The sequence below is a fragment of the Tyto alba genome, unplaced genomic scaffold, assembly GCF_018691265.1.
Source record: "Tyto alba isolate M040663 unplaced genomic scaffold, T.alba_DEE_v4.0 Super-Scaffold_22, whole genome shotgun sequence".
NCBI classification, from domain to species: Eukaryota; Metazoa; Chordata; class Aves; order Strigiformes; family Tytonidae; genus Tyto; species Tyto alba.
In genome coordinates this window covers 36130903-36275081 of record NW_024881296.1, presented here as the reverse complement: position 1 = coordinate 36275081, position 144179 = coordinate 36130903, and the positions used below count along the sequence as shown (strand labels likewise).

The following is a 144179-nucleotide window of genomic DNA, read 5'->3' as shown; positions in this document are numbered from 1 at the left end:
TCTGTTTCTGACAGAAAACCCAGCAGGGAAGAATAATTTTTGAAGTGGTAAGAACAAAACAGTCTGTGCCATCTTTACTCACCCAAATAAGATTAATTTCTTGAAGATCTATGCATTACATATCCAAAGGCTGAGTGTCAGTTCCAAAGGAATCTAGAAGAAATGAGTAAGTCAGCTTAATTTCTTTACAATGTGATCATCATTTGGGTTTATAGTGCCCCCGTTAGCTAAATCAGAAGTGCCACATAAGTCTAAAGTTATGACATCTCTTCCCCTAAAAACAGGAGGAAATCACTTGTTTTTATAATGAAATATCATTAGTCACATGGGCTGTTCTTTCTAGATGTGGTCTGAAACAATTTTCATAGCGGTTAAAATCTCCTGTATTTATTGAGTGTAAGGGAACTAGAGGCCAAATGCACTACATCTTTTCAGCTGAATTCAATTTGTGATTCTAGAATGGAGACTAGGCTTTTACTAATAAACCTTGTAGTGAGGCCAAGAACAGAAAGGATAAGACCTTTGCTATTTTTCTACCCATTTATGGGACTGAAATGTGAAGTCTGAACTTCTGCAAAGGTGCAGAACAGCACTTTAGAATGTCTTGAATAGCCTATTCTTCTTAATGGGCTTTTAAAAGTCCTGTTCTGAGTATTTTTCAAATTGCAGCCTATTTCAGCTTTTATCTAGCACTTCTACCTTTACTCCACACTAACTCCCATTGTGATAGCCAGAGACTGTCTGCATTATATATTTGTGTTTCAGGGGAAGACAGATGGAATTTTTGTTTTGCTTTGGTTTTTATCTAGGGCTTCACATCTTTTATTGGAATACCAAGGCATTTACTTGCTTATGTATGTTCACATTGCTTATTGCTAAAACCAGTGTTCAAGTTTAATCCTCATTGCAGTCCTAGGAACAGATCCTTGTATGGATTAATTTTTGTAGTTGCCAGAAATTCTGATGAAGCACTGACCACTTTATGTCAACAGAGCATTGTCTCTGCTCAGATTTAACATTCCATCCATCTTGCTGGGAGTTTTCTCATCTCTTCTTGAAGGAAAAATGGAGTTATAAGAAAGAGACAATATCCTTCGTAACTGTAAATCATTGTAGGATTGATTTTTGAGGGAGGAGGAGATGGGGAGACAAAGGTATAACGGTTTATAAGAGTTGAGATATCTGGTCATAATAGGCAGATGAAATAGGAACTCATTGCAGTGCAGTATCATATATTATTTCTTTCAGGAAAGATCTCACAAAAAGGTGGCATCTATAGGAGTCTGTAATGTGTCCATCTTGCACGTACTGCAGTGGGTGAGGAAGCTGCGGAGAAATTGCACTTAGTCCTACCCACTGCCTGTATTCTGCCCACAAATTTGGCCCTGTGCGGACAGTGGGAGAAAATGCACTAGAAAATATCAATGAACTGAATTAAAGCCAGGAAATAGTGATGTCCTCATCAAAGTGTGGTAGCCTGAACAGAAAGACATCAGTAGTCAGTATGAGCTGATAACAGGTTTAAAAGATGTAGTATATTCACTACCACCAGGAGTCAGCATAGGTGAATCATTCTTTATCTGCTGCTGTAGTACAGAAATTATGTTGTCCCAAAAGGCCGTATTGAAATAGAACTTCGTATCTGTGCTTTATGAAAAGTTGTGGTACTTGGAGACTGCTGAACCAAAAGTTTTTTTTATTTTTTTTTTTTTTTTTTCATACCTATCTGAGGAAGTAGGACAAATTTTAGTATAGCAATATTTGCTAACAGGAGTTGCTGAAAGTGTCAGCATACTGTAGTGCCTTGAGCAGGAAGCAACTGCTTAAACAGCCTCAAGGAAGGCTCTTAAATGGGCTCCAGAATACTCAATAGGCTCTGTTTTGAGGGTTGCTCTTGATTTTACTGAAGTTAAAGAAATAAAAGAATGAAAGGATATATTTTCCCAGAAAAGGTCTCTCTGAGTTGACCTTATAAATGTCTTATTCTCCAGTCTCTGCTGAATGAACAGTGAGGGGATCAACACTGTTAGTTGTGATGCATGCAGAAATAAATAACAAAATGTAAAAGAGAAAGTTTACCGTAGTTGAGAATTGTGAAGTTACAGAATTATGTGAAGCATGTAGAAATCTGCATAGCTTCTTGGAAGGAGAAGCATAGGCCAGGAGCCTATTTCACTAGGTCTGGTTTTACCTCTGACTAGATTTAAGAGTACAGCAGTCTAACATTTGAAATGCACAGTCATGTCGTAATGTTGTGCTACTGTGAAATATCACTTTTACATGAGTAATGTACACTGAAGTGAACATTGCTCACAGGCAAAAGTTAAGAAAGGCCTCCTCTATGAAATTTGGATCCTGAAATGGTGATTCATAAAGTATTTTATTTGTCTGTCTTTTATTTTTGCATAATGAGATAAACATGGAGCCATAATCTAGCTTCATTTTATTACAAAAATAAATCAGAACTTACTTAACAATAATGGAAAAGTAATTATTTCTTATTCTTCCTAAGATACTAGAAATGTATACAAATTTTCACTTTTAACTTCTGTTAAAATTGAGGAGGAGGGGAAGTTCTTAAATTTTTGAGACTTTTATTGTGTATTGTAAAGGTTTCCACATGCACTGTTGAAGTTCAGAATCATATCTTTTATTTACAGAAATGTGGTCTATATATTCAGTAAAGACAAGTTTGATTCTGAGTGAGGATAAGAAGGGTTGATCTAACAAGAGTCAGTTCTGTTTGCAGCAAATAACAGACAACTTGTAAATGAAAGCTCCCTGCAGAGTGGCATCAGTTCTTACATGGATTAGGAAAGCAATATGAACAGTCCCTTATTTTCCTCATCTGCCTTTTTAGATGTCTGTGTTAGTTTTGCGATACCAGATCAATTCATCAGCACTGACGTTGTGTAAGAAGAGTCTCATTGCCTATGAGTCATGCACTAAAAAACTATTGTTCAGGACCACAGTGTCGGGCAAAATGGACATATTCTATTTTGTTCCTAACTCAAAGGCTAAGTTTCTGATGTTAACTGTTACTTTCTTAAAAGGGATTATGTTTCAGATTTTTCTGAGAGAATCATCCTAAGTACCTCAAAGAACCAAGACACCAAGTTACTCTCTATTAGTTGAAGAACAATCGATTCTTGTAATCAACGGGAACCAAATGTCAATTTTCCCTGACACACTGCACGTACCACATTGATTTATTGTTCATTAAGTCTCTCTTCTTTCTCACTGCTGCTATTAGATTACCAGGCACCCTCACAGAAGAGCAGACCATTTTATTCCACATCATGGTGTGTAGTAAACTTGGTAGGATGACCTTAAAAATCCTGGGATTGGGACCTTCAAAAATACAAACTTTGGCAGAGCTGACCTTGGTCAGGGTGCAGGTATGGCATGTTAATGTCTGATTCAGAGTTTAGGACTGAATTAGAGCTAATCAATGCAGGCAGCATTGCAAGGCAGAGAGAACAGTGACATTCAAAAAAAGCAAAAGAAATTTGTGCTAAGTAAGGAAGGATAGAATGAGTGGCTCTTTTTTTTATTATTTTGTAATGAAAAATTTGGGTTTGTTACTGACCTATTGCTAAAGCCAGTAGCATTAAAGTAGAACTGGAATGTTAATAACCTAAGTATTTCTTTCTGATGATTCAGGCTTAATGCACCTTTAATTAAATTTATTGGAACAAGTGCTTTGCTTTCTTTGGAAAGGTGAAAAAATGTTGATAATGATCCATTACTAATTTAGGGATTGCATTTTTGTAACAATCAATGCAATTAGTGAAGGTTGCTTGAATGGTTTGAAGCAAAATGTAATGTTAGAGCTTTGAAATGTTTTCTGTAATCTTTTCACATGTGTAACTCTTAGCAGGCTGCTAAAATAAGATAGTGATAACAGTAAGATGATTATTCCTTTTTGTTAATTTTCTCAGTGCTTTCCCTACAGCAAGTACTGCCAATAGTAGGTTTTGTTTTTTTTTTTTTTTTTTTAAAAAAAAAGAGTTGACAAAAGAAAACCAAAAGCATTGCATCTTTATTCTTTCCGCTTTATTGCTGAGCATGTGAATGATATGCCACTGAACCTTACTTTTTACATACAAATAAAAGTAGAAAAAAAGAAAGTGAATTATCGATGCTGTTGAAGTTGATGGGAAAACTACCCTGACTTTACCAGAGGCCAGTGTGAACTCAGAATGAACTCTAAATGGCTGAAAGTTCAGTTCTGGCAGTAGATACTGAAAGCACAGCTGGCTGGCTGATATGCCTCAGCATCTCACTAGTGCTTATTCACTTGCCTGTAACTTGTAGTCATGGCTTAGATAACAATAGTGGTAGGGAAATGAGCTTGGATAGGATCTGCTCCAGAGGAGGTATATCCCCCTCATTTGTTGTTTGTGTGGGGACAGCGGGGAAGGGAAAGAAGAAGAAAAAATGGAGGAATTAAACCTTCTTCTGAGTTTTCTTTTTCTAAGGGTGAAGAAGGTATATAGTGCTTAATGCGTGATGGTAGACTCCTTATGGGGTCTAACAGAAGAGGCTATCTGTTTCTACTTGAGAACATAACTGGGGAAGTTTTTCCACTGCTGTGATATCTGTGGGGAAAAAGAAAAAATTGCTAGGAATATTGCTAGCACAAAGGAGCTTCTGTTCTCATTAAAGTCCCCCTCACCATGCTGGCATATTAGCGCAATTTGCTAGTATTCAGTGTTATTTCAATATCTGACATGAACAGGGAAAGAATTCTCCTGAACCATAATCACTGGGCTATGGCAAGGTAATGACTTCTCTGGGGCTGTGTTTGTAGACAGCATTAAGGTCTGCTGTGATGTATCCAGTATTGTTTTGCTTAAGACAGAAGAGTTTGTACCAGTAAAATACCTTTAAAACAGAAGAATTTGTATATGTTAAGATACCATTTGTAAAATACTTCTGTATTTCCCAGACCAGAGAGGTGAGTTGACCCTAGCTGTATGCTAGGTGTCCACCAAAGCTTCCCTATCCCTCCCCTCCTCAGCTGTACAGGGGAGAAAAAGTGTAACAAAAGGCTTGTGTGTTGAGATATGGACAGGGAGAGATCACTTACCAATCACCGTCATGGACTTGGGGAAATTAGTTTAATTTATTACTAATCAAATCAGAGTAAGGTAGTGAGAAATAAATCCAAATCTTAAAATAATTTTGCCCCACTCTTCCCTTCTTCCTGGGCTTAACTTTACTCCTGATTTCTATACTTCCTACCCATCAGCAGTGCAGGGGGATGGGGAATGGGGGTTGTGGTCAGTTCATCACACGTTCTCTGCCACTCCTTCCTCCACACTCTTCCCCTGCTCCAGCATGGGGGCCCTGCCACACAAGACAGTCTTCCACAAACTTCTCCAATGTGAGTCCTTCCCACGGGCTGCGGTTCTTCACGAATGGCTCCAGCGTGGGTGCCTTGCACAGAGTGCAGTCCTTCAGGAACAGACTAACTTCAGTGCAGGTCCCTCATGACAAGTCCTGCCAGCAAACCTGCTCCAGCGTGGGCTCCTCTCTCCATGGGGCCACAGATTCTACCAGGAGCCTGCTCCAGCGTGGGCTTCCCACAGGGTCACAGACTCCTTTAAGACACATCCAGCTGCTCCGGCGTGGGGTCCTCCACAGGCTGCAGGTGGAGATCTGCTCCACCATGGACCTCCCTGGGCTGCAGGGGCACAGCCTGCCTCACCATGGTCTTCACCATGGGCCACAGGGGCATCTCTGCTCTGGTGCCTGGAGCATCTCCTCCCCCGTCCCTCTTCACTGACCTCGGTGTCTGCAGAGCTGTTTCTCTCACATATTCCCACTCCTCTCTCTGGCTGCAGTTGATGTTGTACAGTTTTTTTCCCTCTCCTTAGGTACGTTATCCCAGAGGTGCTACCACCATCGCTGATGGGCCTGGCTTTGGCCAGTGGAGGGTCTGTGCTGGAGCCGGTGTCATCGGCTCTGTCGAATACAGGGGAAGGTTCCAACAGCTTCTCACAGAAGTCATCCCTGTATCCCCTTGGCTACTAAAACTTTGCCATGCAAACCCTATACAACCAGTTATTAGTGCCAACCAACCTCAGTGACGGGGTGCACCCATCTCTGAAATACCTGTGGTTAAGATTAAACTTCATTGCTTGCTGGGTGTTTTGTGAAACAGATATAGTCAATGGCACATCTTCTTTCCAGGAACTGTTTGATCACAGAAATCAAATGTTGCTGAATGACATTAACTGCTCATGGACTGTGAAAATATTTAGCTTTGGGAATATACATTCTTCCACGAAAATATAAATTACAATAAAACATGTTTAGTAGTCATAGATGTTACAGTGAACTATTAATCTGCTTTTAAAAATTCATAAGGGAAAGTAACCTCCAGAATGTGTGAAGAAACTCTGTAAGTTCTTGTTTACAGCCATGCATGGTGAAAAGGAGAGGGCCTGAGCTGAAGGCAGAAGTACACTTAAGGGTATTCTGCTGATGTAGAAACAAACATTGCTAACCAGAGTCCCAAACCTAGTTTTACTTGTCCAGAGCATACCACACTTGTGTATGGATGGGCATTTCAGGAAGAGAGAAATGTTATAAACCAGAAAGAACCAAATTCAAACCCTTAGTAATAAAGTTGGCATAGATATTTATAATGAGTAGTTGAAGAAATATGGTGTGTATATATTCTTTTAATGAATCACTCCTATGCAGAATGAATTTTCAGCTGCCCTGTAACAAGCATGTGTACTAGTCATCAATAAGGTGTGCTGAAGTTGTCAGAAACCATCTCAGAGGAAACATAACTTAGAATCGTTAAGGATGTCAAATAACAATCCTGGGATGATAACAAAAGCTTTGAATGGATAGGTGCAGGACCACATAGAGGCCTTCAGACTATAAACACCGATGACTACTTATTGATCAGTCTGGATGCAACCTGAAGAAAAGCTGGTTTTAGATCATAACAAAAACCATATTGTTTGGCTTACTAGTGCTGATTAAAGGCACTAGTGAGGCTGAGGCATGTATCCCAAAGAGTGTTGAAAACAAGAATCTCCTGCTGGAAGAAATTGTATATTGTGGAAAATGGTAAGGCAAAACAGTAAATTTCTGTTAAATCTTTTGCCAAGCACTGCATGCAGGGTTCAGGTAGCTTAATCATTAATAGAATTGTGTATCAGCCTGTGAAAATTTACTATAACTCATTATCTAGGTGGAGGTGTCTTTAGATTGTTTTTCCAAGTCTGCAGGACAAATTGCTGGGTTCACTGTTACCATACTTCAAAAATGAACATGCAGAATTGTTCGGTCTGATCCCTTCTACTGTGCTAATATACATGCAAGTATCATCACTACACAAAATTCTGTCTGGATATTTGGTTAAGTCTTGGTTGATTACATTTTGATCAATTCGTTTGATTATATGCCTTGGAAGACTGGGTATTAAGTCTCAATGTAACAATTGTGCTCAAATAATTTTTTATCTAAGTGCTATCTGGGTGGGTCATTTGTTACAAATTTTATGTTAGAGAACTCTGGTCTGTAATTAATCTCTACTGCTTTAAACTACAGGTATTCATGAGCCTTCTGCAGCCCTGGTATTATGGGCAAACTGAGTTTGAGGGAAACTGAAGCAATACAAACAAGGATCAGTACCATGTGCACAAGTAGTATGGAAAAAAAAGTAAAGTTGAAAAAGTAATCATAGTAAACACAGGAAGAGTGTTATCAGTGGCCTTAGGCTGTGAAAAAAACTCAGGTTCTTAGAGTTTCTTCAGAAATGTTATACATGTAGTGGTAGTAGCTGGCATAAATTTCTTTTACTGACCTCTTGTGAATAGTTAAGCAGGTTGAGATTACACCCAAGAGTTAACTATTATATGATACAGATTTAGGAATTATGGAAGAGACAATTATAAAATTTAGTTTTAGTAAATCTAAAAAGGTTGGAATAGGTTTGGGGATCTCCCTGTCTGAAATTTCAGAAGCCAAAATGTCTACAGGGTTAGATCAGAAATCATCATTGATTTTTATGATATTAAAGGCAGATTAAATAAAGGATTCATAAGTATTTGGGTCCTAACTTCATTGGTGTTGTAGGAAATGGCCTGTATTACAATATCATCACAATCAAAAAGTACAAATACATTTCTCCTGACTGAGGTGCAGAACAGAAACTCAAAATCATAGCAGAAGAAAGTGAGGAAAGAGTCACTATCTATCCCCATTTTATTTATTCTTGATGGTTTGAGGGCTTTTTTGTTTATTTGTTTTCTTTTACTCCTTCCCTCTCCAATTAACTTCTGGTGTTTACTGGGAAAATTGAGAAACCAAGTTAATTTGTAATTAATTTCTCTGTAATTCCTCTTTTGCAAACATTTCATCTATATCAGATTCTAAGACTAGTGTTTCACTTTCAGTCTAACATACAGCAAGGAAACTGTTCCCTATCAAATTGAACATGGGCTTAATCCCTACTGTTTTGTGGGCAAAGGAGGTTAATTTTTTTCCAGTGTGAAATCCTTCTCTTTGATGAATGGCCTATGCTGCTTAAGAGCTTTTGTACCCTTTGACTCTAGACCAGGTTGAGTGCTGCATTGCTGCGTTTCAGAACAGATTTTCTCTAACAGTGTTCCCTATTCACAAAGAAATAAATGGCTCTTGCAGAGTCACAGCAAAGCCGAGTGGTGAAATGGGGTTAGTCACAATTTGAAAATAGTCAGAAAGAAAGCAGTATTCTGAATGAATGCTTTCTTACTGTATGTGACTAATTAAAATTCATTACTGCTTTCTGCTTTGCAAAAAGCAGATGAGAGAGATTATTCGTGGCTTGTGGATAAAGCCTGAAGTGTTGAAAAGCAGTGAACTATTTGCAGCTAGATATTGGACAGTGACGTGTCAGTGATGTATATCTGAGGCCAACTGAATGATCAAAAAATTTGAAAGAAATTGAGCAAATTCTTAGGACAAACACTCATAACTGGCAGTGGAACATTCAAACACCAGTTTTAAAGCCTTAGATCCATCTTTAGGAGGATCTAAGTATATATGGCAGTTTGAATGCCTCTACAAAGAACTGAATACCAAGTATTAAGTGCCCCAAACTTTGGAACAAGAATATTTCTTTAAGATAATTTCCAGGATTTGTTAGCTGTTGTAGTGCTGCTGAAATACCTTTACCTAAACAAATGTGTAGAGCTGGGACTTCTAGTTGATATTTTTATTTTTTTTTTTTTTTTTTAATCAAAAACCTGGAACTGTTTAAGCACTCCCATATAATAAGAGGGCATTTAGAGCTTGCAGTTTTTCAGTGAAATTGGAACTGGCTAGGCTGACATGGAGTTGTGCAATTATGTGCTAACAGAGCTGATCACTCTGGCCTGGAAGGTGTATGGGCACAGCGTGAGCATGTGTGTATTCGTGTCTCTAAAAGGCTTCCCAACCTGGACTGGGCTGTGCCTTGTTATCTTACTGCCTGAGCAACTTTTCTGGTGTTACAAGTACTTGCTTCTGATGAGGCCGCCAGCACTTTCAGAGCAGCCAGGTTGGAAGGGTGGGAAGAGTTTGATCTCAGGTAAGCCAAACATGGTTTTTAAAATATCCACAATGAGTTTATGGAAAACTCTTCACTGTAAGATGTTTCAAAAGAGCTGCCTCAGGCCAGTTCACTGTCAGTTTTAACAAAATGGTTTTGTCGAGAAATTGTCAGCTGTGTAAACACAAGACAGCATTGCACAGAAGACACCATTCTACAGTAGGGTGAGAGCTCTGTTAATTTCATATACCCCTTGGGGCTGATTTGTGTTGCAAGCGGATGATACTTTCAAATCCATTGGAACTGCAATTTTAAATTCAGATGGTCTCTGTTGTGCTCTGATTATTTTATGAAGGGCCTTGCTTTCCAGCTCCATGCTGGCATACTAATTTGATAGTTATTTCTTCTAATTTCTTAGTCTTAGACCTAATGTTTACACTCCCTCTAATTGTTTTTTATTATTACATTTGCTGTTTTAAATTCTGGTTTCTCTCTGTACCTTAAGTAGCTTGCTGCCAGTGCAGCATCTTTGCTACACCACTGTGCACACAGTATTCACTGTCTGCATTTGCATAATGAGCTAATCTTTGTTGGCTGATTACTTTGTGGAAAGAATTGAACATTTAACTGATAATAATTGCAATCTATCAAACTGCACAGTCACCTCACAAATGAACACAGTATGTTTGCTAAAACTTCTGCTGAATTTTATGAGCTCTCACTTTCCATATTGACACCTGACTAGAAACTTTACCTAACATTCAGCTCTGTTAGAAGAAAGCCTGGGATCTTATCAGGTCAGTTGCTCTGGAATTAATAAAGGCAAGTGATTTCTCAAAAAACCCAAACAAACAACCTGTTTTTTGCTAAAGGTAATGATGTATCTTAATATAATGTTAGTTTGAGACCAACAGAGAAAAGCATGTAATTTTCCAGGCTACTGTTTTAAATTGACTACTCTGCCTTGTTGTTTACTGAGTTTATAATTCTAAAATTTTTCTTTGCAAGCAGGACACCTAAAACTTTAATTTCTTCAAACAGAATAATTAACTGAAAGTTACATATTAACTTAACCATCACATCTAGTCTAAATTCCTCTATCTACCTTTTTTTTCAGAAAAGATTTAGCAAGTCTTAGCATGGTTTTCTGTATTCACAGATGAAACTTTTGAAATTGAATTTACAAATAGCCTAATCTAATCTCAGTGAAATTATCAATAGCATTAAATAAAACAAAGATATGTCAACATTGGCTTCTACTACATAGCAGAATGGCATGTTTTTCTGAAGTGATAAAGTGCAGGTAGGTCCCTTGGCCTTTGTGAGCAGCACATTCTTTTTGTGACTTTGACTTTTTCACAAACATAAACAGTGAGACTGTTATTGTAATTCAAGAAATTCTTCATACCTTCCTATTTTACGTTCTGAAATGTTTTGAAAATACAATAGAAGTTGCTAGTACAAATACTAAGGAGGAGGCTCTTTCCTGAAGATCTTGCAGGAGCTAAGGTGAAGAGGGACCATGTTGTGCAGTTATGGATCTGCAGTGTGGAGAACTTGTGATTTGCATTCCATTTCCCATGAGGAGGAATGCAAAGTCAGGAACTAAATGCGACTCTGTCTTGAGTGTCTGCTGACAAAAGACATTTGAAGACATATATGTGGAGTTTCCCATACTGCTCATACTTTTAAGTAACAAGCGCTCAGTTAGAGACCCTATTTAGAGCATTCACTTTGGGACAAAGCTTCCCGACTTTTAGGCTGAGCAAAGACTTGTGCAAGGAGCCTGTAGCTGTAGTCAGAGAAGCTGGAGGAAGGCTAAACCCAGCAGATCCACAACACACATTGTGAGACTCCAAAATCATCATGAGTTGACTGTACTGTCATCAACCTGGTATTTGCAAGTAGTGGTTCAAGTACCCCTTTACGGTTACTGGTTTGAGTGCACCTTTCTGCTTGAAGATCACAAACCCTTTAAAATGAATTCCTGATCTTATACTATTGCAGTCTTATGACTTTGCTATTGGTGTTTATTTTTTAAAAAGTTTAAGTAAGTTGTGGGTATACAAGCACGTTAGGGATAGACACTGGCAACTGTGGTAGATAGTGGAGGAAAAGCTGAAGTAAAAGCTATGTGCCAAAGAACATATACCGTGGGTCTCAGCCAGGATTTTCCCAAAGTAAAACATTTGCTGTACTGTAGGTGCTGAGTTGGGTTTCTGGGCTAGAACAGGAGACAACATTTGGGTTTTTCTAGTTTATTGCCCATTCATATCTTCTTAAAGGCTCATTTGGAAGACCAGGTTGTGACATTTGCCTCCTCTGCTCTTTAAAGTCGTCAAACTGGCTGCTTAGAATCCAGACCATGCTATAACATAAAGTATGTTAATGTATTTCTTCAAATCTTTCAAACATCTTCTTCAATAGCTGAAATTTATAGTAGGAATACATTCATGTGGGGAGGAAACAAACTGTTCTTACATTGGAGTTTTGACAGTTTCATCTTCTCTACTGTAACAAATGACAGTTTAACTGTGCATGACAAAAGCGGAAGAGAGATTTTTCCATGCGTGCACTATTACTCATGTTACAGGTTCAGCTTACAACCCTGACAGGGCTGCTGCTTCCCACCCGAGCATCTGGAAAACAACCCCCACGAAGTAAGAAGATGTCCTTCTGCTGTTTTAATGATATAAACCAGCCAGTGAAAGGATGTGCTAAGAATCAGAGTAGTGCAAGTGGTGGGAGTATTTAACAGAAGAGCCGGTATTCTAGAAGGTAGCAGGTTGTTAGAATGTTTTATCTGTGTGTAAGAGAATGGCCTGGGAGTTCTTTATTACTCTCTTTCTCCAAGGAGTAATATTGTAAATAATTCCCTGTTATTTTGGGGGGCAGTGCTGATGCAGAGGAGGGCTATTTTCATATGACACATTTAAGAGGTTTTCCATCTCTGAAAAGGATTACTGTACTTTTGGAAAATATTTGATGGAATCTGGTGTCAAAATTTTGCTGCAGCAAACAATTCCACTATTATTCACAATAAAGAATGAGCTAGCAGCTTGCAGGTGGAAGATGATACTGTTTTCTTCAGCATAACATGTTAGTATTGCATGATGTTGTCAATAGCTGTTTGAAACTCTAGCCTCACAGATGAAAAGCAGCTGGCATTAAGAATAACCATAGTGGTAGTCTGTAGTGGCATTGCAGAATAAACCCACAGCAGTGTTGGTGAAGTGCTACACTGAGATCCTCCCACTCCTGCAGTTCAGGATGTTTTGGAAGCTTCAAGTCTACTGCGTGTTGAAGGTGAAGGCAATTATTTAAGATATAAAATTAATTTCCCTAAGGGAGAAAGCTGTTTGACTCCAAGTGATTTGGCTGAAAATTCATTAAATTTAATTTTTTATGGGAGTCTGAAAGGTTTGGGGTATCCAGAGGCCATGGTTTACCCTTACCTCCAGGATCTGTACAAAATTAATTTCCTACGAGTATCTGAATGAGTCCAAAGTGATTTAGACAGATGGTCTAACTGGCTTCATGGGTCTATAATTTCCCTCAGAAGGAATTCCTTGCCAAAATTATATTTGTTCCAAACCTTGGTTTCCTATTTTCTAGCAAGAGGCTTTTCTTTGTTGATTTAGTGCTGGAGAAAAATAACATTGTAACTAAACCCCATCCTGAATCAAAATGGGGAATAAGTTCTTTTGGAGCTGAAAGCTTTACCTAGAAGGTCCATAACACCAACTGTGACGGTATATGACATTGTTCACAACAGTGGGTTTTACAAACCGAGAAAAGCTTGATCTGAAAAAAGATACTTGTAATTTGCCTTCTAAGTGAAAATTGTGGGGCAGGAGGTAGTGTTGATAACTCCAGAAAATATACCTTATTTACCTCCATCCAGAATTTGGAGGAGAGGGAAATTCAAATAGGTGAATGCAAATAGGATAAATGGGAACAGTGATTTTTTTTCATCACTTTTACTGCTTTGCTGGAAATTTCATCTTCGACTCTAGAGAACAGTTGACAAATGGATTTTGTTATTAGGCTTCTTTCCCTTTCAATTAATGCTCATTTTATCAACGTGGTGAGACCCTCAGCCCCCTGGTTTTATTAGGAATATTGCTTTCTTTCAGCAGCGACATCACCTGCAGCCATTGTGCAAAGAAATGTTGCAGTGTAAGTGGATTGTTGTGTTGGCTTATGAATGTCTGTATTAATTTAAAGCAATATTCTAAAAGTTGAGTAAATTTTAAAGGTGCTAATTTCTACATCATGGTTGAATCTGATACCATGGTAGACTTTGAGTTAGAGCCCAGGAAATACCAAGAGCAGATGAAATATTTTGAGAGAGTAAATATTGATTTCTTTCAAATGGTTAATTTCCCTCAGAGTTTTTATTTTTGCTGTGTTTGTTTCTTTAAAAATCTACCACAAAAAAAAAAAACTGCTTTCCCCATTCATAATTCTAAGTGAATTTCATGTATTCTCCTTGTCTCATGCTGTTTCTGAGCAGGAAACTGACTTGAAGAAATATTATTAAAGTGTCAGATCCTAATCTAACCCCATCTAAACTGATTTTTCAATCCATGTTGATACCTCCCTGTGCCACACTGCATTTGTATGTTAAGTGTTAAGACTCTTTTTGTGATGAAGCAGAATCAAACAGATTATCTCTGGAGCTGTGGGGATTTTTTAATTTACTGGTGGTTTGGTATCAGAGGAACGAGGAAGAGGTTTATTCCCTGATACTCTGCTGAGTATACAAAACTTTTTGAACTCATTCTTGTTAGGTGAAGTAATAAAACTGGTACCTCATTCATGATCTGAAATTAAAAGATTTGTTCTTCTTTAGCTTAGATTTTGAACAAAAGTGAAATCTGAAAGGACATGGTCTGTGTATCTGGAAATTGCCTTTAAAATGATTGGAAACTCAGTTGAATAGTCTAACTTTGAAGTGAGAGTCATACCTCTGTCTACTTATGTGTAAACAAAATGCCGGAAGAGGTATCATGAATATACTCCACTGGTTTGCAGAAACAGTACAAACATTTCAGATCTCCAAATTACTTCCTTCCAGGAGACAAATGCTAGTTATTTCTTCTGACACAAATATAATATTATGTTTCAAACAAGTTTTGATTTTCTATTTGCTCAAAGTACTTGGAATTGTATCTTCAGCTCTAGTCCAATGTGGTATATGGGTATATATTACAATTCGATAGGGAAATTGTGTGCTGTCATTATCATCTTTTCTTAAATTCTTTATATAATTTTTTTGCTGTTCTATCTCATGTTTGTCAATGTCTAACTCCTTGTGTTGGTTTTGTTTGGTTTTGGGGTTTTTTTTTGCTATGATTTGCCTAAAATGCATCAAAGAGAATTGTAAGAGATCAGATCCCATTGATACTCACTGAATTTATTTTTTTAAAAATATATTTTAGTGGCAGAAAGGTCAGATATCACAGAGTTAACTCACTGTATAACTTGGGTTGTGGAACTTGGAATAAATTATATATTTTAGAATGCCATGTGTTCGAGAACAACATGTATCTCAAAAAGTCAGATATTGACTGGAAATATTGATCTGATGATTTATTATCTTAAAAGTAACTTTGTTCTACTGGATATTTATCTTTATTGCAAAATTGCAACCTTTTCCAGGCTGTTTCCATAGCTCCTCATTCTTAGTTCTCACACATTCTTGTTAGCGATGTGCTTTTCTTGTTTGGGGGTGGGGGAAAGACATTTGACTAGATTAAAAAGGTATTATCAGAAATCTCTTCTCCACACAGGTAATCCTAGACAGCGAGCGAATTATCTTCTAACAGTTTAACCTAACAACCTTCTCTTGAATGGACTAATTAGACTGCCTCATAGGTCCTTATCTGTATGACAGTTATTTAGTGTGACACTTACTGTAGCTCTTTTCTCAACTGTCTAATTTTTACACATGCTTCCTGGAAGTGTTGGGAATGGAATAGGACATTATTTATTTATTAATCTCTGATATTATAAACAGAGGAAAATAGTCTTTTCATTTACAAATTAGGATTTCTTTCTTAGCCACAACTCATAAATTTCTATTGCAACAGTATGGGATTCTTTTGGATAGCAAACTCACTTGTCTTTGTCACTGTCCTTTCATAACAAAGTCCTTCATGTTGTAAACATGATGTTTGGCCCCTGTTGAGATATATATGACCCGGCAGTTGGCTGTATTAAAATAAATGTGTTCTAATTACCCAACTGACCCGGATTAATCTCCATCACTGATTTATCTCAGTCCTTCTTTACCTCTCCCTCAGTTTTGCAGTCATCTGGAAACATTCTGAGAGAGAGGGTGTTATTTCTCCCACATCACTGGTTTTGTTGTGGTTTCTGTTGGTGCAATTCCTATTATAGGTTCTTGCTCTGGTGTGTGAATGTGACTGATGAACCCATTTCCTTAGGAAATGCAGCCCAAAATAATTGATTTCAGTGGTTGGTGTTCAGTAACAATGGCCAATAATGTGCCTTCTTCCTCAAATGTTGACAGACTCCTGGTCTCCTTCCCTGGGAAGCTGCTGCTGTAACTCGCTGGTGAGTGAGGGACCTGCTGTAATCCGAGCATTGCTTTTGGTAGGGACAGAGAACACATGTATCCTGAAACTCTACCGGTGCTAATTCCATTCTTCTTGCCAAATTTCTTGCCATCCTTGAAGCATTATCTCTGTATCAAAAATACAAATGATTGAACCGAGTACCTGTTCACCACTACTACCTGGACAAGCAGTACAGGATGATTGTCATGCCAGAGGTGATGAAATGCAAAGAGATTGGCAGTAAGCATTATGTCACTGCTGTGTGTTATATGACGCCACAGCTTTGCCTGTAGTTTGGGATGTTCCAACTTCCTTCTGAATGTCAACTCAGCAGTGCTTCTGCTTTTATTCTATATTGTGATCTCTTGTCATTGATGATAACGTTATACAGAAATTCAGCCTATTGACCTCGGTCTTTTAATGCTACTCAAACTTATCTCCTTTTGAAATCTACTGAATATTGCTATGGATTAGCCAGAAGTCACTTTAAGACAACGCAGAACGGTTTAGAGAAACTGAGACTGTTTATCTGTTTGATTTTGACATCTTAAACCAGTGGAAAAGAGGGTTTAAAGTGTAACTATTTAACTTTGATCTATTTTTTTTCCAACCAAAAATCTAATGGATTTTTTTTTTAACCTTCTAATTGCTTCCACTGCCAATATTTCTTTTGTTGGATGAGCATTATATAGGGTAATGAAGAAACTGTTTCCACCTGCAGAACTGTAATTTTTACAAAAGCAAGTAAACATTACTTTTATTTTTTTTTAATAGGTACTATCTAAAGTAAGTTTTCAGAAGTAAAATAACTTGGCAAAAGGCAACATAGCGAACACAAACAGGTGAAAAATATTTTTTTAGATTACTTTTTATCCCAAAAGGCTTGAGTCATGCTGCAAAGGCTGCCGAAGGAGGTGGCCTGGGAACTGAAAGTCTTTTGGGGTAATGTTTATATTCAAAATGGTATCCCAGCTGATGGCTGGGAGATGTGACAGACAGGCAGAGTCAGCAATGCTTAGCTCCCTCCAGCAGGAGACTGGGTCAGGACTGCTGACAGCTTATTTGGGGGGTTATGTCTTCCTGCAATGGGCTTCTCTATTTTTCCAAGTTGGGGTTTTATTTAGTGCTGTTTTTTTTTTCCCTATTATGTTTATTTTAAATCACATTTAGTTATATATTTTAGGTACAAGTAAGGAACCACTTCTTATCTTTTAGTGGTTGGACTGTTACTGGGGATTGGAACAATGAGGCAGCTGAAAATGATAGAGATAAAAAGCCTGAGAGATAAATACGGTCAAGATAGAAAGCAGGGAAAAAGATGCTGGAAGAGGCACCCGGAAAAATACAACTAGATTTAGAGATAGAAAATGTTTATATCTCAGTAGACTTTAGTTCCCTGAAAGAAAATGGGGAGCTGAGTGAAGGGAGGAATTTATATATAAGCCAGAACAGCTGGGTGAAGGAGTCTTCAAACCAGAGGTAATATAGCATGTGAGCATGTTTTTAGATATTTGTTGCTAAAATGGTCATTTACCAGACTGTCATTGATCCAAAGAAGATGCTACTGATTTCCCTGACTACCATCACTTCAAGCTGTTTCAGTCTACTTGTAACATCTGTCAATGCCCTGTTTCTGTTATAGGGCACAATGGGATTTTATAGTATCATCAGGTATTAAGATTTAGCGTTTACATGGAATTTTCATGCACTAAATGTTTTATAAATATTCTCTATTTAGTCATCTCAGAACCTACAGGGACTCTACAAAACTGTAGCTGTTTTGCAGATGGGGAAACTGCAGCTGATCGAATTGCTGGAGGCAAAGCAAAAAGTACTTTTGTCAGTAGCAGCACATGGTACTCAGGCTGTTTGCTTCATATTTGTATTCAACTCATCTTCCTGCTTGTTGTGTACTGTAGCTCTTTGCATTGATTTGATGCAATATTGATGAAAGACAGCTTTGTCTCTAAATTGGAGAGACATGGATTTGACAGATGGACCGCTCGGTGGATAAGGAATTGGCTGGATGGTCACACTCAAAGAGTTGCGGTCAACGGCTCAATGCACAAGGGGAGAGCGGTGATGAGAGGCGTTCCTCCGGGGTCGGTGTTGGGACTGCTGCTCTTGAATAGATTTGTCAGAGATAGGGACAGTGGGACTGAGTGCACCCTCAGCGAGTTTACTGACGACACCAAGCTGTGTGGTGCGGTTGACATGCTGGAGGGCAGGGATGCCATCCAGAGGGACCTGTACAGGCTGGAGAGGTGGGCCTGTGCAAACTTCATCAAGTTCAACAAGGCCAAGTGCAAGGTCCTGCACATGGGTTGAGGTAATCCCAAGCACAAATCCAGGCTGGGGGATGAGGGGGTTGAGAGCAGCCCTGCGGAGAGGGACTTGGGGGTGTTGGTTGACAAGAAGCTCAACATGGCTTGGCAATGTGCGCTTGCAGCCCAGAAAGCCACCCGTGTCCTGGGCTGCATCAGGAGCAGGGGGGGCAGCAGGGCCAGGGAGGGGATTCTCCCCCTCTGCTCTGCTCTGGTGAGACCCCCCCTGGAGTCCTGTGTCCAGCTCTGGGGCCCCCAACATGAGAAGGACATGGACCTGCTCGAGTGGGTCCAGAGGAGGCCACAAAGATGATCAGGGGACTGGAGCAGCTCCCCTGGGAGGCCGGGCTGAGAGAGTTGGGGTTGTTCAGCCTGGAGAAGAGAAGGCTCCGGGGAGACCTTCGAGTGGCCTGCCAGTGCTGAAAGGGGGCTACAGGGAAGGTGGGGGGGGGACTCTATCAGGGAGTACAGTGACAGGATGAGGGGTAATGGTTTTAAACAGGAAGAGGGTAGATTTAGATTAGATAGAAGGCAGAAATTGTTCCCTGGGCGGGTGGTGAGGCGCTGGCCCAGGGTGCCCAGAGCAGCTGTGGCTGCCCCCTCCCTGGAAGGGTTCAAGGCCAGGTTGGACGGGGCTGGGAGCACCCTGGGCTGGGGGAAGGGGGCCCTGCCCGGGGCAGGGGGGTTGGAACTGGATGGTCTTTAAGGTCCGTTTCAACCCAAACTGTTCTGTGATTCTATGATTTTATGATATTACGGGTCAGCTCTGCAGTGCCTCTCTTATTTGTTGGGGGGATGAAGAATACAAAGTGGCAGCTATTTAGATAGCAAGAGTCCCTGGGTTACTAGCACAAGATCTAATTTTCCTGACAAATATCTGCTGATGATAAAGGAACTGATGACTTCATAACTGGTAGCTTAATCAACCACAGTCTCTTTAAAAATGTATAGAATTTCTAGAAACATATATATATTAGTGTTCTATTGACAATCTGGATGTTTGTCCTTTGGTTATTTTGAGATATATACCAAAGAAGTTATTTTTTAAAAAAAGACACTGCTCTTAAGGTTGGAAAACAGATTTTACAGGAGTCTTACCATTCTTTGACCCTGGTGTCAGGCAAATACTTGGTTCTATCAGTTGTCCTATTTCTTTGCTCATACTTTCCAGCCTCTTTTATTAATGTAGGTTAGCCAACACACGTAAGTCCAAAAATATTTTAATTTTTTTTTTTTCCTAGACAGGAAAAAAACCTAAACCCATGAATTTATGAAATGCATAGTCAGGAAAATAGAAATTAGTGGCAAAACCTTTGTCAGTGTTCACTCTTAGGTTGCATATAATTACAGAAATTTCACTGCAGGTTCTAATGTATTTTACAATTTGAATTTATGTGTGTGCTCACACATTCATTTTATATAGTGAAGTTGTTCTTCAAGAACTTTGCAGTAATGTTTAGTTTGTCTCACAGGAATGTGGCAATGATACTGGATAAGTCTAAATTCAACATCTGTGGTTTCTGTTGGACTTCTAAAACATTTATTGTATCACACATTCCAGTCAAAATATTTTGAGATTCCAAACATTCTGTAAAGAAAATGTTATTGCAGGTGTTGATAAAACAATATTTTCCCTGCTTCTTTAACCAAATAAAGAACTACTTAATGCCTAACTTTCACTATGTAACATCATCTGGTAATGTTGCCTACATAAGTATGATGCGTTTGGGGAATTTATACTGTTTAGTTACTAAACTAGCTCCAGCAGGGATTTGACCAATTTTGCTGGCTGCTTACACTTCACAGTATAAAGATGACTTCTTGTAAGAATACAGATCATAAGTAACTTTTGCTAGAGAAGATGAATCTTGTTTCATTTGATAATGAAGCAATGTCATTAGAAACATCAAGGTCCTAAGGGTCTGATACTACAGAGTACAGGGCAACTTACCAACTTTCTATGCAAAATAATTACCAAGATCAAAAATCTCTTTAAAAGTAACTGCAGGAATAGGGCATTTCACTCTAAATTGAACTAGAGCAAATATTACTTTGGCTGAAATGAAACTTGAAACCCTAAGAAATTTTAGATCTCCTAATAAAAAGATACATTCAGTATTTGCCTTTTAGAAACTCTGTATGGTCGAAGCAGGAAGCACAAATTTCAAGAAACTTCAGAATTATTGATGCAAATTTAGTCAGGGAAAATGAGTATCTCAGAGTGAAAGCGGGTTTATTGGACGAGACTAAGCCAAAAATAATCTTGTTTTCAAAAAGCTGTTTTAGGAATTTGATACTGATGACACTGGAGAATCTCTTATATTTTCAAAGTAAGTAATAACTCAGTATTTGTTGTTTTCTATGGAGTAGAACTTACTTCATCCAATTGCAAAGCCTATTTAGATGCCATCATTGAACATGCCATTAATGAGCGACACTAGGTTCCAACACAGGATCTTGACCTTAAATGAAAGTTAAGGCAGTTTTGTGGAAAGACTTTGTAAACCCAGGTGCTGAATAAGCCTTGATCAAGGCTGGACTAGATGACAGCATGATTGTCTTAAACCTGAGTTTTTGGAAGATTTTTTTTTCAGAAAACACAGTTTGACAAAATGCATTAATAAAGGGCATGTGTAGGGGAGAGAAGGGTGGGGGGAGGGTGTCTAGAGATAAAACCTGCTAAACAAAATCTCCACTAAAGCCATTACTTCCTGTCTTCCATTAAGTCAACTTTCACCTAAGATTTGCCTATTGACTGCCATTCTTCTGAAAACAGATTGCTTCCCACCTCTAAGACAGGAAGAGAAAATGACAGTCACTGCCTAAGCAGCTGCTGCTGAGCCAACTCACAAAACACAAGGATTCCTTGGTGAGATTCTTCACAGCACTCAAAAGGAGCTATGCACCAGTTTTAGAACCTATCCAGCAGTCCCTTGGGCCTTTTAATATAAAACTTCATCGTGCACCATAAAATTCTTAGTAGCCAACCTAGAAAAAGACAACATCTGTGAAATAATTACAAAAAGACAAACCCAGACTTCAGTCCAATGTCAGAGATCATCAGTCAAAACTACCTGTATGGATGCATGAATATTATAAAACATCACTACTGTTACTCTGAGGGGAAGGCTGTGAACCAGCATGCAGCACATGCCAGTTCTGCATCTAGTATAGCACAGGAGGAAAAGCAGGCGTGTGTGTGTCTCACTTCATGGATGGATGCTACTGCTCTGAAATGCTCCCAAATGTTTTGTTCCAAGCCAGCCTCTAAGCCTTGGAGGCTGAGCTAATCCCACTGTCTGAACTCTTTCAACTTTCCCAATACTCAGACAGTAAACTTGGGGCAACTCGTGAGACAGAGCTTCAAGCCACAAATTTGAAGTTCTACTGATGAGGTAGTATGTAAGAAACAGACAAAAGTCCACATCACTATGCCTCTTGTAGCAGAGAACAAAAACAATAGGGTAGAATAGAGACTGTGAGAAATGTGAATTAGTGCATCTACTGAGAGAATCCCTTTAAGTACAGCTGAAAAGCCATGAACAGAAAAGGCCAACAAAATATGGAAGTGAGAGAGAAAAAAAAAATTGCAAAATGAAAAGAACAAGCAACCTAAAAATACTGTGGCAGGTGCATGAGGGAGACAGGAGAGGAAGCTTGGCTGGTGATGGGTAGGATGTATCAAACAGACAACACTTTTTCTCCTTCTCCGTTTCAAGACAGTATAACAAATTTGAGAATAAATTTTAATAACTTTTCCAATTTCAGATTTTCTTTCCATGTGACTATGAATTTCTGCAGTTAGTAAGCTATCATCTTAAATGTCTACTTTTCATCTAACCTCATGTGGGCATTGTAAAGGTTACATTTCTACCTGATGTTTTATTTTTTAGAAATTTTGATGCAGATCTGATAGACTGTCCGAAAGATATTAATGGCCACAGGATGATACCTTGTCGTTTTTCCACCTACATCCTTTGACTACTTGCAAATACTGAAGGAAGTCCTCCTGCTTGCCAGTAATGGTCATTATATTTGCCACAGTTTCAGTCAAATAGAAATGCATTTATTAATTCTTGGCAAGCCAACTGTAGTATTCATTTTATGAATATGTTGTCATCTAATTGAGTGTTATGTATTGACTCAACATCATGCCCAGCACTTTGAAATTTGGATTCAAGAAAATCCTATTAATTGATGCACAAATATCTATTGATTTCTTAAATAATATTTAACAGTGATAGAATATTGAAAAGAAAGTTGCTAGAATGCTTCCTTAGCTGCCCACTGACCGTTACCTAAGCCCTATCCTTATAGCAAACAGGACGTAGTGCTATTCAAGAAAATAATTTCTTTTGAAATTGGGAATTTCAGTCAACTCACAAAATGTTGAAATTTTATTTACACTGCGCTGGTGTTAGAAAATACCTAGCAGCTGTAATTCTTGCTTTTCATTGGTGATGAAAGGCAAGCACAGATTAAGCTTTTTACTAGTTTTCCTGTCCAAACGAAACCATAATCTTTAGGAATTATAATTTTTCCAGAGATATGAAAAGCAGGGCACTCAAGGACTTCTCATTCATTTATGCAGACAGAGAATGTAGGTTACAAATAGACATTTTATGACATAAATTTATTTTATATAAAAAAAAAGACAGGAACATCAGTCTTTTTTCATTGTATGCATTTGAACATCCCATTTGCCCAAACTAATCCACAAAATCAGAACAGATGTGTACAGGTAACTTGTTTTTCATTTGTTGACTTTTCACACATATGAATACACCCAGGCAGCTGTTTCTAAGAAAAATCACTTTGTCAGACCCTAGCAAAATATCAAGGTTTCAGAACTGTGCAACAGGGAGATGACAATAATGCAATGAGTTGGTAACACATTCAAGGCTTTATAAGGAAGACTTATCTTCTGAGGAGGACACTTCAGCATCCTACAGGTGGGCTCTGAAGGTGCCTTCTGCTAACTGAAAATGAGGCTGCACATAGACCCTGTCTGGGAAAATGTGGTATTTTAGGTCATAAAACTTAGAATAAGTCCTTTTGCAAAAACTATTCTGGAGACCCTCCTTATTTATTTTTCAGTATGTACATTTACACAGACCGACTTATTTTAGGTGAGATTGATTGATATATCAATCAACATCCTTTTAAAGGATGTAACCAAAACTGGAAAATAAAGAGCTTGTTTGCTTCATCTATGTATTCTGCACTCCTATGTTCCTCATGTCTTTCAGCAGCATAGGTCTGTAGATCGCCTCCAAGCTTTCCATGTATTCTAAATAATCACTTACTCGAAATCCATGGAGTGCTTCTTCCTGCACAAATACACACAGAAAACATTTATTAGCTAGGAAAAAAAGGTGCATAACTCACATTTAATGAATTCCAAGCTTATAAAGATAGTTCATTTTGCTCTGCTTGTCACAGACTGGGTGTTTAAAATACACACATTTTATTACATTTCATTTAGAAATAAAAAATTGATAATATCTGCTTCCAGTCAGTTCTTTCTAATTACAGTCTTGGTAACAAACAGCTTTTTCAGATGGACAATGTTCATCTCATTTTTGGAGAACGTGCCATATGAAGATTTTCAAGGAAAACAAAGTAAGCTTTAGGAAGGCAAAGCCAGGTACAAAAATATTCTTTTAAAATATTTCTATACCAGCACATGGCATACTAGATTTGTTAATATGGCTTTTATATCCAACTAGATTCTCAATAAAACCAGGAGAGTGACCGTAGATACTTATTTTTAAAATTAATGATAAAAAAAGGTCTTTATAAACCAGAATAAACACTTCTGCATCACCACAAACAATTAATTCTTACTAATTCCAAAACAGAGCAAAAGAAGGTGCCCTCAGGAAAAAGAAACAAACAGGCCATGTCCCTTCTCGTGACTACTATATTAGAGGGAGAGGGAAAATGCACTGCAGAAAGCAGTATCCTGAAGAACAGTCTCGATAAAAGGGGTGAAATTGTTGCTGCTTTGAACAGGAACAACTTGTGTGCCCACCATCTACTAGGCAGTATTACACTGTTGACAGCACGTGCTGTAAACAACTCTCAGGAGCCAGACACTCCTTGCAGACACATGTTTTATCTGCTGGTGTATTGACTGTGCATCTCTGCTAAGTAGAATTCTCCTGAGAAGATCTACTCAGGTTTGGAAGGCTGCATTTTGGCATCTAAATGTGAATTTGAGATGGTTTTTGTATTTCTCCTCCCCTACTTACAAGTGAAAGCAAAGGCATGATTTTACCTTCCAAGTTGCTCTTCGTGCACTGTGAGAAGGTTGACTACAGTGGAAAAGCTGGTATTAAAGCACTGGTCAGCAACTTAGTTGTCAACAATATGGCCCATACTCACAGGAAAAGAAGTGAAGAGTAGCTAAATTACTGTTAGCAGAGACTGACATACTGGCCTACATGTGCAGTTACAAGTCACAAATCCCAGAGTTCCAGTTTCTCTATTTTATCCAGATGAAACCAGTGAAACCAAGATAGTCAGGATAAGTTCACTGAGGCGGCAGGTTACAGTATTCTTGATTCACATGTGGAAATTCCAAAGCTATGCACCTTCATCCATCCATGAAAGGATTAATAAAAGACCAAGCAATAAATTTAAAATTCAGTTAATGCTGAAACTTCAAGATATCTCGGAGGGATCATAACTGTTAGTAACCCACCTCAGCCAACAGTAAGAACCAGAAAAAGGGAAAAAATGTTCATGGACAATTTGTTACTTCTACTTTCCTCTTGGCACAGAGGAAAGGCAAATTATACAGTAATAGAAGATGATCTCTTTCACAGGTGGTCATCTGTTCTTTATCACTAGAAGCACACATTGGAAGAGTAAATGTTTTACTTATTTTAAGTGCTAGGCATACTGTCATCTGAATAGACAGCCAAGTTGTCTCCACCTCCTTTTTATGTGTGCAAATGAAAGTATATTTATATTTTAAAAAGAAAATATTTGGTTTTAATAGCTAGCTAGCACTACTTATTATCTAATTCCAACAAAGGTGTGCTGCTGTCAAATCATCGTCTTTACATTACAGGTATAAAGAATGTTAGAAGCTTAAAACCAGAAAGTACTATCGGTTCTTGGAAGGAAAATAAGCTGCAGGCCTTGTTCGTATATCAAATGACCACTGCCAGTATGAAGTTCAGGATGTGACATTATGTTCAAAAAAAATATAAAATAAATAGTCAAAGGTTGGAGGTGTGTTGGGTTGTTTTTTTCTTAACTTGGATTATGTTCTCAGAATAGTTGATATTTCCCCTTCTAAGAGAACTGCTCTACTATAATAATCCAAATTTGTGAATGTTGTGCTGAGATATAGGCTAAAACTTGAAACTGAATTTGGTTATTTCAATAAAAGGACAGCTGACTAACACCTTTGCAAGTATTAAATCCAAGTAACCTCACATGAAACTCATAATATAGCTGAAACTGAATTAATACAATAAGGGAATAATTCTTTTTTCTTTAGATGAAACAAGAGCTATCAAAGGCAAGGGTAGAGTTTAAGTATGCTATTAATTCCTCTTTTTCTGCAGTAGTTACTCAATGAATTGTAAATATTCCAGAAGTGCATTAATATACAGTATTTCTCATTAATTTAACAGTACCACCTCAAATCTTTTGCCTGTTTATCCTATAGGTGATAACATATAAATTCTCTCTCCTATAATTTACATAAACTATCCCAATAATGCCATCAAGATAAAGCAATTTTTAAGCCACATTGACCAAAACCAGGTCAAACAAAACAATTCACTCATTAGACTGTGTATCAAACATTTTCAAGGAAAATGACTGAGCTATTATTCATATTTATGAATATATAAATTGGATGCAAACTAGTCAGAAAACTATTGTTGTCAGGACAGACTAAGATGAAGATATGTAGCTCTCAAAAGAATTTTGACTGAAGAAAAAAAAAAAAAAAAGACCACCAGAGAAAAAAGAAAACGGTATCTGCAAGGAAGAGTCAAATATTTGTATCTATTCATGACCGCATCTATAGCTAAGCAGTACCCTGCAAAAAGAATCCAATAACCAAATGTGATTTATAATATGGCAAAGAATATAAAATTTTGAGGCTGGTTGTATAGTAATTGTTATCTGTTCAAAATAACTGCTCACTGAGCTTTGTTCCACATCTCTTCAAGCTTCAGGAGGAGACCACCGTGCAAACCCACCTTTCTGGAGAACATCAAGTTTAATGAGACTGGGGCCACAGAGAGAGAACTGAATCAAATGCCCTCATGACTTAATGTGGCTATTTCCTTCGCTTACATAGGGAATTGATGAGGACAAAATGCAGGAAGGCTATTCTCTGGAAAATACCACAATTTCCTGCCAGGAAGTAAATAAAATTAAAGTATTATTTCACTCACTTAAAATCAATAAGTGAAATTTGGTAAGAGCTTCAGATTAAGTAACAGATCTATTTTCAGTACTGAGAGCTTTGCTTCCCTTCAGCAATTGAAAAATTAAAAAGGAAACCCTTACTTTAAGAAAAACCTGGAGATCTTGGTCTTCAGTGTGCTTTAGGATGTCTTGCTGCAGGTGTCTGAACACAGAAATACACATATATATTTGATAATCGGGACCAAGGAAAATACACACAGCAATGTAGTGACAGATCTCACTCCAGTCCATATAATTCCAGAAACACTGAGTTATCCATTGCAGACAAATCTAGAGGAGAATTAAATTATTTATAATTAAATTGCTGTAGACATTCAGTCTTAATTGATCAGCTTTATCTCTTTTCTATACTACAGACATTGCTTCCTATATATAACATTACCTGACTTACGAAAATAAAAGTATAAAAGAAGTCAAGAATCACTATTTTTTAAATCACAGCCTCTGAATAGACTGAGTTCTGCTAATCATAACAGCATGCATCCATGCCAGTATATTCTGGCAACTCCTGAGGTTGAGACATAAAACTCAAAGTCCAGTGAAAGTGAATGTGATTTTTTGAAGATTTTTTTTTTTAAATGTAGCCTAAAGGGTAATGAAGGTGATGAAGGGGTGTGTTTAATGTGGATTTTCCTTTAAATTAAAGTAGTTCTTTGCCTTATAAATGAATCTTAGGCCCTTCCCTAAGACACGTTTCCATTCAGTGGCATGGGTATGGAACACACTTAGTGACTCCTCTTTCCAGTTCTAAATCACAATGTACTAAGATGTGTACAGCGTATTTCATTTAGTTCTAGACCATAATTCGTCTGCTAATCAGTCCTTAAAGTGTTTAAAAATCTGCAACAACAGAAGTACCAAGAGTCTGATTAGATGACAGCAGCCATACTCTGGCATTAAATCTGATTTCAGGTATTTATAGATGCACACAAGCACTTAAATAGATCAGAGTTGTTTTCACAGTTCAGGATTTGTTTGTTTTTAATCCTGCAGTAGAACTGCAAAATCACACAGGAGATACAGTGGCATCCACCAGTGGCATTTCAATAACACATTAAATAAAACAAAAATCCCCAAACAAAAAAACTTGTCAGCAGTTTAGAACAAGTAACTAGTGTATCATTAATTGAGTTCAAACAATAAAAAAAAAAAAAAAGCATAAAGTATAATTTACACATAGCTGTGGAAGGAGTGACTGTCCCCATGTGTTTTCACACCCCAAAACAGGAACCTTATTATAAGCACCTCATTCCTATGCTGAGATAAAGTCCCTCATCTGCCAATCTTGATGCTTCAAAGACCAAATCCCAAGCTATTTTAAGTAGTATCTGTACCACACTGGCACTGCTCCCATTAAGAAGTCTCTTAAGCTGCAAATCTTGTGGCAAAAAGGAATTTTGAAGGCAGAAGATGAAAAATATTTTTCTTGCCCTGGAACAGCAATAAGCTTTCTTACTGTGGCGAGAAGTCCTTTGCATTGGCAATATCTAACTCATTATTGCATGAAGCTGTTTACGCTTCATCATGACTGTAGTTTTTACAAGTAATGCTCCACACATGGCATTCCATGGTACCAAAGAATTGTAGTAAGAAGGTAAAATGAAAGTTAGCATTATGGCTAAATATTCTTCTTTAGTAACATATTTTTAATGTAGAAGATGAGTATGTTACATGATTGTAATAGTTATGGTAGCTCATATAAAATTAATTTGGCTCTAGTATCACCTGAACTACTTCCAGTTATACACCTATCCCAAATTAATAATTTCCCTCCTATGGAAAAGAAGGAAAATTATTCCAGGGTATAAGATAGTCTATTTATTTTTAATGATAAATCTGAGTGTTTCGTATGTATTATTTTTATCAAGTTTTCTGCATGAACAGGTAATGGAAGGTCATCAGCTGCAATACAGTCATTATTCTACCAAAGTCATGAGCTTTCTATTTTCAGATGCTCTAAGTCACTATGCATCCAGTACTATTTCTTACCCCCCGTTTCATAACCACCACACACGTGGTGTATAGAAAAAACTCAAGTAGTTCCTGAACGTCCTTGATTTTGTGGATTTAAGTCAAAAAGTTGATGATGCTTTGATAGGCTTTCATTAGTTACCTGTGATGGAGTGAAACCAGACATGTGGAAAGCTGAAAAGACAAGCGGCAACTCAGCTTTCAGCAACATTTCGATGTGGTGAGCACTGCAAAAATAGACTGGATGGATGCCAGATTCCACTGTGGTAACAGGCAGGTGCATCTGATTAACGACAACAACACCACCATCAACAACAATAAAATTGAGGAAGAGGATTACAGGCTACAAAAATGTATTATTTTAAAATATCTTGCTGAGAAAAAAAATATAAAAATATACACATTTCCTTATAAGATAAGTCATCCCAGTTGTTTTTGAGACAGGAAATGGAACAAACAAGAAAGCTGGTACTACCATCAGGAAAAATGCAGTTAAACTAAAGAACATTAGGAGTTAGAAACTGTTATTAAATATATCCTGACTATTCCTTTGCATTAGCCATCTAATTTTTTATTGCACGTAAACTTTAGTTGTCAAAGCAGGGATGAAGAAACCAGTTATAATCTAAACAAAATGATGGGAGAAAAAAGACTAATTTCTGTTGGATTTTTTTTTTTTTCCCCCCATTTACTGGTGGATAGAGTGGAACTTGTATGGTATTTGAAGTAGTTTTCTATGTGCACATTTCTTTGCATGGCTGGTATGGGTGAAATTCTATTTTGTGCAGCAAACTGGAACAGAGGTTTTATTAGTACAGAAAACTCTGGATATCAGTGCCTGGTTTCTAGGTAATGAATCCTTGGCTTCGTGCTAGAAGGTCAAGGTACCTCCTTTGGAATTCTCCTTCCTGAGCTCACAGCATTACAGTCTAATAGCTGAACAATTCCTCATTCATGTTTTGACATTTTATTTTTGTTTACATTGCAATACTTAGGCAAATAGGTTAATTATTGAATTTTCAATTTGTGTTCTCAAGATGTATTATGAAAAAGAAATCATTTAGGTATTGAGAATGAACCTTAGCACTGCAGCAACCTGCCTGCAGTGCTGGCTAGTTCTTGCATGGAAGACAACACTGAAGTTGTCAGCACTGATAGTGTAGTTCATACAACAGAGCAAAATTTCATTTATGATGGAACAACCTCAGGACTGGGCTCAGTGTCATGAGTGGGCTGATACGGTCATTTCTGGTGACAAGACAGACCAATTCATATCAATACAGAATCTTGTATGAAGAAGAGGTACAAAATCTAATCTGTGCTTCTTATCGAATGGTTTTATTTTAAATAGATGGAATCACCTCTAAGGAAAGATAAAAATGATGTTTCCTATACAACAAACTTGATCCAAAATACTAATAATTTAAATTTTCAAGCATTCAATATTTGCTCAGTAATAATTTTTAAAATTGACTAAATATATTCTAGAGTATTTAATAAATTTTAAAATTGATAGTTTTACTAAAAGTATCAAAAGGATGGACTTGCACACTGTAATAATAGAAAAAAAAAAGGTCATTCAACAATATCGCAGCCTTCACACAGAATTTAATGCCACTAACAAGGTTTATTCTACTGCCAGCTTTAAAATTCAATAACATCACCTTTACTATCAGTCCACGTGTTATTTTAAAATATTTTTTGTGCTTTTAAACAAGCACTTGAGCAAATGTCAAATCTATATTTTTTCTGAGAATACTTTTCAGGGTCACGTATTCAGTTTGACAGCCTTAATGAAAACTTAATGTATTGAAAAAACACACCCCAAACTAAAGAAACTGACAGTCTCCTTTAGAAACAAAGTTGCCTTTCAGAAAGAAACGGCTTTTGAATTCTTACAGATACATGCAGTCTTGGTAGCCAGAGAAACGCTGAAACAAGGAGACGTGAAAACCGCCGAAGAAACGTCAGTGTCTTCTCCGCGTCCCCTGACATTATGAGGAAGACAGAAGACACAAACCAGTCGTAGCCAGCACAGCGCTCCCGCAAGCAGCCTGGAGGGAAGGTTAAGGAACTCGGGCAGGGATCTCCTCCCCACGGCCCTGCAAGAGCTGCCCCCCTCCTCCTCCCCAGGCCCACGCACACGGGCAAGGGCTGGTCTCTTAGAGGTGGCACAAAGGGAATGCAGCTGTACAGAAGGCAGCTTCTTGAGGAACAGCTGCCTCTCAGCCTGAATTAAGAGAAAAGATTGAAGTTATTTTCCCTATACACTTTTTTTTTTTTTTTTTTTTTTTTCCAGTCAGTGAGTAGCCAAGCCAAATCAACAAAAGTGAACAAACCCCAAGAAAATGCAAAAAAAACGCACACCAAACTAAGCGTGCTTGTGGTACAGAAAAGGAGAATGGTGGAGGAGGAATTGTGAAGATTGGGAAAAAAAAACAAAGTAAAAGTTCTAAAAAAGAGATTAAGAATATTCCGACTAATACACCTGAAGTGTATTTCAATAGTGATATGTAAGTCTAATACCTGAAGAATACAGCAGAGCTTTTTGGAAAGGGATATCTCTTATTTTTTAAAAAAGCACCACAGGAAATCTAAAGGAGTCAAAACATTCCTGTTGCTCAGATTCCAGCCACATATCATTACCTGGGCAATACCATTAAAATTGCTGGTATGGTGGAAGTGCCACAAGCACACATTAATGCTCAAAGGTGCATTGCTGCAGACGATCACGTGTAGAAAGATGTGATCCTACTCCAAAACTGTTTATGACAAAAATAAATACAACTAAGAATTTTAACAAAGTATGGGAACAAAAGGGCAAAGATTTCCTTGAGTGCACTGAGTGTGCATTTTAGCTTAAAATTTCAAAGTGCTGCATTTTGTTTGGTTTTTTTTTGTTTGTTTGTTTTGGTTTGGTTTTTTGTTTGTTTTGTTTTTGTTTGTTTATTTGTTTTTCGTTTTTTTTTCCTTTCAGTCCATAGTACACATCTACACGACCATCAAAAGCCCAGAGTTCAAATTCTACTGACACTTTTAGGTAATAGGACATACAGCATCAAGAAAGGATACAAAGTGAAGATACCACTGTTCTTTGCTGCTGTTTCAGAAATTTCTCACAATTCATTAACACGAAGCACAGCCCATTTTCATCATCCTCTTTTAGCAAGTTTAGATATTTTCCATATCTAGCACAAAAAGTTAAAAACCAAAACTTTTTAAAGGTTAAATATTTTTTTAATTCCTGAAAAGCAAGAACTCATATTTAGTAAACCTGTGAAAGTTAAGGTGCCATAGCACTGTTCATCACAAACACTATGTTGTAGATATACACATAAATGATTTAATAAAACCTAGTATGCTTTATCTAGGAGGGATACACACCAAACATCTGCTACTCAGCGTTACAATTCCTCACCTAAATTCCTTTTAGTTCAATTTTAGAGACTGTGGTGGGGAAGAGCAAGTACTCGTTCCTCACACAACACATTTTCTTCACATACATTATTTAAAATTCCATCTAAGTATATTGTCTGTGTAATTATTAGCGTCAAAATTCAAATATTAATGCTAAAGATAACAATCTGTGGAAGTACAGACACATTAGCTTTCCCTTCATCATGACTCTTCAAATTACCAGCCAAATAAAATGTTTAAATAGCATATAAGTAAGCTTAGCTAAACAGAACCATTTAGAGAAGTAATGTGTGGAAAAAAAGACACATAACTCAGGATAATGTAATTTTATGGTAAATCTTACTAACAAGTTACAACCAGCCTCTACAACAATAAAGGATAATAACCTATACAATCTGTAAAGATAATTTAATTATGTACTAATACCTTTTTCATTTTCAAAATTAGAATTCATTTTCTTAAAGAAGATCTTTAGATTTAAATGGGATAAAGTATTGAGTTGATAGATTAAGTATCATTAAAGTAATTCCATGAAAATCAAACAAATCCTAGAAATACACTAGGGAAATATTTTAATACCATGTACCTGACTGTCATTTCAACACCAAGCTGCTGCACAGATGAAAGGCTTTCATTCTTTGTATCTACATCCATGGCTAAAACAAAAGAAAAAACTATAATAAAGTATTATGATAAATATGATTTTAACTGAATACTAATGTAAAGCTTCTTTTATGCATGAATAACAATTCTGGAGAACTGTTTCTTATTTGAAATGAGCTTAGTCATGTTTGCAAAGGATGGATCAAGAACCTGCATTCTTCATATATTTTTTTTTTTTTTTAATTAAAATCACCTTCTTTATAAGGAGATCTTCATTGTCAGTATGGTTATCATTAGCTTCACAGCACGATGTAAACAAACATCTTTTTCAGTCCCATTTCTTAGTAAAGCTTTACCCTTTCTGGTCAAGAAATCAGACAAAGCAGAATTTTCTGATCTACTTTCTTCCATTCCAGTGGCCTTGAAGTCTCCTAGTTGTAAAACCAACTTTAATAACAAAAAATCTATTTTGATGCGAATCACAGAAAACTTTGTAACTGATGCATTTTAAAAATCATGTATTTCTATGTATTGTTTTTTTACACAGCAATATATAACCCCAATTTCTGCATTTGTTTGAATTAAAAGTCCAAGTCAGACAAATTAATAAATCATGAATTAAAGCAACTTCTGGTGCAACACTTTCTCAAAATTTGAAATTCTAAATGCAATTAAAAGTACAGCATTGTTTCTCTCACGTAAATATAATATCTAAGATAACTATACCTCAGAAAAAAATTACAGTCCAACAATATAATTTACAAAGCTGAGGGCTTAAGCCGTCAATATACTTCTTTCAAAGTGCTACTTAAAAAACAACAAATGAAACAAATAAAAAAAAAAAAAACCTAACATAATGTGTTTAAAATGTAAGTAACAGACATGGCAACAGATGGTAAAATATATTAATGTAAGTGATAAATGTAAAAATCCAATTAAGCAGATCGCACAGTAGCTTGATATGTATTTTTTCCTGTATCCTTCTCAGACAGATAGAGAAATCAAACTGAGGGATTCCCTGGCTACTCATTCAGATAAACACTCTACACCCTGGTAAGCAAACAGGGACTAAGGTATTAAAGACCAAATATTTACAGGTTAAGGGAAAAAAATACCTCTGTTTAGGAAGAAAAGTTTAAGTAAAAAGAAGCATTCTCCTCAGATGAGATTAAGGAGATTGAAATTTTACGAAGAAAACAATACAGCAAAGTTATACGTGACAATGAAGCAATAAATTTCAGCAGAGGAAATATGTTAAGAAAAAAAACGCTCTGTCATAATTTTAATAGAGCACAATGATCTAAGCGTTAGGGTCATGAGAAATTAACTTTGTACTTTTGTCAAAGACATTTATACATAAGAAAAAGCAACTGGTCTTCAAGTAAAACAAATTTTTTCAGTAATCTGATAGGATTGAGATAACAAACCCACATGAGACAGATTTTTTTACCCAAAGAATAGGAGTTCAAATAACTTTTGCATAGCATACCAGCACCAAGGTATTTGGAAGAATACCCAAAATCACAGGGCATTTCAGTTAAAACCCCACAGAGATAAGGGAAATAGTTCGTATCTTTTGACAGCTCCTGTTCCAAGTTACCTGTTTACTCAGGCTGCAATTACCATACCAAGTCAATTCATTTTCAAGTTCCTGTGTACAACTGTGAAGGCAAGGACCATACTTATATCTTGGGAACCAGGGGGGATTTGAATAAGTTGGCTCTGACTAACGGTTACTTCAGTCCTGACACGGCCTTGTTCAGTGGCAGGAGAGAGGCGGGCAGTGTAACAACCTCTCAACAACGAGGAAGCCCTGTCTCCACTTTGAGGTGGATCCTCTGTGGGTGGCAATGCAGGAGATGGTGTCCCAGGCCAGCACATGTGTGACGGGGAGCAGCTGTATCAAACCCCACAGTCTGAGCCCTGTTTCCATTCTGTAACAGTTTACAGAAAGTACTGAATGCCTATTTCCCATTAACATTAAAAGAACACAACTGATTTCACTGACTCTCATTGCCTTTTCTTCTCTGTTGTAGCAATTTCCTAGTTGCTGAAAAGGGTTTTCTCCTTATCACTTTTCCTTTTGATATTTCCCTCTGTATTGTTAAAGAAGATAAAATTAACATAGAGTTTGGATTGAATAATAATTCTATATTACACAATATCTCATCAAGGCAAAACCTTTTGCTTTTGTACACCAGTGGATTGGAAATTGTCACAGCTTCGTCCACTAGGCAGTCAAGATGCTGCCGATCCACAACTCACAACGGGAACACACGAACTGTGGTTCTTTGTCCTGGGTCAACAGTTTTGATTTTTCCATTTTGTTTACTGGGAAGACTAGGCTTTAGAAAACCATTAAGTCATTTAGAATACACAAACGACCACTTCCCACTGATTAAAAACTGGACCTTAAATTCTCCATTCAGCTTAGAAGATTGTTGTTAACAGTAAGTGGAATACTGAAATACTGCATGTTGCAATCCATGGGTAAAAAGTTGACTAGCAAGCTTGCAGGGCTATGTTGTGGCTGTACTATTGTAATGATGCTCACACCTCTGATTTAATACATTTAATTTAATGTTCTACAAAACTCATTTGACAGATATTTAGCAATATACCTGATATAACTGTCTTGAAACACAATGAGTTTCATAACAAGAGGCATCAACAGATCCATTTTCTAAATAAGAATGACATTTATCCTCAAAGGACAGAACACCTCTCTAAACTGTGAATTAGATGACAACATGATACAGCACTGTGGCTATTGAATGCAACAAACAACATGCTTTGGCAGCTTCCTTTCTATTTATCTAATAAAAGAAAAAATTCTATGTTGAACAGGTATTTTACTCTTCTTTCTTTAAAAATGTGAAACACTGTAACATAGAAATTAAGCCAAAATTAAACCAGTGACTTGAACGACATCAGAATTCTCTATGAACTGATTTACAATTTTTAAAACTGTGGAGTGGCTGGAAGAAAATGGGCATATTATGAGCGATCCAGACCGAGGAGCCTCACAGCTGCAGCTGTTGTGAAGGACACATGCAAGGTCGAAAGAGATAAGGAAGCTGGGGTTTTGAGAAACTGCCTGTGTTGCAGAGAGGTAAGGAGGTTGGAATGTAAAAACCAAGATAACAAGATGTGGAAACAGAATGTAGGTACGGCAGAGCAAGGCGCATGGCCACCACGAGACCAATCATAAGAAGGCAGAAGCCGCGTGAACAAGCAGCTTCAACCCATTAGCAACCAAAACGTAACGCGTGCGCTTTGTGCTCGTGTATAAATTGCTGTGTATCCCTTAATAACGTGGCATTAACTTGATCACACTGATCGTGCACGTTGTGTCCGAGACTTCCGTGTCATAAGTAATTATAATATAAAGTTGACTTTATGTGTCATTTTTAAATGCATTTAAACACCCCACTGCAGTAAGTATGGACTATTTTCAAGTGTAAATGATACATATCTTTTTTAGTCATGCAACTGCTCTTTATATTAACAACCTACCATACACACTTCAGATAAGCTAATCATAAGAAATATTGGTATGTCTGTTCGCAAATCTTTTTTTAAAACCACTATTTAACGCAATCTTGTTCATTCAAAAGAGAAAATGCCTTCTTTGAGACACCAAGGACTGTAAACTATTAATTGTCAGTGGTAACTTTAACAAAAAACAAAAAACACTACACATGAAATAAAGCAGAATATTATCTTTTTCTACAATACAGAAGTATTTTTTTTTCTGACTTTGTAATCTTCTTCTTGTTTCCCACCCTTCTACCTCTAAACCAAATTCAGTGTTTCACAGAGAATCAAAAAGAGAGAAATAGGACCTCTGCTGCTTGAGAGCAGGGAGCAGGGCAAAAAAAGGCAGAGGGCTCATTAAGCGACTTGTCCCCCGTGGTTCAGTTAGGAATCCCAGATTTAGGCTGGGTCTAAGGCATGCTTCACTGCCACTGCCTACCTAGTCTCAACTTTTAAGAGAAGCAATCCTGTGCATCCTGGATAGTTCCAGATGCAAATCAGGTGATCCTGGGGAGAACTGGGGATTAACTTCTGCTTATAAGCCCTTTCCTTATTTATTTATTGCAGAGCAAAACCTAGCGATGGAAATTAATTTGAAGGTTTTCATCTTGTGTCAATAGGAAAAGATGGGCTGATTGTCTTCTGTCGTTTTCATCTTCCAGGTCTTCCTGTAAAACTCCGAGCAATCATAAATGTCAAAAGGGATTAGGGGGGATGGGAAGAACAGGATGAAGGGAAGACGGGGAGCAATTCTTTAAGCAATCTTAGTGTTTCCTTGCTTTAAGGTCATGACTGATCATTCGTACTGACTCTGACAATGCCTGTTTCAAGCATCTCAATGGGCAGCACTTCTCAAAATATTTTGTAGCGTTCAGGATCAGAAAAATGGACATGCCATATGGTGTGATTTGCAAAGGCAATTATGTATTATTATTAAACTCAAACTACAGCTACAAACACTTCAGAGTAAGTTAGCTGGCACACACAGTCCAGTAGTATTCTTCCTGATCAGACTAGGCTTCAATCAACTTTACAACTTATATGAAAGACTGCTTTCTTATTCATTTGTCCTCTTACCATGAACAAGCTTTTATGCGTTTAAGTCAGAAAATGGGTACATCTCATTTATACTGAAATGACAGGATGCCAAGCTAAAACAGCTTTATGGCATATTTCATACAACTCATATGGTCTTTAGGTAATAATTAATTTATTTCCCTACTTAACTGCCACTACCCCAAAGAAACTACTGTCTTCCCATTTGTGTTAAGTGAAGAAAATGACTAAAGCTGTTGCTCACATTATTGATTTAGATTTTTCACTTACTGATGCCCAGGACAAATGTTTTTATGGCTATATAAATAACCTTTGTAAAACGTAAACAAATGTGAAATTTTAACTTCAGTGATGGTAAGAAAGATCAGTTTTCTTTGCATTCCATCTCTGATGGATGGAAAATACTTTTGATTCAAAGGAACCATGTAAGTAACAACACTGCACACAGTTGAAAATTCCATGATGGCCAGAGCCACCTGCATAATTCCTGCAGATGCTTCAAAAACCTTCAACGTATGTAGTTATGTTCACTATCAGATGGCTTCGTCCATATAAACTGAAACTGTGGAACTCACAAAATCAAAAAAAGCAGGTTTTTTACTTGTTCTGAACCGGGTACCTAAACATTAACACTGTCAGTGGGCAAGTGCCCAAGCAGTCAGTATAGAACTTTATGTTTTGTCAGTACCTATCCTATCTCCTTCTGATGTCCTTATGAAAGTTTTCTATTTTAAAACATTATTTGGATTTGGGGCAGAGCAGAAGTCATATGTTTCTCACTACATTCTCTTCTGCCATTTTGCTACTATTTTTTGACGGAGTCATCTCCTCCACCAGGCTACTCAGCTAGAGCATTCCTGACAGTCTGAATCTCACATTCATTGTTAGAATTGTATATGAAAAAAGCCCATTTCAAATAAAACTATTATTATTGTTGAATTTGAACTGCGAATGGAGACAATGTAAACAAGATCCAAGAATAATTGCTGGACAATGTTGTTGGCTTCTCATCAGAGGTAGGTGACCTCATGTGAATTCCACGGACTATTGAAAGTATCTGTTATGTCATCAGTACACTTGTCATAACAATATTAGATTCATATCTAGAACTTCTTCTTTATGTATTGGTCACCACAAATACTCAAACTATTTTTGTCAGCAATGTCATTAAAAACGAACCATATTTTCAGTCCAGTTACATATAAACTGGCAAAGGGCAAAATGCTTTTTGTTAACAGCATCTTTAAAGTGGGGACCCGTCTTTAAAGAACTGCATTTATCAAATGATGCAGGAAGAAGGGAAGAATCCCTTCCTTCTTCCCTTTCAGCCCAATTTGGAGTTGTAGTCCTGTATTTTTCATTTGCTACTCCTTCTGATCAGCTCTATACTGATAGCTTCCCATTGGTGTTTTTAAAATTTCTCAGTTCATTACCCAATCCACCTGACCCTTAGAAGATTAAGAGCTCATTAAATGGTTGAAAGTTCCTATGAGATTTTGTTCAGCTGGAGAACTGAGCCTTATCTAGAGAAGGAACACACCATGACATTTGAGTTTTACAGCCAAGACCTGAAATCCCTGAAGTTCTGTCCCTTTGGCAGTACACAGCAGAGCTGTTTCAGAGACAAAGTCTGGTGGAAATAGAGAACTCAACTGAAAAGTCCTCTGCACAACCAGAGCTACCAAAAAACCCAGTTCATCCTGAAAGGTCACAGCATCCCCAAGTTTGGGCAGTCTGCAAAACATGGCAGAGACCAATTAAGAAGTCAACATATTAGATGACTCCGCAGGTGGAATTCTTTGAGAAATGGGTTTGTTGGAACCTTGAGAAAACTAACACACTTCCACAAAGCATTTATGTTGCAATGAACTGGAATTTGCTAACAGGAAGAGCAAGTGGCTATTTTAGGAACTACATATCCCTAATGCGTAATGCCTGTTTTACTGCTAGAGCAAATTTCAGTTTCTTGACATCCTATTGCCTATTACAGCTAGACATCAATGATTGGTTTTCAATGGGTTTTTTTAAGAAGAAAGAAAAATAAGAGCAAACTAGAAAGTACTAACTCCGGGGAAGGGTCTAGACAGAGTTCATTAACATTTAACATACACGTTGTATGTTATTTTACTCATCTGAACCCGCATCACAGCAGTATCTGCTGCTAGCAGAAAGTAAATTTAAAGTAATATTTGTGTTACTGTTTATAATTAAAAACTGCAACTGCATAGTGGTTTATAAGGTATTTTTCCTTCTCTCTTATCTTAAAAATGATAACAACCGAAACTAATTTGATTTTTCCACATTTGCAAATTTTATAATAGACTGAAATCCTGAGGGATTCCACAGCAGATGGATGACTGTTATGCTAATTACAACTACCTACAGGTTTAGAAAGCTGTCATTTTTTAAGATAATCAATTTCTCATTCAAGAAACATGATAAATACTGAATATCTATGCATTGTACTGAATCCACTTCCATGAAAATTGTGGCTTCTCGTCATTAAAATTAAACAACTATTTAAAACTGTTTTTCAGTTCCTCGGACCCAAATTTATTCAAGAGAATGGTGGACACATGCAATTACCAACTACATGTTTGGCTTGCTTAGATGTGCAGCTAGGAAGACACATCTGGAATACAGTTTACCTTCTAACAACTCATTAGCTTTACCTAATTCAGAAAAATGTCTCTTCTGTAACAGCAATTTTAGGATTTAGCTTAGATAGCACTTACACATACGTGTACAGAAAAGATGCTGTGAAATAACATGGCATTATATAATTAATTGTTCTCCTTGGAGAAATTCCAACCCATCGTGTACATTAGCAGAAAACTCTGGGAAATGTATACAAATCTGATCAATCATTATTCAATTAGTGAGAAACCTAATTTTAAGTAAATACGGTCTGATAAAAATTTGAGTGTGTTTAGTTTGTCCCTTCTGTACAAACATAGGAAGCATAATACAGACTTGGTTTCTCAAAGTGCATTCCCTACCTTCATAGGAATGCCACACTATGTTTTATCATGTAAAAAAGAACCTGAAATGTGTGTACATTTAGCTATACAACTGACTCTTACAATCAAGCCCTTTTACTGTTCCAGAGTGGAGTATGATCATAGACTCAATTTTAGAGCCAGACTTTTGTTTCATTGTCATGTCAATCACCATGAATTTATTGGCCTAACTAGTTTCCCCAGACAACACTCATTGCTACACCTGTCTGAAACAGGTGCTATTAAAATTTTAGTAACTATTCTCCCATAAAACTTGAAAGAAACTCTTGATGAAACACATGCTGTTTGCCGGAGCAACACTTTCCTGGACTGGAGAACTCTTCACAGAAAGCATCGGTGATAACGGTGTCACTGACAGGAAAAGCAAGCATTAAGAAAACACCAGCCCTTTGCCTACATTTCACATCAGTTTCTTACCACCAGACTACTGACTATGCTTGAGAAGGCTTCTCACTCTCCCATTTCCAAGCTTCTCTTCATTAAAGGACGTGGAATTTCAGAAGCATTTGCAAATGAAAATTGTTCATCAGCCAACCCTTTAAATTTTGGAACTTTTTGAGAACTGAACATGCAAAGTTATTCAGAATCAATGTTCAATACTTTTGGTATAAGACAGAATGAAAAAAATATTCAGAAAATCCAAAAAGGAATGTCATACAGACTGGGTTGGTTTATCATGGAATGAAAAATCTGTCAAGCTCGAGAAAATCAGGATTGAGGCTTTTACTATGTTATCTTTGTTTTGTTTCTGTACCTGTTCTTTGGGATGTTCTAAAAAATTAATGTATGCAATTGTCATGGGATTTTCAAACTTGCTATTTCTTCAAGATTGGCATTGAATTTTAGATAAATAATGTAGTGTTGTTGCCACCTCCACCTAATCAATGGTTCACGGTGAAAACACACATCAGTGAAGACAAAGATCCAGGATCAACCTTCCTGAACGTGTTTTAAATCCTAGCTTTGAACAGAAAGTTGAGAAGAGCGGATTGAAACTAAGGTACTCAGTATCTCAGGGAACAGAGTATGGGCTATTGCTTCCCTTCGTTAGAGTTCTTCCACACTGAATGGAAGCACTTAGCTGTTACGATTAAGAAGCAGAAGGATGGTGCCTTTGCCGGGCAAGACATCCACTTGGAGGCTGCACAGTTAAATGTCTGTTCCTCATCTAGTTAGTTTTTCCCTTATTCAAACCAAGCAGGTTTTCTTCTAAGAGGAAACAAGAAGATAACCTTGAAAATTTAGGTCTGTGGGCTATTACGGTTCTCCAAAGAAATGCAATAGGCATTCCCCAACACAGAAAAGAAAACTATACCCAGGCCTTCCACATCATTGGAGAATGTGTGATACTTTGAACTGTGAGAGATATAGAGAAGGGAGCAAGAGGGCAGTTGAGGTTTCAAATAAACCATTTACATCATGAAGACATGTGGGCTTTTAAAGGAACCATCAAAATCATCATTTGAATTGGGAAGTATCAGAAATATGTAAGTAGCAAGTCTTATGAGTCCATAAAATGATTTTTGTTGCTCGTTATGCCTCTGGACAAGTTGAAAAGTAAATGACAAACTAATGCAGGACAGCAAAAATCCCTCTAAGGATCTTTTAGGGAAAAATAAAATAGTGACAGAAAGAACTGTCACTTCAGCAACTCTCTTCATTAAGCAAAGAGAGAGATACTCAAATAAAATTAGGAGTATTCCATTAGCAAGCTTTCAGAAGGTAAAGGCCACTACATAAAAGAAATAGATCCTCTAAATTACTAAAGGGGTTTTATGCTTTGAAACTTCAAAGGCAAGTCTGAAGTCTCCAAGGACACTATATTTGCAACCTACGGATGTGAGAATAAAATATTAGTATAGATAACAGACTCTCCTCAAAGCAGGCTTGGTTCTCCAGAGTTAGTGGCAGAATAAGTACTCTAAATGACTGAACTACAACCTAAGAGAAAAGTCCTGGACAAATAGTAAAAAATGAATGCATTTTCTGGCAGATATTAACAATGCTTCTAAATCTTCTAATTTTACATCTGCTTCAAAATATTAAAATGTATTACTTTACACTAAGAATAAATTAACTTTAGCATTCATCCTTTATTGTTGGCTGTAAGCACAACATCTGGACGAAACTAACACTCAGATTACTCTGCCAACAATAGCAGTTTTTTAATACGTATCCTTTAATGAAATATAAATTGCATACCTTTGGGTTGATTATATATTATGGAGCTTTCAAAAGGTGAGCCAGATTGCTTACACCATCTTAAATGTTTATGCCACCAGCTTTACAAATCACTCTATAATAGGTGTTAACAAATACTTTGAATCATACCCTCACCAATTCTGCACTTCTATCTTTCCATTAAGCACACAGAAATGTGAAAGCTTATCACTAATAATTATCTGTACTGTTTACTCAAGCACATCATCTTTTGCTCCAAAGTGAGGTATTTCCCACCAGTTAAGTAATGAAGTTCTGTGTTGTTAAAGAACATATTAAAAAACCTCAAAATGCTACAGATACACTTAAAAGGAAAGTAATTTAAATATGAAGAGGCAATAAATTATTAGGAAACTGACCTTTATAGTTTCCCATGCTGAAATAACAATCTGATTGGCTTTCAGAAAGATGTGACACGAACTTTTCAATTAATTCTGCCAAAACTGCAAAAAGTAAAACCCATTAAAACATTAGAGGCAATGAACAAAATGTGGAACTACATTACCTAACAAAATGACAGTATGTGAGAAACTAAAGCTATTTGCATTCCTGCATGTTTATTCATGTTTTTATGGAGGAACAATTCAAAGCATGCATTGCACTTTTGCATTCCTAACACCATTCCTAACTTAAATTAAATTTTAATAGCTTTACTGAGAATACATTCAGTGTAAACGGAAAGAGAATCCCATATTATCTTTATATCCTCCAAGGATTACTTCAGAATTTGTTACACGGTTTCAATATGAAATGAAAATTAACTATAATTAAACTACACAGACAAATATGGTAAAATACTGTATATAGACAGGAAAGAACCAAAAATAAGTAAAACCAAACCAACAACCCCCCCACACAACAAAATCCACAACACTCACTCCAAAATTATGGTAACAAAAGTAAATGAAGTTTTAAGGGCTGTTTAAAGAAACATGATATAAAATTACCTATGCCATCACAAGATAAAAATTATTCACTTAAAATTCAGCAATAGGAACATTTCCTTTGGGAAATTATGTATTTTATGATGACCATAATATTCTTATTCAGTTCTTGCCATGGAACTTTGAGTCTGCAGATACTGCACAGATAAGTCAGATGCTGACATCTGGTCACTATGTAGGCAATCTTGTCCTCTACCTTAACGCCATGTGAGCCAGGAAGTTAGTGAGAACTCCCAATGACAAATCATTAGCAAAAACTGTTCCTGATTCCTCAGTTCTGCAAGTCTGAGGCTACTGCAGCTGAGCACACTACCACCTTACGGAGTTAAAGGACACAAGGGAGCCTCAACACATACTGCATGGAGGAAGTCCATATTGAGATGAGCCATATTAAGAATTTACGATAGCAATAATTAACATTTTTTATAAGTAAATACTACCCCAAAACATCTGCTGTTGTCATGATAAACAGGATTTAAATAACAACGATATAGCATTATTTTCACACTGATGCAAAGCAAGGAAGTGTATTTAGAGAGTAACCAGTGCTGCTACGCATGGGATTTCCTGTTTTAAGACTGTGTTACCCTTTCCTTGGCAGCAGCTCAGTTTAACAGCACTCAAGCTTCAGTCCCTAGTTGTCCTTCCTGCACATAACTCCATGCATCCACAGGTGATGTTGCTGATTTTCAGACTGACTAATTCCACTAAAACAGTTTGGCAGATAGCTGTATGGACATTGTAGCAGCAGAAGTAAGGCATAACAATCTGCAGTGAAGGTGGCAATGGAGAAAGCTAGAAAACACTTGAGCTAGCCTTGCTGGCAGGAAAACTAACCCAGGAGACTGCAAGGCAAGCTCTCCTGTGCATGAGAAAGAGGAGAAGGAAGATGACAGAACATCCACCCACAGTCTGATGCTCGTTATGCCAGAAAAATAATTAAGAAAAAGACATCATAAATACAATTAACTCTGCTTCCAATTATTTTAGGCTAACATACTGACATTAAATCAAGATTTTTTTTTTCTTGATTAGTTGTCTAAAACAGCTACAGAAATTAATATACACTGAATGAGTCCAGAAAAAGTTTTTAAAATCTTGAGTTTTGGTAATAGTACGTTGACAGTAAGGCAAAGGGGAAAAGAAGTTTCACTACAGTAGCTAAACACGGATTTGCAGTTAGAGTAGTCAACTCCAACAGCAATAAAATTAATTTTGCATTGCAAAGGACTACTAAATCATAACAAAAAAATTACATGTGTAATTTATATTCCTACACATTTTTATGGAGAGAAGAAACTGCTACTTAAACATAATATAGCTATTTTTAATCATGGTTAATAAACAACATGGGGCTAGCAAAAAGCAATTTATTTTATAGAAGAGTAACAATTTATTCATTTTCTGAGAATAAACAGAATAAACAATCTCACTAATCTTCACTAATATGCTTAGTGGAATTTGGTCCACAAACAATATTAAAATATTTGTGTAAAATGAGAAAAAGTGTCTATACCTGAAGCTGTAGATAGAAAAAGCAGAAATTAAAATCTATAACTAGCTTAATGTTTACTGTATGACTATCAATATTGCGATTACTGAAATATGCCATACTAGAATAAAGAGGAACTATGTTAAAAGGACTAAAACACCATGTAATTCAGAAAACTTAAAACCAAGTTAGAACATTATACATTTCTTCCCTTTTTGTTGGAAAGCATTCACATGCTTAACCTAGCAGTCAAGTATTTCTGTTCAGTGCTTGAGTTAATGGGAGAAGTGACAGCTCAACTGCTAAGCAATTTTTTTAAACTCAAGCACTAAATTGATTTCCACTATCTGAAAGTATTTATCTAAGAGTCTATCAGAATCTTTGAAATGCTTTTAATTGAGTTTGAGAGGGGAAGACACATGTAAGAATTTATCAAAACAAATGTGGTCAATACATAAATCGAGGGTTTTCACATGACATTCCCTCTTCCAAAAAAATGTTCATGTGAAATGACATGTGGTTATTTTAATTTTTGTCCTTTAATATTAAAATATTCGGCTTGCCATTTGGACACTCCCTGAAAATCTTTATAAAGGTGGAAACTGGCTCAGTGATTTTCATTTCATGAGAAAAGTAGACAAAAGAAATTTAGGAAAGTTCATTGTATAGTTGAGTCAGCCTTGTTTTAAAAGCCCACATTCTCATGTAGAGGTTACGTTCAGAGATAGAGCTTAGTGCTGTGACCTACCAACTCCGTGCAAACATTGATTTTCCTAAATTATGACAGCTTGGTTGTACTAACATTGAAGCTTGTAAGAGACTGGCAGTCACCTCATGTAATTTTATTCCACACATACCAAATAAAGATAATTTTAATTTAAGAGTGAGATAACATGCAAAACAAATGAAAGAGCTTTAAAATTCCCCCAACAATTGCAGCATGCTCATAAAACACCTGAATTCCTGATTTTTTTTTTTCCTTGAAGAACTAATATACAAAAGGTATTCAAAATGGCTTCAAAACTGCACAAGAACACTGATTTAAAAAAATTCACATGATTAAAACTGTTTTAATAGGTAACCACCATGAGGGCTTACCCAATTCATACTCTGAAACTTTTAAGCCAAAAAGGTCAAAAGCTGTGAAAAGCATCAGATTTTTTTAGATCCTCTAATGTAACTAGAGTTACTGGATCGTATTCTATACCAACTCACAGATGCTTCAGAAGTGTTTAAAAGAATAAAAAGACCACAAACCACTTGAAGAGTTAACAGTAATCCTGCTTGACTTGTCTTAGAGGTTAAAAACTGAAGAGTGAAAACCTTGGACAGATAGCTTTGTAAGAGTAGCATCAGAAATTTTCAACTCCATCAACCATACTTCAATTTAATAAATCTATGAAAAACACAGCTGGCAATTCCACTCTTAATGACAAATATAAGGACGTCTTTTTTGAATTTCTAAGATAATGGGAGAGACTTTCAATTAATCTACATTGAAATGGCAAAGGAACACCTGCATTTTCTTTGAAAAGAAGAAAACAAGATAGCAAAAATTCTGACAGTGCTTCCATTAGAGATGAAGGTTGCATATCTTATAGCAATATAAAAATATCTTCCTTATTAATGGAAAAAAATGGCCTTTCAAGTCCTAATCAAATGTCTTAATCTTCACACATATACATGCACGTTCATGTGCACTTACACTGCTTACAGGATATTCCTTTTGGAAGTTGCTCCAAAATGGTTTGGGGGACAGAGGAAAGAAGTTCCGGTCTGCAATTCTTCTTCCTGAATAACATGAAAGACCCACTGTTCTACTCTAAATCTTAAACAACACTCCTTGAAAAATCAAGATAAACAACTTTTTTGTATTACTTCAAAAACGTCTTTTGTGAATATGGTATTTTTAAATTGGTCATACTAAAAAATGAGAGCAGACCACAGTTAGAATCTAGATCTGATTGAGTGATCTTCAAGGCAGAAGATTTGGTCCATATTTTGAAAGATCAAATTGAGCTTAGAGAATCTGTTCTTCTTAGGGAGAAGAACCTCTGAGGATCAACTGGAAATCTACACAGTTACCCTTATTTGTCTGTCTGAAATCACAGCCTATCGAATTTTCTCTCATATACTTAACAAGAGAGCCTACGGAAGACTACTATGCAAGCCTAAAGTTAGTCAGATCTTCTTTACCTGGACCCAATGATGAAGACTGAAATTTAAATAATTTTCTCCTTAAAATGGAACAACATAATAGCAGCCACAGAATCGCAGAATAGTTTGGGCTGGAAGGGACCTTTAAAGGTCCTCTACTCCAACCCTGTGCAGTGAGCAGGGACATCTTCAACTAGAGGAGGTTGCTCAGAGCCTCGACCAGCCTCACCTTGAAACTTTCCAGGATGGGGCATCTACCACCTCTATGGGCAACCTGTTCCAATGTTTCACCACCCTCACAGTAAAAAAATGTCTTCCTTTAATCTAAATCTACCTTCTTTTAGTTTAAAACCGTTACCCCTTGTCCTATCGCTACAGGCCCTGCTAAAATGTTTGTCCCCACATTTCTTAATAAGTCCCCTTTCAGTACTGGAAGGCCGCTGTAAGGCCTCCCTGGAGCCTTCTCTTCTCCAGGCTGAACAACCCCAACTCTCTCAGCCTTTTTTCATTGTAGCTGTTCCAGCCCTTTGGTCATTTTTGTGGCCCTGCTCCAACAGGTCCGTGTCCTTCCTGCACTGACTACCTCAGAGCTGGACACAGGACTCCAGGTGAGGACTCACCAGACCAGAGTAGAGGGGCAGAATCCCCTCCCTTGACCTGCTGGCCACACTGCTCTTGATGCAGCCAAGGACTTGGTTGGCTTTCTGGGCTGCAAGTGCACATTTCTGGGTCATGTCCAGCTTTTCATCCACCAGCACCTCCCAATTCCTTTTCCCCAGGGCTGCTCTCAATCCCTTCATCCCCCAAGCCTGTATTGGTACTGGGGATTGCTCCAACCTGGGTACAGGACCCTGCACCTGGCCTTGCTGAACCTCATGAGGTTCACATGGGCCTACTTCTTGAGCTTGTCCGGGTCCCTCTGAATGATATCCCTTCCTTCAGGTGTGTCAACTGCACCATTCAGCTTGGTGTCATCTGCAAAGTCGCTGAGGGTGCACTCAATCCCCCTGTCTATGTCACTGATGAAGATATTAAACAGTACAGGTCCTAATACAGACCCCCAAGGGACACCACTTGTCACTGCTGTCCAGCTGGACATTGAGCCATTGACCATTACCCTCTAGATGTGACTATCCAACCGATCCCTCATTCACTGAACAGTCCACCCATCCAACCCATATCTCTCCAATTTAGAGAGAAGAATGTTGTGGGGGACCATGTCAAAGGCTTTACAGATGTCCAGATAGATGACTACCATAGCTCTTCCCTTGCCCACTTGATATAGTCACTCATCATAGAAGGCCACCAGGCTGGCGAGGCAGAACTTGCCCTCGGTGAAGCCACGCTGGCTGTCTTGAATCAACTCCTTGTCCTCCACGTGCCTTAGCATAGCTTCTAGGAGGATCTGTCCCATGATCTCCCTTGGCACAGAGGTGAAGCTGGCAGGTCAGTAGTTCTCAGGATCTTCCTACCTCTTTTAAAAATGGGTGCAATGTTTCCCTTTTTCCAGTCACCAAGGACTTCACCTGACCTCCATGACTTTTCAAGTATCATGGAGAGCGGCTTGGCAACTGTATCAGTCAATCCCCTCAGGACTCTGGGATGCATCTCATCTGGTCCCATAGACTTATGTATGTTCAGGTTCCTCAGGTGGTCACAAACACGATCTTCTCTTACAGCAGGAGGGACTTGTTCTCCCAGTCCCCATCTTGTGGTGCATCCACCCAAGAGGTATAGGAAGAGAGGCTGCCAGTGAAGACTGAGGCAAAACAGTCAAAATGTTGTATTTCACTGTCTTCGAATCCAGAAGATCCTCTTCATGAAAAAAATGGAAGTCCCTATTATCTTTACTTCTATATACAGGCAGAGTGGTGACAATTGAGATACCCTCCTTGTTGAGATTCTGGCAGCTATAAAGTATATATTGATAAAAGCTACTTTTACAATGACAGTTTTGGCTATTTTGATAAACTTCCAAAGTTTAGCATTTTGTTATCCTGAATAAAAATCCCCACAACCACACACTACAGTCATACCCTAATAAAAATATCCAACTTTTTGGTTCTTCATCCTATGGGCAAAGTTCTGTAGCTACTTTCAACTTTTTGCAGCAATTGCTAAAGGCTGCACAGAAACCTCGCAAACAATGACACTGCCTCAAAGGATCACAGTATTTTTTGTCAGCATATTTTGACAGAGCTACCTCAGATGATGCAGAGCTCACAAAGCATTAATGGATTCCAGAACACTGTGTTGATCATAACCATTCTGTTTTTGTCAACCACTTCGCTTATAAAAAATGAGGAAAAATCCTGCGTGTTCCAGTAAGATCTCATGCAACTTCAAGAGCTGCTATGTTTCTATATCTTTGAAGTCATCAATAGTTGCTGAGATTAAAAAGATGCCTGAATTCAGATGAAAACTACCTCAAGAAAGAAATATGCCTCCCACATGTATTTTTGTTTGGTTGGTTTTTTTAAGAGAAAACAGTTTGGAGTTAAATTAATAGGCCCTAAAGAATATTGGTGATCTAAGTTCAGATTCCTTAGGGAGATATGCCATGAAAACTCTGAATGACTCCATGGAGCAAATAATTTTAGCTGAATTTACTATCCCTATCCATATCCACATATGGATATAAAGACTGAGGAGAATGATTAGGATTTGGGGACTGAATATCTCTCATTATGAAGGGAAGAATGTTAGCATATAATTATATGATCTCTGAAACACCCTTAATTTCTCTTACTTAGGGTTTAAAGTCTCCTAAGAGAGGAGAGGATTAAGGATGTTGAATCCACCCAGATAGGAAAGAGGCCAGGTGCTGATACAACACTAACTGGGAACAGATGAAAAAGGAGCTGCTGCAGTTGAAAACAACAGAAATGCCTTCTGCCATACCTGAAGAACAAGAAGAGGGAGGCAATTGAAAAAGGCACAGATGAAATAGTCAAGCCGAGATACTGGTTCAAAAATAATACCTCCCAATCATGTTAACAATTTGAACATGCAATATACTAAGCCTAGATTCACACAGACTAATAATTTTCTACATAAACCTAAGCTATTTCTCAGAGGAGTTGATTTGCCTATTTCTCTTCCTGCCAAAGCTTAGATGCAAATACACAGAAAGCTCCTATCTAGATATACTAAAGACTCTTCAGGGAGGACACAAGTATTGCAGGGTAGTCCAAAAGAGGCCAAGACTTATCCTGACCAAGATTCCATGGTTCTCTAGCTGATCTAAGTGACCCAAAGACATACACAAAGCTGCTCAACAACAAGCAGCTGTATTCCTAGCATCCAAAATCTGTGGCACCTTTACAGAAGAATGACTGGAAAAATGCCTTTATCTTAGCTTATTGTGCTTAGAACAGTAGAATGTAGAAGTTGGTTGTCTGCAATATGATCTACTTTTAGATGACCAAGAAAAATCCCACACTTTCACTCCTTCCATGCTAAAAGGCACAGAAGCCTGAAGAAGGTTTGTATCTCCTTTTAGTAGTTCAATAAAGCCATTCAAAACTGGATCTTGATGTTTGACCACAGAAAACACTTAAAAGCTACAGTCAGAGGTGATGCTTTAGCAGAGATAACACCAATCCAGGGATGAAGATGAACATTCCCAGAAGTAATACGATACCCATAACATTTATCAAAAAACCACTGACCAAGTCAATGTGATGATAATCAACACCAGAAGAGTAAATTAGAGATACAGATACTATATAGTATCCTGAAGAATTTTCTGATGAAGTTCAAGCAGGTTCTACAGATTCAGCATCTGGTAATCCTGACACCAGATCACAAAATATTTTAAAAAATCAATACACAACACACACTAGACAGTCATTGAATGCTATGTCACCTTTGCTGATTATGTTCTGGCTCAACTGCTGTAAATGTTAGTCTCCCTTAGAAAGGGCCCAGTACATGAAGAGTAAGTATGCATCTTTGTTCTGTAATCCTTGGAGTTTGCTCTATCTGTAGCTAAAGAGAAAGCTTTGATTTCTTAGAATCTGAACCGAAGCTTCTCAGTCCTCTGAAATCTGGGAATGCTTCACATGCAGCAAAAGATACATAGCAGCACAGCTGCCTCTCATAAAATACTTGCACTGAACATGATGTTCTCAAACCACACAGCTAGCAGGTATTTTGCTGCTTCTGAAATATCTCCGAGCAGATAGGCACCATTTTAACAGCTTCACATCCACTTTAAATTACCAGAACCTACACTGAGCTTACAATATTACTATCCTTCTGTAGGGTGTTTTAATTTATTTATTTAGTGTTTGATTATCCTGTTTTGTTTCTGTTTTCATACTTTGCTTTTTTGTGTGGTTTGTGAAACCACTTGCAGAAGTCCCTGTTAGGCTTAACAATTCCACAGATACTTTCTGGCTGACTAGTACTCCCAATTCCATCTCAGCTGGAAACAGTGATCCATAATCGAGCATAATTTTTTTCTTTGGGTTAACAAATCTTAATTCATCATTGTAGCTTCTGGTACCTCTAAAAAAGTTACAGAAAACAACCTACACAGGTTTTGAGGCTGTGTATGGGTAACTACAAAGTATAAAAATAAAGCTTTTTCTTTTTATTTGTAAGACACCTACTTTAAATATATGTTCTCTTTTTTGTAAAAATATTTTTTTTTCAACCAGTAATTCCTTTCAGATGCAGGAAGACAGATTAATATTTTTTTACAAAAATTTCATATAATCTGAGAAGAGATCAGTATAGAAAATGTGCTGCATTCAAATAAAATTGATTTTACAAAGACTAAATTCTTTGTGTTTTATGACACATAACATCAGAAAACCCCTACACTGAACTACTAGATCAGTCATGGAAGAAAATTAAACATACAACTTTGCTAGAAAAATATAGCGGTTTTTTAATTTTACTCTTCAATTATTTTTCTTATATTAGCAAAAGCTCATATAAAATACATTCAGTGGTTTCCGAATGGTTATGAATCTCTATTTGTTCACTTGTTTCACAAAGCTCTCTGAAGACATGCATTTGTGGATGTGTACAATATAAAGTATATTATAAGTGCATATATGCATTATATAAAAATACATATGTATTCTGCCTACACACACATTCTTCCAAACGTAAGGTGAAAGCTCTGACTGATTTAAAATCACCTAAGACTATAGACTCAAGCTTGTTTCAAACAAGCAATAAGAATATAAAGTTCAGAATTTTGGAACATTTAGTAATTATTGACATTCAATAAATATTATCACATTATACATATGACAGATTCCTTATTATTTTATTATTAAATCAGTTTTTGTATAAATTACTTCCTTAAGGTTTCTGAAACCACCCTGTAACTTTTATAATGTTATATAATTTATCATATGTAAAACACAAATGCTAAGTTACTTTGATCCCATATAGAAGATACTTCATCTGTCTTCGCTGTCAGTTATATCAACTGCTTACCTAAGGAATTTAAAGAGAAATCTTTGGCATCTGTAAACAAAAAAGGTAGGCTATGCACTGACCATCTGACTACAATGAGAATTCTTACAGGAATGGAAGCCAGCAATTTCTGAAAACACCTACATTCTTTATTGTTACACAAGTTTATATGATATTACAAGTGAATGATTACATCCAATTTGTGACAAGGTATGTCATATGGGTGATCACTGTTTTTGCTTTGATTGGCTTGTTGTTTTAAATAATCTATACCAATGCTCCTGCATGATCACTCTCTTCATTAGAAAATATGTATGAAAATTAAGAAAAGCCTGAATGAGTAGGTTCTTTGATGCTTAGTATGGCTTAATTCTGAAATTTTTACTGAAACTGGCCATTAATATACTCTCCCAACCCATCTTAAAGTCATTGACTGATCTCTGGGAAACATCCGCTTTCTCTCAGGCTCTCTTTTCCATTTTCTCAGCATCTCAATAACGGACCCTTTAGAAATCTGAAATAAAGACTTCTATATGAGCCCTCTTTCTGTATCAAATTTCACTGAAAACAGCCAACACAGAGGGATGATGGCCATAAACAGAGAAAAACAGGACATGAGGCATAAACCCTGTTTTCTCAGGAAAATCCCATTTCAATATTTTTCATAATCAACACAAAATTATTGACTACTTCTATAGATAATGTAATCCTCAATGCAACTTTAAAGAAGTGTTGCTTACTAGTGGCCTTCTGTTTGCTTGCTTTGTTAAACTCAGTAAGTCATACTCACTTGTTCCACTGATGATATCCGGCCTGGCTTTCATGACTTTGCAGAACTGCTTTCTACAAATTTCTGTCCATCCAGTATGCCTTTCTGAACTTTTTACGAGTGATAAGAGCTTGTCAAGATCTTTATCTAGAAGAAATGAAAACAGAGGCTTATTTTGTAATTATAATCTTGGTTCATTTTTTTTTTTCTTTTAAACTAACTACACAATCAGTAAGAAGCTGTAAGTTACAGAGTACTATAGAAACAAGTAGATGCATTCAGAAACTAGAAACATTTCAATGAAGAACAGTGAAGTCAGACAGCTGAGAGCCCTGCCATTGCCTGGTATCTTTGGCAGACCTCATACCTTAGCAAGAAAAGACTAAATAAATATCCCTTATCCTGTGACAATTAAACTGGACAAGCAGTCATAAAGCTGATGACATTCTGCTTTATACAGAATGGAAATATACATTCTACTTACTGCCGGGTTTTGAACATTTAAGACATTACTGAGGCACATTTTATAACCATCCCAAAGTTATTACTCTGTCCTGAAATGATAAGAACTGGAAAGACACTTTAAAGAAAGTAGTTTGGTATTTCCATGTAATTTTACCACTCTGAGAATCTAAAGTAGAAGACAGGCAAAGATCCTCCATCAAATATCATTGGTTTAATAATAAAACTGTGAGGTGGCAGCACTGTTTTGTAGAACATGAAATGAAGCATGAGAAGACAGCAACATAACAGTATTCCATAGAAAATTTCTGCTTCTTTCCGTAAGCAGGTTTCCTTCAGATGCTTCTACTATGGACAGATATTATGGCATATATGTGTATAACTTCAGGTTGCTAGGTATACCTACTGAGTACATTTTGTGAAAAAACATTGGGTTGCCCATGCTGTAAGAATTCTCTTAATAGCTTTGCTGATAATCTCCAGCATTTCTCAACTTTAGCACAAGTACTTAAAATTGGGACAGAAGGTTACACTAAAAGTATATTTTTGCTATTGCTGAAATGTCACCTTGCAAGTTTTGCATTAATATTTAGAGAAACTTAGAATTTTAAATTGAGTTTTCTGAACAAGCTAGGTGCACTCAACATGCCAGGGCCACAGGCTCTGTACTGGTGCTGTCAGAGGCTGCAACAATATAATTCAGACATTTTCTGACTTGAATGCTTGACTTTTTACCTGAGCACCTATTAAAACACAGCCTTTTGGTACAATTGTCATCTACGAGGCACGAATTTATCATATAATGCTTTTCATTATATGTTCAGCTTCCTTATAAAACAAATTTGTGGAACACTTGACGAAAGATCTTTTGGAAAGTTGCCTTTTAAATGCAAAGACAGAATTTCAAAGATTACTCCTTGCTGTTACTCTTACCCTGTTATTAAAGACACATTCTCTCTTTATAATAGGGAGACATGCCTTCAAAATTGAAATTGCCATTGATGCAATGACAAAAGGGCAGTAAGTATGCTCTCTTGTCTCTTGGCTAGAAGTGATTTTTTTTCCTCTAATTTCTACTAAATTAGAGGAAATTACACATACTTTTCCAGTTTTCTAGAATAAAATATCACAGGTTGAGGCAGAAAATTTCACAACTAGCTGACTCTCATGGAGGTCTGAAAACAGAAGAACCATAGTGACAATCACAGACCCAGCATGTGTAATCATACATGAAAAATGTTAAGTTGGCTTTCAACAATATGTCTGTACTTAAAGCCTGAAGAATTTTTTCTTTAAATCAAACACCTTCTGCAACCAAATGTCTATCGTGGAATTCACACTGAACAATGACTATTAGCAAGCTATCATGATGCATAATGACACTGAATAATATATGCAAGGTAGCTATCAAAATAATGCATTATATATGCTTTGGCAAATCAAAGAGGAAATAATTTCTTCCTATATGCAACATTTGTTTAAAAATACTGAGAAGGGCTGACTATTCAAATTCTATTTTTCTAAAAGCAGAACAAATTTAAAGTTCAAATGACACGTCATTTTATAAAGTAATTTTATGTAAGATAAACCTGATCAAACTCAGTTTTCTAACATAAAATGCTGACACCTACAAAATGGAAACAATCTGTTAGACCACCTCTCCTCAGGCAACTTGATTCCCAGAGTACTTGATGCTGCTATGAAAGATTTTCTGGTCAACTCAAGGGATAGAATAAAGGTGGTATCTGTAATAAGGCAAAGGCACATGCACTCACTCCAGCTGTGCGCAATCCCTTTGGTGTGGGACCATGCAGTTCCCATTGTTACAAAAGAATTGTAGCCCACACTACTACTACCTATTCACTAAAGTGATGAAGGTTATTCATACCTTGCAAGCTCTCCTTTGTTCTGTTTCTACATTTTGGCCACTACAGAAATTAATTCTGCTAAGAAAGGTGACTTCTGATTTAAAATTCAACAATAGTTTGAGCTAGTCTATAGTTCTTTAGAATAATTGTTGTTACTTTTACCTCTTTATAGTTTTTCAGTTTTCAGTTTTCCAATAAAATTTGTTTTCACAAACAAAATACTATTTTCATATTATTTTATTCTTTTAAGATTAGAATATTTTCAGCAGGATTATAATATTGCATATAATTTATTTTAAATTGACCTTAGTGATTTATAATGAGTAAATTGTCTCCTTGTTGTTGGAGCTTACTGTACAATAGACAGTATTTCAAAAGAAGCTTATTATAGTAACTTATTACCATTAATTATTCCAAATTAACCTGAAATTCCATTGGTATCCACTAATAACTAAGCCCTCAGTTACCATATTTCCAAATAACATGCACTGATGTTTAGAACAGCTTATGTGCGTATGAAAATTTAATGTGAAGAAGGATTTATTTTTACAGTAATATCAGTAGAATTTCTAGTTCTTCCTCTGTGCTTTTCTGCTATTTCTATAACAGGTGAAGATTGAAGAAAATCTTAGAACTGCAAAGGAACACTCTGCTACAAGTTAGTTATTTTACTTCCTAAAGAACTGTAGTAATTCAGCTTGACAGATGAAGATCAGAGACTACAAACTGAGATTTAACCAGTCAACTTACCAGAGACCAGGGTGAAACTTTGATTCCTCTGAAGGAAATAAAACTACTAAAAAAACAAAAAAATCCCTCACTGATTTAAAGAAAGCAGGATTTCAAGATCATGGCCCATCCATCTCTGCTGCCTCCTTCTGGCTTCTTGATTGGACCCCTATTTTTCTTTGTACAGTTTGTCTCAATAATATTCTTCCTCTCCTGCAGGTTTTACAAAATTAAATCTTTATTTTGTGATTGCTGAAATGCATGCATGCTGCTATCAAGCAGTGCCAGTGCATCCAAAATTGTACTGTTTAAACATGTAATCTTCTACAATGTCAATTTATGCTCCAACGATAGGATAAGGAAATAAAGATTACAGTATATTACAGGCTTTTCTGAAATTTTGCTAAAGACCATGGACCACTGTATTTGTCTTAAGGTTCCTCTGGGAAGCTAATATTTAATAAAAAAGGAACTTAACTTCAAATATGTACCAAATATAACTAACACAGATATGTGTTCCGCCATCAGAACACTTACAGGCAAGGAACCTACTGAAAACAAGAACTCATTTTCATATAACCAGTGTATTCTTCCCCCCCAGTCAAGGAGGATACAAGAGTTAGGATCCTTGGAGAGCACACTGGAATGTTCAAACTCAAATGACAGAGAAACAAGCTTAAGATCCACGCAATCAAGATACTATAACATAACCATATATTTAATAAATCCATTACATACTGTAACTGGCATTATATTCTGGCATCACCTTATCTTCTTTCAGCTAAACCACTTGCTTCCCTTAACAGCTTATTAAAGATGGACTATCACTTCCTCCAGCAGCTCAGCACAGTACAAAGAAAAAAAAATAATAAATAAGAGAACCTTGGGGGTTGTTTTTTTGAATGAAAATTGCTCCCAAAAAACTCAAGATACCAAATAAATGCCAACTCACTTTCACAAGCTAGTAGGGAACTATAACTTGCCCAACAGTATTACCACGTAGCTGGAACTCCAACTACCACACAGTCCTGGGCTATGAGTATTGACTGCTACTGAGGGTGGGCTTTCACACTATTACTAGAGGTGTTTTCAACACATGGCAATGTCAAAAGAGAGAAGTCCTGCTCTTCTTTCTCTTTTCTGGTATGTCACTAAATGAGTTCACTAATTATCCTACATTAATGACTCGAATTATTATTTTTTTCCTGGAATAAATACCAGGACTGCTGAAGGAGGTGAAGAATAGAAGGTGAGCGAACAGAGGAAGGAGAGAAAGGAGGAGGAAAAAAAAAAAAAAAAAAACCAAACAAAACAAACATACAAACAAAAAAAAAAAAAACAGGAAAAGTGAGGAAGAAAATGAGTAAGACCCTTCTCTTCTGATGATGGTGAGCTTTTAAATATGCTTAACTGTAACAGTGTGATTGAAGAGGAGCATATGTCAATTTAATTAACCTGCTGCAATCCTGCCTTCTTCCTCATATATGATTATACTTTGCCATCCCACCCCTTCCTTTGCGCTAGCACTGGTTGCTCTGTGTAGCCTTGTCAAAAGAAAACCAACTAACCAACCAAAAAAGAACAACCCACATCATTTACTAGTTTATGAAGCTATGGAACTGCACTATAAATAACCTAGTTACCTGCATGTATGAAATATGAACGACCAGACCATAACTTTCTGCAAGTTTAAACTGATCTTGTTCTATAGATTATGCTGCTTTATAATTCTTCAAATAATTCTTCATCTAGCTTTTGTATATAAAGCAGGTAAGACCTAGGAAAATTCATAAATGTTTTAGAAAATGTCAGAAACACCACAACCCCTTTCTCATCTGATTGCGTTTTGTGATAGAAGTGTTTTTCTGTGACTAAGAAACTAAGATCTGTAAATCCATGTATAACTTACTCAGAATCAAAATTTAGAGATAATGAATAACCCGACTATATTTGACTATTACATGAAAACAAATCCATATTAGGATATATATTTTAGGAAAGTCCATGTACATTTCTGATAGACCTGCCTAATAGTTCTCTTTCATTTTTCATTAACTGTGTGGACTTCTTAAAGAGTGGAAGACAACAGGCTCATACATTAATACTGAGCCAAATACAAAAAAGAGGACATGTCAAAGGAGCACAGGTGATAAAGACATTTATGTGAAATTAGAAAAGAAAGTTAATATAGCTGTTTCTTTGACAGAGAAAATTTTAAAAACAATTTGAAAAAGAGAGATGGCTAGTTTCAGGTAGATATCAAAAAAACCATGGCTGAATAGAAACCTGATTAACAAACCAAAACAAAAACATGGCAGCATGTTCCCATTTAAGAGTAAAAAACCAAGAACTCTGAGAGTAATGGCTGAGAGAAAATATCAAAAGACTTTAAGAACATTATCACAGAGAATTTTTGGTAGCAATTCTAGACTTTACAAGTCAGGAAGAGAATAAGATTAATGAATGATGGGGTGCCTACTTATATGGAAATGCTAAGCAGTGAATGTGTCATTACAGGACAATTATGGACACTATTTTTCAGTCACACTCACCACCAACTGTCATAAATGCAGAGCTAGGAGAAGAAAAGGAAAACACATCTGTGCAAACAGAAGAGTGAATATAACAGTTTAATGCAGTTCTAAAGAGTTTATCTTTTAATAACCTACAGCATAGCTAATATTAAAAATTTTAAAAATCATTACTTTTAATAGCTGTATCTGGAATAACAAAGGACTTGTGGTTTAACCCCAGCCTGCAACTAAGCACCAGTCAGTCGCTCACTCACTCCTCCCCGCTTCCCGTGGGATGGGGAGAAGAATTAAAAAAAGTAAGACTCATGGGTTGAGATAAGAACGGTTTAATAACTAAGATAAAAGAAGAACAAAAGATAATTATGAAAAGTAATATAAAAAAAAGAGAGAGAAATAAAACCCAAGAACAAGACAAGCGATGAACACAGTCCGCTTGCTCACCGCCCGCTGACCGATGCCCGAGCAGCGATCGGCCCCTCCCGGCCAACTCCCCCCAGTTTACAAACTGGGCACGACATCCTATGGTGTGGGATAGCCCTTTGGCTAGTTTGGGTGAGCTGCCCTGGCCGTGCTCCCTCCCAGCTTCCCGTGCACCTCCTCGCTGGCAGAGCACAGGAAACTGAAAAGTCTTTCACTTGGGGTAAGCACACCAGTGTGCTTTCAACATTATTCTCGCACTGAATCCAAAGCACAGCACCGTACCAGCTACCAGAAAGAAAATTAACTCTATCCCAGCCAAAACTAGGACAGGACTATATCACTCTTTGAAAACCACTTAACAATTCTTCCTCGGATTATTTTACTGAAGTAATAATTGAACAATTAAAACAAAAGAAAAGAAACAGGTTATCTTGCTGCAGTGTAAACAGGTGGACATGGCATAATTAATTTCCACATGTAAATAATGAGCCACATAAATCATTTGAAGCTTCACTATAAATTACCTTTGACAGAAGTGAGCCATTAATATACCGCTATCCAACAGTTTTCCAACTCTAAATACTGGCTGAAATAATTAATGCATATGAATACACAACAAAGAAAGTTTATTCCTCCATATAACCTTTCCTACAGATACATATACCATATAGGCAAATGCCTAACATCTGCAAAACCAGAGCAGATACTTGTAAACAGTGATCCACTACAGATTTTCCTCAGAGACAAATATACATTTTGGGTGAGTCTACCCATTCAAAGTGTCATCATAAAATGGAGGAATTACTCCACTACGCCAGTGTAGTTACTGACATTACCAGCATAAATTATGGTAGCTTCATTTTTGATCCAGTGAGGCAAAATATCCAGTTGCCACTGTCTGTGAGCACTACATCAGCACAGAATTATAGCAGAAGTGCTAAAAAAAAAGTTCTCTAAGATGCAGCCTTCAGCCCTTGGTGCTGAGGAACACATGCTTCAGACACCCTGCAGTTAGTACTGCTCTGCTTTTTCTTACAGCTAATTAATCCCCCTCCCTTTCCCCTCCCCTCAGTTGAACAACCAAAAAGGTGTCAGTGCTGCATGTTTGCCACTGTCCTTTCAAAACAACAGACCCTGGTTTTGTGGTTTTCTTCATAGAAAACTTGGTGTGAGAAAGTCTTTTTTACTGAGCAACTCTCTTGTGCTGCTGCTTTGTTTTATCTATGGTTTCCACTATCCTAGATACAGTCACAGACTACATGAGGTCTAGGACTGTGGAAATGAAGCTTCCTGTTCCCTGACCTCAGTAGTACATAATCTTTTCAGTGAGGAACAGCTACAGTAGTTCCAAAATATTCAGTGAGTAATTTCAGCTTGTGCTCAGAAAGGCAATTTCCATTAGCTGAGAGACACCCCTGGGAAACAAAGGTTCTGTTATTGCATCTGTCCTTCAATTCCACCTGAAGGGAAGGTCAGAAGAGAAACATGTTCAGGGATAGCAATATCATATCTGAGCGCACATCTGTAATCTTTTTTTTTTTTTTTTACCCCCTCCCCTCCCAGCCATCTCCAATACATATTCTATAAATACATTTTAAAAAAAAATTAAAAATAATCAACTCAGGTTATGTTTTTACAGCTGACATCACAATTATGTGATGGACAGCAGACCAATTTTCAAAGAAGGAAAAAGTAAGCTTCTCTTCAGGTGTCCATGTCATCTGGGTAATAAGCGAGGAGGTAAATAGACAGAATAAAACCAACAGTTACAGCCTGTTCAGCCAAAGAAATTGCACATTCTTTAACAGTACTAAGAATCTAGTAGTCTTAATTATTCGCGTAATAGAAACACCCCAAAAAGAGGGCAGGAGTGAGACACCACAGCATGAAATCTGAACACAGAGAGCTTCAGAGCATCTCACAAGCATTGTGCTGGCCTTCAATCCTCGGCAAGAGATACCACAAAGCAGTCACGCATTCCCCCTCATAGGATGTCCAAGTGTTTGCAAGAACTCTTGCCACTAAGAAGTCTTTGTGAACCCTGTCCATCTTCTTGCACTAGAGCAGAACTAAAACGTAGTAAGTATTAGTCTAAACTGGTTTTAAAATCTCTGAGCAAGTTGTGTAAGTAACGCACAACGTGAATTCTGAATATTCACAACATCAAGGGAGTTGGTCTTAAAACCTCCAATGATGATTTCATGGCTTCCAGATGTATCCTAGAAGAGGTTTATTGATTAATGTGTAACAAATCTTTACTGCCAAGTAAGCCAACTATTCCTTTTTCTGCACAGGGACGTAGAAAACAATCAGTGTGCCCTCCCTATAACTGATTTTAACATACTAAGAGACTTGCATGACCTCTGTCTTTTCAGCATCAGCCAGTTCCAATTATTTCAATCTATACTCATGTATCACATTTCAAAGTCACAATCTGCAGCAGTACCTCCCTCCACTATATCTATTTTCCTTAGACTGCAGTGCCTATGCTAGAGGTACCCCACCCCAGGACTCACCACCTTCAAATGACAAAGATCATCTTCTGTCTCATATAAATGTAGCTCACAGATCTTGCTGATAATCATATTTTTAACCTCTCTTGTGAAAGAGCACTCCTATCACTGCCATACTGTAGTGCTGAAGAATACAGTTCAGATATTCCCCATGCTCTTGATTTCTTTTTTTCCAAGCACTGGAAATAGCAATTAATACATTTTATTCTTTTAGGTTTTGATCTATTTATTCTGATACTTTTTTTCAAAATAACTTACACATCCCAAAAGTTTCAGTCTGGCAAATCAGATATTCACAGTTTGGTGGAAGAATCAATTGTATTTTAAAAATGAGAACTGAAATAGACCACTTCCAATATCTTGGGGTTTTTTTTTGTTTGTTTGTTTGGGGTTTTTTTTTTGTTTGTTTTGGGTTTGGTCTTTTTTTTTTGAAACAGCAAACAGAAAATATTTTGTTTGACTATGAAACTAAATTCTGTTCATTTTCCAGTTATATAGTCTTTTACTTCAGTTAGCTTTAATATAAAAAATACCATTTAAAATTAAAATATTTCAATACTTTATCAAACACGTTTGCAAACCTTTGAAACTTCATTTCAACAAATTTACTGTTAGTCAAAAAGTTTTACCCAAGCCTTCCCGGCTGGTTGTCATCCACAAGACAACAGAGAGGTTCTGTGGGACACAATAAAATATGCTTTTCCAATCAAGAGCAATACTACCTGCCTCCTTGAAGACATATTTAAAACAAATGGGCACCCCCTTTATGGTGATTTGATTGTCTTATGAAAATTGCCTTGGGAAGTCTAGAACATATTACTAAAGCTAAGATACAGAAAACTCCCTTATTTTATAACTACATGGTCTTTCCCCTTGACAGAGGAGGGAATTGCCTTTTTCTTAATTTTTTCTAGATATTTATAAACAGATTATTTTGTATTCTACAGTTAATGTAGAACTTCTATTACTTTTGAAAATTTATATCTGCTAAGGTAATTCACAAATAATTCCTAATAAGTACATCTCAAGGATACAGTAAACATGAACAAATACAAAGAATTATTTATTTACTATAAACCATTCATCAGATTCTTTTGCATTGTCTATGCAAATGAAAACCTTAAAATGGTTTCTCTGTATGAATTAAACTGCTTTGCCTAGATAGTTCTTCAAAGGATTCTTCAGTCTGCCCACATTCCAAATTGATGTTCAATGTGGAAACCAACTATCCTAAACGCTGTCTATTTCACACACCACCAAGCTTTGTAAACACAGGGATCTGAATCACGAAAACAGTGTACAAAAAATTTGTAGCTTAACCATACTGTCTTGCTTCAGTTACTAGAGAGATGATATAAACGTATCTCATGAGTCACCCACCTGAGACGAGCCAAAAGGTTAATCTTGAAGTTTGCATAAGAATTAGATTACTAAACAGAGCTTTGCAGATTGACAGTTGCACAAAGCCAGACAAGCAAAACCAAACCAACTTATTTAGCTATCAAATGCAGCCAACAATAAAAAAGCCTTAAGTATTTATGAGATTATAATCTGGGGAGTGGGGGCGGGAGGAAAAAAAATATTTAAAAATCAACAGAAATGTCTGTTTGACACCTACACTGCTTGCATGCTTTGTATGTACCTTGTCTGAATTCAGCTTGCCTAGGAATTTCTGCAAGATAGCATTTTGGCAAGGGCAACGATGAAAACATTGGCCAAGGATATGGATCACTGCCCTAGAAACAGGACCAGAAAGAAATTAATTTAGAAGAAGAATTAATAGCATTTTCTTAATTAACACACAGGTAAAGTTCCCAGAATTATTGCCTATGTGCAAAAATTATGCTTGATACTACAATTTGCAGTGAGATATTCCATATCTAAAAAAAAAAGTTAAAGGATACAAAATCCATAAAGCATTTGAGCCAGAATTTTTTCCAGTATATACCACTGACAGTTTTGATTTTTACAGTTCTTTTTTTAAACCGAAAAGGAAATTGCAGTTTTTATAAAAATAAATTAAAAAACCCACAAAACTGTATTTCCAATTTTATACATTGATCTAGCTGTCTTTGCTGTGCTGAAAGTAATTTGCATTTCATCTTTATGAAACTGACAGCCAGTGAGGAGGAGAACATTTAAAGGAGCTGCTTAACAAACACTATTGCTAGAAGATCGATGAAAGCTCCAGGTATTAGATACTGCAGACGAAAACCCGAGCACGGAAAAAATATCAAACAAAAGGAAGATATAACAAATGGAAAGCTAATAAAGAAAACACAGAAATATAAAAGTAAAAAAAAAGACAAATTGCATTCACTTTTATACTATGAAAAGTAACACTAAAATGGAGCAATATAAACATTTCATCTGAACATGGTGTGTCCTACACTCAAGCCAGTCCCCAGATAGTGGGAACAATGAATTTTTTCAGTATATCACTTCTTAAAAATTTTAGCCCTTTACAAAGCTAAAGGTAGACTGCTATTTCTTAATGTTAAATAATTTTCCACATGCTGAATTATCAGCAAAAGCGTTCAGTTAATAAATGCAGGAGTTAAGGAAGGAGAAATTGTTAAACTTTTGATTCTAACCTTATCTAGTACTCTCAAAGGCAAAATCCTTTCATGTGGTCCTCCAATCACATTTATCCTTACAAGAACATGGTTTCTCTCCACTGAAAGACCATCAATTATAAAATCCCTGGGGAAAAAACAAAACAAAACAACACAAAATGAAAAACAAAACAAAAAAAAAACCAAACCAAACCAAAACAAACAAAAAAAACCAAAACAAAACAACAAAGTCCAAAAATCAGAACCACTTCGATTTACCGACTGTTTAATTCAGAAAACTTTAATGAGCAAAAATACCTCAAGAGACATAAAAGAGTTAAAACACAATGTGGAAAATGCATAGGTATAAAGAAATTAGCAGAATCATGAAGTATTTTGAGATGTCTGCAAGCATTATCCTAACTTTAGACTTCCTTACCTATTGCTGATTGGAAACATCTGAGCAATTACTGGATACAAAAGAGTAGAAAACTTTGCAAGTCTTGTTATGCCCACATATTCAGTAATTAGGGCAGAGACTGTTAATGGACCATCAAAACTTGCTCATTATTTGGCCTACCAGCAAAATTCTGCCGTCAGAAATAAGCAGAGCTATTCGTAACACAGAGCCAGCTTGCTATCTGAAGTCAACTGTGTAGGCCAAGGTACAAAATTTTTTAAAAGGAATAAATATCAGTTTTTATATACCAAGTTTCTTACAACTTCTTCCTTTGTAAGGAAGTTTCATCCTCAAATGGTAAATAACATTCATCTATATCTGCGGACATTTCACCCATGCTGTTTGATTTAAACTCTGTCCTGGCCCCGTATAGCGAACATTAAGAGGAAAGTTCTTAAAATTCAGCACGCTGAGAGAAAGGACAAAATGTCTGTGACTAAATGACTGTCCATTTCCGTCCCAAAAAATACACTTTTCATTTTGAAAGGATGCACTGTGCAATTGTATTTAGAACTCAGCAACAAAAAGTCCCAGAAGTTGGAGAGTCAATTAAGTTATAAATAAATAAACCAAAAAAACCCAAAGTACTGACGATGCCTTTAATTCATAAACATTAAAGCAATACCCTAATTTGTTACTATATACATAGCAGAATAATATAAAATAAAAATAAAAAGGTGTATTTACATCCACAAATCTTGCACTTTTTATTAAGAAATAAGATTAATATAAATAAAACTGAGAAAAACATTTGCTTTTTTATTTCTTACACTTTTGAGGTGGACATGGGAGAAAGAGTAAGAGTGTTGTGTCTTTTTATAATTTAAGACTGATGAGAAACTTGCATGTAAGTAAACATATGCACATTAGAATCCAACTTCAGTGAGAGCATTTGTATGTTTAAAGCCACCAAGGTATTCATGTATTTGTTTCAGGAGAAAAGTTCGATAGTTAAAATAATATTTCCATCAGCTACTTCTTACCCTGGTCCTTCAGAAGTTTCTGTTACGTTTTCCTCCTGAGCAGTTAGTAAAACTTGTGACACTTTATACTGAGTCTCCAAGAGTAAAAGGGTATTGAGCTCACAGCACAGCACATTTAACAACCTGCAGAAGGACACATTGCCATGATAGCACATCAGTCAGGAACCCAGTAATGCAGAGTAAGACAAAGGTGAACGCGTTTATGAGATCACAAAACGGAAAAAAAACCACAAACCCTCCCCCCCCAAAAAAAAGACAAAAAACCTTGAAGTGTCTGAAAAATACCCAGACAGAACTGGGTCAGGAATACTCTATTATATCCCTTCTAGCCACTCAAGTGGCACAGCCTTGAGCAAACGAGGAATGGTTTACAACAGATTTTTTTTGTGTGTACTGACCAACCAGAGGGAATACTCCCTGGTCAGCTCAGTCTGCTTTGGAGTTTATATCACAGAATAATAAAATTGACACTTAATAAGACACTCCATGTGCGATGTGAAGAAATTATACAATAACAGGCTGGTAAGGCAACTCAGAATCAGGTTGCCCGAAGGGGTAGAAGTATGGGAGGGAGACAAAAGATACATCTCTCCTTTAGAAAACAGGCTTTTAAGCACTCCTGAATAATCACATTTAACACAGTTCAAAAGCAGTAAAAGATATGACATGTAATAAAAATAACAAATCTGCTGTTTTCTTATTTCAGAGAAACACAAAACAATGGTAAATGAAATTAATAATCACAAGAACACATGACAGCACATTACATACAATTTGCTTTTATAACTTCAGGGCAAATTAACAGTGAAAGTACTCTAATATATTTCATGTAAATCTGACGTAGGGCAATCCTAATCATATTACTTTTAGTTTGGGGTTTATTTTGTTTTCTTTTTTAACTAATCTATTCACTCTAGCACAGCAACAGAAAATTTCATTGAAGGCGTCCTGTTCATGGAAAATAGTATGACTAAATAATTGTGTTGCTATTTTCATTTTCTGCTTTATCAGTCATAAAATGCAACGTAAGTCTGATCAGCATTATATTTTGCATTCACGTAAGACTTAATATGAACCAGAGAATACATATTGTTTGACATTTGTAGTCTGTTAGTCAATGCTTATTTTCTTCCATGTAATTCCCTATATGCTTCTACTGACAGCAGCAAAAATTCTCAAGCCATTCTATGGATAATTTAACACCTGCAAATTCACACAATTGTGGCCAGGGATTAAATAGTCAAGATGATAATATATATTTTTCTTTTTTCTGTTGCTTTTTTTAATATAACTTGATCTGTCCATTTTTGTTCTCTTCAAGTTTTATTTATTTTACCTTAACTATTTCCTGACATTGTCTTGTCCTGAGTACTCTTCTAAATCAGAGATGAAGAAATGACAGTTCAACTATAATTTTTTTTTACTATTATATAGAAGAAAAATACACAAAAAGAGCACTGAAACCATTATGAAGATGGACCATTTCTTCTGTTAACTACGATGACTTTAAATGGCAAAGAACCTGTTTCCAGTAGTTAAAAACCACTTGGAAGAAGACTGATGGCTGAAAATACTTATAACATCTCCTCTGCTACACAAAGCAGAGCAAAAAAATAAAACAAACTATAAGCAAATAAAATTAGGTAGAAGAGATAGTGGCAGGATAAATGACAAAATATATGAAATCTAACGTGAACAGCCTCTACTGGGGCATTCAAATGAAATTTTCATCTATGTGGAAAAATCCATTTAAAAATGCCACCACTGAAGTACAGATATATGGTTATAGGTGATACTCCATTGCTTTACCTTCTTAAGTCATAGATGTATAGACTAAATTTTTAAGCTAAAAAAAAAAAAATCACAGTGTATAGTGTGTGTATTTGTGAGAATGCTTGAATATGGCTGTGGAGGTTGGTTGGTTTGGTTTTAATTGCATTCGAAACATCAGAATTGGATCAGACCACCCAGTGCAATATCCTTTCTATAAGGGATGCACACTTATGAAAAGGTATAAAACCCTGACAGATGCAATACAATAAAATCAAAGCATATATTTTTGAGATAGATTTAAAAATTTATACTTTTAATGCAGAAGATAGAATTCCCAACCTAAATATCGCTGAAACTGGAAGATATGCTTTGATGCAAGGTCTCGTACCTGGGAAGGAGTAACCCCATGCAACAGTACAGGCTGGGGACTGACCTTATCTGAAGGCAGTCTTTTCTATAATAGTAATTTTAAAGAAATTCAGAAAACTCAAAATACATAGCAGAGCTGTGAAAATACAGTAGTAATAAGTAATTTTAGTTTTGAATTCTGCATTTCTTGTCCTATGTCATCCCTGTCTTTCTTGGAGTTTGCTCCCTGGATTCTCACCCTTCAACTGTAATTTTACAACTAATACTTCACTGTAGAAGTCTCTAGTCTGAAAGAAGGCATGCTAACAAGTGCTTGTGTATCTATGTAAGACGATTATCTCCTTGGTTGTAGTAGGTGGAATCATAATGACTTTGTTAACTATGGCAGAACAAAAGGTCCTTCATGAGATATAAAACAGCTAGTAAATAATCCTAGCTGCTAAAAAGAAATAACTGTTAATTTTTATGTTTCCTCTCTAAATTTTTTCACCTGAAAAAATATAAACCACCAATGAATTTCTCCAGGTTGCTAAAACAACTAATTATGAGGATAGCTTATTGTCACATTTCTCAGTATTTTTTCTATCAGCTCCTTTTCAGAACACAAAATAATATGATGTTTTCCCATTTTCTCAGTTGTCTTTTTTTTTTTTTTTTCCCCCCCAACTTCAAATCACACCTCTCAAACGCTACCTTTATTATGGTAAACACAATACTAGTTTTCTGCAGTTCCCACTACGCTCCCATAGACTATTTTTCCTTACTTTCATAACGGATGTTCTTTCCAAAGCCAACCCCATGCTCTGTCCTCACTTTGGCAATGCCTGCAAATGCTCAGCTGAGAGTGAAAGATGAAGGATACTGTTATTGGATACAGTAGCTGCAATAGCCTGTGGTGGGTTGACCAGCCAGTACCTAAGCACCCACCCAGCTGCTCGCTCAGCCCCCACCACCCGCAATGCCTAGTCAGTCTCTGAGCAACGGCCACCTGCAAGACCAGCCCCACACCCCCCAAGTTTTTGTTGCAGAGTGAGATGTTACATGGCATGGAACATCTCTCTGGTCAGTTCAGGCCGGCTGTCCCAGCTGCATTCATTCCCAGCCTCTTGCACACCCCTAGCTTACTCACCAGGGAGTGGAGAAAAAAAAGACAAAAAAAAAAAAAAAAAAAACAAAAACCCAAGCCCTGTTCCTGAGCAGTGCTTGCAAAACTGGCTAAAACAGGGATATGTTATCAATACTGGTTTAGTCACAGATCCAAAATGCAGCACCATGTGGGCTGCTATAAAGAAAATAAACTCTGTCCCAACCAGTACATAGTCTCAGCAAAAGATAAAATTTCATGCTATAAGCAGAAGTCAATCCACCATAGGTAAAAAAGAAACCAGTACATCCAAAGCAAATTATACTGCAGTGTCAGTAATGTATGTGTTTAGGCAGTGTGCAATGGCTAACCAAACCTGAAATGCTTGCATCTATGTTGTCTATAAGGTGTTTCAGTGATGTGACCCCAAAATGGAGGATTGAACTGGTCTTTAGTAAAAGGTTTTCTTTTGCCCTGAAGTTACTGCCTTCTGTAGATACAGGCATGGCTGATTCAGGCCAGTGCAAAATATACAGCATGACATTTGTAGAGAGCTCAGTTGTGGGACAAGGTAAGGTCTGTCTTTCTCTCCCAGGAATCAGTATTAAAAACGTAAGTGGAAGAAAACCAGGACTGTAACCTCCTTGAAGTAGCAGGACCTCCTTCTTGCTAAATGAATATGTATACCAACAGAGAAATCCAAAGCAAAATTTTCATTGAATAAGTTCCAGTGTCATCATCATTAGAAACAGCTTCAAAACATTTAACATCAGAGCCTACATTACTAATTTGATTTATTCTTTATAATGCTTTGAGTAGTAGCCTGAGCTCCAGCGAGAGCATTGATCCAAACCGCAAGCGGCAATCACTGTCATGAGTGCCAGACAGACCAGCAGACAATGGCAAATGGCTAGCAAAAAAAAAAGGCCAAAAGCTACCTAGTCACAAACAGCACTTGGAAGCTTCAGCCACACAAAGCTCTGCATGCTGCCTTTGCAGACTGAACAAAGGGCATTAGTAATGAGCAGAGAGAACATGCCTTCGCATGTGGCCTTGCTAAAGAATCAAGGCTTTTAATTGTCCCACTGAAGGCAATGCTCATAGTGGTTTTGAAAAATACAAGGTTTTCTGGATACAGAGTACTTATCAATACCTTGAGTATACCTTCGACGCCTGGGGCACTGAAAGCTACTACCTCAGGGCAGTCATGTTTCTCCCAGTAAGAAAACTCAGGGACTGATGTATTCCTTACTATGTTTTCCACATGAAAAGATTTTCAAAAGAGTACCTACAGCACTTCAGCTACCCAATGTATTTACAACTCACACATAATGTGATTGCTAATGGTAGAAGAGTTTCTCTAGCTGAACAAAAATGCTTTTCATGAGCATCACTTACCAGCCCAGAGGACTGAGAACTGAAGCAGATTTTAAACTGCAGGAAGTGAAGCATTTTAAGTTCCCTCAGTGAAATAAAAAAAGAAACCATCAACAAACAAATAACATAATCCTATCACAGAATCTGCTGTTCCTACTTCATTAATCATAAATTGTTTTAAATTAATAAACCTAACAAACTTTTATTAATATAAAAACTAACAAAAAACTGAGTTAACTATAACTACATAATGTAGAAGCATGCCAACATAATCCTGTTGCAAATCCCCACCACTACTAATGTAGACTGTCCTTTTGTACCTTTGGATTATTAAACAGGGGTCAAAGATTTACAGGACACATGAACTCTCCAGTGATCACTGCTGCAGAAGTCTTGTCCCTCACACACATACAGCATGCACATTTGGAAGGAAGAGGTTCATTTCCAAAGAACTGTCTGCCACTTGCTAAATAGAAAACACACTTAAAATAATAGAAAATGGGCCATTAATTAACTCAATCAATTCTCCTTACTTAATTGAAAAAGGTTTTGTAGAAAATAACCAGAGGACTACATATTCTTTCATGCTTTCAACATAAAATAATTCAAATCTGGCAGATTTGGAAGAAGAAAGAAATACTGTCAGGCTCAATTCCTCCCCTCTCTCACCATACTCCTCCCTCCCTTTGAGAGGAGGAACTCTGTGAACATGGCTTTCATCCGTTCACAGACATAAGGATGTTGAATGCCACAAGATGTGGCATGACAAGGGTTTCTTCAGTACACCCAGCCAATAGCACCATAAACCTTGTTGCAAGAGTGAACGTACCAGCCAGTCGTTCAAATATTAGTGATCAAAGGGATTCATCAGTGACATTAGTCAGCAGTGTTCATGGTCTATGACGGCGTAGTTAAAATAAAGATATATGAAAAGCAAGAGGTACAGCCTTTTTTCTGGCTTTGCAAGAAAGTTGTAAAAGAAAACATGAAATGATATGCTTTCTAAAGGGGAAACTGAATTTGTTTAATATCAGTTTTAAATAAAGTCTTGCTTCAATTTATAATGAATGAGATTTTAAAGAATTATATACAAGCATTTTCAAAAAGCTTCTGTTACTCATATTGCTTTTTAATAAAAACAGAAAGAGAAAGAGGGGATAAACTTAAACAGCATGCTGACCTGAGGAAAAAGAATGATCAGGATTCATAGCTTCTACTTTTAGAAAACAAGATAATTAATGTTCCTTCCATTGTGTTGCAATCATTAAAATCACACATTCTCTTAATTAACAATACACATAATGCAAATACAATTAAAGGAATACATTATTTCATATGCTGGAGCTACCCCATTACTGAAATGCAATTATATATAAGAGGGTGTGTTTACAATGCAGATGAATATACAATGGAAAAGAATGCAGCAGTGTTTATTATCTGCATTTTCTAAACACACAAAGTTATCTCTTGCCTGTCACAAGCTTGTTCATCTCACAGCTCCCGTAGGATTTAATTCATTCACCTGTATTTCACTGGAGTGCACTAGATGAAATTTTGACTTATACATACTGCTTTAAGGCAAATTTGAAGACACTGATTGATTTTGATGTCAGTATAGTATAAGCCATTTAAATTCTTTTTCCTAAATCTTTCTCTTACTAGTTTTGCAGGCCAACAGAAATCGATACGATGCATTTTTATCATCTTCTGCACCCATTCAGTAAGCAAGAAAATTAGTATTTTAAGAAAAAACATATTCAGCATGGTTTTTTAAAAGACAAACAAAAAAGCGTGACAATAATGTCAAAATATTTATTATACAAATCTGAAAATAACAAGCCAATATTCTTTTTCTATCTGTAGCAGGCTCAGTACCTCTACAATCCTGGTCCTGATATTGATGAACATGTGACTTAGTCTAATATTTACAAATTTCTATAATTCCACAGAAACATAAATGCATTTAGACAATTCACACAAAGCACTAGTAAAAACTCCCTTTTCAGCCTTACCTTACACAGGCCTGAAATAAATCAGTTTTTCATTGCAGTTCAAATTATGATTCTGCAAAATAAATTATCTTCACATATCTCTAAAGCTAAGCAAGCACATTATGTCTTTAAAATTAAACTGTCCCGATTTGCACTTCTGAAGGAAAAGGATTTACTTGCAGAGTTTTCCAGGTATTTTCCTGCAGAAAGCCAAACTCTCAAACAGAGCGCTGTCCTTGTTGCTTGATGCCTACTAGCGTGAGGTGTTTCAGTAAAAAACTGTGTGGCTAACAATGATTCTTCTGATTCAGAATGTACAAACAAAAGATCTTTTGACCTCAAAATATTTGGGCATTTTATTGACTTATGGCCAAAATAAGCCTCTAGGGGAAAAAAAAAGAAGAAAAAAAAATATCAGTAGCGGCATATATATATATATAAGATAGCCAAAGAAAGGGGCTTTTTTCCCTCTGTAATCAGATGCCTATTACTGTTATATTATCATATATCCAAAAAATGGAAAAAAATTTCCAGGAACAGTATTTAGTTATAAAAGTACTCTTCTAAATAAGGAGAATTTTTGCAGAGCTGTCTGTAGACCAGATCTGATCCCCTCCTACTGCCCACAGTCTACGCCTATTCCCAGGAACGCTGTTTCTCCTTCTGTTTTACATGCAAGCCAACACTGATGTAGTATCTTTGAATTTATTTTGGAGTGTTGATGCTTTTTGCTGATTGGGGGTTGGTTCTTGAAGGTAAAAATTTGGTATTTTGCTACACTTTAATCTAGCTAACAACACAGTATCACACTCACAGAAAACTCAGTTTCTGAATAGTGAGAACAGCAGTATGTAAATGACTGAATAATGCTTTAGGCAGAGGCTTTGAAAATATATAGTATGCATGTATTTTCCTGGCAGGCTGTAAGAACTCAGAACTCATGGATGTATTCACTGTACTGAAACACTAGATAAGTTGCCTTGATACCATACAATTCATCAGTCTGAAAGAAAAAGTATGCTACTGCTGTTTACTTAATTCCTTTGTTAAGTTACAGATATTCAAAGACCTTGGCCTTGGAAGGGAGATGGTTTAGATCTCTAGTGCTTTACGAAAATTGTTCTCTCTCACATCCAATAACTTGTAAGATCAGTGGGTATACTTCTATCAGAGAAATAAAGCTGATCATTAAATTAAGAAAATTCTCTGTGCTTAGTATGTTAAAAATGTAAAACTTTGAACACTGCTGTGAATTTCCTTTCTCTAGGATTTGTGCTCTGATGGCAATTTAAGTTCAGAATCTTCTAAAACAGAAAGACTACTGAGAAATTTTGCAGTAGTTCATCTGCATCCAGATTTTCAGCCCGTACAAGAGTGCCTGAGACAGCCTCCAGTGTTATTTTATCAACCAATATTGGCTGACTGACACACTTACTGATTTTAAGTAAGCACTAATCTGCTTTGAAGTTGAAAGTTGAACTGAGAATTTGAAAATCTTTCTATACAGAAATTAGGAACTGTCTATATACTTTCACTTTTCTATTCTTATCTCCAACTTTGTGCCTAAAGTTTCCATTTAATAATTAATAATTTATTTTTTTTTAAAAAAAATGAGTTTTAAAGGACCATCAAATGAATAAATCTCATCCTAGAAGCGTCCAGTAGATGCACTTAAAGGAACACCAGATCAGTGTGTGTAACTACTGAAGAAGAATCCTAGGTCAAGATACTTCCAAGTTCAGAATTACAAAAAAATAATTTGCACCAGGCCATAGCTTGCTGTGGAACTGAGTATTTTTTCTTGATCACACAGGACCGAGTCTGCATGAATGCACTCTAGGGAGCATTCTTTATAGACTGAGAGATATTGGCTATGCAAAACCATATCTAGGTTCCCTGTGTTTTCCCTTTGATTTCTACTGCATGCACACCACTCTTCAGAGCAGGCAAGCTTGAAAAGGAAAGTTGACAGCAGAGCCTCTGCAGGACTGTCCTTCAAAATAATAATTCAGAATTCATATTTATTCAAAATGAAAACAACCATCCACCAGAAAAGGAAATATTAACATTAAAAACATAAATAGTCTGTGCAGACTGTGGAAATACCTATATATTTTAAGTTTTATATGCAGTTACACAGCTCATAACCAAAATAATTTTAAGTCACCGTTGTAAAATATACACATGAAGAAAAATGCAGTTCTAAATTGCAGAAGTTGCTTAACATTCAAGTAAGCAATTCTGTAACTCTTTTGAACAATAAAAGTGGGTTACAGGATCTCAGAGTATAACCTGTAAGTTAAACAGATCTGAAGTTCAGCACTCAGCTCTGGGTTAGCCACATGTGCAAGTAACGAAGTATACGGCTGTGTAGATCTGTGAACGATTAAAAGAATGTGGGTTTGGTTGTACTGTTGGTATTAAATCTAGCAGAAAGAAATATTTCTAGACAAACATTTCACCAAAATCACTGTCACAAAACTGTTTGGTTTTTCAGTGTTGCAGTTATCATAAACATTTAAACATTTTATTTCTACATAGCAGCAAAGAGAAATGTAGATACTTTGCTCTTTCTAATTAACTTTCTAAATTTTCAGAGGTGTTAAGCACCTGATATTATTTGACTAACTGCTGCTGAGTTTGGTGTTCTTGGTGGAATTTAGTCAAGGAGCAAACCAACTACACAAGGCAAGGTTCACTTTATGGAATGCAGATCTCTTCAGTCAGCAGTGCTCACAGAAAAGCTCACAGAGCTTTGTTTCAAAAGGTATTTAAAATGAACTGTACACCTCATACTCAGATAACATAGCCTAGGAATTTTTGTAAGTCTTAATACTATAAACAATACAGTAAGCATGACAAATTCCAGAGTCATCCAGAGTTCTGGTTTTATTTTAATAGGGAACTCTGAATAACTATGTAAGAATAAAAGTTCTCTTTTTGTAGGCAGTTGAACTAGTCATGATAAAAGGCCTCTATGTGTCATTGCTCTATGATTTGGAAAAAAACATTTGTACAGCATACCTCACAATGCTCATGAAAAGCAACTATCTGTGGTATACACAGGCCCGTATTAAAATACATAGAATTGTATGTTCCTTTCTTTTAAAGGAAAGTTAAAGAAAGGCAGGGGGCAAGGGAACAGGTTTTCTGAACAGTAAACTTAAAAAAAAAAAAAAAAAAAATAGAGTGAATCTGTTAAAAATAAAGTTAAATATGAGGTCCTAGGTATCGCTGAGATTCCAAAAAGTCCCTGCAGGACACAAAGCCTCTATTGAAAATTATATTTTAATGTTTTAAAAATCTTTCTTTTATCTGATTGCTACTTAATTATTGCAGTATCTATCACTTTTATGAGTAGGTTTACACAATACTGCTTAATCTGTTCTTGAAATCTGGGAGTTTGCCTGGATTTTCACTTGGTTTTTGACTTTATCACTGTCCAGCACAAAATATCATCACCACAGTAAAATCTAAAGCTCATCTCATCTGTGTAACAATATAGCTTCTTTTACACAATTACAAATGAGATTATTAAATTGCTCCTATGTGTACTGATGGGTAGTTCTGCTGCTTCACAGGATATAGGCCTTGTTAAAAATATTTCAAGCACTGAACACAACGTCAGCACATGATCTATGTGTTTGTGTACCAGTCTCTGTCTTACATGGGAGTCAACTGTTTACACAATCAGATTGAATAATTAATTTTGGTCTAGACCTTACAAGGGTTCCCAATATCACTGTAGGAGCTGTTATTTTATCTTATAAAGGTAGAACACAATCTGAAAACAAACTATTATTTTAAACTATAAAACTTTCCCTTAACCCTAATTAAATCAAAGGGAGTTCTGTCAAACTTCTTATGGAGTCAGTATGATCCTAAATGAAGAATAATATCTTACTCTTCAAATTTCATCTTAGGACTTCTCATTCCTATCCAACTAGTGATTTTCTCCAAAGCAGCATTTAGAACTTCTGATTTATATGACAAAATCATATATTTCCTAACTCCAAATTCTACCACTGTTCATCTCCTCCATGCTCATCCTTACCAGTAAATTATACTGTATCTTATGGTGTTCATACATAGTATGAAATAATTTTACTGTGATATCAAGTACAAATACAGCTGCAGAAAGCTAAAATTGCAGTACTTAATCAGTTGAGCTATATCTTGCCAAAGTGAGGTTATCAAAGTTTTCCATACTATGAATTACAATCTAGCAGATCTTTTATTTCAATTGCACAAAATATGTTAGTAACAAAAATGAGAATTCAAAGATTTATATATTCAACATCAGAAAACAGAAAAAAAATCAGAAACTAACTTCTATGTTAAAATGTTATAAAGCACTTAATATTACAAAACATGAGCATGAGAGTGTGAGCATATTTTAAGTGTTCCTTCAGGTTCTACAAATATTTGGAATCAAATTGTTCTCTCCTCAAATTAAGTTGTGGTGAAATTGGTGATAGTTAAACCAATACTTTAAAAGATAATTTTAAGTACAGAGAAACTAGATGAACCAAACTCTATGATATAAACGTGGTAAAAAATACTTTGTTTATTTTAGTATTTTGGTATGATTTTTGTTTTATGCATTACAACGGATGTACCACATGTTCTTTTCAATCAGCTAGACAAAACAACAACATGCAATTTCTATTACTGTTTATCGTATTACAGTATATCCATTTACAGGTAATAAGATTAGATTCATCACTATTCTCATTTTGTAGGCCATTTTTCATTTAATCTTCTTATGTTAAAAAAAGGGGGAATTTTACCTTCATGCATAATAAACGCAAAACTATGCTATCTTATCAGAAGCAACACATACAATTCTGTTATATCCCATTTAGTTAATGTGACCAGAGAATAATAAATTAGCATCTTACCTCAGACCAAAGGTATGTGATTGTTCATAACTGAATAAGGAATGAATTTTAGCTTCTGAATTCAAAATTACAAGTCTGTCAATGATATCCTGCCAAAGGAAGACAAATGTAAAAAACTCACATATTATTTTATATTTTATGTATGTAATAGTTTCATAGGGATGTTTACTATAAAATGATGCCAATTATTAAAACACATGTTGAAATTATTTCTGTAAGAATAGGTGCTTTCCACCATAAAAGTCAACAGCAAAAAGAAACCCTAGGGAAGTGTATGTGTGTGTGTGGGGGGGGAAATCTCATTTTAAAAAGAATAGATCACTAAACGTACAAAAAGATCCTAGCATATCAAGTAGCCCAGTTCTTGTTTAGTATTAAACCACAACAAAAATGTTAAACTGTTTTTCCTATGTTTGAAACGTATATACATCTATTTGAATGAAAAGAACAGCAAAATCTTTAGTATTATACCCTAATACTGGTTAGAGTACTACATGCTTCAAAACACGGCCATTTATTCTCAGTGTAGCAAGGTCTGGCTTGGATGTTGAAGCTAACATCTTTCATCCTACAGCATCTCATGTAATGGAAAAAGACCTGTGGCTGCTTCCCACTTCTTCCACAAACCCAAACTAATTATATTCCCCTCTGGTTCACTGCATATCGAAACTGCTTCTGAAGAAATAATTTCATTAAAAGACCAAGAAATGCATTAAAACATTCACTGACGTGATTGTCTCAGAGACAGATTGCTGTGCTATAGTCAGAAGAAACAAACTACAGAGTCCTTATGAGCTTTAGTTAATCTGGATTAAACCCAAACTTTTATTTTTGACATGTTTAAGAAGTATAGTTTCAGAGACAGCAGAGAGAGTTATTATTCAACTGGTTAGATCAATGAGTCATTTCAATATGATATGAGAGAAAAGTTAGGATCCATACCGTCATTAAATCAACCAAAGCTCTGATTTTCAACAGAGAGAAAAGGAAACACCACAAATAAAACTCACAGTACTAGAAAAAAAACATCTAGAATTTATCAACTATCTTCATAAAATACATTCTTAATTAAAATACAGTGAAACTATATTCTCCCTATTAGATTTTGGGGGCACTGTAGGGGAGACAGCTGTGAAGAATGCACTTTTTCCACAAAGACTGTTCACAACAGTGCTAGTTTTGGCTGAGGTAGAGTTAATTTCCTTCATAGTACCTCGCACGGGGCTATGGTTTGGGTTTGTGCTGGAAAGTGTTGATAACTCAGGGATATTTTAGTAATTGCTGAGCTGACCCCAACTGACCAGAGGGATATCCCAAACCATATGACGTCACTCTCAGCATAGAAAGCTGGGGGAAGAAGGGTGGGGAGAGACATTTGGAATGATGGTGTTTGTCTTCCCAAGTCACGTTACGCATGAGGAGCCCGGCTGTCCTGGGGATGGCTGAGCCCCTGCCTGCCCCTGGGGAGTGAGGAATGAATTCCTTGTTTTGATTTGCTTGCATTCACAGTTTTTGCTTTACCTATTAATGTGTCTTTATCTCAACCCACGAGTTTTCTCACTCTTACCCTTCTGATTCTCTTCACCATCCCACCGGGGGGGAGTAGGAAAGCGGCTGGGTGGGGCTTAGTTGCTGGCTTGGGTTAAACCATGACAAAACTAAAACTCACAATAAAACAATTCAACTGGGACCTCAAGGTTGTTTGTAAAATTGGTAATGTAAGCAATTGATTTGTTTGGGATTTAAGGCTTTTTAGATATTTGCACGTACAAAGATTTAAATGCCAAGGGATATTTCTCTGGCAGCGACTTCTCCTCTCATCTATACCTCAAAGCTTGGAGCCTGCAGAAGAGTAGAAAGAGCAGGCACAAAGAGAGGACCATTGAGAAACCAGACCACGCTCTGATTTGTGGTATTAGGAATGAAGAAGATAATGAACAAGGCCCAACACAGGGTCCAATCAGAAAAATGTGCAATTAGATCTGCACTGCTCAGCTACAGAGTGTAACTTAAGTATTACAGGTAGGATGTCATCTACTTGGAATACTTAAGATACACCATCTAAATGTAAGATTCTCTGTACTCACCAGAAAAAAAAAAAATTCACCTGCTTTAACATGCCTTTCAAAGCTACAGATCTGGAGGGTACATTCCAAGCTAGATTCCCTTGTGTACTGTAGAACCTCTCAAAGTAAGAGTGGAGGCAGACAGAAGGACCCTGATTCCTCTGCTCCATTTTCTAAAATACTTTCATATGGCAAACAGAGTGAAGAAAAAAAAAATCTGGCATGTATTAAGAAAAGTTTTCCTAAGAGCACAAAATAAAAACCCAATTAGACAACAGTTAAAAGTAGTAAAAGCCCAGCTGATAATCTGTTCATTCAGTGATACAACTAGTTAGCCAAAATACAAAGGAGGAAAAAACGTTTCAATCCTGAGTATTTGAGAAATAAAGGGCATTCAAAGATGATTTCATTCTGTGCATTATAAAACACAGTTTAGCAAAAATATTCTGATTCTGTAGCAATGTGACATGATTCAGAAATATAGAAAAACGAAGCAATTAAGTCTTGTAACCAAATCTTCTAGTGGCATCAAAATTGCTTTTACTTCACTTTCTAACCATAGTTACATCTCGCCAAACCTTTTACCTTTAGCTTCCTGCAATCAGTGCTGAAAAACGTGGCAATAGCAAATCTATATGTCTGCTTAACCCCAGAGGTTTTCTGAGTGCTCAGACATAGCCATTACATGTTAAATTAACATCAGAACTATTTTTCTTCTGTTAACTACATAATCTTGGATGACTTGCCTAGGCTTACAAAACCCACCGTTACACAGTAGTTGAGACAAACCCCACCCAAAACGTCTGTAACTGTTCATGGAACTCTGAACAATTTTATCGATATTGCTATTTCTGGAAACCTAGAGACTTCCATCAAAGCCTTGAAGTGCCTCAAAAGCCAAAACAACACAGGCTTTCAAAAGTCACAAAAATCATTACTTAAGATCTACTCCAATCTGAAAGCTTCTAAATATGTATCACCTCCAACATACAATTATCTCCCCGGCTCCCAGTGCCTCAGAAAACTTGATGACTGAACAGAACTATCCATCAGTGAACACACCAACATTGAGTGGATTGGAAAACCAGAATTTATCATCCCATTTCCACATGAAATCATCAAACAGTTTTACAAAAAAGAACTACAAAAATCCCTTCCAAACATAACATACACTGCGATGATATACTGTCTAACCAACTTAAACTATCACCAGTTCAGAGCTTGTGCTGAACAAACGCTTTAACACAACAGTAATTCAAAGTGCTAGCTCATTAGAAAAAAATCTGATTTTAACTGCCGCTCAAGGTCACAGATTAAATTTGCCTGTGTTTTGTAGATGAGAACAAAAACCTAATGGATTGTAGTTGGATGAACTAATATAAAATAATACTAAATACAGAAATGGTGATACTATTTTTCTTAGGACTGAAATATGTCTTAATCAGCAACTTTCCAATCAGTGATTTTTTTCTGTGTATGAATCATCTGTATTATTAAGAAAGCCTGAGGTTTTTTGGTTTGGGGTTTTTTTCTTTTAATTTTTGTTTAACCCCACAGACAGTGTGATAGAATAATATTACATAAAATACAAGCATATATTTTCCAGCATTTTCCAGTATGTAACTGCATGCACATATAGAGGTGTTTATGTTTGTAATTTTTTTTTTTTTTACATGGAAAAACACAATTCTAACACAAGCCATGAAAGATGATCTTTAAATTAGGCATCAAATTTTATATTATCTTTTTCAAAATGAAAATTTAGGTTAACATGAAGTGATATGTGCAAATACTGCCCTCATGCTGTATGTAATACAAAATGCAGAAAATTTCAAAATCTTTCAGTCAGAAGAAAAAAATTTATTCTATTATTACAGTAACATTTTCTCAGGAAAAATGTCTTCACAAAAGTATTTCTTTTTCTTCCAAAATAAAAACTATACTTACAATAATATCTGTAGGTACTTCGCGGAGTGAATACGTTGGTTTATTTGGAATATCTTGTTTACTCAGGAGCTCAAAAACTGCAGGGTAAGTGAGCAAGTTTACCAGAGACAGAAAAGACTAGACAAAGAAAATAAGGGGAGACAAAAGGGAATGTTAATCGGCTCAGTATAACCAAGTAAACGTTTTATTTTAAGTTAGTTATTATCCTTCTTTGTAGGCTGAACTTGACATAAATAATGCTGCCCAAAAGTCGTCGACTGGAAACCCTGGCAGGTGCCTATATAATCTAAAAGGGCAGTAATGTCTGCAAAATATATATTATCTACCAAATTGTACAAGCAATTTTGAAAATTATAATATTTTTATTATCACATAATTCTAAAATCCAGAGACATAACATACCCTACAACATGCCACTCTGCCTGATCTTACTACAGTAATCAGAGACATGAACGGATGGTCAGTATCTTAAGACTTCCATTTTTGTCATGATTGTTATTTATTATTTTTTATTGACTTTAATGGATCCCTGGCATTGTGACCTGCCATGCAACACAACAATCCTTTTAATCAGTCATCATTTGACTAGTGTATTATACTAATTTTGCCCCACATGCAAAGAAGGCAGGTATAGTTGCTATGAAAATTTACAGAAAGGTATGCATCATCCTATCTGAAATACAGCACTGTTTTTTCCATGTCAGTATAGAAGAGTAATGAGAATGAGTAATTTCTCACCTTCTGACAGCTTTGGTCAATAGGGTCAACTGGAGTAGATTTGGGTTGGGTTATCCTCAAATCATCTTTTCCACACTCCAAAAGAGCCCATAATTCAGTTACAAGTGCCTTTATAAAGCCTAAAACAATTTTTTGTTCCAATCATGAGAATGGCAAAAATATCAGAAAAAACAATTTTCATATTAAAAACCACTTTACACTACAATTCTAACTTGGATTCTCAAAATTCTCTACATTTTGGACTAAAATTAACAAGATAAACTGCTTGAGGTTCAGTCTCCCTGGTATACTCAATTCTTTAGTCAGACTATCTTTCTACAGCAGCCTGCTCATATTCGATCTAAAATCTACAGCAAGTTTGCAAAGACTATTATACTAGAATAGGATGATATTTATACATCTTCCATGTAAATGAGCTGCTGACCTTCTTTATCAAGTTAACTGCTAAGGATAAAGGCTTAGCTAGTATTGGCTCTGTGGTTTTAAAAATACGAATTTACTATAAATCATTAATAAATTAAAATATACCACAATGAAGAGTTAAGGTCTGAAAAAGTCTTTTTAAGAGAAACACTACTAGCTGAATTTAAAATGTTAAATATTAAAATAGAAGAGGAAGGATAGTCATCTAACTCTGAAATCTCTAAATGCAAGTTATAGGCTTAATACAAATTTTACATACATTACACAACCTCCTCTCGGGGCTGAAAAAAATCAATGCTGATTATTTTTGGTCTACCATTTGTCTTTGACGCCAAGGGCCATAAGAAGCAACTTGGCTGAGAAACTTAAACAGGACAGATGGGTTACTCCTCAAGTAGATCTGCTCCCTGCTTTCTGAAAGATCCTAGAGCCATAAATAATAAGCAACTAACAATCAGCCTCCTTGACTGGCAGAATTTGCCTGCCTCTCTGACAGTCATTTCAGTCAAGCCACTTCCAGATACTCAGAGAGAATATTTGCATCTTTTGTATCTCATGGACTTCCTTAGCAACTTAAGACAGTAGCTGTACTTTATTGGTAAGATTCTAGTTTTAGCATAATGACTATCTAGACCACTGGGTGGTATGGCAACAGTTGAGTTACCAGAATGAATCTGAAGGGCCTTTGTACTATGGGTTGACACATGAGATGAACTGTCAATTCAGACAATCTCAATTCCATCTCACTATTGTATAAGAGCACCAATGACATTCAGCCTTTGCAGTTTCTCACTCTTTGATCAGTCAATAACCATGGAAAAGTACATACAAATTACAGAAATCAACAGTTACTATAATTCTGATCTGTACATCAATAACAAGCACTTGCAAATTGTTAGCAACTTATTTAACAGATATAAATGTCTTCATGCACATACAGGAAACTTCTGGAAAACCAAACGAACGAAGTAAAGATTTTATATAATTCGAGAAAAGAAACCCAACCCAAACAAAACACTGCATCAAGATCACTGAATGACTTAAAAGTTGGAAAGAATAAATTTCCATCAAGAAGAATTCAATAGACATTTAAGCAGTCTTTGCTAATATTGTGTAATTATTTCACTCCACTTATTTTTTTAACATCTTTCTCAATGTCTTTTTCTAATATGCAAGACTACAGCATGTAACTATCCCTAACAACATCATTCTTCAGTTTACCTGAACTCTGTAGAGCTACTGCACCTGTTGGTGTTGTTGCCATTTGTGTAACAATCACTCTATTCCCAGACTCTTCATATTCATTTGTCTATTAGTAACAAATATAAAAGCAGTGTTAGTTATTCAGTGGGCATGAAACTCCTAAATAATCTCTTAAATATTGATCTTTCCTACACTTGTTTACAGAATTTAATCCACTGTATGGTTAGACTTTAACAGTTCATAGATATTATCCTCTACAGACTTACCAAGGTCAGATTCCAAACCAAGTATCTTTATCAAGTACTTTATCTAAATTTAAATACAAAATACTGTGGTTGGGACATGCAACATCAGAAAAAAATAAAAATGTTAGTATTATAGTGCCTTTTGCACACATTCAGTAGGATGTTCTTAACATTATGTTTTTTCTTCCAAAATGCATATTATCCAATTTTGAGTATTGTCCAGCATATCTAGATTTCACCACCACCTACCAACATGGTCTAGAAAATTTTGCACTTAGAAGAAAAAAGGAAAAAATATTTTTCCTAGCATTTAAAACCTTATAGTAAAAAGTCGTTTTGAACATGAGCAACATCCAACAAATTTAAATCAGTGTGGCACCAATATCAAAGATGATAAGCCATACTTTAAATTCATTTTTGCAAAAATTAAGTGACAAAATGGTTTCTGGATTTATTTGCTTATTATTTTCTTTCTTCTTTATTTTATTATAATCATTAAGAGAAAAAACTCTACAGATTCTGTAATGCTTACCTGGAGTTTTTTTGATAAACTGCTGAACATAAAGTTCACACAGTCATGCATGGCACCTGTACTATGAAGCAGAAATAGTCCTTTGGGTGTGGCAGAAAAATTTAGCAAGGCATCTAACAAAGTCTCTTCCCACAACAAACTGAAAGAGTCGCAAAATAATATTTTAAAAAGATATGTGAAAAAGCATGGGAAAAGAAAAACTACAATTTCTAACTTTGAAAACACTTAATTCACTGGACTCTGTATGTTCATGTTAGCTTAAAAAAAGCATTTGGGAAATCTACAATATATATTAAACTGTATTTTGTACATTCAAACTAATCTTGACAAAACTAAGGTTAGGTAGGAACACAGAACAGAAAGATGATGTAATGGGGAACCCAAAAGTCCTATGCCATGCTTAAATGTACTTATGACTTACTATCTGACCCTAGATAAGCTTTAAGGTATTAATGTGGCAGTTACAAATGGGCAAAGGAGGCACAGAATTCCTCACCAACGTAAAAACACTATGATTAACTAATAAAAACTCACATTTCAGGAGATAAAGGCTCCTGCTAGCAATTAGTACAGAATGATGAAAATAAGGTGCTCTATATACACAAGAGCTTCACATACTAACAGCAGTAAATGGAAAATGTTTTCTACAGACATGGCAGAAAGAACACCAATTTCAAGAACAAAGTATGATGATACCCTCTGCCCTACAAAATATGCCCTAAAATAAAAAGTGAAGCAATGATTTCACCTTTGACTAGGTACCGTCCCTGCAGGTATCACTGGACTCTTGTGATTCTGCTTCTCTAAAATCATTTACTTACTGGATTCCCATATCTAGCTCTCATTCCCCATTTTTGACTCCTATTATCAGCAAGCAGCATGCAACTTTTCTCATAGCAGTCAACTGCTACCCCGAACCTTAGTCACTTCTCCCGCAGAATCCCTGCCACATCATGTTCAGATGCAAAAAGTTCACCCAGAAATAATATCAGCATGTCTTGTTCCATAGTTAAATGAAAAATCTAGATGCTGGGAGGGAATTGTAGCTTATGTCAAGGGTAGTGATTAGTAACAGCCTCCTCGGTCAGACCACTTCATCCCTAGATTTCTTTTTGCCACTAGATTTGAATTGCTATAACCAGTTCACATGCTACCACCACAGACTAGAGTAATAACTCTTGAGGTATCTTTGCAAATTACGCATGAAATCTATAGTAAAGTATAAACAAGATTCTACGTAATTAACTAGGTTCTTCACTAACACCAACATCACCCTGAATTTTCAGGCTCACAAATATTTGTGTATTTCTCATCTTAAAGCATACAAACTTCTATAAAGGGACATGAAGTTTTAGTATAAAAGGAAGGATAACTTTCGCTCAACATGTATCAGGACGGCAGTATTCTGGCTGAAAATCTTGCTACATAGTATATTTTGGTGGTGTAGATACCAACCAAAAAAACAGCATTTTAACACCACATCAAAGTCATAAGATAAACTCTGACAACTATTTTGTTTTATGCTTTCTAATTCACGCCTTCCTCAAACCAATTTCTTTAGTCAGAGAGGATCAACTGTAAGTCAATTTTACATAGATTAGACACAACTCTAAACCAAGAAAGACCTGAAAGTTCAAGAATAATTCTGTAACCCTACTGAGACCTGTGCTAGGATGATTTCACTCCCTTTACCTACTACTATGCTTTTGTCAAAAAGACACATGGTTGTAAGGTGCCTCAAATGTGGATAATAAAGTAGCAGCATGTGTTCATACTTCTGCATTTACATAAATTAAGCATCAACTTACATGTTTTTTGACTCTAGACTTATTGATGAAGTAGAGTTCGCACCAGTTACAGGAGTAGGTACTCTTTCTGAAAGCAAACTCGTCTGTGAAATAAAAAGTAAATAAAATACCTCCTTATTGTTTATTTATACCATTTTTAAACCCCAAATCTTGCTTGTTTTCTTGTTATATATTAAAAAAAAAAAAAAAAACACAACAGTGATCAGGCTGTAGTCTAGTCTTTGGCACAGAATTCATTATTCCACTACATTTTTTATTCCAGAAAACCTTATTTTTTATTTCTTCATTGGGTATAAACCATTTTAGAGCTAGTACATATTTTAGATTTTTACTAGAATTCTTAAAATAAAAAACTCTTTCGTTTTACTCTTTATCTGGAGACTCCCAACTCAAAAATTGGCACTAAAAAAAAAAAAACCACATAATTTAAAAAAAATAAAAATCAGAAAGCAACTCTCTACTCCTGTCACAGGCAATGGAAATGATAGTATTTGGAGTAAACAACTCAATACCAGTTTTATTAAATAATTCTACCAATTTTTATTTTATTTATAAATTACATAAATTTATATTGCTATGGATATAATTAGAGCTACAGACATAGAAAGATAGATAGGTATTTTTATATTTGAAGGAGTTTCTAATTTAAATGATATTTGAAAATCATTGGTATGAAAAACACTGTATAAGATGAACTATTTAAGTTGTTTCATGTTTCTAGGGATAAAAAGCACATTGCACCCTTTGAATGAAAGTAGGCAGTCATTAATTTACTCTTATAAACATGACCTAATAAATTCACAAAAAATCTCTCTATTAAACTAGTCAGTCGTCTTTGATCTGTTAAGTTCCCCTTTTATTATCATCTGTACAAATTCTGTCCCAGAATTCCAGGAAAATCTGCCAAGAAAAAAATTGTTCTCCATCAGTCTTAAAACTCCAGGACATGTGTAAAAGAGAAGGAAACAAATTACCAGTCTATCCATTAAAAAATTGTCACTACTGCTTGGATAGAGCCCACCAAAGTCCATAATTTTTGCTACACTGTAAGTGGTAGAATATTTTATAAACTGCAGATGTTTTAAAAATTAATAATGTCAGAAAATAATTTAAAAAGTAAACAAGATGGCAGAGTTGAAAATGTGACTTTTCTATACTAACTCATTGATTCCTAAGTCCTGAAAACATAGATCTTCAATCTCAATTGACCTCCAAAGTGACGTGAAGAAATGGCATTTTGTCAGTTAAACATTTCATCATTTTTTTTTAAATTTGGCATATTCAGTCTACTTACTTTGTATGTGTCAAAACAATTTGTCTAAATTATGTTCTATGCCGTAATAAAGGATTTTAATATGCAAAGAAGTCTTCTGTGCATGTGTAAATATTGTAGTGCTTTAGAGCAAATAACTGGAAATGCCCATCAAAAGCATATAACAGCCTCTCTGTGATAAATACTAAATGGAGTAACAGGTTAGTTCAAGTAAGACTGACTGGTTACACAATAGGAAAGCACAAAAAGACAGATAGATTTTTGAGTTATGTAAATTACTGCACAATTCAAGTGAACTAACTCCTTAATCCAACAAAATCCTAAAGTTCTCAATGCAAGGACAGATGTAAGTCTGAAAACCAACAGTCTTTGATGAGAAACAGAATTTAATTTGATAGAATTATGATTGCAAGTAGTAATAGATTTTATTTTCAATCAAGATGTATGCTTTCATGGTAACATTCCTATATAAAAGCACTGAGAAATACTCACAAGCTGGCGATTTAAGTCTCTCTTCATTTCCTATCTTTCTGATATTTTCTGTCTCAGTTTACATTGTGACTATACTTTTTAAATTTCTAAGCATAATTAAAGCATACAGCATTTGACAGGAAGAATAGCTGCTCCATTCTCTTGCCCTTGCATCTCCTGCTTCCTCATCTACAAAAAATCTCTTTAGTCTTTTAGCCATTTTTTTCTTCCAGCTTAGTCTGATCCTTCTCTACGAAAATATTTTACAATCACTGGGGGAAAAAAAATAGATGGTTCCGTTTTTCAGTATAAAGTGAAACAACACAGCTAAATTTTGGGTTTCCACTAAGAGTTCTAATACCTATAGCTTAAATATGCTTTCAGTTTAGCTGGAAGACACAATTGAAGCTTTGTATGTTACCCTTACACAAATGCTGATGAAGCTATTTTAATGATTCAAATATCTGTTTGAATTTTACTTCACAGTGTACTTTTTGAAAATGCTGTTGCAGCACCTGCTGTCATTTTTGCATGTTAACTAAATGTTTATAATACATAAAGAATTTTGACACAGCATATGGCTATCAGAACAATCAAAATAGAAAAATTTAGTGAATAAAGCAGAGATCCATATACCTTGTTCAGTAAAATTATAACCAAAAGCAGAATACACAGAACTGTTGGATCCATGTTCCTTCATGCAGAAAAAGCATTAGACTAGCAATCAAACCAAAGTTGAAGTACAGAGTCTACACTTCATAAGATATCCAAGTACACAGGTGAGACAAGAAGTCCTGCCTGGCGCTTCTCATTATGGTCTCTTGAGAATATTTCAATGGCATCTAACTACTCAAGTCAAATATTTGGAATGTCTTTTTTTTCTCCATATCTCCCACTAAAACAAACTAGTTTAACCTAAAAATCACTAAGACCACATCTCTGGAGTTTTTCCTTTCAAAACATCCCAAACTAAGCGTGAAGACAAAATCTGTGGTGGACATTGGCTATCATGACATTAAGTGACATCTAGCATCAAGGACAATGAATGATAGGTCTATAGATGCATCTTGAGAGTTCCTGGTTTAATCTCAAGGCACTGAAGTCTCAAACTAAGCTTCTGCTAGGTTCACATACAGAAGGAAAATCTGGAAAGTAGAACTTAATTTTTTAGAACAATTCTAAGCGATATCTCACTACTTAAATATAAGCAACCTGAAGCAAAGAACAAGTATTACATAAGCAGAACCTCCTGCAGTAAGATTTTTTTTCCAATCTTCCCAATCCAAAACAAGACTTACCTTTTTCCAGGCCTCTCCAATAGATTCATGCAAACCATAAGGAATTAGCATCTGCAGACCTTCACAAGTTCTGTACATCTGACGACATACAAAAACGAAACCTCCTTTAACAACTGGCAAAAGCTCAGATCCAGATAAAAGAGAAATGTCGTCATGAAGAAGTTTCTTTGTAAACTGAGCTATTACATGAACAGCTGTAGGACTAGAAACAAAATAACACTTTAAAAATGTTGTTTTGTAATCATCAATAAGCTTTGAAACAAATCCTCTGACTAAATTAACTTTTTCTAGGGAGAAAAAAACCTATGGAAAGAAACTATGACCAACTAGCTAAGGGCCAACTACATTGTATCTTGTAACACCAGTCAATCAGAAGAAAAGAAATGTACAGCAAGTGATTTTACTTTGGCTGCCAATCTACATAAAGCAAAAAAGCATCCATTCTCTTCCATCCAGCCCACATTGACATGAACGACACAGACTGTTTGTTCTATACAAGTCCAGCTGGGAAGTGCAGCAAGACAATCACTTTAGTTTCTGCTTAGTCAGTGTTAAGGATATCATTATAAGGCAAAATTTGTTCCTGTTCTTCCTTTTTCCTATCTGAGATCTCCTGAAATCTTCTAGGTTTGCAATGCAAATGACAACTCTTTCTCCAAAATATTATCTTTTACTTCCAACTCCCCTTAAAAGCATATGAAACTTCTGTGATTCTTCCACTTAGAAGACATACATTCCAAACATTTTCATGACCTATAGCTTAGATATTTTTTAAAAGCTAGTCTCAATTTTACTGCCCTGTTTCAAATTTTAGCATCAGTTAACAATATAATACCATAGGATCACACAGATCCTAACTCAGGTACAGTATTATAAGTGTCAGCTTGACACGAAATCTGTCTCTACTAGGTGTACTGAAAAATGAATGATAAATAAAATCTATTCTTTCAATAAATTAGGCTGATTTTTTATATTTATTCTAAAAACAAACCAACAAAAAACAGAAAAGAAGGGCCTTTGGCCTGAACAGTAGCACTATGAATATAATGGAACTTCATTCAGAAGGAAGAAAGCACTCACATGAATGTGAAAAACAGGTAAACCATAGAAATCTCCCTTAATAAAAATATTTCTTTAAATTGTCATTTCACCTGGTTATACACATAAATGTCTCCCTAATGCATTTTCTAAAACACTTACTACTTTACTTGATAATTAGGTATTTTACGCCAAACATAAACAAAACATATCATGTTATAGATAAATGAAAAAAGAGAAAAGTCTCATAAGGCTAATGTAGTTCATTAAAGTACTCACTAATGCCATTCACTAATATACTCTTACCTATTATCTTTGGCAGTTTTTTCATTTTCTCCATAAAGAAGGAAAGAAAGACCATCTTCTACAGCAGCAATCCTTGCCAAAATATCAGCTACATCAATTAAAGTGGTTTCAAGACAATTTATATACACCTATTTGGAAAAAAAAGAAAAGTAGTTTTAAATTCAATGCTTTTGTGATAGCTGTTTATTCAAGTCTGGCTTATGTATGCAAAACCTGAAGGTCACCTTTCTGATGATTGCTTAACAGCTTAAACAAAATAAGCAAACAGCCTATGTTCAAATATCATCACACAGAAATCATCACAAATTGCAATAATTGTCACTTCTAATGATTATGGCAGAGGTTCAATGACTGCACAGATACAAAGAACAGACATTTCTAAACTCCTCCTTCTCTTCTCCCATCGTGAATATGGAAATCCTCTTGATATGCCATCTAGGGGTGTAAGAACAATACCTGAATCAAGGTGAGAAACATGCACACTCCCTCGCTGCTGCATACGCATTGGCAACTCTTTGGCTAGAAATGGAATTCCAGTTCTCAAGATGATGTTCTGCATCTACCTCACTTCTAGGCTGCAGTAGGCCCAAACAACCATTTGCTTTCGAATCGTGAGGAAAGTCTTTCCCACTGAAGCAAAGCAAAAGTCCTCTACCGCTTTCTTATACACTTCAGCGCACTGTATAGCTATAACTAGGCTGTAATCAAGCAGACTTGAACATTTAACACTGGGATTCAGACTGTTCAGTATGGTACCATGACTAATTAATGTACTACCCAAATCAGTGTTAAATTAGCCATTGCTTATTAATAAATGAAGTCGATATTCCAACGGTAGACAAGCAGAACGTGGGTGCTCTATGAAGAATCTGTCACGGAGCAGCAAGGGCAGGATGCTCTGCAAGGGATGAGAAGCTGGGAGCTGAGCATGATAACAAGGCAGGCAGAGACAGCGGCTCACCATCGGATGGCAGGCAGTCCCACCATACCCAAGCAAGGTGAACAGGCAAGGTCCAGTGATAGTAACCAGGCTCACTCAACAGTCCAGATCCCCTCCACAGTGATGAGGGAGGTCCAAGGTTAATCCAGGAAGCCAAGTCAGTGAGTGGGGGTTGGCTCCACACACGGTAACTGGGGTCAGACACAACCCAATGATCACCATGCAACCGGATTTATAGTGACAAGGCTGGTCTGAGGTGAAGCAAACCAAGAAATCATGTCTGTGGGTTATGGTTCAGGTCAGTGGGACAGTAGGCTTTGATGCTGTTACAACAGTAGAGGCAGAGAATGAGGACAAGAATCTCATCTTAAAAATCACTCCTGAGTGAAAGGTGGAGTGAGTCCACACTGAGACTTTATTAGCAGAGTCATCACTGGGGGGGATCTCTGCTGAGGCTTCCTAGCAGAGCTTTCTCAAATAGCTCCCCAAGGCTGGACATCCACACCCTTACCTATGCTGGCCCTGAGCCCAGGCTGCCAAGCCCAGAGGAGGGGATGTAGGGGGCCAATGTGCCGAGGGCCTGACGTTAGACAGTAGTTGTAACTCTGCAGGACTTATGCAGTGTCCTAAAGGTACTCACCAAAACTCTGTTCCTGTCCATATGCCTCAATAATACAGGCATGAGATAGCCAGAGCGTACCTTCTCACCCAGGGACTAAGAAACACTCCAAATTCCTAGGATTTATACATAAACGTACTTACGAAGAAGGAAGCTGGTTTTCAAAGTGAGAAGTCCCCTTCAGTAGCTTCCCTCTACCCACACCCAGGACAATAGAGTGGAGTCAACAGTGAGATAAATTTTAAGCAAAGATGAGGTAGGGGGGGGATTAATGTTCCTAGTAACACTTGTTAAGTATCTATTATGTCAGAAAGAGGAATAAAGCACCACTTCCCTTAAGTTGAAGTGCACTGCTTAAATATTTTCCACTCTTATTTATCAAGAAGAGATGGACTCGCAAGAAAATTATATTTAAAATGCTATGCAATCCAGCTTCTGCTTCTTCTCATACAGGTAGCTCTACATTTTATATAGTGCACAGAAGAAAAATATAGTTTTCCTATTTTAAAATTTAAGAAATTTACTATTAATGCCAGTGGTCAAAGTAACCGAAGAAAAAAAAACACCATTTTGACTTTGGTTTTTTAGTTAAAATTTTCAGTGATAGAGGGTTAGAAAGCTCCCATACCTTTTATTTTTAAGTTACTGGGTATCATTGTTCAGGATTCTAAGAACGGAATATACTGTGATGTCACTGTTTCTTCAAGAGTGTCATTATTTTGCTTTCCCTGTACAACACCAAAAAACCCCCCAAAACACGGTACTTAGTTTATTCAAAATGTGAATGCAATGTTCTGCACCAGCTATGCTTCAGCAGCAACTCAGGCTACAGAGCCCAAAAGGTCAATACTGCTGCCCACACACTAATCCTTCTGACAACTCCTCCTCCTCACAGCCACCGAGTTTCTCCTCCCCTCTCTACTACAGGTACACAATACTTGCCTTTTAAGCAGAGTAGTAAGGCTTGCACTCATCTGAGTGAATTCAGAGCTCAAATGTAAAATAACAGCATTGTGTTTGCTCATTAGGCCCACTGTACAACCAAGGAGCCCCACATGCAACTTCAGTTCTACCCACTCCCCAACTCAGCTGAAGAAATACGTGTGTGTGACCACAGCCTTCATTTTGAGATAGGCATTGTCCAGTATCAGAGTTCAGCATTAGGCTTCTCGGGTGTCTAATAAGTACCAGTGGTTTGACTAGGAAACAAAACCAGTTCAAATCCTTGTAAAGAGGACGAGTGTCACCTTGACTTGGGTTCCCTTTCCTAGCTATTGGTTTGCTAGACACAATACAAAACAATCTGCACCTCTGTTAGAACAAGTATGACATATTACAGATTCACAACACATAACCAAACTACTACAGCTACTGTGCATTAAATATTCCTGAACATGACCTGTTTTTTTTAAACAGACCAGTTACTAAGTGACAGGAGGGCTTACAATTTGTTAAGAGTTCAGCTACCTATGAGAGACTGCTAAGCATGGCAGAAACAAAAAAAGAAAAAAAAGGGAAGAACTGTTAAACGCTGAGGTAATTTCTTTTTTAACTACTAATGTGTAATAAAGAAGAGAGACGGTTATATATGCTTTAGAATACCATGTGACCATAGAGATAGCCTGGGGGATTACACAGGCCTCCATCACAGCAAATAAGTGAAGTATTGCCTTAGTACTCTTTTTAAATTTGACTATCAGTGTTCAAAGCACATGCAGGCTCAGTTCTTTTTTGAAAAAACTTGCACTGAATTTTTTCAAAGTACAGTAAAAACAAGACAACTTAAGGTGTTAATCTTGCAAAAGCATCCACAAATATCCCTATAATAAAATGTATAAGTAATGCTACTGTACTCAGTACACAGAAGAGCTAAATTATTAACATGATCAAATTTTTGCAATACTGTGGTTTTTAGTTTTACAGAAATACATCCTTTTTAATATTTACTTGGAAACTGATTATTTACACTTTTGAAATAGCACTGTAATATTTCTGTATAGCTGAAAATATTTTCAGGAACTAATATGAAGAGTCTTTCCTGCAAAATAAACAAACTGCACTGAAAAAATAATCAGAAGGATACTGACAAAATTCAACTTTAAGAACTTAGATGAGGTATTTAAGTTAGGAACCCAGACTGTCTTTGCAAGCATGAGTCTCAGGAAGTAAATTCAGAACTACTCAGCCACTAATTTCTCTCAGAGTCTCTTCATGCAAGACAGCTCAGGCTCCTCCATGGGCATTTCAGACCCTCAGCCTCTCTGTCTTGAGACTTACAGTCAGCAAGATCAATTAAATCATCTCAGTCAAAACAAAACAATAGGAAAGGCTGAAGCTATAGCTATACTTTCAAGTACCTAAAGGTAGGTAATGTTTCCCAAGATTTTTACAATTCTTATAGAAATGTTAAAAGGAAAAAAAAAACAAAACAAAACAAAACAAAAAAACCCACAAAACTAAACTCTTCTTTTCATCAATTCAGAAAATAATAATTATCCATGAAGAATTACATATTTTACCTATACTAATTATTGAGAAAACTTAACTTCAAGTTGCCAGATGAATTTAAGAAGGAATAAAAGTAGGTTGGCTTTTAAAGAGCAGGTAGAGCACATAAGCATCCAAAAATTATCCAAAACACACAAAAACACTGAAAGAAAATAAAAAAAGTTAAAAAAATCAAGCAATGTGATTTTCCCAAGGGTACGGTTTCACTACAGCACAATTTTTGCCACTATTTACAAGATTTCCAGAAAACCAAGTTTGACAGACTAATCATAATGACAGCCTATGCTATTTAAGGTATACTATAGTATTTTCTAAATTAGCTATTACAGAAGTTACCATGTGACTAAATAAATCTACTATATAGAAAATACAAAAAAAATATAATACTCTATAGTTTTAAAAATTATTTGGAAGATTACTACAAACCTCAGTGCCACTCAGTAAACTTTGAACGGGATGAAGTAGGGCATCTATCACTGCATCCGTATATAAACATCCAGCAGCACATCCCGTTTGATCACAAAAAACTTGCAGAATCTCCATAACAAGACTTGATGGAGAATAACTGTCTGGTGAACACGAGAATTATTTGTTTATATTTTAATCTACACAAACATATCTATATGGCTTATGTAGATGCTTCTGAAATATAATTTTGTTAAGCACTGATTGAACACAGTTAGAGGGAAGAATGAAAGATAAGGGAGGAATGGAAGAGAAAAACCTGTACAAGTAACAGACCCAAATTAAAAACTGCAAAAGAAGTTAGCACATGCATCATTAATATATGCTGGTATATATAATTATAAAAACAAACATTCACCTGTATGCGCTGCTGAAGCTGTCTTTGGGTAACTTGGAGAGTAATAAATAAGCTGAGTAAATAATACCAACAGATTGGTTATGGATACACTATCTATGAAAAAGAAAAAAAAAAAAAAAAAAGGAAAGTACTCTGCAAATTAAAATGAGACAAACAAAATTGATTTTGTAAATATATATAAACATTGCTTTACTTTATTGAGAAAATCAACATATGTACAACTGATACAGCAAACGACATGCACGTCCCTGGACTCTACCAAGGTATTTCATGACCAACTTATAAGGCTTGATCTTTCTCCCAATGTAGCCAGCTGTAATTTTACCATGTCTTCCACTGAAACAGATGGCAGCCAAAATTTGAGAACGCCGAATATACATGGCTGTAGGAAAAAGTATTACTTGGCTATTAGATTAAGTGAACCTGGAAAAGAGGCAAGCTGTCAGACAATTCTTCCTTAGGTCTGAAACAAAACAACAAATGTAGCTAAATGCAGGTTGGGAACTATTGCTCCGAGTTTAATGTAATTATGTTAATAAATCAGACAATTTGTGAGGAAAGGGTTGCTATCTGTGAAGCTGAGAAGGACATTATTAAGAAGACAGATGGTGAGACGGATACTTTTGTAGGGGAGAGAAAAAAAGCAACCATCACCAATGGATCACTGCTTGAATGGTGTTATACAGATAATCCATAAATGACAAAAGCACTCAATTAGTAGCTACTTCTTCCTCACAACTGCTCTACCTTGGATCTATTAAGTCCCGATCCTCAAACCAGAGGGACAAAACACCTTCAAAGACAAGTCTCAGAATTAGTACCTAGTAATAGTTTGAATTCTACACTGAATTAATCAAGATATTCATGTAATGGAACATTACAATTGTTCTCATACACTTGCATTTGCCAACCCTGCACAATGTATCACCATATGCAGATTTCTCTGGATGTCCAAGGGTTTTTCCATCTCATATCTTCTGTCCTTATTATCACCTCTGTTCCAGAGGTACTGACCTTTTTCTCTACCATTGTTTTACCTTAATTATATTAATAGGTTAAGCTCAGAGTAATTGTTTTCAATTTGCAATTAGCTTGAAATACTGATTTTGTTTCACACCTGAAAAACTGGTTTTGTCCCTGGACATGTCTCTCTTCTAAACAATTACATCAATTCATTTGACAAAAGATATAACTCATACTTAGAAAGACTGAATCACACAAAGATCCAACTCTCCTTCAACATGAAATTAATATAGTAAACTTAAGGATAAAAGCTATCTATTCAACCACATCCAAAGATTTAAAAACTGTATTGATGCCCAAAACTACCTATACCATCTCTTAAGAATGGTTTCCAGGCACAGAATTGCTGAACAGAGTATTGCCTTACAATGTCCACACTATTGCACTGGAAACATATATCAAGTATGGATAAAGCGTTGCTCAACAGGTTCTGTTTTCCTCAGCCCTCCCCTTACCTTTTTTATTTTTCAGATGTACTGGAAAGAGATTTCGACCTTGCTTATAGATCAACAATCTTCCTAAAAGGCACAGTGAATGAACAAAATAGACGTATTGCAATTCTGGTCCAGTGTAAGAAAAGTTCTGCTTATCACCTTTAACAAAAAAACAAAAAAATTAGAACTTGACACTTTTAGTTTACTCTACAGTAGCTAGCTGCTACCTGCAACATATGTGGATCATTTTCTGTATAAAGAGAGACAGCCCGAGTAAGGAACCACTGCTACTAGTGTTCTCTCAAAAGACAGACATACATTATTTTGGGAAGAAAAAGGATAGAATGTCTTCCTCATGAGGTAGCATGATCAAAGACCTAGAGAATGTGTATGTATGTGCATATAATGCAAGACATGCAAAGATACTCACTACATTCCTGCTGGGAGAAGTCACTGACTCTGGAATTTTTATTAACTGCTGCCTTGCAAAATTCAAAATAATTAAGACATTGCTGGACAGCGGCATTAATCTGTGGAAAAAAAGCACAAAATAATAAAATACCTGGCATTTTACAACAAAGTCATTTTCTCTTGTATCCAAGTACTGTCCTTTAACACAAGAACCTAAATACCCATTTAACTGCAATTACCTCATGTTTCAGTGCTTTGGATGGGTTAACCAACAGAAGACAAAATTGTACACGGCTATTAAAACACATTGCCATCATTATTACATTATCACAGTACCAGCTCTATGAGCATTAAGACAATCTATGAAAAAGACCACAGAGAACGTGCAAGTATTTGGAGAAGTTAATGGCAATCTGTGATTGACATATTGTCATTACTAGGGAAGATTTTAATTTTCCACACATGAAAAACTTTGTCTCAAATACACTCACTAAAATGTAAGTTTGGTTGTTGGGTGCTATCAGCACTATTGCTGTTCTTTGCAGAAGTGTTGTAACCTTCATCATCTAATCAATGTATATAAAAGCTTAAAAATTATCATCATAGATTTAGAATTGAACCACAAATATAGCATATGAACAAAGAAGTACATTCAGAATTATTACAGTTTGGAGCTGCTAAGACTTATTCACAAGTGTAAGTAAAATATACAGGCATATGTAATTAAAAAAATAATTAATTTGATGTTTATGCTTATAAATTACATTAGACTAGCCTGTTCATGGACTTCCTATTATAAACTTTTTGTTGCATGGAACATGCTTTATTCTATGCTCTCTTCTATGCATACAGATAAACAAGACAAATGTCTTTTATAGTTGTCTGTGCCCTTGTCTTCCAACTTAAGGTTTTACCAGCCACTTCTATTTTACGTTATATCTCATTTGTATTACAAGATTTTACAAAACATAACCAAAGTCCTGTCTATATGGATGGATATCACATCTATATTGGTCTTACTGAAAACATTTAAACTTTCATCCCGGTCCAGAGATCTGCCCATATGGAATATGTGATAGGATTAACACCTACATTACTAAAGACATTCTCCCAGTTTGCTTTATCTTGCTGACACTTTGAATCCTTAATGCTTCATATCACAACTTAAAGAATGGTGGTTTTTTTAGCCTCTTTACATCAAAAATCCAAATTCAGCTTAGAGTTTTTATGATATTTTTTCATGCACCATTTGTTATTTTTATTCATTATCAGAAATAATTCTAAATATGAATTCAACATATGGAATTAATAAATAATAATCCTAATTGAACACCTGCTATAAAACATTCAAATCTGCCTTTATTTAGAGCTGTCACATACCCTTCTTTGCATTTAACAATGACTCACTTAAGCAAAGAGAAATTTAAAAAAATAAAATCAAAAAGACTTATCTAGCTAAACAACATGGAACAGCTCTGACATTAGGGAAAAAGGAAAAAAAAGATTAAATCACAATGTGCAAAGCAAGAACAAGCTTTGAGTAAATTTGCCTTTGGAAATACTTACCAAGGATTTATATTTCTTTTCCAAAAGCCTAAGTACCACTGTTCTGCTGTAATACGCATGCTAAAATGACAAAGAAGACCTAATGTCAACTTCAAACATGTAAATTTTATTTTTAAATTAAAAATCAGAAATTAATTCTATTAGGAATCCTGTGCACAGTACATACTCAGTGTATTGAACTCCAGCTTGTATAAACCAGTATTACACTCAGCTGAGCCTTTTGTTTGCAGTACATTTAGGATGACAAGAGAAAACTGTGTCATTAGAAAAATGTGTGGCAGAACATGCAATAAACAGAAAAACAATAACTACGCTGAGATGTTAGACTATGTGTTTTGACATTGCTATGTAAAACCTAAATTATAAATTTATACATGGTAGCCTGCAAAAAGCTCTAATGTCCACTAGAAGTTAGCAAGTTGTGTGCAGCATATCGTATATATATAACTGTACTTTCATGCTCATCACTTCTTCCAGAAAAATATTTGCATGGTTTGATAGCTGTCAGTCAATTATGGCAAAGGGACTGAAGTCCCAAAGCACAGTAAGTTCTCAGAAATTTTATGACAGCTAGTAACTGAATAGAAATGGAGGGACAGTGTAGTGTTAAAGGGCAAAGGACATAAATGCCTAAAAACCCCCAGACTTCCTTAATTACAGTGCTCATTATAGGTTGTTATGAGGTCACGATAGGTCTGTGATAATAAGAGTCATAAATCAAACTTTTCAAAATACATGTCAGACACGAACAAGTTACGGGTTGTTGGGTTGGGGTTTTTTTTGCTTACCGTCCACTTTTTAAACCATACTGCTTTCATATCTAGCAAAGCCAAGAAGTAGACTGGACTCAAAAAATCTGGAGAGGCAGGATGATTAGGCTCGTGTTCTACTGACAAAAGTGACAAGGTACTCTCCACTACTTCCTCCATGTACCTTATAGCACAAATAGGAAAAACATTTCCATCAGTAATACTCAGGAACAAATTTCTGGTAAAACCTCATTGTTCAGATAAATCATTAATATCAACAACATTACCTTTAACTTGATCTCGTAAGGATATTAATTCTTTATATTACCGCGAATAAAAAACTAATGACAACATACGATTACATATTTTATTACACTTGTTACTTTGTTAAACATCCAAATTATTTTTGTTTAAAAAGCACTTAAAACACTTCAAAAGCTAAGTAAGCAGCTTAATATGACCCATGACTACTCCTATGCAACTTTCCTATTCCACTTTTCCCACCCTCTATTTATATTCCCCCCTTATCACTGACCAGTCATCTGTGCATCCTGTAATTGACCTTTTGATAAAATTGTATGTTGAAAATCATTAAATTAAGAAACAGTGACAGGTTTTTGAAGGTGACATACTTTTCTGGATGACGAATCCAGGAAGATGGAGCTTCTTTTTGGTACTCATTTAAAAGGCGGACCTGAAAACATAATTACTAAAATTATAAAATAATGCGTGATGTTTCAGTAATGACAAAAAAAAAAATTATGGAAAATTCATTTATACCTTTTTAAGTAAATGATTTATGTCTGTGTTAGATACATCCAGACCAGCTGAAATACAAAGCGAATATTCTCCAGAAAGAAAGTACAACTCCAAGTGTCTTGCTAAAAAAAAAATACAAAAAAAAAACAAAACAAACCTCACATCCATGACAATAGTGGCAAAACAGACTGTATTAACTGTACTATACAGCTTCACTATAGAAGTTAACTGATTTTCAGAAGAACACAACTCAAAAAGTCTTAAATGTAATTAAATGCACATACCTAAACTTGTATAGACTTCTCTTGTCATATTAAAAGGAGAAGAAGAAAAGGTTTTTGCATAGAACCTAAGAATTTTCTCCTAAGGAAAAAAAGCCGGCAATGTATTAAATAGTCATGTAACTGTGTATTATTATTGAACAATACTCAATATGTAGTTGCACTATTCTTAATATTAAATATTGCTCAGCTATCTCCACAGGTGTGAAGCATATTTTATAAAAATATACAGTTTGGGATCACAGAAACCTACAGTCCAAAGGAAAATTCACTCAAATACTTTAACTGACAGCACCAGTGCAAAGCCTAACTGAGCTGCAAAGAAGCAGGTCATGGAATATGACTGTACTTTTCCATTAACAATAATGCTTTTATGTTATTAAATATACCAATGATTTGTGACTAGCACTGTTTCAAAATACAATGTAAACCTTCTGTGTTGAAAGAGAAATACATGACAGCAACTGAGACAATTTTCGTATTTATTTAATAATCAATTTAAAATTCAAAGAAAAAGAAAAAAAGTCTTAACTGGCATAATAAATAATCTAAAATAAGCTTAAGCAGCTGTCTTTTTTTCTTTATCAGCACCTGTGCAATATTACTACGTATCATTCTCTCATTGTCATGGAGCATATACCTGACTTAAATAGGAAATATTAACATGACATGTTTTGCAGAAGGGTTTTGTCAATATTTTTTGTCTGTTTGCTAAAAGACATTCAAACTTCTTCATTCCCATTAAAAGATATGTAAATGAGTACTCCAGTCTCTCAAAATCCTTTGTGGAAATCCTGTTGTAATCCTTTAAATCAAGACCTACCGGAATCATATAGTTCTCTTATTTCAAAAAGAGTTTATCTGATACTGACACAAATAAAATGTCTTGGGACCCCACTGGACTACTCATAGTACGTATGTAACTTCTTCTTTCTTTTCAGTACTCTTTACTACGGCTGCACGTCTGGTAACCAAACAGAGAACATTAGCTTACACTGAACGTCGCATCAGGATCCGACAGCGACATCGTTAGATGCTTACGCAGATTTGGCCAACTCTCAGAGTTCAGTATGTCAGAGGGAGGGGCAAAGCACAGTGTCTGCAATGCTTCTTGGCGAACCTGAAGCAGTCAAAAAGATAAACACCACAAATCCTTCACAGCATCCTCTCAAGTACGTAATTTACAGTGTAACTTGGAGGGAGAAAGGAACAGGACGTGGCTATAGAACAGATAAGGAATTCCAGAATATTTATCTTCTGCTATATTTTTATGGCGATTTAGAAAAAAACACTACATTAATAATAATAATAAAAAAACATATATGAAGAAACAACAAAACCATTTTATATAGGTTTTCAAAACTGGATGCAAGGATTACATTCTACTTTCTGTTTGCAATCAATTTTTTATCAGGGAATATAGGACACTATCATCAAATACTATAAATGTGCCTAGCAGCTCTCTAAATAAGAGGAAGTGGAAACAGTTACTGGACACTGTTTTACTCCTGAATTTTCATCAGCATTATAATCTACCTAATTGCAAATAACTTTTTTTTTTATGTTCTATTTGTACACAGCTGTAATCTCTAGTAATTTATTTCATATTACTGAAATAAACTGTAGGAAATTTTAACAATGTTTAATAGCATCAGACTTTTCACTTGGTTTTCTAAGAAAATTCAACCACCGTATTTATACCAGTTCCTGTTTATTATGCCTTTTTCAACTGCCAGACAATCCCAAACAAATCCTACTGAAACAGCACTCTCAAAATTAAATTTCTCCAAGCTTCAAAAATATCAGCAGCTGCTGCTGACTGGTGGTTAGAGACCCCAATTAGCACTGCCAATGACAGGAAGGCAAACCTGACTTGGACTTTACATATTCCGTCTGGAAGCAGCTTGTTGGCAAACCAGCAGGCATCTCTCTCTTCCGATACAGGTAAACACAAATGAGAACACGGAAGTTACCAAGAAGAGAAAGGGGCACGGATATAGGAAAATAAGTTTCAATAACTATTTCTCACAGAACTTTTTCCAAAATAAAAATGCCCATCTATAGCACACAAACTCCTAACAAAAAAATTAATAAAAATAAAAAGAAGATACTTGCTGCAGCACTAGCTTTAGAACCAGATGGTTATGAACAATGAAACTCTGCACTGCAGAGCATCTGCTGCACTGAAGCCAAGATAGTAAGTACCAACAAAGACAAGATTCCACTTAGGTACATATAAATTCTTATGTACATACAGTCTGTTCTACAATATGCTGTAAACATTCATTTGTATTAACATTATTTCTTCTTTTAAACTTACTTCCTTAGGCTGAATAGGGTCAAGCCTTTCTACAAGCAGCTGCAATTGTTCTTGACTCATGAACGTGTAACTCTGTAATATACATTATAAAATGATCATTAGTATATTTTATTAAACTTAAGAGCAGAAGATTAAAAGCAGTCTTTCTGGTATCTAAATTAATTTTAATAAATAGGACTTTAACATTTATACTGATTTAACAATAAAGTCAACATTCTAAATGTTTTCTGCTGTTCGTGCAAAGTTAAATTTACAGCAACAAAACTAACAGTACATATTTTGCTTTGCTATGCTTTACTTAAAAGTTTCCTGATTCTTCATAAAATTGCTTGTAATAATTCATTCAGTAAGTAACATAGCATAGTGCAGTAATCTGGAAATGAACTGCACATTACTTGGCTCCTAAAGTAAAATCACAGAAAGTTAGATGATGTATTGCTTTTACCATTATTTTATCTTTCTCTATGCAGTCCTTGCATAGGTACTTTAAAGCATATGGGCATCATGTTAATGTCATCTAGCATACTATCATATCTAAAGGTTAGATAGCTTGTACAAGCTCAGTACTTCAGAGTGAAAGAAAGGCAAATAATTCGGTTTAGGATATCTCAAAAATAGGAAGGATGAATCTTTCACTAGGCCTGTTTTCAGTCTTCACTGACAGAAACTTAACAGTTTTGCAGTATCATGCTTGTTTCGGAACACAGAGAAAACACATTGTACTTGATTGAACGAGGAGTCACTGTCAGAACAGTTGTCTGTGTAACAGCCACTCTGATGCTCGCTCTTTGTTTTACTATCCAGCTCCTTATTACGCATCCAATCTTCTTCGAACTTGTTGATCAAAGATTCTACCACAACCATCATGACATTCTTCAAGGCATGCATCATTTCTCTGTATCTTCAAAGTAAAAATGATTTTAATATTAAAGAGCATCAAAATCACTAATTAATTAAAAAAAAAATCACTAAAACATGAATAACTGCATATGGCATAATACTACTTAGACCCAAACTCACTGAATTTACAGAAACGAATGAAATGAAATTCCAAAATGAGCAACATATATGTACCTTAAATGTTTCGGATAACTCTATTTTTAAATTATAATAATATTCTTCTTTGCCCTTCTAAAATCATTCAATGAAGCACCACTAACATAATCCTGTTCTGAGGGGTTCTTAAGAAAGAACAATGTGAATCCACCAAAAGGGAGAATCTGTCCCTGAGACAGACCAGTTCTCATCCTTGTTCTTGTTTATGTTTCTTCAGGTTCAACATCCAATTTTTTTTCTGCTATAAGCCTCTAGCAGAACCAATAGAAGAGAACACATCATCTTGATTCAAGACCTTAAGTACAGGTCATGCACACAAAATAATTTTCCTTCAACAAAAAAGGCGTTTTTCTAAGTTACATAAATTGAATAATAATATCCGCAAGGAAACAATTCAAAATAAAAGCTTCTTCAGAAAAACATCCTATTCTAAATTGTTGATATATTTTATTTCAAACTATTTTTTATGTTAAGGCTACTACTACTTACTTTACAGTCACCAAAGATATAAATTACCATATTGTGCTTTAATATCCTCCTACCACTCAAATTAAAAATACAAGATGCGGACATATTTAGTTCACTGCAGTGTCTTCTATCAACTGTAACGAGCACAAGAACCTTAAGGTCCTGATCCTCAAAACAAAAAGACACAAACAATGTAATTTGAAAAAAAATCATCCTAACAGCTATTTTCTAGGTGAAAATAAAAGCCAAGTGTAGTTAATTAAGAAGTGTTTTCTAACATAGGTGACTGTACTATGAAAATACAGAATGTATCAATAAGAAGTTAAATTCCTTAATAAATTTTTCTCCATAAATGCCTTTAAGCATACTACCTACCACAGAAAATGAACAATGAACAAAACTGGAACCTTGAATGATCCTGAAATGATACCAGGACCATCACAGTGAGACCCGATAATGCTCTGAGTTCAGAATGCTTGCAGGCACGTGACAAGAGCCCTATAGAGGGTTCATAAAACACATTTGTGTACTTCTAGATAAGAAACCTTCTGAAAACACAAAATAAAGTCTTCTAGAACAGAAACATAAACTATTTTTAAATCCTTTCTTATTGAGGACACATAGTAAACAGGCAGCACAGCAAAAAACTCTTTCCATTTAAAAAAAAAATGAGATGAAGGTAATATTATGCAATAAAGATGAGTGAAAAAAAATAGTTCATCTGAAGTAGTGTATAAAATTATTTTACTGGCTAAAGTACATGAGACAAAAATTGTCTTTTTTGTTTTCTTCCTCTGTAACACATAAAAATGACGCTAAAATAGTGGGGTGTTAGTAGGTTATTTTCCATTTTTCAGCATTCACCATTTCAGGTGCTCACTTTAATTTGTTTTTGCATTGTAATGGTTCAACCTCAGCAAAGCCCTCATCATGGTTCTCTATGACAATGAAAAATAGAGAGGCAAGGACCTGATTCACTGTGACAACAAAAGTATACTGCCTCTTTTAATTAAAGAAACAATACTTTTAGAACTGCTTTACGCATTATGATGGAGGTAATTTTGTACAGGAATTCCCAAAACAATGTGATGCATAGACTAAACTTTTAAAGTTTTACGTATTTTCTGGAAGTAACAGCTATATATACTAAAATCCATTTTAAAAGTACTATTGATCACTGTTTTAAATAATCACATCAATTACCTGCCTATGCAAATTCAAAATCCAAAGCATGAAAATTAAGTAAAACAGCTATCAGCCTGTTTTCCAAGGAAAAGTTATTTTAATGTCCATAGGAAGGTGAATACAGTAGGGAAGAGATGACAGAGAAATGAGTTTAACTGCTACTCACAGAGGTTTTTCTACTCAAGGCTTCTTTACTAAATAAGGTGTTCAAAAGCCAGTTAATCCAGACCATAGTCCCTGTAATATGCTGATATGTGGTTTTGCACACCTACTGCTTCCTGCCCATCTAACAATACAAGTCAAAAAAATCTTGAATAATAATACAGTTGCTCCACATAACGATTCTACATTATATGGACAGCACTTTGCACTGTACACTAAAATACAGAGCTAGATGGATCAAACTTCAGTTTTTAAACTAGTCAATGAAAGCAGATCTGACTGAACATACTACTCTCACAGGACACGTGGCTAGATCCAAGGAAGCAATCTTAAAAAAATATACACTTGTATTCTAATTTATTTTTTTTTTTTTTTTTTAGAAAACAACATTGTCATGCAAACTGTCCATTTATATCTAAAGAAATTATCAAACTTTAATACCTCATAAAACCAATTTTTCTATTAGGCCAACTTCCATATCACAACTGAATTTCACTTGCAGCTAGTGAAATATTATGAAATAGTGATTCTTCGCTCAAAACTTACTCCTGCCCAATTCCAGTACTATATACCTCAAAAACTTCACAGATTTGCTACCAAGCTTTTTATGTAATAATTCATAATCTTAATTCCAGAGTGAGACGAAGCATGACAAATTGCAATGTGGAGTAGGAATTGCTTAGCACTGATTATTTGAAAGCAAAGAATCAGTTTTGTCACCCATAGGCTCAGAATTTATTTTTTCAAAACAAGTTCTGAAAAAAAGAAAGGAAGACAATGACCAAGAAGAAACAAAAACATGAATTACATGTATATACTCACTCTTTTGATTCCCGGGTCTTCTTGGTAACATGCTGGACAAGAGTGTCATAGCCAGATACTTCACCCTGAGTTTGAGCAGAAGTACATTTTTCTGCTTCTTCTTCAATCACAGATCCCACGCTATTATTTATATACTGTCTAAGGTATTTCACAAACTCATAGCTGCAACAAATATACAAAATTAAAATGTAACAGCATTCCTTGATCTCATTGTCAAATGTTTTCAACATTATATTAACATTAGATATTTTCTCTCCCAGGAGACCCCCGCCACTTTAAGGTAAGGGTTTACAACTTGTAAAGAAATAAGCTTCAACAGTGTAAAGAAATACAATAAAGTTTGATTTTCTTCAATATGGTCATTATCAGCATATTCCAGGAAGAAATAGTTTCTGATTTCCTTTTGTGCTGCTTCTAAATGTAAAAATCTAATTGGACAAAAGGTTAAGGTTTTGTAGACTAAAATCCTAGATCAAGAAATATCTAATTTAAAATTCCAAATTAAATATTCCTTGGAGCATTCTGAACATAGCACTGTCTTATGGTATATCCATCTGACATTATTATTTATGCAGTATACGTATAAAATGAGAATAGAGAAAACACAATTTATAAATTATAGCATATGAGCGTGTCTAAGACTGATGAAAATCTGTGTGTCCTGACAGGATGCAGATCTCACTCAGTCAAAGTGACAGACTAGCTGTCTGTGGTTCCTTGTTAAATGTAAGTAAATTGGCACTTTGCACTCTATTAGATACAGAATCTTGTTTAAACAAAAGAATAATCAGAGGGGTATTTCAAATTAAAGACTCCCACTGGGTCCTCAGACTCTATTAGCTACAGAAAATGCTAAAAATTAATGCTCAGAATATATAAACTTTTTTTTTTTTGGTTAGTCTGATTTATATAAATGACAAGGCAAAGAGAAACTCATGAGAAAATGATCATTCATAAACAGTAGTTGCATCATTATATTTTCATTATATCAAATGCAGATGTGCAACTACTTTATGTTAATTTGGATAAATACAGAGTGAGAAAAATTCAAATAAACCAGTTCACCATGTAGGTACAGAGTCCAAAGCTATAAAATGCAAATGTAAATAAAAGCTACTGTTACAACAGGCAGCAGCTTTTGCATTTCTTGTTTATTAAACAAATAAAACAGACTACATTGAAGATACATAAAAAAAATAAGCACAGAAAATTGTGTCTTATATCATGATACCTACTTCCTCACTGGACTGCCTACCTCAAGTTTCATCAGGTATAACAGGCCTTTATTTTTTTATTTCCCCCTCCATTTCCCACTTATTTCCATTTCTACATCACTTTTGTTCTCAATGACAATAACAGAAATACACGAAATACATGTCGAGAAAGATGCAAACATGTTTATTTGCATTTTCATTTGTCTTGAAAGCTGGCTTTTTACTTCTACAATAATGAAATTGCACACGACTCTCCACTGAATGAAAGCTTTCAAAAAACTTTTTCCCATTTGTTTTATGACAGCAACATTTCCAGGGTATACATTTTTGCAGCGACTGCTGCGCTATGAAATACACAGCAATCACATCATTATTCATGCCACTAAGTTTATGTCTGCTTGATGCCCTAGCCTTGATCTTCTGCATCATTCTTCCACCTTAAGCATGTTTTGTAACAAGTATTTCAGCAGTCACCGAACTACTTCACATGCAGAATCAAGTCAGACTGATCTGGTTGGGCTTACAAAGGAAGCACCGGGGGAGTGGGGTGGGGAGAAGTGTTATAAAAAAACCTCTAGGACTTTAAGTAAAAAAATACACCAGAAAACATGCTACTTTTAACTATTTAAGTCCCTATTTTCACTACTGCACATGAATTTTGAACTTGATTCAATTTTCCTTTTTATTAGCTTTCTGAGGATCCTGTGTTTTTGTTTTTCCTATGTCAAAGTGGGAACAGAGGATAAAGTAAGGTCTCATAAAATTACTGAAGCAAAATAACCATGAAGCAGAAACAGTGCTGATCAAAATGCTGAGCATATTGGACAGTCCAAAAGCACACACTACTAATAAAGGCTAATAAAGGAGCTTGCAGTCTAGATGGATGGGGTAAGGGTCAAGGAGAAAGTTTCTTAATGGTCTCACTAATAAATCACCATATGACCTCTCTGACCTTCCAGGAAAACCAACCCATACTGCTGTGGGTCACGAACAAGACTAGAATACCTCCAGAAATATTCCAGTGCCAGAGAGTAATGCTCATATTCTGCATTTAAAACATTCAACAGAAAATCAAGTGATGCAAGTTAAAACTTTTCTCATGAGAAGGAAGTATCTTTAGGATCACCAATTTTTTAACATGCCAGAAAGAGTAATGGATGCCATGGTTCCACTGTTCTAGAGGGGAAAGCTATGTATGCACTGTTTCTACCAGCTGTAGACTTTACTCCCTCATCCTAGGTATTCTCCTAATAAATCCTCAGAAATAATTCCATATGTTTTTGGTTGGTTGGTTGTATTTTTTTTTTCTGTATATATATCTTCCTTTAAATAAAAATGGTTTTCTTTCAAAATTACACACAATTTTCAGCTTCGATATGTTTATAACCAATTTTTTCACTCTCATGTTTGTTCATCCAGTAATCTGGTGCTCAAACTTCACAAGACTGCCAATAAAAGTGTTATCAGATACAAATCGCAATACAAATTAAAATTGAGCTAAGATACATTTGAAAACATTTAGAGTCTCCAGAAGACACAAAAGCATGAAAGTTTACAAATAATAGTGATATTTTAGATAAACCCTAGTCCTATTTCACTTATTTACTTTTACCTAACTTCTACCACTGACAAAGCAATGCTAAAAACTAGGCAAATTTAAGAGAATGTAGATAGTCCCACTTCTGAAAAAAATGGCAGGGAACCAGATTTCTCAGAAGTCAGGTCACAGAACTATGGTACTTATTAGAATGTTTTCAAGGTTATTTCAGCTTGATATTCTATTGATTTATCATAAATGCATAATAAAAAATCTCCCATGTAGTAAAAAAATAAACAAGTTAGAATACCATGGAAAGGAAAGAGGAGCGTGGGCTCCAGAAATCTAGGTCGCATGTAAGAGAGGTCACACTGTCAAGTCTGATTTAACAGAAATATGATTGGGATACATTTCTGCTTTATTCAAAATATAAATTAAAAGAGTGACTACCTGATAAGATATACAAGGGTTCAGTAATATAAGCCAGACAGAACAATCAAATATGGAAGCCAAGTAGCCTGCTGAAAATTTACCTTATTTTGAAAAACAAAACTATGTTGTCTAGCAGGTATCTAAAATACTGCCTGACAGCCTTCAGTGAGGATTTCTTCTAGCTTCTGTCCCTGTGCACATTTAGTACATGACATGTACATATGCATCAGAGTTGGCTAAGTTAAGTAGTTTTGTAAATTCCTGTCTCGCAAACAGCTCATCAATTACTATTACAGTAAAAATATATTACCAAGAGTGGAGAGAAAAAAAAAAAAAAAAAAAAAAAAAAAAGAAGCCAGAAAAATAGCAAAAATTTATTTTGTTCTCTAAATTAGCATCTTAGCATCTTTTGAGAGTTGATTAGTGACAGGGATATATATAAATACATAAACATTCACACAGCAATACAAATTTTAAACATTTCCCAGTAATAATACAGTTCAACACATTTCACCTCCTTCAAAATACTAAAAATAGCAAAAATATTTTTACTTGTGAAAATTCTCATCTGTTTCCTCCAAATGCAAGAGAATCTCTTCTGCACAATCTACCGATGGAGCTTCAGTGATTTTTTCCTTCACACTCTGCAGCAACTGTCTAAGCATAGATTGTAACAGAGCTTCATCTTCACTTGTAAAGTGAGACATCTGTATAAAGCAAATATAAGAATAACAAGATCTCATAGTTTTTGGTTCTTTCCTCCTCTCAAGGTGCTACAAAAAGCATAAATCCCTTAAATTGCCATTTTTTTCCTGTTATCAACAGCATGAGATTTTTCTATCAAAACACACAACTGCAGACAGAAAATATTTGATAGAGCTTATCTTCAGACTAACTGGAAACAAAACAATCAAATCAGTTTTAATAAACTTCCTGTTATCTTAGTATAATATTCTTAAATGAGATATTGCATTAGCAGTGTTCTTGTTTGTAGTTGCTTGAGGAATTGCTCATCAAATAGGCACAAGACTACACCATCATTTTATAAAAGGGGGTTTTTTACAGACATAATGACTATCTTGATGAGAAACCTCTACAAGTCTCAGCTGCTTCTCATCCACTATTACTACCCAGTTCTGATTTCTGAATCCCTCCACTCAGAGCTGTTGCCATAACCATGATCGAAGGTGCTGGTAGCTTTTGCAAGGGCCAAGTGAAATTATCAGAACTGTTTCATTTCCCTGATGTAATCAACTGCAGTGACCTGACAGAGTCCTGTCAATTTAACCCTACAGCTATTGGGAAAAACTGGGAGGAGCAGCAGCAGTGAGAAACTGGAAACATCTGTCAAGTGCAGAAGACGGTCTGATTGGTTTTATTTTCAAGGGTTTCAAAAAACCCAAAAGCTCCATTTCTATCTTGATTCATTAATTAATGTAAATTCATGGCTTAAATGTCTTTAAATGCCAATGAATACTTCCAAGCCCCAGTGGCAGTTCTAGCTTATATAGTTCTAGCCTACTGAGGAAAAATGATTTAGAGACCTTTGCCTTTCTTAATTAAAAAAAAAAAAAAAAAAAAAGTTAATCAAAGACTCTCTAAGCAGCTGTGAATAAAAAAAAAATGCAGACTTGGAAGAGACAATATAATAAATCACTTCGTCAGACTTAAACATTATTAACTAACAAAAAAAAAATCTAAGCCATATAGCACCAGCTGGAAGAGTTACCATTTATGAAAGGTAACAGTTCCTTGAGTTAGCAGTTCTCTGTGGTAAGCAACACAGTTGCTGAATACCTTAATGTTGATTATATTTGATGAAAGTAACACCATCATCTTACCAGAAATTGCATTAAAATGAAAAACAAAAAATAAAAGCACAACAAAATGAAAACCAACCAAACAAAAAAACCAACACAAATCCTTTACAATAATCTTTGATTTGCAGTCCTCTTATAGAGTCTCAAGATATTTAATCAAAGTCAATGCATAAAAATGTCCATAAAAAGGTCTATATAAACCACTCTCGTTTGACTGTAACATTGGATAAGATCCTAATCCCCTACAAAAAAACCTGAGTACTTCGGTATAACTAGGTATTTTTAAAAGTGCAAGCATCTGGATGGTGGTTGGCAATCTGTGCAAAGCCCCATTCAAATTACTCATAAAGACAAACCATGAGAATATTGCAGTTCCACCTCAAGTTAGCTTTGAAAAGTCTTATCTGACTTATGCAATCACTAACAGAGATACTTATCTTAAAATTGTAAACGTCTGTGGTTTGTTGTGTTTGGTTTTCTGGTGTTTGGTTGGTTGGTTGGTTTTTTTTCCCCAGCAGGCATATCCCCCTATTCAGTTTCCAGGCAAAATTTAAATGATCATTTTCTTTCTAAAAAAACCTTACATCGAGACCAGTTTGTGCAGCTTTGCAAATTCAAATTCATCTTCCCAGCACCGCCCCACAACTGCAAATCTTGCACCCAAACCCACGGGGTGATTCCAAAGCAGCCTGTTGCTGCCAGAATTTTCGTTACACAAGCCTTTGCTTGAGTAAGGTTTTGGAAAAAAAACAAAACAAAACAAAACAAAACAAAAAAAAAAAAAAACCAACAACAACAAAAAAAAGGTGGCAATTTTAGCAACAAACCAACGACAGCAGTTAACAGAAACACGAGTAGGGCAAGAATTCCTACCCCTTCTCGATTTTTACCGTCACTCATGCTTATGAGTTTTCGGCAGTAACCGGATTTCTAATGGCATCTCACGCATGAAAGAGCAGCTTGCCTTTTTAAAGGCGTCAGGAGAAGAGGCTGAACCTGACCAGGACCCCCCCCTCACACTACCGCTAAAAGCACGGGGGGGGGGGGGGGGGGGGGGGGGGGGCTTTGCCAGGGCACCCGGGACGCGCTCGCCCTGGCCGCCCGTTTCGCTCCGCGGTCCCCGGGGGTAGCCGAGGCGCCCCCGAGCCCGGCCCGGCCCGGCGCCGGAGCCCCGCGCTCCCGGTTCCGCCCAGCCCCGGGAGCCCGGCCAGGCCCCGCCGATTGCGGTGGGGGGGGGGGGGGGGGGGGGGGGGAGGCGTCGGCGTGCGCGGCCCTGGCCGGCTCCGTGTGCCCCCGAGCCCCTGCGGGCCGGCCGGAGTCACCTTGAGGCGGTGGCGGCCCTCCCCGTCACGGCGGGCGCGCGTCTCCCCGGGCGGCGGCCCTTAGCAACCGCCGGCGCCCGCTGCCGAGTCTCGCAGGGCCCGTAGCAACATCGCGAGAGGCCGGCGGGAGGGCCGGGCCCCCTCAGCCCTCCGCCTGCTCCTCCCTGCCCGGCCGGGGGGGGGCTCGGCCCTCCCTGGCTCCAGGCCCCGGCCCCCCCCCCCCTCCGCCAGAGCCCTCAGTCGCCGCAGGTTTCCCCGGCCACGGGGGGTGGCCGGCGCGGAGGAAGGCCGGGAGCCCCGGAGCGTCTCTGGCAAGGCTTCCAGGCACGGAACGGCCTCCTTTGCCACACGGAGGCTGTTTGGCCGTTGGCGGTCCTTCTTTTTGTCTTGTCTTGGTGGTCTCTGTGTTGTCGGCCAAGGCGAAAGGAAGGTGCGGAGTTATCGCACTGGTCTGCACTTTCCCCTCGTTCTCAGCGCTGTGATGCCTGTGCCCAGGCGAGGGAGAACGCATGGCTTGGGTGACTCGGACATGTTTACCAATAAGCGTACCCCCACAGCAAAACTGGCTAAAGATTCAGCTGGAGACAACTTGGCTCTCCCTGTCTTCAGGCCGGTGTGTCAGGGCTCACCTCTGTCAGGGCCAGGGTGGCCCCCCGCTTTCTGTGCAGCGTAGGTTTTCCACTGTAATCAAAGGAACACATTGATGCCATTATTCTCAATTTATATCAGTAGGGGAGCAGATTGTCTCAAGAAATAAAAATATGAACGGCAAGGTATTTTCAAGTGCTCATTACTGCTCTATCCCCTCCCGGGATGGAGGAAATACTACAAAAACAGCAAATAGTGTTGTGGGGTTTTTTTTTCTATTCAACAAATAAATGAATAACACAAATCGGTGAAAGCATTTTGATGTGAAATCATTTTCCATTAGCTTAGCTGTAACAAGACAAAAATGAGTTGTAATAAACACTCATAATGATGTTTGACAGTGCTTGCATGTAAGATGACACACTGTACATTTTATCCTTTACTCCTACCTACCTTTTTCTAATGATTTTGATAATGTCATCAATGCTAATCTCCTATGACATGTTCCTATAAGTACCTAAGCGTGGGGATCCATTCTCTCACAGTAAAATTACTAGCATGTTGTGGCCAAGCATGTAAAACAGTATTTCTGCTGAAAAGCTATGATTCGGGAATTGAAACATAAACCTGTTCCACTGCTAGTTCCTCAGAAACAAGATTTGGTCAGTTGCAATGGAGTCTCTGTGGTACCTTTAGCACTGTTCTCTCTTTAGTGCTTTGAAGTGGCCAGTGCCCTCAGGTACTCACAAAACAAAAACTGGAACGTTTGTCTGCTGACTGCTGCTTGCAAAGGATCCCGAGTAAACACCAGAGTCCTGTTAGCTCAGCGGTGCACTCTCCACATCTTCTAAATGCACTGTTTGGAATGGGCTGCAAGTGACAGCAGCTTATTCTTCATGCATGCCGGGATCATCTTTCACAGGCAACAGAGCAGTTTGCTGCTTTTCTGTCCCCATACCAACTGAGAAGTGCTGTGGTACAGCACTTCTAATTCCTCTATCACTTCACAAGCGCTGATTCAAGTGACAGCACCTCAATTTCATGGCTGGTATAGAATAAAGAAACTCAGTATTTATAACATTCAGAATTCCTAGTCCTTACTGAAACAGGCTCCATTTTAACATGTCCTTCCTATCTTATAAAACACCTTATAATACAAATTGCAGTTGTAGTGGAATCACAGAAAGGTGTTCTTATGGTACATGTGGTGTTTCTGAAATCCATTCCTTTCTACCGTCTTCTACCCTCTGTATTTCATCCAGTTTCTTTTGCCACATGTTTTGCAGCAATTGAAACCTGGAGTCCTTTCTCCTGAGCCAAGCTGGCAGATCTCAGGTGCCATTTGGTGTGATCATTAGGGTGCATCCAGGCAGATACTTTCTGCGGGTGATACTCCAGAGTGAGCAACATTATTCTGAAGTGCATTATGTTTACATGGATGGATGCCAGTCGCGAGAGAGGTTGCAATCACTGTGAAATTGCTCATGCAGATTTCACACAGGTGAAATTCCACTGTCTCTTGGACCAAGGGATCTTTCTCATTGGCAAAAAATATTCCAGATGTTCTCTCCCGATTGTATAAACAGGAAACCCCCTGACTCCTAACCCTCGCTCAGGAAAACATGAAATACAAACAAGTCTCCTCAGGATTTCTATGTTCGTAGGAAGTCACAGCGCTGACTTCTATAATTCTAGAAACTTAGAGGAAACATCAAATGCACCAGTTCTTAGAGTGTGTAGCATATAAGGTAATCAAAGTTTCAAACTGTGAAACATTATGGGGTTATGAGTCATTTAAGTATTACAGAGAAGTTTAATTTCCATACCTAAGGATTAATAAGATTCTCTCCCCATACCTTAAACATGTCCCAAAATTTGAATTACCAGTTTATGCCAAATTTCTGTAAATTTAAAATGTTCCTGCAGTGCCTCCAACATGGCAGGTCAGAAAGGAGGAAACTGTGGACAACAAAGGAATCTTATTTACAGCTAATGGTCGTAGTGGGAACAACTAGTCTTAGCGCTAATGTCATTACATTAGCATGTCATTTCTCTCCTTTCCTCTCTTTCTGCTCTGTTCTATTCTGCCCGGCCCTCTTCTCTTTTCCTTCATTGTAGCTGCCCACAAGACCACCCTTTTGTGGATGGCACACAATTGTCTGAAGACATTTTGATTTTATGTGGGTGATGTACAGCCATTAGTGTCTCCAAGAATGTTTAACTAAGACTTTCAGCAACTCAGTAGGTAGGGCCTTTGTTTTAGCAAACTAAAGGAATTATTTTTTAATATCAGATAGAATAACTTACCATAACCAGTATGTACTGAAATTCAACTTTATGCTTTTCCTTGGCTGATATGGTTTTCAAAGGAGTATATACCAAAGAAGAACTAAAGGGGAGGGCAAACTACACTTGACAAAAGATGAAACAAAACCATCTTTCTATACTCTATTCCAGAGCTTAATTGAGACCAGGAGTCAGGATAACCCCACTTTAGAGTTTCCCAAACTAGGGCTAAGATAGCTGTCAGGGAAGGAGAAGTAAGTGTGAAATCTGGCTCTGGAGATAACACAAGAAGCCTACACCACCTTTCTGAATATTCTGACAGCCCTTAGTCAGTTCTTGAGCCCCCAAATAAAAGATGAAGACACTTCATCAACCCTTTTATGATCGCTGTGGCATTTGTTGCCCACTCACATCACTATTCATGGGAGTTTCCCAAATTTGGAGGAACAATGAGCATGTTTTGAAACTTCATTAGACCATAATCTAATCATAAATATCAAAAAGGAAACTGCTTAAAATATTACTTCTGATGGGAAAGTCTTTTAAAATAATCTCTAAAGGAAATTTTCTATTTTGGCGACCATCTGTCCTTTCCTCCCTGTGCACTCTGGGGAAATACTAACCCATTACTAGATGTTTCCATTCAAACAATCAGGAATCAGGAGGGTAAATGGCTATGAGGGTTGCAGGCTGGATCACTTCATACTATCATATGTGCTTGGAAGGCTTATGTTAAAACATGTCCATACAGAATTTACATCGGTTCTATTAAGCAAAAAATACAGTATCATGGCTTTAGTCTAAAGTTACATCAGATGAGTTTGTACCTTAGTACTGAGAGCTAAGCCGATATGTGATGCATGTTAGCTCTTCCAGGAATCAAAAGTAAAATGGGGTCAGTTTGCTTATTTTGTAATTAAACTTCAGTTAGGCTGACATTTCATAAAGACTGAAGATCTTACGCTGCTATTCCTGATTTTTTTTTTTTTTGCCTGAGAAAAAGAAGTGAGAAACTGGCAGAAAATCAATAGGACTCTCGCATAACATTGTAAAGCACCAACTCGGAACCATCCTGCCCAATAACAATCAGGAACATTATTGATTAAAAATTTAACTTAGTGAATATATAGACAGTGATTTTTCCATCTGTATTTTATGAGACAGTTTTCAATAGATACTCTGCATGTGGTTGTAAAAGTAACTACTGGAACTGAGGTTCAGTGCAAGCGATAAAATCTACACTGCAATGCTAAGTAAGTGCCTCAATAAATCAAAGACAAAGTAAGCTTCTATGACAATATAAATATCCAAATGCCAATAAAATGATTATCTGATCCACAAATCTTTCCTGGTGAAACTTCAAGGAGCTAAGGACATATGTGTCACTGACTCTTATTGGCCTTAGGCAAATCTCTTAACATTGGACTTAAATCTTTACTGGAAATTGAGGATAATAAAATTATCTTTATATGCCATTATGAAAATTAATGTCGGAGAAGTACAATATAATAACCAAGTAGCATCATAACTCTGATTTATTTGTCATTTCTTTTCTAATTAATATCTTGGTCCTTTTTTTTATCATGTGTCTCCTGAAGGTGGCAGCAGTATTCAAGAGTTACATGGATGTTTGACTTTTGAACCTATTGACCTGTAATACATAATTTCTTTCAATGTAAATGTGTATTTAAGGCTATTTATAAAATGCCAAAATCAAACTTTGATGGCATAGATATTGTAGTTATGGACATGTGATGCAGAATATCCCCACAGAACATGAAGAAAATATGTTGACCTGGGGTGATGGGATTACTTATTATTTTGTCTGGTAAAAAATCAGAAGCTAAAGGAATATTCCTAAACTATTAAATATTCTTAATTACCATTTTACTGTTACTTGCAGTTAAAGTTATCCATTTCATTAGCTTCAGTGAAGTCTGGATCATGTACTTTTGTGAACTGAACTGCTAGCTCATTTGTGGGCACTACATTAGCACTTCAAAACACTACAGATATTATCTGTGATCACTGAAGTAAGATTATAGCCTGTCTATAGGGTTCCTTTCAGTTCCATTCCTCCATTTGATCTTAATCGTTTATAATCACTGCTAGAGTCACTTAGGCCAACTGTGTCTCACACCAGCATCTCAGGGTTTTAATTCAAAAGGAATCTTTAACACTTCTTCCTTTTGCCTTAGATTCAATACACTTTGCATTACTGTGAAATGCTTTTGCTACTGAGGTGAGGCAATTGCATCAACATTAGAAATAGGAAGCAATTTAGAGAACTCTCTTCTCCTTTCATTTTGATAGCAGTTGCCTGATCAGGGACTTGCAGATCCCAGCTGCAGTCTGAATGGAGAATCATGGAAGCCAGCAAAGACATCTCTGCTGCAGGGCTCTCCTCCCCTTCATCTTTCACTGCAGGACGGCATAACATTAGGTGACTCTCGTGCCCGCCAGCCTTCTGTCAGTTCCAGCTCTGCTCTGCTCTCACAGCACATCCAGAACAGGGGCCCAAATTCTGGTACTACTGTTCCAGAAAGGCCACTTTTGATGAAGGGATTTGCATAGCCGCCAATGGCCATGCTGCCAAAGGAGGTGCCAGATAGAGGCAGGGGCTTCCCTGCCAGTCTTCACTGGTTCAAGTGGACCTCTGAAATCCTCTCATACTTTCAGAACTGAGGGTCTCATCCTGAGAGAAAAGAAAGAAACTGCATTTGTTATAAATGTAATCTCCCTACCTAATTGTGCAAGGAACACAAAAGCTACAATTTTTAATTATGCTAACAGACTTTATTACATTGTGGTTCCCAAGGAGTCTGCTCAGCAAACCTGGTGGCCTTTTTTGTAGTTGTATGTGAATATTTTGTGCCTTAGAATTGTCTGTCTTTCTTCTTGTCCTCCCCAATTACTGTCTGTGGTACCTTGCAAACTTTGATATCCTGAAGTTGAATATTTTTATAATTGCTTGATTTTGTGCTCATCTTTTTTACATTATCACTGAAGTAACTTCCTTCAGACTTCCTCCCAAGATCAGCATTACTTCTTGTACCTGTCACGCTGACATTTCCAGAATTCATTCATCAGCTCTTCAAAGCTGCTAATGTGGTATTCTGTTGAGACAACAACTGCTATTCCTTTTTGGATTTCTATTTGTCTTAGATTTCACTAAAATGTGTCATTGCTATCACTTCATCTATTATACCATCTATACTATAAAGCCTATGTAAGTGGTTCTCTGTTGAGCCACCACACCTCTGTCCTCTGTTTTCCATCTGTCTTCAGAAAACTGTATCCGTCCAGATAAACTACATCTTTCCTTACCCAATGGCTTATTCTGCTATAGTTCTGAATCCCACAATCAAACACAATACAATTTCCTTCCTCCACCATCACACCAAGTGCCTTCTGTAATCTTAATATTTGCAGGGAGTCAAATACTTGAGACATTTGCTATTGTTTTATAGTCTTTTGTTAATATAAGTTATAGTCTTCTTTTTAAGAGTTTCTTCTAGAAGTACAGATTAATCTAGCCAGATATGACGCGCAGAAAACTTAGTCCTCTTAATTTTTGGAACGCTGTAAAATGCTTGAAAAATAAGCAAGTCATGCTCATTGCTGCTATTTTGAAATTATACTCTTTTGTAAGACTTGCCCAGGAAGACAGAATTTGGCCCGTACTTTGCCATGCTTTATTCCTCTGTGTACTTTCAGCAACATGAGCTGTGTGCTTTGTTTTTCAAATATTTTGCGCCCTAGCAAACTGTGACTTCCTCAAACATCAAAGTGATGTTTTAAAAGAAATAGTAAAAGCATTGCTTGGTAACAACACTGTTTATTTAAACTCCAGAAAGCACTTTTTTTACTTTTTCTTTTATTTCACTTAGATAATGTCTGGGATCCTAACAGAATTTTACACCTGAGAAATGTTTTTGGAGCTTCTCTGAACAAATACCATGTCTGAAGTAAAGAAAGATGAATGAAGAAAAGCACCAGTCCTGAATGTCTTCACACACACACACAAAGGTCTTTTAATGAAAACTGATCTTAAGATTGTTGTGTAACAGCATCTGTTGTGCAGTGGAATCTCACTGGTAACACACAGACATCCCTTAAGATAATGAATCACATTTCATTGGAGAAGTACAAAAATATGTGTTACAGTTTTATATTATCTCTTGTATAATTCCAGTGAATTTTAGTGTTAAGGATTAATTTGATTCAATAAGTCTGCAAATACGTTTCTCTGACATGAATAATAATCTCTAAGTAACAAACAGAATACTTAATATTTTTGTTGACATTTATTTTAGTGCTCTCGTGGTGTGAGTAAAGTTCCAATAGAGACATGGCTTTACCAGTCAAACTCATTTCAGCAAGGAGTAAGACAAATACATCTATGTCTTGATACACCATTGCAGTAACTGTTACAAATTTTGTAATGCATATTTTATCACAGACTAGATCATTGTCCCCAAAAGATATTGGCAAGTAAATAAAATATTAGCCATATATTACTTTATTTTAGTATATTGAGAAAAAAAGTAATTTTTATGAAAGCAATATGGCTTGCAGCAAAATGAAGAAATCAGTCCACAGACCAGGCATAACAGAAAATATTAGGGCTCTCTGCCAGTGCTCTAGGATGCAAAAGTGCAAAGCTACATTCAGATGGACAGGTCTTGCCTCCTGCTGATCAGGACTTTGAAGGTTACAACCTGTTTGACACAAAATGTCCTGATTTTTTTAATACCTATCTTAAAACTCAGAGGAAAATTAAACAGCCTGCAAAAAATATAGCCTCCCTCTTCAGTTCAGAAAGCTCATCTCTTCAATTCTTTTTAAGGGAACCACTTCCTCCATCTGGGCGATTGCACTTAGGCATGCCTGTTCGGGGCAACTACTGGAAAAAACATGTACCGAGTGCCTGTTCTCCTCAGTCAGAAGTTTATTTAAATCCACAAGGTCTCTTGATTCAGGAGATACCTTTTTCCCCAAATTTACGAATGGTCTTGTTTACTACACCAGACCTGCAGCATACAAATCAGTGCTGCTGAGGGGGGAGAGCTGTGATTCTGGGGTGGGAGAAGTCAAGTAATGATGGGGGTCAGACCTTCATAACCTGGCTTTAGAGTCAAAGAAAATAACAGCATATCCTTATTTGAAAAGGCTGAGTGTAATCTTCAATCCTTTCACATAATGAATATCTCATCTGTAAAATGGGTTTTGTGAACTTGTAATGACTTGATTGAAGACTGATTATTCTGCTTGGAATCCTTGGAGCACTCCTGTAGCAAAGCAAAATATGCTAATAATGTGATCATTAGTATTTTAAACTCTGTTTCCCTTTTGGCAAGCTCTTTCTGCTTCACTTGGGTTTCTGGGCTTGCACTGGAGAATAATGTGATAGCTGAAGGGAAGAATCCTTGTGGACGTAGACTCTAAGCTGGTGTATGTTGATTAACTTGATTTATGCTGATGGATCTATCTTAAATTACACCAGTGGAGGTTTCAACCTCAGTTTTAAGGAGGATATACTCATGGCTGAGTAGTTCTTGGCAAAGTTCTCAAAAAACTTTAAAAATACATTCCTGGTTAGTTTTCAGCATAATTTTGCTAGCTACTCTAATGCTTCATAGCGTTCATAGCACTAAATAATTGTAATACCACTGTGTTTCATACTCTTTATTTTACTGCTTACGCACCATATGGTATTGATGTGTATTATATTGCATATAACTCAATACAATAAACATAACGTTGAAAAACAGAGTTGGTGCATTTTTTTTTATTACAGGTAGGTTACCTACTGTGATGAAAATAATATAAAAATATAGGGAAATTATTATTCCCTTTCTTCCTACTTTTTATTCAAGAAATAACCCATAGTAAATTAGGTGCAATCTTCATGAAATTTTATACAAACATAGATCTTGGTATAAAACAGTAAATAAAGTCTGCTAGAATTTTATGGGGTTTACACTTGATTTTTAAAATTAGCTCATGTTTGTAATGCTTTACCTCAGAGGTTACTTGAAGATCTGTCCTGAGGTTTATTGCACATTCTCAGTTGTTTCTGAAGGCAATGGATGCCAAGAATCTCACATTACAGAACTGTACCATTTATCCTTTCTCTTATTTACCCATATGTAGAATTTTATGCATTTTAACCAGGACACACCAATTCCTATCCATCAGAGACTGAAATACTCATCTAAGCTTACCGAAATGAGCTGTCATCTGCAGATGACTGTGATTACTTACAGAAATATACTGCATGGCTCTCATTTTGTAGGCTTGATTCCGGAATGGGACCTGATATCCAAAAGGGACCACTGAAATAGCATTTTTTAAGCAGTGCATGGGAAGGTTCAGTGACCCAAGGCCCTCATCTCACTCTTACTCATATTTTTGCCTTCTCCCCACATACTGAACAAGGAAGATGCAGGTAGAAAAAATAAAATGAGGGAGTGTCCCTCAAGTCCTGCTCTGGTGCTTAAGTGCTTTATTCAGGCCTGCAGGCATGTGCCTCTCTCTACTTTCAGTATCCAGAGTCCATATTCTCTCCTGAGGGTAAGTGCCCATCAAGACTGCTTGAAAAAGCTAAGCAAAGTTCCTGGTGTCTTTTCAGAGTGTGCCCTAGCTCTGTCTGAGGAGATTAGCAGTGGAAGATCTGCATATCAGGCATCCTCCAGCCTGAGGGACCTCAAACCTTCATGTCTTAGCAAAGTCCCCATCAGCAGTCGGTAATGTGAGCACCGCAGGGAGGAAAAGAAAGTTTTCCCAAAGCGATGCTGAATTCCTGTAGCTGAAAGGTACATGGAGGGATGGAGCTTGGCTGTAGCATTGTGGTTAAGTACTGATGTGGGAGGCCAGTACTTTTCCTTTTATTACTCTTAAGCCTGGTGACTGTTTAATATAAAATGCATGATCAGTCCTGACAGTAGAGACAGGCTCATTTCACTCCTACCTAAGTGTCCGAGTGGATCTGCAGAGCCAAGCTCCCCCTCATTGGCTTTCCCGCCCTCTTTGGCAGATGCTGATCTCCTTCACAAATTCTCAGCAGGAAAAGAGGAAAGTCCTGCTGAGCCTAGCCTGCTCCTCACCAACTATAAATCTCTCCTAGGAGCAGGTTTGTGTTGAATTCCCAGTTTCTAGGGCTGATATAGATAGCGTCAGTGAGCACTGTGAGACTAAATCAGGGAAAAAGGTATGCAGGCGTTTGGGATATTTGAAGCCACACCGGAGGTTGCTTCATAATTTTCAGTCTGGCATATAAAGTTTACCAATTCCTGTTGATACCAGAGCTCCTTCTCAATCTGATCCTAAATGTTTTCCATTTTTCACAAGTGCCTCTTTCTCTACTTAATTCTCTCTAGGTCAATGACAGTTCTTATACCCATTTCTGATACCTATGATAAAATAATAAGGATAGGATGTATAAGATATGTCATATCTTTATACAAGCATAATTCTCTTTTTCAAATTGTCACTTATTTTGTATAAATGAAAGGCTTTTTATCAGACAGATGTTATAGCAAATTACAACCTACCTGGGGTACAGAAGGGAGCGAAAGTCAATCTGGATCAAATGTACAAGGAACTGCTTATATATGCTGTATTTTAGAAGTTTTATCTGAAAGAATGGCAGCCTGTAGGAAAAGTTCAGCCAGCCATTCACTTCATCTGTCTGTCAAAGATGATTTGTGTGTTATTTAATAAGTTAACAGAACTTGTCATCTCCCAACGCTACATACTGCTTATATCTGAGCACCAAAGCCTTGGTTCATAATACATTATGCAGACAAATTTGTCCTGGATATTTTTTCCAATGTCAATAATACTAGCTTTGTCTTAAAGCTCTTAACTATTTAACAGCAACACAAGACCAGTGGAGCTACTTCACCTGAATCCTCCTTCTCTACAGTTTTATGCTAGTGTAACTCAACTATCAGAGGGAAATCACATCTATCTACCCTGGCACTAGGACCTAGTCGTGCTTGGAAATATAAAAACATATGGCGCAGGATCTTTGGAAGGAGGTCCAGGTCCAGGTCCAGGCTCCCTGCAACTATTGCTATTCAGCCTGCTGCAACTGTGATTCCCTGGAATTTTAAACAGAGACATTGCAGCAGCTCATTGGGAATAAGTGAAGCTGTTCAAGTGCTGATTATTCCAGCAGAGCCTGAACAAATTAATTAATAATTAGGTGTGAAATTAATGTACACCTTCTGTTTTCCCTAGTACTTTTCCCATGTTGCTAATTTGCTTCTGCACCACCAAGGGACATAGTAGATTTAAAGAACATATGTGGGAATGAGCTAAAAGTCTCCCCAGGTAAACCTTGTTACATTTTCTAGCTTTTTAAATATTGTATAGAACTTTGTCTTAACTCTTTAAAATGTCTTACTCCTTAAGTTTTAAATATTTTTAGTGCCTGTTTAAGCAAGACTTAATTTGCTAATGAGAAAGAGAAAATAGTGCTTTGTCTTTGTGTTATATTATGCTATATAGATATTTAGAATGTTATTTCATTTTGCCTTATCCTGGATGTTTACATTTCAAATGTATTGTTTGAGGGTGTTTATATAGAATGTACTAACTGAAAATGTGATTCAGTTAGGGCTGAAGTATTGTGTATGATATAGCAATGTCTTGTTGGAGGGATTTTACATGTTTTTGTATGTTAAGCAGGTTTTACTCAGAGATAGTGTTTTGTGAATCTTTACAATGAGAAATACATAAATGAAGCTGAGTGGACCTGATGGCCTCCCTATGAGCACTTAATTATAAACTGCACAAAAATGCAGCATGAATATTAGAGACATTTTAGTGACATTATAGCTTTGACTCTCACATACAATATAGGGTGTGGGAAGACCTCTTGGAAATCTGAGGTGACACAAGATGAAGTCTGAATCTCTGTTCCTCTTAAAAGGTGATGTTAGGGACTTTTTGCTCTAACTGGCTATTTCTGGGCCCTTTACTATGTATAAGGCTATGCCCAATCTTTGTCTTAGTGCTCATTCTGTTAACTCAGACAGTGACTTCTGTTTTCGGTAGTCTTACTTTTTTTGACCACTCCAGGCTACTGGAGAAGAAGATATATGTAGCACAAGGGAAATTATGTAAGTGTTGAAACGTCCATGAGAGTAGGTAGAAGCAAGACTCTTGACAAGTTTAAGAATCATCCATTACTGTAGGAGCAATACATGACACATAAGAAGATGAAAGGTTCTTTCCCTTTTCATAGAACTCAAGAGAATAGGAAATCCTCTTTTCATAAGCAGAAGGATGTCTACAGTCCCCTTCCCAGTCTTACCTCTTCTTGAATGTACTTGACCTGGTAGGGAAGTTTAGCAGGTCTTTACAAGATTGCTTTGTTGCTTGTTTTGATTTTGGTGATATTCAGGTATCTCATTTCTGCTCCAGTCAAGAGTACCATTTTGTTCAGCTAGGTACCTCAAAAGGTGAAATTACTTTTCACGCACTCTAGCAGTCTTTGAAGTAGCTCATTTATAATGCATATAATTTCTCAAACTGTTCTTATTGCATATACTAAGCAAATAATCTGAGCAAAATCAAGCTAACCCATCTTGTTCAGATTAGCCTTCTTGCCAGCATGTTAGCAGAGGGACTTCTGTGGTCCCCAAACCTGTTTATTTTAGTGATGTACCAAAAGGTAGCACATTCCTTTCTTTGGATGCTATTTACCATCAAAAGATCTAGGAATAATCTGAAAGGTAAATAGTTAGTCTACTTGTAAACCATAGTAGGAATATATGCCAACATTTAGGTTTACAAAAGGTAGTATTTGCATATAAATTCAAAGAACAGTTTACGTAAAGATTTTTAAAAGGCTGATTCATCAAAAATCAGTTACAAAAATAAATTAGGATTAAACAGAATCTAAATGTTATGGCTGGACTTAAGTGGCTTGATTATACTTTTAAATGTCTGACTCTGTGTTTCCACAGTCCTAATAATCTGAATTTGTATTTCTTCCAAAAAATTGTTTCTGCTGTTTATCCCATTTGAATAAATATTTGTGCTTGGACTGGCTGGCAGGGGGAGGGAGGCGAAACTCTTCCAATGAAGTCACTGCTGGTGAATTCCCTGAGCAGCACCTGCCATGTGGAAGGTGGCATGTGTCCGGATGAGGGACTATGCCCTCAGCAGTAGCTACAGAGTTGGTCTGTGCCTGCTGAGGCTCGTCACTTCCCAGGAAGACAAATTTTAAGGGACTCTCTGTGCAGTCTTAGGTTAAAAAATTGTTAGTGCAAGCTTATTATTATTATGGATGTCAGTAGTTTTCTCATGTCACTGTTCAGTTTCTTCACATCTCTTCTCATAATCCCTTTCTAAGGCCAGCCATTCTGCTTCATCCGTGCAGGTGGAATTTCCAGATTAAAATAGGACCATGTATTCCATGCCCGTGTTTAATCATCTTTTCTGATTACGGATCCTTCACTTTAACCAGAAAGTTTTTCTGAGCAATAACTTTCTCTTCAGTGTTAACTTATCAGTATATACAGGTATACCTATGGCTGTGTAGAATAGCTGTTCATAGTTATAACAATATTTCCAGATTTCATCAAATTAACAAATTGGCCTTCACTAATAACTCAGGTCACTCTTTGCTTGTCATGTTGTTTGATTTATTTGCTTGGTTTAGGAATGGAAACTGTGCCTCTGTTTAGCTTTGTCTCTCATCTAATATAATAGGTAGGTAAGTATATAGATACATTTGCGGAAAAGAAATTTAACTTAAACCTCTGTATCCCACTGAAGAGGAAGAATAAATTTTACTGAACTAACTGGAATGCTTGTAGTCTGTGGTTGCTATATGCCTTCAATAGTACAATATGTTTGAAGGCCTGATAGCAACAAAGGGAGGGAGGGGACTGGGACTGTCCTCCTTTTGCCTGGCCCTGGCACACACTACTTGCCACCACACCATTTCTCATTCTTCATGTTCTGATTCAGTGTTACATCTGATTACATCAGATTCAGGAATACATCTCTCTGACACCTAGATGTTACTGCTTTCAGATAAGAAAAAGAACCAGATGTCATTATCTACTAAAAAAGATCAACATGAGAACATATATTTCTTCCCCCTTGTTTATTATGTCATACATATTTTTCAGTCTTTCCAGTCTCTATGTAGTTAAGAGAAGCTCTGGGTTCCTAACAGCCTTGAAGTTCACAGTATTCTAGTATATGCTACTATAGTAGCAGAATGGAAGACACTGCCTTTTATATATCTGTGATTTATTTTTTTTTCTCTTATAATTGGCCTACTTCCTTCCTCTTGCCACCAAAGCAACACCTTTCCTCTTTGTCTCTTCTGCTTTTTTGCTTTCAGTTTTGCTTGAATTTGTAATGGAAATAGGAAAATGGGAGAGATTCATAGGGTACTTGGAGGATCATAAATCCCTGCAGCTCTTATCAGAGCTCTGTGGGTTACCAGCTCTGTTCTTCATTCCTCTCTGCTGCACCAGGCTCTTCCTCCTTCCTCTGCCTTGATGCAGCTTCCTACAATCTCTCTTCCCTTCCCTATCAGTTTGGAGCAGAGTTCAGCATGTATCATTACCTTAGACGTGCCTCAGAGGAGAAAGCCCCAAAGTTGATATTCTTCTTTACAAGGTCTGCCTGGCCTCCTCCTTTACTATTTTTTTTTTCTCCTGTTAGGCATAGAAAAGTCAGGACCTTGTCCTCTTAGCTTTCCTGAACTTTGGGTGCTAGCCATAAGTTCATTTCACAATGACTTAAATAGACTCTGACATTCTCTCAATGGAAAGTCTCCCGATGATTTCAGAGGGGTTTGGATAATGGCCATGAGACCACAGGATGGGCTGTGTTGGTCAGAATTTCTTTCCGTAGCAACCCTGTGCAGCAAGCCACAGGAACGCCATGGCTCATCCTAATGCCCCAGAACATTTGCTTGCTGTTATAGTCGGTGGAAAGTTCAGTAAGAGTGAGGAGCTCTTTATTGACTTGTGTCTTGAGCTATTTCTTGAGCTATTTGAAATGTAATTACCTTTTCAGTGATGATAATACTAAGATTTTCACTCCCTTTTCACAAAAAAACTATTTTCTTTTTTTTTTTTTCTTTTTTTTTTCTTTTTTTTTTCTTTTTTTTTTTTTTTTCCCATAAGGGCAGAGATCAACTGATTCATACAATTCATCTGCACTTTTACAATGATGCCTCATGTACCAAATATCCCCAGGCTATGCAACTTCCTTTATTTTTCATCAAGAAAACCAGAAAACACTCATTCTTACATTTTTTACTGTTATTTAGCCAAATTTTTCCAGCATTACTTTAGCCGTATCATATTGAGGTTAACATTTTTTTAAAAAATATCTGTGACTGGTTATATTACCCCTCAGTTAACCCTTTGCTAAATCGAATGTATTTAGCTCTTTCAATTCTATCTTATAGTTAGTCCCAGACTTCTGATCATTTCTGTTACTCTTCACTGAACTCTTCTTCTCCGTTTAGTAATGTTTTCCTACATAATTAAATTAATTTAAAATCTCTCAATCTATTATCCAAGTCATCCTATTCAAATTTCAACATTTGATTTTTAAATTGGTGCAACAGGTGGGCATCTTACATTAATGTTTTTAATGAACTATTGAAGAAATTACTTTGCAAAGCTTGGAGCTCCTAATTTTCTTTTTAATAAACATCTCCTAACTATGCATACACAGGTATTCATGAGTTCTTGGCTTAACTTTCACAACAAGATCTGTAAATGTTTTTTGCCAGTTAATTCTGACCTCGAGATGTAATTTTGCAATTTTTCCAGCCTTTAAGACTAAATCAGAATATCCTCTGGGGTCTTTTATTTCTTCTTAATAAATCAGAATCTCATATGTTTTTAAATCCTTGTATGTCATGTGCTGGATCTGTGCTTTAAAGTTATGTTAAATGAAGATAGTACAAAATCTATGCAAGTTGATCCACAAATTATATTTTGTTTGTTGGTATTTATAATCCTTTCCTCTCATTTTATTGTGATTTCTCAACTGTGGAATTCTTTCTTCTTCTATATCTCTGCCAACTTATATATTTAAAGTAAATTGGTTTAGAAAAAAAAATCAGCATGATCCTTCATCAGGAAGAAAAGGAGTGGCTGCAACAATGGTAATTTTGCTATTTTAGACAACCAGAAGTCACGCAGTCAAAGAATGGTAATGTGTGACAGATAAGCTGTTTGTTCAGCACTGACTATGAATTGAAGCCAGGACAGAAGACACAATCATTCATTGCAAAACCAAACCCTAAAATAATTTATTAAATCTGGTTTAGAGTCAAAGAGAGTTGTGAAGAGGATGAGACAAAGGAGATAATCAAACATTTTGGAGAGATCTCTGATACTACCTCATTCAAGCAAAAAAACGGTGAATTGTGCCATCTGCTTCTCAATTTCAGGCTTGGATGGGATTCCTGCAGGTCTTACATTTAGATGCCCCACCCAAACCCCACCACTACTCCCCTACATCCCCCCCCAAAAAATCCTGTCTTTAAGAAACACTCAGATCTATATCACTGAAAGCTGAGAAATGACACCAAACAACCTCTGCCATTTTTTCCTTACACTAAGTGAGAAAGCGACACAAACGCCCAATAGAAAGGAGAACACTTGACCCACCATTCCCATCTAGGCTTGTCTGGGGATGAGTTTGGCCTCTTCTCTTCTTATTCTCATGAGGAAAAGCTGCTAATCTGATGCTCTCTGGAGCATGCTGTGAGTTAGTAACAAGATTGTGTGAACATTTTCTTAATGAAGAATGCATGTCCAAGTGTTGGCAAAAACTTTAGGGTGGCTTCGATCATAGAATAATAGAACAGCTTAAGTTGGAAGACACCTCAAATGTTCATCTGATCCAGATGTTCATCATGGGAAAGGAAGCCTAGGTGAGATTATCTAGAACTCTGTCCAATCACACCTTGAAAATCTCCAGTGATGGAGACTCCACCACATCCCTGGGGAGATTGTTCCTGTGACTGATCTCACTGTAAAAATATTATTTCTTATATCAAGATAAAACCTCTCCTAATGCAACTTGCAACCGTTGCCCACTGTCCTCTCTGTCTGGCTCCTTGTGAAGAGAGAGCTTCTGTCTTTTTTGTAGCTGCCATTTAAGTACTAGAAAACTGTGATGAGTTCCTCACTGAGCCTTCTCCAGGGAGAAAATACTCGACTCCTTCAGTCTTTCCTCATAGGGCAGGTTCTCTAGCCTTTGGATCATCTTCATGGCTCTCCTTTGGACCCTCTCCATACTGTGCATGTCTTTTTTGAATTGTGGAGACCAAAACTGGACACAGTGCTTCAGCTGTGGCCTGGCAATTGCTGATCAGAGTGGGATGATCACATCTCTATCTCTGCTAGTATTGCACCTGTAGATGCAGCCCAGGATGTGATTTGCATTTGTTGTTGCAGCAACGTACTGTTGACTCATGTCCAACTTGTTGTCCACCAAGACACCCAGGTCTCTTTCAACAAGGCTGCTCCTCAGCTACACAGATCGTAGCCTATACTGGTGTTCTGGGTTTGAGTGAGTTGTAGGGGTTTTTTAAGTAGCAAGGGAGGGGGCTATAGGGGTGGCCCCCTGGGAGAAGATTCTTGAAGGTCCCCCAGCTCCAAGTGAGCTCCACCTCTGCACAAAAACTGAGCCAATCAGCTGTGCCTCTGCGATAATGTATTTAAGAAGGGACGTGGTGAGGAGCAGTTGGACTGATGAGGAGGAGTTGCTGGAGCTGCGTGAACACCAAGGTCAGTGGAGGAATGGAGGAAGAAAGGAGGGGGGAGGTGTGCTGGAGCAGAGACCCCCCCCTGTATCCTGTGGTGAGATGGCAGGGCAGCCCCCCTCTGCCACCCATGGAGATCTACGGTGGAGCAGACATTGATTTATGGCTTGTGTTTTTCTCATGGATGATCAAGGTGCTGTGCCCAAAGAAGGCCTGGGTCTTGTGGGAAAAGGTAGCCCCGCTGTTGTAATTCAGCGCTGGGAGGATTACAGCATGCGGGGGTGTCCCACGTCAGAGCAGCTTGGGAAGGGCTGCAGCCGTGGGAGGGAATCCAGTCGGAGAAAGTTAGTGACCCACGACAGAGCAGTGTAAGGAAACGCTATGGCCCGTGGGAGGGATTCACATTGGAGAAAGTTTGTGGAGGACTGTCTCCTGTGAGAGGGGGACAATGATGGAGCAGGGGGAAGAAGTTCAGAAGCTCCCCCCACCTAGGATGGAAGAAGCAGCAGCACTGACTGCACCCCCCATTCCCTGACCCTGCGCTGCTGTGGGGAGGAGGTAGAGACATCAGGAGCAGAGCTGAGCCCGGGAAGAAGGGAGGGGTGGGGGGAAGGTGTTCTCAAGATGCGGCAATGCTTCTCACTGTCCTACTCTGTTAAGTGTTGTTAGTGTCTGTAATAAATGTATGGGGTTTTTTTCTTCCCCTATCAAGTCTGCCTTTTGCCCATGACCATAATGGGTGATTTTACCCTCCCGGTCCTATCTCAAATCCCAAGCTTGGCTCTTTTGTCCCTTCTCATTGCTGGAAGAGAAGGGAGGAGTGAGCGGCTGCGTGGTGTTGCGCTGCTGACTACGCTCAAACAGTGACATGACACTGGTCATGTCACAGGTGCAGGACTTTGCACTTGCCTTTGTTAAACTTCATACAGATCTTGCTTGCCCACTCTTCCAGACTGTCCAGGTCTCTCTGTAAGTATGGCTCACCCTTCTGATGTGTCCACCTCACTATCCAATTTAGTGTCATCAATAAATTTGGTGAGGGTTGTTTCAATTTTCAATCCCATTTACGAAGGTGTTGAACAGCGTGAGGCTCAGTATTGATCCCTGGAGAACCACACTTGTGACAGGCTGCCAGCCTTAGTAAAAACCATTAATTGCCTTGATCCTCAGATTATCAGGGTAAGAACAGTTCCCCTAAAATCTTTTTCTATCACCCTACCTTATTACTCATTTAAAATTTTTTATCAATTGACATTTCCGATTTTTCTTTGACATATCTTTTTTGTTGTGTCCCCAAGTTTTCTGTAATAGCTTCATACAAATAGTGAGTAGAACATGAAGTGCTAGATCTTGCCTTGTGAGGTTGGAGGAAAGTTCCTTATTTCTTTCCCCCATCAACAATTTGCCTTCCTTAATTTAGAGCAACTTCATTTATGAAATTTATTTGAGACTAGGGAGCCTACTTGGCAGTCTCTCATTATTTTAGTGAGGAGTTTTATTTGTTTATTTAACCCACTCATCAAGATCACTGCTGGATATCTTTTCAGTGGTAGCCTTGGGTTTGGGTATAGGTCTGAGAGCTAACATTTGGAGAAAAGGTCCCTACTAAATATAAGTAAAACTGGGAAGCTAAATTACGATCTTCCTTGGAGTCTAAGTGTTCTGACACTATGTGTGTAGTAGCCTGCAGCAGTTTTTGTAAGGGAGAGAAGGAGACACTACCAAAACATGCAAGGGAGATGATAATTTTTTCAAGGCTCTGAAACCCAGGAGATATTCAAAAGCTAAACAACCTGAATGATCAGACCAGGTGGTTTCCCCATAAGCAGATGAAGGCATATGCAGGATTTTTCCTCTGTGTCTCGTTTAAAATCATCTTTTTGAAAAATTATGAACAGATTACATAGGGGAAAGAAATGGAGGGATGGAAATGTGAACTGAATGGAAAATAAAAAGTCATTGTCTGGAGTTAAAAATAAATATTTTTTGCAGAGATGTTTGCTGATAGTACTTCTTACTCAGTGCCACAGAGGCTGATGTTCATGAAGTCACTACTGATTTTAAATAAAATGCTCTAAACCAGTGTCTTTTGTGGTTTTGTCCATTTTGTTTCAAAAGTTGTTGAGAAAATGCAACTTTGGAGACCACACCGTTGGATCTGATTCAATAAAATTATTCCAGGCATTGAATTTAACCTCTTGGCTCATAAAGTATCTTTTATCAAATTCCTGTTGTAATTTAAGCCAAATAAAGACTGTACTTTAGTTCATGCAATGGTGAATGTTGCTGAAGCACATCCTTATTTGTGTTGCAGAAAGCCCTCAGAAATATGTTTAAGAGTTATTGTCCTTTTACTATATTGAAACTCAACTAAATCTTCCTAACTACAAAGTATTAGGATGCTGCCTACCCTTATCACTAGAAGGAGACTCAGGGAAGTAGAGATGATATATCTTGGCTTTTTAACACTTTCCATTATTAACATTCTCACAACTTCTTCTATAAGACCTTTTTTTTTTTTTTATCATATTATTTGCAGGAGGATTTTGAGCAGAAGGAGTACTTGCAGTTAGTGAAATATTTCTTCTTTGTCCTGTTAAATTCTGGGAAGCTTCTGCTGAGATGGAAATGCCTGATATTGTCATTTTCCTTCTTTCACACACGCACCAGAAGAAAAATCTATGATAGCAAGATGAAATATTCACAAGCCACGAAGCTCTGTGGCTGGGCTGATTCAGAAGCCAAAGCAGAAAACAATTTTTATTTCTAATGCAATCCATTTGTGATGCCAAAATGCACTGTTAAAACAGTGGAATGAGATCTATCTCCAAATCTGCTGCAGGATCCCCCAAAAAATCCATGTATATCCCTGCAATATGACATGGAGAGGAAGGGGAGAAGAAAATCTGAGTTCTTGTTAACTATTTCCCAGGCCTGTACATGGGCAGACCAGATAACTACAATCCCCATTTCATCATATTAAACTATATGGGTATAGAGAAGGGAAGGAAGAGAAGAAAGTTATGGCAAAAACAGTTTGGGCAGTGACACAAAACCTAGAAGTGTCTCAAAACTCAAAGCTTGGTATATCTGTTAAATACCCTTCCCTTTCACTCTTGCTAGGAGCCTCAGTCATTCACGAGGGCTGTGTTGCCCCAGGTTCTGTCTAAACACAGAATAGAAAGACAGTCCCTGCTACAGTTCACAGTCACAGCATAAAAATAACAGGGGCAAGCATGAAGCCATAGGCTTAAAAAAAAAGAAAAAATGTATTTTCTGAATTTAAATTTGGGAATGTCAAGTAAACTTCTGCAAAACCAGCTTACAGACACCTGAGCAGGCACTCATATACTAGGATTGGGCATATACCCCAAACACAGGTTTAATACACAAAGCAGTACTAAGGGTAGTATTTCCTAACTTTTTTGTGTTTAACATTTCAACATTTCTTTAACATCGACAGTTAAAAGTATGTAAATAAGTGTATATGTACAATTCCAATAATAAATCAAGCTAAAGGCATTGTTTTGAAAATTAATTCAAATTAATGAATTATGATCATTACTTCTCTTCTGGAAAAAAGCTTCCCTCAGCTATATTCACAGATTTCAGCAGCCTCAATGGGATTTTATAGCACAAGCCTTATATTCCACTGTCAAACAATGGACAAAAGATCTCAGGAAAGAAGTGGCATTTAATGAATGGGATTCCAGAAGACACCAACTTAAAATGAAGTTGAGTGATTAACCAATTGTTGTATCCACTCTGAAGATTTCAAATCCGTTTAGTAGCATAGAAGGAAATTCAGCACAATTTATTTTATATAGAAGTTGGAACCATTTCTACCCATAGAGTAGTCTCCAGAACACTGATCCCTAGGAAAACTGTGGAGCAAGTCCTCTTGAAAGACATTTCTGGGCACGTGAAGAAGGAAGTGGTTGACAACAGCCAGCATGGATTTTCCAGGGAATAATCATGTCTGACTAACCTGATAGATTTCTACTTTAAAATGACTAGTTTTGTGGACCAGAGAGAGCGGTGGACATCATTTACCTTGATTTTAGCAAGGCTTCCAACTGTGTCTCCTACAATATTCTCGTAATTAAGTTGTGACATTACAATGTGGATGGGTGGACAACTAGTTAGTTGAAAAGCAGTTGGATGGTTGGGCTTAAAGGACAGCGATTAATGGATCGTGTTTACCCAGAGGATGGTGGAGTACCCCAGAGTTCTGCCCTGGGGCCTCTTCTGTTTAACACCACCAACCCTGTCTGACCTCGGTGCTGAGCCTGCTGTGGCTGGGCTGGACCAGGGTCCTCCCAAGTGATTTTAGGGTATATCCTTTATACAGCTGCTAATGTCTGCATTTTGGAAAAGATATGTTTAGAAATGACACTAGGTTTTTGCTTTTGAAACCCTGTTCTTATCATGTAATTAACCTTTAAACTACTTACAGGAGGCACCAGGCATCACTGAGATCTATTAAGGCTGAACAGTATGCTACTTACACCTGAAAATTTTGTCTAGTGTGGGCTCTAAACAGTTCATAGAAATTAGGTTTGATTTTTTAATTTAAGAAAAAAGAAAACAAAATCAAAGTGAAGTAGCAATAGATTTACTTACTAATAAAAAAAACCCTGCTAAGTGGCAACTCTACTTACTAAAAATTTAATTTATTTGCCAGAATGAGCGCTGAGTCAGAAAAAGTCATTGTGAAACCAGCTGAACACAAAAAGCCAAACTCAGCACTCAAATGCATTCACACAGCTATCATTGACTGGGAATAGGATTGGCTCAGAGCATGGAAATGAATAAGCTTTTGCCAAGCAAAGAAAAACTGAGCCAAATTTCAGAAACCACATCACAGGAACATTTCCCCACTCTGCCTGTGGTTGTGGTCTGGTGGTCTGCTGAAGTGAGGGAGAAGAGAGAAGCATGAAATCAGCCAGACAGATGTATCTGCAGATACCGAGCAGCAAGAGGGTTGCAGGGTAGTGACAAGGTGCCTCACTGACTGTAGCTCTTTCTTAGAAAGCTGAAACTGCACTGAAAAAAAAAAAAAAAATTCTTTACAGTCATTTAAAGAATGATGGATGTGGGCGTGCTTTGTAAAATTGATACCCTGCTTGTCGAATCATAGATGTCCTCCTCCTGAACAGGCATTTTGCTTCACCGCATTGATTTTTCCTCTCTGCGTGTGTGACAATAGATAACTTGTGTTATGCAAAGAGTCATTCTATAGACCTGCTTTTACAGAGGACTGCTTTAAATTATTTTATTATCTGTAGGGGAAATTAACTTTACATTAAAATATAACTTACTGTGTGGTGAATTAACAGTTATTGAATACATTTTGAGGATAGGGTTAGTGGTATTATTGTCCCCATATCAATTGAATCAGGCTGTACAAAGTAGTAGGGCTGGGGGAAACCAACAAAGCCTAAATTTGCCCAGACCTTCAGGACAAAACAGTAAATCTAAGCCAGTTATTTAGCTAGTGAATATTTAACTAAGATTGGGGGGGGGAGGCAGTGGAGGAGATTCTTGAGAGAAATTCTTATTCTTAAAAATTACTAAATGATTACTGGACAAGACATAGTTAATTTCATTCATATTCCTACGATTTTTTTCTAGGCTGCAAAATCTTCTTTCAGTTAATTTCAGTGGGACCAGACAGTAATAAAAGCTTCCAGTCTCAGTGCTCCGGAGCAGACCTGCAGATGGCACTTAGCAAGTCTAATGGGCCTGGGGAGACGGTGCTGCAGTCACAGCTGAGCTGCACTTCAGTCCAGTCGACAGCTCTGAGCGCAGTGGCTTCCTTTCCTTGCTATTTTTTTTTTTCTGTGGGGAAAACCACAGAGAGTCATCAATGTGAATCTGTCTTAAGCTGCTAAACTATTATTTACCCAAAGGATAAAGAAGGTTATTCACAGAAATTACGCTGTTCACAATCTAAATCCTGACTGTGTTCTCTAGACACAAGGTTCCTGCAGTGGAAAGCTGGTCCCAGGAACCTGGGACGGGATCCCTGCCTACCCAGCAGGGCTGGAGGGTTTCTCCCTTGATAATGAGGAGCTGTGCCTAACGATGTGCACAGCACAGCAAACACCGTATAGTCATCTATACTGATGCCAATGCCTGCGGCCACTGATCTGGGCGCAAACAGGAGTCATTAGATCAGTGCTGACTATATGTGTACTGAGTCGGAGATTACCAGTGAGAGCAACAGCAGCTGCTCTGTCTGGTGGTGTAATGATGTGATGGTGACAGAAATACTTAGGAAGGAATAGGTTTTTCCATTGCTTTAGGATTTTCTTTCAGCACAGCACCGTACTGCCCTATAGTCCTAGACACACACTATGCAAGTGTACTGCAAACATTCTAATTTTCCATGTATCAGAAATAATGCTTACACCATTAATGTGTAACAGTATAACCTTCCCTACCATGAAACATTCAGCTTGTCCCTGACTGGTGTGAAGAATAGAAAACCATGGTCCATTGAAGAAAACAAGGAGGCAGCTGTACAGGATGCAGTGAGATTTATGAACCTCTGCCAGATCAGAGAGACTGAGCATGTGAGCTGGCCATAAAGCTCCCACTTTTCCCACCCAGGACAGTGCTTGGACGGTGCTGCACACTGCAGCGTGTTAAACACTGCCTGTGCACTTCACTATGTGTGCTGTGTCTGTGTAGTCAATTTAGTAAAAAGTCACAGCATCCTCTCTTCTGTCTGCTGAAAATGCTTTTCTGTCCCATGTTACAACTTCGATTGTAATTATATGAAAAAAATTGGAAGAATAAAAAATTGATGAGGCTGTGTGTTTGCTTTTAAAAACCACTAATGAATGACAGATATGTATAATAAAATGAAACATGAGAAAATACTTTTGCTAATTAAAAAAGCTATACAGATACTGTAGTTACAGGTTGGTCTTCTCCAACACAGCTTCCTGATGGTCTTTTCTACACTTACCTCATTTTTGCATGTTGCTTCTGGCTAAGATTTCCTCTTAATCCTGAGGTTTTGGCATTGTTTAGTGCAGTTGTAACCCTTAGGGAAAAGCCAGCCCTCACTGCACCCTGAGAACGTCTTCGAAGAGCAGGGAGAGCAAAAAATGAATTATGGCTACACAGTGATTTCTCAGTACATTTCAATGTCAAGACTGGATACAGAGAAAGCCCAATATATGGCCTGAGTGACAGGATAGCAGTTGCATCACGAACAGAGAAATGTAAGGAGGCTGAGTTTGTGCTTGAATGGTGAGGCCATTTCTGCCACATGGATTTTGCAGTGGTTGTTGGAGGAACCCACCTGAAATTGGTTATTTAAACCGATAGAGGCGGCTTCTATAATGCAACAGGCCACACTGTGGTTCTCCTGTTCATTTTGCTCACCTTATATGTGACCGAACTGACTTCAGCTAGGCCATGTATGGGAGAAGGTTCCACTAGCAGGAGAAAGGGGATGGTCCTTCAGAGCTCCCTCCAAGTGCTCCTTCAGAGTGACGCAGTGTGGGGACATTAAAATGCTAAGATCAGGGTTTTTCAAAAAGATAGTTGATTTTCGGGGTACCTAAGCATTTTCAGGAAACTTTGGTGGAGCCTGCTTTTTAGGAAGCGCTATGTGTCCATGCCCTGCAGCTCCCCACGTCTCCTTTGCACACATCGCCACCACCCACTGCTGAAAATCTCAGGCTACCTACTTGCATCAGTTCTAGGTGATGAGAGAAGCCTCCCAAAGCTAGCTAATTAAAAGAGCCATTGCAGCTTCACAAGAAAAAACATGCTTTGTGAATAAAACACTCCAACTTCTGTTTGTACACCCTTCCTCTCCAACTAATGGCATCTGTTCTGTGAGTGTGCCAGTATATCCTGTGGTGCTTGTCCACAGCAGCAGGAAATTGAAAGCTGAAATTTCTATTTAAGGAAGCTGAATAAAAAGTTTGCATTCTTCCAGTTTAACTACTTTTGAAAATAAAGCCACAGTTTAAGGATGCCAGAAAGCACAGTAAAACCTGAAGCCTCTTGCAGACTCAGAGCAGATGCTTTTGGCTGGAGTAGGAGGGCAGAAAGACCAGCATGAAAGACCAGAAGAAAAAGAGGAAAAGGTTTGGGGGAGCTACAAAGAAAGAGGTAAGTTAAAGACAGAGCCACAATGAATTTAAAGTTAGCCTAATAAGTAAATAAATAATGGCATAATTTTCCTGGTAGTGCAAAGCTGTGAGCCTGCTGATGGAGTAAACTTGTTGCTTACTGCCATCTGCACTTGCTGATGAAAACTGTGTCTTGCTGGATGTAGAGCATGGAACATTCCTGAATATGTTAATGCTATAAACTGTTCATAGATTACCGTATGCTGTCACAGAAACACTTGAATTAGAGAAGGGAAATGACCTGTCATACCAACTTCACAAGAGTCCTTAATGGCCTCTTGCAGATCTACTGCATGCAAGTAAGTGACGGACCCAGCAGTGATCTGAGAACATTGCAAAATCTTATCTGCAAGCATAGATCCTGTTTGTGCCTGCAGGCAGCATGCTCAATTTAAAGCCAAAGCTGAAAGCCCTTTGAAAGTTGGCCCTTAAGGTCATATCCTCTGTCCTCATGTCTGTCAAGGATTTTTCCCCTACAAGATATTCCAGGAGGTTTTTCTAGTGCATGCTTATCTTGTTTTGTTTTCTTTTTGATGTGGCAGAAACTACAACCTTTGGGAGAAACCAGATAATCAGATTTACATTTTATTTAGTCAGACTCACTGTTCCTATCTTGAAAATAACTCTCAATATAGTTTTATACTCCATTATCATTGTATCTGCTCATCTTTCATGCTAAACAATAGCAACAAAGAAGTTCCTAAAGGAATTCAGAGAGTCCTTGGCATTTTCTTTTCTTTGGCATGTTTCTTTTTCAGTGTAGGTCTTAGCTTGGGCTGTGTGATTTTTAACTTTTGAGATTCTAATAATTTGGTTTACTGATTTTTTCTTCAGATTCCTGCAATTCAGGTTGGGGTTGAGGGGATTAATGTTTCTCAGTACAGCGCAGGGTCGTTCTTAGATGGAGCAGAGGGTCTCTTCTGTTTAAGGCTTTGCTGTATTTCCTAAAGAAAGTCATATTATAATCTCTCGTGATTTTTGTTTTTCTTTTACCATAGCTGGATCCCTTCTGTGAGGAATGCTTTGTCCCCATATTCTCACAGGCTTTGTCATGTGCCTTTCAGCTTGGCACTGCTACAAAACAGCTTTCTCCATAGCAGATATTTTACCCTTTAAATGTTTGCATACATTTAGCACCTCTCTTCAAGAGTGTCACACTACCACTATTGAGCTTTTCCAGTTTAATATTTTGCCATGACTTTCTCAACCTTCAAAGTTCTTTAATTTACCCATTTTAAGTCTGTAAACTCACTGATTTACATCCTTCTTGTATTACTATGGTGTATCTTTAGAACTGTAAATGAAGTACACTTGGAACTTTAAATCTGAAACCTGATAAAGGCAGAATCTTTAATTAATTTTAAATATTTACATTAATGAAAACTGCTAAGTGGAAGTGGAGTATAAACCAGCTAGTTTATAAAATACCGGTCAGTTCTTTTAGTGGTCCAAGAATAAGGAACTAGGCAAAATTACATTGTTTAATTGAGAAACTGCTAACTAGAATAATAAACAGAACAGATTAGTGGCACACTGGTAAGTGGATAGAAGGCATGTATGCAATCTAAAATTATTTGATTTCTTTCCTTGTTTTCTTTTATTTTACACTGGTAAATTAGTTCATTAGAAGTCATCCTTCATTTTTAATATTTTCACTGATGGGAGAATCTGGGTGAAACTGACTTTCAAAATCTCCGTAAGTATGAATCGCATAACCAGGAGCCAAAAGGAAAGACAAATTGAATTGTCTAGGGTGTGGTCCATGTTAAGACATGGATTCCTAGACTTCATGTTAAATAGCTTTTCTGCTAGACCTCTTTTGATATGTTCCTTAGTCCTTTCCCCTGACAGACAGTCTGCAACAGAGGCAGGCGTGCAAGTGCTCAGAGGCTCTTGCAGCAATCACTAGCCCATGCTTCAGCTCTGTCTGCATCTGGGTCATTAATTTCTACATCATTAGTGCTGAGAATGAAAGTAAAGTTAACAATTAATGAAAACATTCTGTTTAGTGAACTCAAAGGAATCTCATAAAATTGTTTCCAGTCCTACCTGGGCTCTTACTGATGGAGTATGGGCAAGTGTTAATCTGCTGGTTATGTGAAACACACTGCTGTGCAGAATAGGGCAATGCAAAACCATCTTGCTTGGTATTTGTGAGTTGTCATTGGCAATGAGGACTGTAAAGTGCCCTGCAGATGTACTGAACATGCTTTGGAACAACATTAAGATAACAGTGGGAAATAATCCATTATCTGGAGCAATTAATGTTAAAATTCCTTGGTTGTGTGTCCTTCTTTTGCTATATTACAATAGATTATTGTGGCTAACGATTTTGAAAGTTTTGGGGGGGTAGTAAGTGGCAAATTCATTTGTCTAGAAATGTCATTTAGTGTCATTTGAGATGTCCTCAGGCACAGTGTGTGGTACCCAGATGCTCCAGAACAGTGTAGGCAACCTGTTTGTCCTGTGTCATCTGCCAAACGTGTCTCAGATACCCTAGGGCATCTCAAACAGCACTAGATGCCTGTTTTAGTCCACTGAATCAAGCCTTCTGTGTTTCTTTCAGGTGATCTTAAATTGCAGGTGGGCTTAAGCTGACCTAACTTAAGGTGAACTTAAAAGTAAGTCTTGCCAGAGAGCCGACCATCTCCTATATTTCTGTGATTTTCCCCCAGTCCTGTGGATAGGTCTTGGATATCTTAAGTGCACCAAATGGCACTAGCCACCTGTAAATATAGGCAGTTTCACCGCCTGCAATTCGTGCAACTAAGTTTCATACTTAACATCTACTTAATTCCTGTTTAGGCTCCCACATCCTGTGTATGAAACAGTTCCTGTCATTTAATTCTAACGTGCTAGTTCAGTCTATTTGCTTTTCACTAATACACTCGTCCCCCTTAACTTTGAGGCATTTCATGTGGAAATGAATTACAGTGTGGGATCAGAGCCATGAACACAAAAGTTAAACAAATTAAAATTAAAGACAATCAACTCCTTTTATTTATGTTTTAAATAAAATACCAGATCTTATGATTTCTTATGGGAGGCTCAATTGAGCCCTAGCAGTATGTTACTTAATGTGCTTTCTAGCAAAGAAAAAACCTGCTGTCATAGAAGTTTTTCCTCTAAGTGACATCTCTATTGGAGTCTGTTATTCTTAGCAATTTTGAATTTTTCCAGGTAAAGTGACAATTCATCATTTTGAAGTGATGTTATCACTCAAATTAGAACCCATAGGTTTTGTTTCCCAGGGAAGCCAAAAAAAAAAAAAAAAAAACAAACACCAAAAAACTCGACAGCTTGTTTTCTATATCAAGAAAATACTCCTTCATAGATGACAGGAAAAAGAGGCATAGGTGTTTGGCATATTAGAAGCTGACTGTAGTTATATTTCAAAGAATGAATGCACAAGGTAGAAATGTGATACTTGTCAGGTTCCTAATACAAAAACATATTTCAAAGCTGCACAGTTCAACTCACCTTGAAGAACTCTTTACCCAGCTCTAGGAAGAGCTTTGGTTCAATGTGCATCAAAATGATGGGAGTTTCATGGTGCAAACGCAGAACTTAGTTGAATTCTCTCAAGGTCAAACCTGGGAAAGAGCTTTAGGATGTGCCTGTGGCAACAATTTGATGGTATTCTAGCAACAAATTAAGAACTAATTTTGTTCCATGTTGTACTTATGTAAATTTGACTGTTACTAGAAACCAACAAGTGACCAGTGCTTAAAAACTGGGCACCATACTGTTCCCACAGAGTCCCCCGAGCTGTGTCATGGGTGGGCTCCAAGAGGTACTCAGTAAGAATAAACTCACGCCGTGCAGCTGCCACCCCAGAGAGGTAGGGTCAACAGGGAAAGTCAGTGGTGGATAGAAGGATCAGCCAAGGAGACGGGTGTGTCTGAAATTAAATCATAGTGCTTGGGTGGCAAACTGTTTCAATGCAGCTCCCCCGTACTAAAATTCCTGGTGCCTGGATAGAAATCCTAACTCCTGATGATGACAAGTTATTAAAAAGACAAATAAACTATTCTTTGTAAAGTAAGATTATCTTATCTCTCAGTTTTTCTCACCTTTTTGCTCCTGATTCATTCTCCATCCCAAAGTCTTCCAACCTTTCCCAGCAGAGCAGTTTCTTGTCCTGGAAGTTGTCCCACTGAAACTCAGTAGGCGTTCCTGGGCAGAAAGATATTATTCATTTCACTAAAATCATCTGGAAGATGAAGGGTACTTGCGGAGTAGGCCATGTCTCCACAACTGTCACAATTATCATATGCAGCAATTTGACTGAGACATTAAAACCACACACCCTGCATGCTCAAGCAGGTGACATTGTTAGACCAATATTGCCCAGCTTCTGACAATTTTCCAGCTTGTGCAGCTGTTGGGAACATATGGGCCTTAATGTATCTGTAGTTAGTGATTATTCTTCTTGCCTTTTCTTATGTATACACACACATCCCATAGCCTGGCTCTACTGAACACTGAACATTAAAATAACAGGTTTGCTTTCAGAAGAAGATAGCAATGCATTCGGCTCACCTTAATTATTGAATAGCTTCATTGCCTTGGAAACAATCTGAATGTATTGTCAGGTCTGTGATCTGCTTCTTTGGTAAATGGTAAAGATTTTATTTGTGAGTGCATTCAGCTATGTATGTAGGAGAATCTGAGAACTCTGAGCTAAGGGACAACATGTTTCTTCCTGATTATCTTGAACATTTTGCAGGTATGGAAACATTGCATTTTAGCTGGCTACAGTAATTTAGGTAAAGAGGTAAGTGCTGTAAATTTCAGTTCTAATTAAACAGAATTTTGACAGCAGGAGAAAGTTATATGCCCTGTTCTTCCTAATTTGGGTTCAGTCCAATCTTTTTAATTGGACTCCAACAGATTATTAAATGATTCAAATAAATAATGAAAATAAACTTCAACTAAAATCCTGCTGAAGGGGGAACTGCTTTTTATTAAAATGGTTTCATATTACTTTATTCTGCATTCTGACAAATACACAGCCATCAATTGTCTTGCCTCAGTAT

At 36.9% G+C, this 144179-nt stretch overlaps 1 protein-coding gene across 8 annotated transcripts; it reads right to left on the bottom strand.

Moving 5' to 3' along the window:
* Positions 1-23060: 23060 nt before the first annotated feature.
* Positions 23061-113476, bottom strand: TBC1D32 (TBC1 domain family member 32). Of its 8 annotated transcripts, none has more exons than XM_032998091.2 (34): positions 113344-113476; positions 110754-110908; positions 107019-107180; positions 104049-104226; positions 103326-103397; positions 102000-102125; positions 101009-101087; positions 100746-100846; positions 100598-100659; positions 100005-100149; positions 99217-99276; positions 97670-97769; positions 97261-97398; positions 95783-95875; positions 95386-95528; positions 90893-91020; positions 89549-89750; positions 86507-86589; positions 84699-84837; positions 83940-84027; positions 82296-82414; positions 81558-81674; positions 77545-77633; positions 66050-66172; positions 64646-64754; positions 63670-63787; positions 53547-53672; positions 43087-43170; positions 32878-32947; positions 31947-32062; positions 30774-30928; positions 29017-29157; positions 26985-27173; positions 23061-23776 (listed from the first exon to the last, which is right to left on the bottom strand). In XM_032998091.2, the coding sequence occupies exons 2-34, from the start codon at positions 110906-110908 to the stop codon at positions 23657-23659; spliced, it is 3930 nt and encodes a 1309-aa protein (XP_032853982.2). In that variant the 5' UTR covers positions 113344-113476; the 3' UTR covers positions 23061-23656. The 8 variants fall into 8 exon arrangements, with proteins under 8 accessions (XP_032853982.2, XP_032853980.2, XP_032853984.2 ...); XM_032998089.2 differs by lacking the exon at positions 113344-113476 and adding an exon at positions 112895-113214; XM_032998093.2 differs by lacking the exon at positions 113344-113476 and adding an exon at positions 112895-113214 and having other exon boundaries at positions 27102-27173.
* Between the last annotated feature and the right edge of the window lie 30703 nt (positions 113477-144179).

What these genes read in the sequence shown, in the direction of transcription:
- TBC1D32 (XM_032998089.2), bottom strand. Translation starts at nt 112,921, where the DNA reads ATGAGTGACGGTAAAAATCGAGAAGGG. An exon ending in AGCTTCAGCAGCGCATACAG is followed by an intron (nt 95,529 to 95,782) that starts GTGAATGTTTGT and finishes CGTGTTCACCAG; the next exon opens with ACAGTTATTCTCCATCAAGT. An exon ending in CTTTGAGAGTACTAGATAAG is followed by an intron (nt 63,788 to 64,645) that starts GTTAGAATCAAA and finishes TCCTGTTTCTAG; the next exon opens with GGCAGTGATCCATATCCTTG.